The 144179-nt window shown below is 40.4% G+C and overlaps 1 protein-coding gene across 1 annotated transcript; it reads left to right on the top strand.

Moving 5' to 3' along the window:
* The first annotated feature begins 52230 nt into the window (after window positions 1–52230).
* LOC147605331 (uncharacterized) lies at window positions 52231–54979 on the top strand. The gene is made up of 3 exons (XM_086794163.1): window positions 52231–52467; window positions 53132–53261; window positions 53614–54979. The coding sequence occupies exons 1-3, from the start codon at window positions 52335–52337 to the stop codon at window positions 54824–54826; spliced, it is 1476 nt and encodes a 491-aa protein (XP_086650289.1). The 5' UTR covers window positions 52231–52334; the 3' UTR covers window positions 54827–54979.
* Window positions 54980–144179: the final 89200 nt, after the last annotated feature.

Genomic DNA, 144179 nt, shown 5'->3' with positions numbered 1-144179 from the left:
CTACCTAAAATCAGTGGATAGGCTCCCAAACCAACCGGCATAATATGGCAATTTATGCTACAAATCACACCAAAAGAAGTCACTGGTACTCCTGTACATATACCCAGACACTTCACTTTTGCATGATTTGCAAATCGAAGTCTAAAATCTGAATTAGCATTTAGCTTTAACCCTAATCTCTCCATGCAGGACTGAGTCATTACGCTGATTTGTGCACCGCTATCCACATATGCCTCTCCAACACTCACACCTCCACACCAAGCATCAACCGATGGATAGATATCAGGAAGGTCTTCCACAGACATCAACTCAATTTCACCTTGTGTGGGATCCTTCTCATTTTCTTTCCTCGGATTCGCCAACCTCTTCCACTCTCTCTTGAGCTTTGGACACAATCCAAGCAATTGGGCTCACCTTGGCCAATACGCAAATCTGAAGTTTTATAGCGTCTTCTTGGCTTTCTTTTCTTCTTCTCTGGTTGAGGCTGATGTCAAATTGGACATGTTTTCCTTTCTTAGAAGACGGTTCAGCTTCCGCCATTGTACTTCTTGTCCTCTTGGCCACAGGCATGATCTCTGGAATGGTCTCCACTCCTATCAAGCTAAGAGCCGGTCCCTTTCCTTTATCTTCCCATTTAACTCCACTGGTAGAGGGCTGACTTGGATCTTTTACCTCAATACTGTGATCTCCTGATCTATCATTAGTTATTTACATCACGGGATACATTTCACCACCTGCCTTGGGTGGTTTATCACATTGAGGGCTGATATGTCCCTGCTCCCCGCAATTCTAGCATTTGACATTGCTTAAATAATAGCCTCGTTCTCTCCCTGATCCTCCCATATTTCCTTCACCTGTTGGCATAATATCTCTTCTATTATTTGGAGCACCCCGGCTTCTTCCCCTTCCACCTACTTCCATCCAATTCAAACTTAAAGACTTCATGAGTTCTAGTGCATCATGAATGTCTCTCTTCAAAGTATCCTCCTGTTCAGGAACAACAGCAGCTTCTCTTTCAGGATGCATACTCTCAGTCTCTGGCATCTTCACAAACTTCTTTGGCTCTTCCTGTATTCCCAACTATCTCATACGCTTCACCTTCCACTCCTTCTCTCGAGCAACTCTGACAGCTTCCTCAAAGCTATCCAGATTCTTCAGCTCCACCTTCAGACAGAGGGTCCAGCCACAAACCGGTCTCTCTTTATCATTTGTGGGGGTACTTCACGAATCAAAGCCTCACACCATAGACTCCACAGTCTACCAAACTCTATCAGATACTAATCCACATCCTGACTATCCTTTTGTTGAATTTTACACAACTCTTTCCACACATCATTCGGACTTCTTACACGGGCGAACTGTGTCAAAAATGCAGCTCTAGCTACATGGTACTCAGGGTTTTGTTGATGAGCATTCCTGTGTGTAGTCACAAACATCTGTAGCCATGCTTTTGCATCACCCTGTAAGCAATAAGTCAAAATTTGAGAGAGGATCTCCGGGGTCGCCCTGTCCTTCATCAAAGCTGTAAATTCCATCTTTTCCAGAAATTTAAACGCACTTTCATGCGGTAATCCCCAATATTCTAGAAAGTCCTGAGCCATCTCTTCAATTTTTCTTCACACAAATCCTTGTCTTCTTTCACAAATCAAAGGAAATTTCTTCCTCTGTGGAGGCACCAAAAAGTGATGACACCGAAGCGGTATAGCTATATATGCCTTTATAGAGTGTCGCACTTCCACACACTGATACAAACACACCTAGAACACCAGACCCAAGAGTATGAACAAAACTTTATTTCAATACAAGTCTTCATCTTTACAGAGTTGAACATCCTCAGAACCATCTTCATCTAACACCCATTCAAAATCAGCCCACTCCCCTTCAGTGATATGAACTATGACTGACCAGTACCCTGCATCACTCTCAGAATAAACGACCTCAAACATAGAACCATCTTCAAAGTACATTTCTTCGATACGCGGACCAAACTCCAGGACAAGATACATATCTGAGGTGGGCTACCCTCAAGGCTTTACTTCAAGTTTACAAGACTGTATTTTCAGGACAACAACTATTATAAGCATGTATACAAGAGCTCAGTTCCAGCTTTGACTCTGTACACAAAACCTTACAGAAAAAACACATCCAGTATGCCCTCACACAGGAGATTACATTCAGTTTACAACTCAGCTTCAAAACAATCCACAAAACTTGTATATAACTGACTCTAGACTTCACAAAACTCCTTCTGTTTTACCCCTTCTACTGCTGTTTTGCTGCAGCCAACTTAAATTTTAGAAAACACCCCTTTTCTTCTTGCTCCTGACCTGCAACACCTTGGGAACACCTCCACAAAAATACAGCAAATCAAAATGCCCAAAATAGATATGAAATTCAGCAAATTCAACATTTTTCCTGGCCAAAATCCTCCTCGTGTAGCTTCTCTTCTATGTTTTTGGACAGCCCATTGTTGGGGTAAAGGCACTGGCCACCCTATGTAACAGTTTGTTAGTCTAGTACTGCTAAGTACACTAAGTATGCTTCGTACTTAGTGCCTAGTGGTCCTAGCCTTATCCATAGATATATATACTACTGTGTGTACTTGGGGAGGTACCACTCATTGTTTATCCCCACCTATTGGTGTCTACAGTGTGTGTGTCTCCTCACTCCGGTTCTCTGTCAACTGGTATCAGAGCTAAGGCTCCCTTCCCCATGATGCTCTCTTCTCCCTCTTCCATGCTGCTGTGAGCGGATCTGTTGAGGAGCTCGTTTGGAGAGCCGACGGGCTGCTGTGGGCGAGTTGTCTGAGCTCAATCGTGGAGCTTGAGGGCTGCTGTTCGCTTCTCTCTCACGCTGGAGGCCTTGACGAGTTCGATCTGCTGGTCGTTTCTCTGTGAGGCTGATCATCGCTTGAGTTGTGGGCTGCCGATTCTGAGCTGGCTGCTCCCTCTGTGATCGACGACATGCTGCTGCTGCCATCGTTTGGCTGCTGCTGGGCGACTCCTTGCTGTCCAGCTTGATCGATGACATGCTGCTGCTGCCATCGTTTGGCTGCTGCTGGTGCATCTCTGGCGGGCTGTTCCATGCTGCTGGTGCAATCTGTGCTGGCTGCTGTGTGGCCGCCATCTGAAGCTTATTTTTTGGGAAAGCTGGGAGCACTTGCAGCAAAGCATCTAGTGCCTGTTTGAACAAAATACCAATGGCTGGGCGAGTTGGGGGCTGATCTACTTCTGGCCGACCTGTCCATTGCGAGTGAGAAGCAAAGCTTGTGATTGAGGCAGATAATTTCGAGTCTCAAGCCTTGGAATATGCAAGAGTTCTTTAGTAAATTGTTCTTGCGCTAGAAAGTATTGCACAATGCGATATACCAGCTGTGAGCAGCTATCTGCTCATTTTTCTCCTTGATGCTGCTCCTGTTTGTGGAGATCCTATTGCTAGTCTGTGTGTTGATCTTGGCTCTACGCATTGATCATCTGATCATTACTGTTGTTGTTACCATATTATAGTAGTGATGTGTGTGAACACACTTAGGACCGCCGGGGCACTTTTTCCCTCACTAGGAGGTTTTTTCCCCCGTGCATTGTATGTACGCCCATTATCTTCTAGGGCTTGTTATCTTTCATTTTTGGCACTCATAATACACTACTGTGTTGTGCTCAAGCTTCCTCATCTTCTTGAAGTTGTGTGTGCATTCCTGCAACCCTAATTCCAACAATTGGTATCAGAGCAGGCTTCCTCCTCCCGGGCAGCATCACCGGCACCTGCCGCTTCATCTCCTCCGATTGGGACGAGGTTTCACGAGCGTCTGCAGGTTAGTATATGCCGTGGGAGAGCCCGTAGGGCTAGGTCATTTCAGAATTTTGATCTGAAGTCATTTCGCCCTCCGTTTTTGCATTCCAAGTACTGCGCAGGCAAAATCGTCCTACTGTGCAGATTTTCTGTCAAGATTAAAATCTGCAGGACAGGTGCCCATTCGTCTGTTTTGGGCTGTGCTACATAGCACAGTTCGATTTTATACAGGTTTACCTCTTACAGACAGCATTTACATCCAGTAGTACAGTCATTGGCCATGGCTGACAACAATGATGTATTCCGCATGTTGGCTGCTGAGGATAAGTTGGATGGCACCAACTATCCATTGTGGGCATATATGATGCGACATGTATTGGTAGCAAAGGGGTTATGGAACATTGTGCAGGGTATTGATGCACGTCCTATTGTGGCTGGGAATGCTGCAAACACATCAGAAACAGGTACTGTTGATGATGGTGCAGGCACAAGTGCTGTAGCAGCTGTTCGAGAACCACCACTTTCAGCAGAGCAGATTCGTTGGGATGGTAGAGATGCGCAGGCTCATGCCTTGATTGCGCTGTCTGTCAAACGTACCATTATCCCACATATTCGCTCCTGTAGGACTTCTAAGGATGCTTGGGATGTACTTGCCACATTGTATCAGGCAAGAAATGAGGCTCGTGTTGCTTACCTCCGAAAACAGTTGGAGAGTGAGCATATGAACGAAGGTGATTCTATGGATAGCTTTTTGACAAAGATCAAGGATTTCAAAGAGCAGCTCATTTCTGCAGATGAAATCCTGTCAGACAGTTCACTTGTGCAGACTGTTTTGAATGGTCTACCAGATTCTTATCAGGGTTTTGCTTCCACTCTTCGCTTGATGATGAAAGGCAATCCCAATGCCTTATCATTTGAGGAGTTAGTTTCTGTTTTGCTGCAAGAAGACCAGTCAAGGCAAAACAGGAATATTATGCGTGTCGCAGATCAAGCTTTCGTTGCTGGTCAGAGAAGCGGGAAAGGTAAAGCTGGCTTTTCTTCTAGTAAGCAGAAATCTGCAAATGCTGCGCAACCAAAGAAGGAAGACAAAGATGAGAAGAAGGGTGACAAACAGAAAACATTTTGCAAGTACTGTAAGGGAAATGATCATGTCATCAAAGCGTGTCCTAAGCTGGCTGCGAAAGAGGCTAAGAAGAAAGAGGCTGGTATGGCTGTTGCAGATGCCTCTCCTTCTAACAATGAATCTGCTAATGTTGTGCTAGATACAGAATGGGCATTCAATGCGCAGTGCAGTTATGACCCATCTTTGCATGACACATGTATGTCTGCAGTAGATTCAGATGTATGGTACTTTGACAGTGGTGCCACTAAGCATATCACCTCGCAGCGCAGTTTATTCACTTTCCTTGAGTCTGCTCCCACAGGGAATACTGTCACTTGTGCCAATAACTCCTCTTATCCCGTTAAAGGAGTTGGACAGATTGTGCTGAATGTTGCAAATGGCAACACCTTTACACTTTTTGATGCATTGTATGTGCCAGGGATCAAAAAGAATCTGCTGTCAGTTTCCGCATTTGCCAAAACAGGTTTGGTTGTAAAATTTGTGGATGACAGATGTACTGTTCATGATCTCTCTTGTGGTGACATCATTGTAGCATCTGGTTCACTATGTCGAGGGCTGTATAAGCTCAATATGGATGGCAAATGTGTAGAGGATTCAGCATGTGCTATTATGGATACGCAGGCTATTTCAAATGCAAAACTGTGGCATGCACGTTTTGGTCATCTGAATTTTGCAAGTTTGCTGCGCTTGCAGAAATCTGAAATGGTGTCTTCTTTGCCTAAGCTTGAGGCACCTGTCAAGCATGTTTGTGAGGGCTGCATATTGGGTAAAATGCAGCGTGCTTCCTTTCCCAAAGATGGATCAGTGAGAGCTGAACGCAGATTGCAGCTTGTTCACAGTGATGTTTGTGGTCCCATGCAAACTCCATCATTTGGAAACTACCTTTACTTCGTGACTTTCATTGATGATTTTACCAGGCATGCATGGGTATATCCTTTGAAGGCAAAGTCCGAAGTGTTTTTGTGCTTCAAACAGTTTTTGGTTATGGCTGAAAATGTGTCAGAAAGTAAGATGGGCACCCTCCGTTCAGATCGAGGGGGGGAGTATATGTCTTCAGAATTTAATGCATATCTGGCTGAGCGTGGGATAAAACACCAATGTACAGTGCCGTATACACCACAGCAAAATGGTGTGGCTGAGAGAAAAAACAGGTCTCTCATGGAAATGGCAAGGTGTATGGTTAAGAGTCAAAGTCTACCACATGGTTTTTGGCTTGAGGCTGTCATGTGTGCCACTTATGTACTAAACAGGTGTCCCACCAAAGCATTACAGGTTGTCACTCCATATGAGGCTTGGCATGGCCGCAAGCCATCTGTTGGCCATTTACGTGTTTTTGGTTGCCTGGCATATGCATTAGTGCCTGTGCAACATCGCAGAAAATTGGATGACAAAGCTGTCAAATGTATTTTTGTTGGATATAGTGCTGAGAGCAAAGGCTATCGTTTGTATCATCCACAGACAAAGCGCATTTTGGTTAGCCGTGATGTTGTATTTGTGGAAGATGCAGTTCAGCCCTTGGTTTCATGTACTAAGGAGACAGATATCAGCTCACGTGATGTCTATGATACATTGTTGCCTCTTTTCAGTGGTGCACAGTCAAGTGCAATACCTCATGAGGCAGTTTTTCAGCCTATGCAGGTTTTAAATGATGGCACAGATCAGCCTATATCTGATGCAGATATGCATGATGCACTTGAGGATGAGAGACAAGAGATTGAGGGCTCTAGGAATATGCCTAGATGGCTGGTGCAGACTTTGCGTGACAGCAAGTTGGATGCCCCTTTGTCTAGTCGCACTCGTTCTGGCTCTCATGGTGCCTCTTATGCGTCAGATTGTTATGCATTGGCTGTTTCTAGTATGTGCGATGAAAGTGAACCTGTTTCATTTGATGAGGCACAAAGTTCAGAAAATTGGATGGCTGCTATGCAAGCAGAATACGATGCTATTATGAAGAATGGTACATGGTCTTTATGTGACTTGCCCCCTGGCAAGAAGGCCATTGGCACTAAGTGGGTATACAAATTGAAGCGTAAGCCTGATGGCACAGTGGATCGCCATAAGGCTAGGCTTGTTGCAAAAGGTTATGCTCAAGAGAAGGGCATTGATTTTGATGAGACTTTTGCTCCCACATGTCGTATGACCACTGTTCGTAGCATCTGTGCATTAGCAGCTCATAATGGTTGGAATGTACATCAGCTGGACATAAAGACTGCGTTCTTAAATGGAGATTTGCATGAGGAGGTGTATGTATCGCAGCCTCGTGGTTTTGTTCAAAGAGGGCAGGAAAACAAAGTGTGTAGGTTAAAAAAGGCTTTATATGGTTTAAAGCAAGCTCCACGAGCTTGGTATGAAAAAATACATGCATATTTGACTGCACATGGGTTTCAGAATAGTCCAACAGAAAGCACTTTGTATGTTAAACGTGTGGATGGTGTACATCTAATCATTGCTCTCTATGTCGATGACATGCTGCTTACAGGACCAAATGAGAGTCATATTGCTGATTTTAAGGCTGATTTGAATGCCTCTTTTGAGATGTCAGATTTGGGGCATTTGCATCATTATTTGGGGATACAATTTAAGCAGTGTGATGGAGGTATTGCTTTGTGTCAGACAAAGTATATTGAAACATTGTTGCGGAGATTTGGCCTTGAAGACTGCAAGCCTATTGCTACTCCAATGGAGACAGGTTTGAAGTTGAGTCTTCATGATGCTGGAGATCACTTTGATGTCACACTCTATCAGACAGCTGTTGGTTGCCTCATTTATGTATGCATTACGAGGCCAGACATTCAGTTTGCAGTCTCACAGGTGAGCAGATTTATGCATAGCCCAGGCATTAAGCATTGGCAGGCAGTGAAGCGTATCTTTCGCTATTTAAGTGCTACTCGGCATCTTGGGTTGTTTTATCCCAAGGGGGGATCATTGCCGCCAGATTTACATGCTTTTTCAGATTCTGACTGGGCTGGTTGTTATGACACACGCGTGTCCACGAGTGGTTTTTGCTTCATGCTTGGAAGCTCATGCATATCATGGTTGAGCAAGAAGCAGCCTACTGTGGCCACTTCTAGTTGTGAAGCTGAGTACAGGGCAGCTTTCACAGCTACGGTTGAGTGTGTGTGGCTCAGACGCCTTATGGCTGATTTGGGTGTTGGGCAGCCATCTGCCACCACCATCTTCACTGACAGTCAGAGCGCATTGGCAGTTGCGCGGAACCCAGTGTTCCATGCTCGTACGAAGCACATTGAGGTGCACTACCATTATGTCAGGGAGAGACTCTCTGCAGGAGAGATCAGTTTGGCTTATGTGCCAACACAGGATAACCTTGCAGACCTTTTCACAAAGGCTCTGCCTCGTGAGAAGTTCGAAGCTTTTCGCAAAGCTTTGGGCTTACTCCCTTTTGTGGATTCGTCCACATAGCTAGACACTTCCCTATACATGAGTGCTAGCTCTTGTTCACCGCATCACTCCAGGGGGGATTTGTTACCATATTATAGTAGTGATGTGTGTGAACACACTTAGGACCGCCGGGGCACTTTTTCCCTCACTAGGAGGTTTTTTCCCCCGTGCATTGTATGTACGCCCATTATCTTCTAGGGCTTGTTATCTTTCATTTTTGGCACTCATAATACACTACTGTGTTGTGCTCAAGCTTCCTCATCTTCTTGAAGTTGTGTGTGCATTCCTGCAACCCTAATTCCAACAGTTGTGGGCTGCTCCTCTCACATTTGCCATTGGCACATTAGCCAGGTACTTTGTATTACTTGCATTGTACTTTCCATTCCTGCCATTTTCATTTCCTTGTACCGCGTATTGTGCATATACACGTACAGGTGCAGGTGTTCTACTTGTGGCAGGGCTTACACTCGCACTGAGGCTTAGCTTATGCCGCAAACAGTGTCGAGACAGGTCTTATCACTTGGCCAGTGATTGTACGTCAGTGTTGGCACTGAGTGTATGCATTGGGCAGATCTATGCTTGATACTTGCAGCGTATGCTATGTTGGATGCAACCCAAATGGATATGCAGTCAAATGCCTTGTGAGCAGTAGCAGCGTGATGCCATTTACTGTGTTAATGCACGGAATGTGCTGTCAATTCAAGGGGCTTTTGATGCCATTGTCCGTGGGACAAATGCTGTAATTTGCTGTTGTGAGTACATTCACTTTTGGGGCAGATTTGTTCAATTTTGTCCAACTTTGACTTTTGTCAAATTGGGGCTTTTGTAGCCTGACCGGCAATCTGTCAAGTGGGAGTATTCTACATGCAGCAGATTATCTTGTGGAGCACAATTATGCACTGAAAGTGCAAAATTTGATTTAGATCTTCTGGTCAAATCTCTGATTATCTTCACGCATTCAGAGGGCTTTTGAGCCACTTCACCTCTAGACTGTATATTCAGTCGGGGGGGAAGTTACTGAAGCAATTGGAGGTCTAAAATCAGGGATCTTCATAAAAAATCAGAAAATTACTTTTTTCTGACAGTCTGGGACTGTCAAACAGCAGGTTTGACCTGTTTTGACCAGCAGAATTCAAAAAAAAAATGCAGCTGTAAATCATTATATCAGTTCTGGGATTTTTTTCTGGAGCGTTTATACGCAGCTGTACTGCATTTTCGCCAGTAAAAACAGCAGAATCAGCTTGCTGTACTGTTTCTGCAGCAAGTGGGAGAAGAATATTCAGGTGGTTTTGTGCCACTAAAACAGTACACAGTTCACTTTTGACTGTACTTCCGCTGCGGGAGAATTTTCTTGGAGTGACTAGTGCTTAATTGCACGCCTACAGGGAGTCAGGCAGTTCCATTGAGGAACAAACTCTTCCTTCTTTACCATGAGTTCCAGCAGCGACGTGTCATCCTTGTTCCAGATAAAGAAGCTTGAAGGAGCTAAAAACTACGACATATGGAGGACACAGTGCTACAATGTGTTGATGCAGAAGGACCAGTACAAACCTATAAAGGAGAAGGGTGTTAAGCCCTCTAACATTACTGATGAGCAGTGGGAGAAGATGGACAACTTGGCCATGTCAACCATAATGCTTACAGTTGTTGATTCACTGGTTGTAGGCATCAGAGATGAACCTACTGCGTGGAGAATGTGGCAGCGTCTTGAGGATACATATGCCAAGAAAAGTGCCACGGGCAAAGCTTATTGGTTGAAGAAGCTTGTTGGGCTTCAGATGAAGGAGGGGACACCTATGTCCACTCATATTATTGAGTTCAACAGCATATTCAGCCAGGTGATCAACCAAGGGTTGAAGCTCGATGATGAGCTGAAAGCTACACTCATCCTATGTTCTCTACCTGAGTCATGGGATACATTCAGGACTTCTACTAGCAATTCGAATGCCATACTGTTATTTGCAGATGTGGAGAGCGCTCTTCTACAGGAAGAGATGAATAGAAAGAATAATGCTATTGGGAAGTCAAATGCCTTGAATACACGTAGCAGGTCAAAGACACGTGGTAAAGACAAAGAAAGAGAAAGGAGCAAGTCCCGCTCGAAGAAAGATCTTGTCTGCAATTATTGTGGCAAGAAGGGACATGTAGAGAAAAAATGTTTTCAGAAAAAGAACGACGAAAGAGCCAAAGAAGGCAAGGCTCAAGGCAAGTCTAAGGGCAAAGAAAAAGAGGAGCTGCATGTTACTTATGTTAGTGACAGTGACAGTGGACGTGAGGTATGCTTCACCTCTTCACTGGAGGCTCATACACTTCATGCTGGTGATGGATCAGATATGCATTCTTGGATTATAGATTCAGGAGCTTCTTTCCATGTTACTCCTTACAGAGATCTGTTTGTCAGATATTCAGCTGGGAAGAAGGGAGTTGTATTTCTTGGTGATAACCATGCATGTTCGATCATTGGTATTGGTGATGTCAGACTTGTGCTTGAGAATGGCCAGCAGATGATGCTCAAAGGGGTTAGGCATGTTCCTGAGTTGAAGAACTTGATTTCCACAGGGTTGTTGGATGACGATGGTTATCATACCACTTTTGGTAATCAGAAATGGAAAATCAGCAAAGGGGCAATGGCTATAGCCAGAGGTCCCAAACTTGACACTTTGTATTCACTTCATGCAGGACATTGTCCGCATTCCGATGTAAATGCCGCCGAGCTGCCAAAGATTTCATTGTGGCATAGCCGGCTTGGCCATATGAGTGTTAAGGGAATGGAGCAACTGGCTCATTTTGGTTACTTGCCGAGTCTAAAATTTTCAGATTTAAAGAAATGTGAATTTTGTCTCTACGGTCGTCAAGTACAGATTCCTCATAAGAGGGCATCAAATCAGAAATTACAGCTCTTGGAGCTTGTCCATACCGATGTATGTGAGATGCCTACTGTATCTTTAGGAGGAGCAAAGTGCATTTTGTCATTTATAGATGATGCCACCCGCAAAGTGTGGGTTTACACTCTTAAAAGAAAGAGTGATACCTTTACTGCTTTCACTAAGTTTGTTGCACTGGTTGAAAATGAGACAGGCAAGAAACTGAAAGCTTTGAGGTTTGACAATGGTGGAGAGTATTTGTCCAAAGAGTTCCAGGAATTCTGTGAGGCAAAGGGCATTCAAAGGGTGTTATCTGCACCGTATGATCCTCCACAGAATGGGACCGCTGAGAAAATGTTCAGGACCATTCAAGAAAAGGTCAGATCTATGTTGTCACATGCTGCATTGCCCCACACTTTTTGGGCTGAAGCTGTAAAGACAGCTGTGCACCTTATAAATAGGTCACCGAATAAGAGATTATGTGGTGGTGTGCCTGAAGAGGCATGGACGGGTAAGCCTCCGTCTTACAAACACCTACGGGTCTTTGGTTGTGTCGCGTATGTGCATGTACGCAGGGAGGACAGAACTAAATTGGATCCAAAGTCTCTGAAATGCATTTTCCTAGGGTATGGTGACAAAGGTGAGATGGGCTACAGATTATGGGATCCCACAAATAGAAAATTAATACGCAGCAATGATGTCGTATTTGATGAAACCGTCATGTTCAAGGAACCTGTTGTACAGCAGGGACCTTTAAAAGTAACTATTGATGATGACAGGCATCATGGGCAACACAAACCGGCTGTAAATCAGCCACAACAGCAGCATAATCAGCCATTAAATGATGCTGCAGCAGGTCCAAATGGACAGCCAGATATGGCAGATTATATCCCAATCGATGTACCACAGTTAGTTGACCTTCCTGACATGCAAATGCAGCCAGAATTGGGTAATGAACAGGCTGGACAGCCACCTCCTGATAATGGTCATCAGGTTAGAAGGTCAACAAGATCGACATGGCAGCCAGACAGATTTATTCCTGGCTTTGATTATCTAATGCTCACTGATTGTGGAGAGCCTTCATGCTACAGAGAGGCTAGGCAGAGGGCAGACAAGGTTCAATGGGATCTTGCTATGAAGTCTGAAATGGACAGTCTTCACAAAAATGGCACTTGGGAATTGGTACCCTTGCCTACTGGCAAGAAAGTACTGCCATGCAAATGGGTTTATCGACTTAAAGTCACACCTGGTGAAAAGCCAAGGCATAAAGCCAGACTGGTTGCCAAGGGGTTCAAGCAGGAATATGGTGTTGACTTTGATGAGATATTCTCTCCCGTCGTTAAGATGACAACTCTCAGAACTGTATTAGCATTGGTTGCACATGCAGATATGGACTTGATCCAAATGGATGTGAAGACGGCATTTCTTCATGGTGATTTACATGAAGAGATTTTTATGCAGCAGCCAGAAGGTTTTACAGTGAAGGGAAAGGAGAAGCTTGTGTGCAGACTGAAGAAAAGTCTTTATGGTCTTAAGCAGGCACCCAGAGAATGGTATCATAAGTTTGATACATTCATGCGAACCCAAGGTTATAGGAGAAGTGACATTGATCACTGCTTGTATACCAAGAAAGCTTCAGATGGCAGTTTACTGATCCTCATCTTGTATGTGGATGATATGTTGATTGCTGGAAAATCTCATAAGGAGATAGATGCCTTGAAGAAAAGATTGCACCAGACCTTTGATATGAAGGATCTTGGTGATGCCAACCATATACTGGGCATGCGGATACTTCGGGATAGGGAAAAGCGGTTGCTATACTTGTCTCAGAAGGAATACATTGGCAAGGTCTTGCAGAGATTTCACATGGAGGGGGGGAAGAGTATTGGTACTCCATTGCCTCCTTATGTGAAAATCAGTGCTTTGAACAGCCCTCAGACAGATGCTGAGAGGGCTGAGATGTCAAAGATTCCGTATGCATCAGCGTGTGGCAGTCTCATGTATGCTATGGTTGCAACCAGGCCCGATATTGCGTTTGCAGTGGGAGTGGTTAGTAGATACATGGCTAAACCTGGCAGGAAGCATTGGGATGCAGTGAAAGGTGTCATGAGATACCTAAAGGGTACACAGGACCTGTGTATATGTTTCGGCAGTCAAGATGCAAAAGTGCAGGGTTATACAGACTCTGATTATGCCGGTCACCCTGATACCCGGAAGTCTACTACCGGATATGTTTTCACTTTCACTGGAGGTGCAGTGTCGTGGGTATCTAGAATGCAGCAATGCATTGCTCTGTCTACTACAGAAGCTGAATATATTGCAGCCACTGAGGCATGCAAGGAAGCTATATGGCTATCTCGGCTAGTGGCAGATTTGGGCTACTCTAGTGATACTCCATTGTTGCATTGTGACAGTCAGAGTGCCATACAGTTGGCACGAAATCCTGTTTTTCATGCAAAGACAAAGCACATCGACGTGAAGTATCATTTTATCAGGGAGGTGCTTGAGAACAAGCAACTTCAGCTTGTGAAAGTTCACACTGATGACAATCCGGCAGATCTGTTGACAAAAGGATTGGCTGCTGAGCGGTTTGCATACTGCAGACGGCTAATGGGTATAGGTTAAGGCCAGTCTACTGGTCTTGTACATTATGATGTATATGCTATTTTTTCTTTTCTTTCTCTTGAGGGCACATTGCCTTTAAGTGGGAGGTTGTTGGGGTAAAGGCACTGGCCACCCTATGTAACAGTTTGTTAGTCTAGTACTGCTAAGTACACTAAGTATGCTTCGTACTTAGTGCCTAGTGGTCCTAGCCTTATCCATAGATATATATACTACTGTGTGTACTTGGGGAGGTACCACTCATTGTTTATCCCCACCTATTGGTGTCTACAGTGTGTGTGTCTCCTCACTCCGGTTCTCTGTCACCCATTGGATGTTACAAGAAGAGCTTTCTGTATCTAATACCTCATGAGAGCATATCTCTGTCTACAGCCACCACACAACACCTGAGATGTCTCACAACAGAAAACCAATGACTAGTCTCTCTCAAAGAGACAAAAAAGCATTCGCTGCCTTCTTCTCACCTTCTGAAACACTCCAGCAAACCAACAGCCATCTCCAGAGAAAACACCCTTGACGTAGTATGTAAACAACCTGCTTGCTAGTGGTTAGGCACGAACTCAACAATCTCAAAACCTCATGCAACAGACCCTTCCACAAATCCAAGCGGCAACAACAACAGGCCTGTCTCAAAGCACCATAGCTCGAGTTTCAAGAAGGGCATCTCCCAACTAATCAAACTGCTCCAGCCGATCAAGACCACCGTAGCATAGAAGGGCACCCCTTTTGTCTTCTATTCCCCCCCAGCTTCCACACCAACTGCCTCATGGCCACATAGCCAAAGACCCTAGACTGTCCGCCTCTCAGAGAAAACAAATCAACAACATGCCATCAGCTCTAACGCTCCCTCTTGTTTCCTCTTTCCAGATTCCACAATGGCTGCTTCACGACACATCATATATATCTATACTCCAAGCTTTAGAAAAAACACATACAAATGTTCTCTTCGAAACCCCAAGGCATTCCCTCATTTTTTCTACGCTTTTTGGCTTGCAGCCACCACACGCCATCAACATGCTGAAACACGTCATCCGCCAACTCTGTGTAGCCACCTACCATGCAAAGGCTTCGAGTCCCTTCCACATACACCACCTCATGCAATAGGCCTCCTAAGGTTTTTTACCTATGAGCTTCTCTGGCTCCTCGTACCTGGGAAATTTCAAAACACAGAAGTCATCTTACCTCTTCTGCCCCTGAAAACCTCTAGCGTAGCCCCTCAAAGTGGTCGCCTTACTTCTTCAAGCTCTTGCCTCTGGATGTCTTCGAAGGTCACCTTGATGTGTGAAATGTCGTCGTCTGCACAGCAAGGGGGGGAAGTCCCTTCTTTTCCCTTCTCCTCCTCTCTTCTCTTCCACTCTCTCTCTCTCAATTGCTCACAGGTTATGGTAGTAGCCTCTCAGCCTCCTCACATCCATAGCTTCACAGCACCTCCAATCTCAAGAAAAACAGACGCCTATTTCAGCTCCACGCTCCAAAAAACTCTCAAATCGACTCTCCACGGCTCCAAAAACGGGCAAGTTCTCTAGGAGGCTCCCTGAGCTGACACTTGGCATTGGCCTGCATGCCTGCCACCTATTCCAAATCAAACTCCTACTCACACATAGGTGTCCAGTCACATTATCAACATCCATCACACAGTCTACCTTAATCCCTCTTCAAAAACCTTGGAAATTGTGCCAAAACCTTTTCATTTTCTCTTTTCACTTTCTCTCTCCTGTACATTGAATTTTATCTCAACCAAAACTCAAAACTGACTCAAACTAATTACATATTTCTGAAGCTCTTAGTATTCTGCATAGTATATACAAATCATCGGTCTCTGTTTTTGTCCACACAGCGAGATGTCCTCATCTCGCAGGTGGAGTATGATCTCTTTTATTTTCTTCTTCTTCTTCAATCACTTCTAGTGTTACTGCTTTGGAAGTAGACGGTCGACTCGAAAACATCTCTCTTTGACTTCCCCTATTTTGAGGCAGAGGTCTTGCATTACTTTGGATTGAAACTGAGGGTTGGTTAGAGGGTCTACCTTTGGGATTTCCCTGATTTTGGTGGAAAGGAACCTGATTACTCTGAAAGGAAGGAGCTGGAGTTTGGAATCTTGGTCCCTGATTTTCCCGCTTTGAAAACCTTGATCCAAAAGGAGTTGGGCGATCCATACTGTGATGTCCAAATCCTTGACAGTTATAGCATTTCACTCCTTTGTTCAAGGGTGGAACTTCTGAAGTTGAATTCCAGGGGATTGAGTTCCGGGAAAAGGACCTTTCTTCCATTCTAGAACTCTCCATAACCTGAGCTTGACTTTGTTGTCTCTTAGGCGGTGGAAAGTTGGAATCACCTTCCGGAGCTAAAAATCTTTTGAAAGATGATGGTGCCAGCTTTGGCGGGACCTTCACATCAAAGGTTTTGGCGAAATCCTTCGCCATCTGCACTGCTTCGGCCATGGAAACTGGCTTGGCATTCTTCACTAGGATATTCAAAGGTTCGTTCAGTCCCCGAATGAACCTGGCCACCATCAGTTGTTCTTCATCCAGCGGGGGTGAGTACTTGAGGACGAGAGTGAATGCTTGGTGATACACTTCAATAGTTCGGCTCCCTTGTGTTAACTCTAAGAACTCTTTCATTTTGGTTACCAAAAAGCCGAGAGGACAGAATCTCTTCCTTAGGTAAATCTTGAGATCATTCCAGGTCTGGGTGTTCCGATCCAGACGGTTTGTTTCACAGTGGTTTTTCCATGCTACTCTAGCTGTTTCTACTATCTTCAGCCTTGCAAGAGCCATTTTACTCTTCTCATTGTACCCGGTGACATCGAAGTACTCTTCCATTGCTTCAATCCACTTCTCCATAGCCTCTCCCAAGTCTTCCCCTTCACCCTTGAAAGGTCCAGGCTGCGATCTATGAAGAGTTTTACGAACATCCAAGTCGAGCTCTTCCTCATTGAGTTGGGGGTTATCATTCCTACCACAACGACCTCGATCCATGATCCTATTAACACGAAAATTCTTGTTAAGTCCCTTTATTTATAATTCAAATCCGACTTTAGATCCAACTGATTCTGGGGTTCTTTAGATTGGTCAACCCCCCACAGAATCATGGGATAAAGATCCCTTCTAATAGCAGAACATACAAAACTTATCAGAGAATAATTCATTCATATTCTTAACACAGTAATGGTCCATCATATCGACAATTCCATCTGAACATCCCTCCATGGGAGTTTCAGTTATGCAGGTTCTCATTTGTCATCCCTTAATTAGAGTCACTTTGTCAAGGTCAACAGTAGCAATTTGTCAGCACAATCCACTAAGCTCGTAGTGATTTGCTGAAGTCATTATCATCATTCCAGTTATTAACATTTTCACTGGGATTCCTCCCATTCATCCTCATTGCGGTTTTGTTCAACTTATTGCCTTTCAACCAAAATTCAAGAATCATCATTTTTCAATCAGAATCCAAATCAACTCATCAATTCTCAAATAGAATTCTAAAATCATATCAACCAGCATTGGAATTCATCCTCTGGATAGCATTTTTGCTTATAATTTCAAGGTCTTAGATTTACTCATATATACTGCCAGTAAAGAGCTACAGTTATACCCTCGGTATATACAGGTAGTCATGGTCCTTATAAGGTAAATACCATCATGTCTAGGTCTCAAGCAAGTCAGGGATTCCATACAATTGCGGTACTTCCATCTAATGAACCAATTATCTATTTATGAATCTTCATTTTGAATATCAATTTGTATGAATTTCATCACACAATTACAACCTTTTACTGCTACTTCATAAATTTTTGACATTTCTGGCTTCTCAGTTGATCCACTTTAGCCAATTCGCCCTGATACCAGCTGAAAGATTCCTTTTTCCTCCGTGCTGATACCAGCTGAAAGATTCCTTTCCCCTCCGTGCAATGAATTCGGGGGTGCTAGTAGTGGAAGTAGCACTTCTTACGCAGGGTAGAGCCTCTCACTCGAGGCCTCGCCCACAGATATCCGGACAAGAGACTAATCCCTCCGTTCTTCCAAAATCGAACCCAAAAAAAACTTCCCTCGCCTAGAAAGCACGAGCGATTCCTCCATGATATTTTTATTCTAATGTAGTCAAGGTCATCACTAAACCAAACTGATCAGACTAAACCCGTAAGTCTTATGGTTAGATCAAGGAAGAAACTTGCACTTGGATCATAGAGACCAACGATTTTTTCCTCATTGAGACGTATAGCCGTTGATTCTTTTCCATAGAACAAGGACTGGCCGGGATTTACTTCATCTATCGTACCATAACAGAATTGAGTCTCATTTTAGGGATCCATTAGTCCAGAGCCTAACCCCATCCAGTCCCATCGGTTAGCCAACCGCCCAACCCCTCATGTAGTAATAGGATCCATTTAGGAATTTGGTTATGTTTGTGAGAAAGAAGAGATGAGAGAAGAGACAATGTACTCAAGAACTCATCAATGAACCACTAGCCAACTTGATTAGAAATGAACTACAATGCCTCATATATATAGGCACAAGATGAACGGATCTCTAGAAAAGTCTCTCCACCCTTTCCTCCACCCAAAAATGTGTAAATAGGAAAAAATGAAAATGAATGCTATAAATCCCAAAAATGCCTAGAGGCTAAAGAGTGTGCCACTAGCGTGACACCATCTGGAGATGACACCTATCCAACACCTCCTCTTCAGGTCTAGATGGGAGGTCCAACGCCAACACGCTGAAGAAGATAATCCAAGGTAGGTCGAGGAAGAGGCTTAGTAAACAAATCAGCAACATTATCTTTGGTAGGACAATACTCAAGCTGAATGCGACCTTCAGAAATCCAATCACAAACAAAATGAAAATGAACGTCAATGTGTTTGGATCGTCCTGGAATAACTGGATTTTTGGCTAAAGCAATAGCACTCTGTGAATCTGAGTAGATGAGTGTTGGAGTAGATGAACATCCAAGGTGATTCAAAATTTGCTGAAGCCAAAGTGCTTCAGAAGTGGCATCAAGATATGACTTGTACTTTGCTTCTATCGATGAAGAAGAAGTAATTCGCTGCTTTTGACATTTCCAAGAAATAAGTCCTTTACCAATCATAAAACAATAGCCTGACATGGAACGCCTAGTATCAATACACCCTGCCTAATAAGAATCTGAGTAACCAATAAGTGTATCTCCACCTGCATAAGAAATGCCATACTCAAGAGTTCCATGAAGATATCGAAGAACCCTCAAAGCTGCCTGCCAATTTGATCGACGAGGCTGTGAAGAGAATTGGCTGAGAATACTCATAGGCATAGGAGAGATCTGGTTGAGTGTTAACCAAATAAAGTAGAGAACCAATAAGTTGGCGATACTCTATAGAATCAACCTCAGGAGAATCATCATCTTTGGATAATTTTGAATTAGGATCCATGGGACAAGTGAGTGATGCACAATCATGCATGCCATATTTCTCAAGCAACCTTAAAGTATACTTCTTTTGACAAAGAAAGACGCTAGAAGCAACCTTAAAGTATACTTCTCAAGCAACCTTAAAGTATGCTTCTTTTGACAAAGAAAGATGCTAGAAGCAAATTGCCATACTTCTAAACCAAGAAAATAGTGGAATAGTCCAAGATTAGTCATGGCAAATGATGTTGTGAGTTGAGTTTGAACCCATTTGAGTACTACCCAATTAGAGCCAGTGAGTGTCAAATCATCCACATAAAGCACAAGAATGCATATATCATCATCCACAATAAGCACATAAAGATTAGGATCTGCATGAGTCCTCTCAAAATGTAGAGAAAGGAGAAAACTGTCTATCTTCTGATACCAAGCTTGAGGAGCTTGCTTAAGACCATAAAGAGCTTTCTGTAATAAATACACATCATGTTCATGACCCTGTGCAATAAAACCTTCAGGTTGTTCCACATAAACTTCCTCCTCTAAATCTCCATTCAAGAAGGCAGATTCAACATCCATTTGATATATAGGCCAGGCATAATGTGTAGTAAGAGCAAAAACAACACGAATAGTAGAATATCTGGCAGTAGGAGCAAAAGTTTCATCAAAGTCTTTACCTTCTTTTTGAGCATAACCTTTAACAACAAGTCGTGCTTATCAAGAGCACCATCAGAATGAAACTTGACTTTGAAAATCCACTTAACACCAATGACCTTTTTATGTGAAGGTCGTGGAACCCTTTGGAGCGAGAAGCATATCCTGTGAATATCAAAGGTTTGGACTTAGCATCAAGAGTCCTCCTCTTAGAAGAAGGCACATGCACATGAGCAACACAACCAAAGACATGAAAATGAGAAACAGTAGGCTTGTGGCCTGTGAAGGCCTCCTCTCGAGTCATGCCGTCCACTGCTTTTGTAAGAGATCGATTGAGAAGATAAACTGAAGTAGCTATAGCCTCACCCCAAAAGGAGGAAGGTAGCTTTGCATGATGTAAGAGGGAACAGGCCATTTCCTTCACCGTTCTATCCTTTCTTTCAACCACACCATTTTTCTGAGGAGTGTAGAGTATGGTGGTTTGTCGTTGTATACCTTTTGAAGCTAGAAAATCCTCAAATGCTGTAAACTCACCTCCATTGTCAGTCCTGAGAAAAGATACCTTTTGACTTGCTTGATTCTCTATTTAGGCAAGCCAAACCTTGAAATGAGAAAGAGCATCAGACTTCTTAGGTAAGAAATAAACCCATGATTTGCGAGAGAAGTCATCCACAAGAAGCATATAATACTTGGATCCACCAAGCGATTGTACTTCCATAGGTCCTGCAAGATCAGCATATGAATAAGCTCAAGTATGCATGTGGCCCTATGAGTAGCCTCTGGAAAAGAAGCTCGATGTTGCTTTCCTTGAGCACAAGAAGAACAAATGTGATGGCGAGGTTTATGAAGCTTTGGTAGACCTATAACCATGTCATGTGAGACAAGATGTTGCAAAGTAGTAAGAGGAACATGGCCAAAGCGGAAATGCCAAAGATCACTATCTTCAGAAACAAGTGCTTTAGGAGAAGCAAATAATTGATGAAGATGAGACTCACGTGGTGGCAACTGTGCTATAAAAGGGCTTATATAATAAGGCCCAGCGTTTTGATAACCATGTGCCACACAAGAAAGTGACTGTCTATCAATGATTTCAATCACTTCATCATTAAAGTAAACCCCAAGACCTTTAGAAGTAGCCTTAGAGATAGAAAATAAGTTGGCAGACATCTTAGGCACATGTAAAACATCATGTAAGATAGCATCTCCAAAAGAAACATCACCAATACCAATCACAGGGAGAGACGAAGCATCACCAATGTGTACTGATGATGATGAAGAGATAGACTTATGGTTTTCCAATAAGGAAGAACTATTCGTCATGTGAGAGGTAGCACCACTGTCGGTAATCCACTCATCCGCAGTATGCGTATCAAGATCTTTGATTACCACAAGTGATGTGTCACATGAAGAAGTAGTAAACATAGCAACATATGCAACCTTGGCTTTACCGTCTTCCTTCTTGTCTTTGTCTTTGTCTTTGTCTTGAGAATATGTTGATGTAGAAGAACCCTTAGATTTGGATTCAAGTTCAGCTTTTACCTTCTTGGATGCCGCCTTCTTAGCAAAACAACAATCCTCCATATGGCCACTACGACCACAAAAAGTGCACTCCTTGGAAGAATCCTTTGATTTGTCCTTGTCGCCTTTGGTTGAAGAATCTTTAGCATTAGAATTAGAGCCTTTGCATTGATCATTCCCCTTGCCTTTGCCTTTGCCCTTGCCTTGGCTTACAAAAGCCGAGTCGTTTTTGTTTTGCTTGTGACGACGAGTAAGGCACTTATCATGAAGAAGACCCATAGTCTCTTCAAAGGAAGGGAAAGCAACTCGAAGAAAGATGTTATCTTTGAATGATTCAAAAGAAGAAGGTAATTTACCAAGTAGCTTGTGGAACGGATTGCTTACCAATGTACCAAACTCTTCAAGTTGCCCCTTGATTCGATTGAATTCTCCAAGCTTCTCCACTATCTTGTTAGATTCAGAGATAGAAAGCTTATCCAAATCTTCTTCTAACTTAGCCATCTTAACCGTTGAAAGTCTTCCATATTGCATTTGTATAGCGTGCCATAATTGTTGAGCCGTACTCCTTGTAGAAAGAAATTGAGACACAACCGATGTAGACATGCCATGCACAAGTAAAGCTTTGGCCCGTGCATCCATATAGGTTTGATATTGAGAAGGCACCATATGAGGAGAAGTGATTATAGACCACACCCCGGCACTTTCCAAAAAGAAGTTGCATAAACAAGGACCAAGTGTGGTAGTTTTTTGGTGTAAGCTTTTGTGAATTGGAAAGACTTGGAAGGCTCAAAGATTGAGTGAATGGGCTAAAGGACTGATATGATTAAGTGGGGAGAGGAGTAGTAGTGGAAGTAGTAGAAGGAGGAATCATAGTAGATGAAGTTGCCATAAAGGGCATAGATGATGTAGGGGGATATACCATAGAGGGCATAGAAGTATGTGGATAGGAAGGCATAAAGGACAAAGAAGAAAGAGAGAGGATCCATAGAAGGTAATGGATATGACGGAAAAGAGAAAGTAGAAGCACTTACCGAAGAAGGACTTGCACCAACTTCTGTTGTAGTAGTTGCCGGTCCAACCATCGTAGGAGATGTAGGATCCATAGTATCTTCAAGTTTGCCTTTGTCTTTTGGAGTAGAGGATTTCTGAGATCCCATAGGGAGAGGAGGGTGGGAAAACACAAGGGAAAAAGTGTCATACCTCCAAAAACGCAGCCCAATAGATGGGCTGTCCCACCAAGGAAGTATCTCCAAAATATGTACAAAGATAGTACGAAAACGTAGCTACAAAACGGAGCCGATATATGAACCAATAGACTCCGTAGAAACCACCAAAAGAGGGCTGAGAATGTAGCCTTAGGTAGAAGGAGTATGGAGGAGTTGATTGTCCACAAAAACGCAAACACAAAGTGTGTAGCAAAGTGGAATTTTCAACCGGTAGAAAGGTGTAGAAAAGAGGATGAATATGTACCTCAAAACCCCATGAAGAGGCCTGAAGTTGATGATGAAAATGCAGCCAAGAAATGGCTACAAATCTCTCCACAAGAAGCCTAAAAAAAAAACGCTACCGCATGTAGGGAAAACTAGTTGGCAATGTTTTCACCGCCGCAAGTAGAGTTGTAGGATACGGATTGAAGTGCTTTAAAAACTCACTTGTAGAGGATGGTAAGGGGCTGGTTTGAAGCCTTTTGCACCATTAAATGAGTACAACGATGATGAGTAAGGGCTTCTGCAAAAAACGCAAGCAGAAATTTTGCATGCAGGCAGTCTGCAAAGAATAACTCAAAACGAATTTGCGAAAACTTTCTTCGGCAAAGTTGTAGACCACGATGATTCCAGTAGGTCTCGTGGGCACAATCCTCAAAAACGCATTCGTTTAGCAGAAAATCAAAAAACGAAAAAATGCCATTGAAAGCGGGGTTGTTAAAGAGAACTAGAGGTAGAGAGAAGAAGGATAAGGAGACTCTATGTGTGCCACCACCTTGCTCTGATACCATGTGAGAAAGAAGAGATGAGAGAAGAGACAATGTACTCAAGAACTCATCAATGAACCACTAGCTAACTTGATTAGAAATGAACTACAATGCCTCATATATATAGGCACAAGATGAACGGATCTCTAGAAAAGTTTCTCCACCCTTTTCTCCACCCAAAAATGTGTAAATAGGAAAAAATAGAAATGAATGCTATAAATCCCAAAAATGCCTAGAGGTTAAAGAGTGTGCCACTAGCGTGACACCATCTTGAGATGACACCTATCCAACAATGTTTTATCTCGGGTACTAGAGAAAAGAGTTCCCAAGCCCCCTAGCCGACACTTCATGCAAACTTCAAGATAGTCACACTACTTACACACCCAATATGCAATTGCCTTTTTCACAGATTCGGCTGTGAAAAAGGTAATTTTAAGATAGTCATACCACTCACACACCCAATATGAAATTGCCTTTTTCACAGATTCGGCTGTCTTTAAAACAATCTTTTAATGAAACCATAATATCACTGATCATAATCCTCTAAAATATCCAATTGAATTCTAATTTTCTCATTCCTTCATCGGTGTACCTATGGCATCATTGGTAGCCAGAACGCTCACCACCTGTCACACTTAGGGGCCTTTTCAATAGTTCCTAGCTCATAGTACTCGGAAATATATTCATTTATAAAAATCCAAATGGACTCTCCATTGAAGATCAGCAAGATCAACCAACAGATCCATATAAAAGAGCCAATGGACTCATCCATTGAGGACCAGCAAGGTCAATCAACGAGACCCATGCCCGAGTTTAGAAAACAACTCTAACACTTTGTTCCATATTCTTCCTCGATGCACATGTGGGTATCTTTGACAACCCAGAGCCCGAGCACCGTATGGTCTCAGCACCCTCTAGGATCCTTTGCAGGTCACCTAGCACTTCACTCATAGGCCGTTTCCTTGGTCCCTCACATCGACCGTACCGGAAGCTCACCATTTAAATTGAACTAAGGCTGGTCAAGACCTCGGCCAAACCTTGCTACGTGAGAGGTCCTCCATTGACTCTCCGTCAGTTGTTGCATTTTTATCACTTAGGTCTCCACGACCTCATTCACAAGACGGTCAAAATGCTTTCCCAGCATTCTTGACATAAAACAAGCATTTAAAAACAGGTCATAAATACAGTTTCTATAACGAACTCTCGTCTTTCATTGTTTCACATCAATCTACATTTCTTAATCCACGTCCAATCATATGTATTCCCATCGTCCTTCATTCATTCTCATCCAATCACATAATATTCCATCTCATCACATCTATCCACATTTATCCTCATCACATCTCATCCATTCGCATCTACCCATGTCCATATCTCATTACATTACATTCATTCATATCTCATCCATTCATATCTACCCCGATCCACATCACATCACATCTATTTCACATCACATCTCATCCGTTCACATCTATCCCGATTCACATCACATCCATTTCACATCACATCTCATCCATTCACATCTATCTCGATTCACGTCACATCACATCACTCCATTTCACATCACATCTCCTCCATTCACATCTATTTTGATTCACATCACATCCATTTTTCACATCACATCTCATCCATCCCGATTCACATCACATCACAGCACATCCATTTCACATCACATCTCATCCATTCACATCTATCCCGATTCACATCACATCATATCACATCCATTTCACATCACATCTCCTCCATTCACATCTATCCCGATTCACATCACATCACATCACATCCATTTCACATCACATCTCATCCTTTCACATCTATCCTTATTCACATCACATCACATCACTTCCATTTCACCTCACATCTCCTCCATTCACATCTATCCCGATTTACATCATATTACATCACATCCATTTCACGTCACATCTCATCCATTCACATTCATCACATTCATTTATATCACATCCATCATATTCATTCTCATCACCATCCCATCACATACATTCTATCCACATTACATCACATCCACATCATATCTCATTCATACACATCCCACCTCATTCATCCACATCCATCCAGTCATTCACATGCACAATTATTCACATCCATCCATTCCTTCACATTTACATCTATCACTTCACATCTCATCACATTCACATCCACATTCTTTTACATCACATCACATCCACATCTCTTTGCATCACATCACATCCACATCACATTCATTCACATCCACATCCATTTACATCACATTACAACCTATCACATCCACATCCACATCCATTTACATCACATCATATCCTATCACATCCACATCCACATCAACATCCACATCCATTTACATCACATCACATCCTATCACATCCACATCCACATCCATTTACATCACATCACATCCTATCACATAACCTCACATCTCATTCTCATATCATCATTCACATCCACATTCATTTAGATCACATTCTCACATACACATCCACATCCATTTACTTTACATTCTTTCACATACGCATCCACATCCATTTACTTTACATCTCATCCTTTCACATAACCTCACATTCTTTCACATACACATCCACATCCATTTACTTTACATTCTTTCACATACACATCCACATCCATTTACTTTACATCTCATCCTTTCACATAACCTCACATCTCATCATTCACATCCACATTCACATTCTTTCACATACACATCCACATCCATTTACTTCACATCTCATCCTTTCACATAACCTCACATCTCATTCTCATCTCATCATTCACATCCACATTCATTTACATAACATTCTTTCACATACACATCCACATCCATTTACTTGACATCTCATCCTTTCACATCCTATTCCCATTTAGTAGCTTTTCCTACTTCAATATCGATAATGAGACTTTTTCTAGATTTCTGCCAATTGCTTAGCCTAGATAAAGGTTCTTTTTCTCGTGGCTATTTCCATATTCTTTCTCAATTTCTCAATTGAATTAGATTAAATATTCTTCTTTTGAATAAAAGAATTCATGGGATTTACAAAAATCAATTCTACCCATATTTCTTAATAATGCTCAAAATTTCACTTTTGATATAAATTGAATTATGCTAAAAATTTCTCTTTTTTCATTTAATTTCTTCGATCTCAAATATCATGGGAATTCCTCTTTTGGCATTTAATTATTTGCATTCCAATTGTCATGGGAATTCCTCTTTTATCATAAAATAAATTTATCTAAAATTTCTCTTTTCTGTAATAAAAATATCCATTATCCAAATATGCTAAGAATTCCACTTTTTCCATTTAAATGATTGAATTCCAAATGTCATGGAAATTCCTCTTTTATCATTATTTTTTTTTCATGCATAAAATAAAATATCCATTAATTTCAATATGCTAAGAATTTCACTTTTTCCATTTAAATGATTGAATTCAAAATGTCATGGAAATTTCTCTTTTATCATTTAAATAAAATTACCATAATTTTCTCTTTTCTTAATTATTTAATTACATATGCATAAACCTTAAAAATTAGTTTTCCATTGAATGTGATGAAAATCATTCTTTAAGCATAGGATGACCAATCCTCGAATATGGTAGGAAGTCCTCTTTTCACGTTATGCATAAGAATGAATTATGTATCAATTTCTTAAAATTTTTGCCATAGCTCCGCTGCTATTACTGATAATTTTAATATTTTTGAAAAGAATAAACTTAGTAATACAATTATGATAGTATAAGTATCTTCTAAACTTAAATCCAATTTATGGATTTAAATCATAAGATTATCATAATTTTAGAAGCATAAAAGTATAAAAAGCCGCTTTCTTAACCTCTAGCTTCACAAGCCTAGAGTTTGATTTGTGAATTGAGATTTTATCAAATGAGAAGCATCATTTGAATAGAGAATTGGTCGTAGGCAATGACCATTTTTTTGGGGAGAGAGAGAGAGTTAAACACTGATGCTGCTAAGCATCTAATCTCACTGATTTCTCCTTGATTTGTGCCACCTCCCTTACATATGGGGGCACATTTTTCTATAATCTATCCACACCCCTATATTCACTCATGTTACCCTTGATTCTCTTGTTATTAGTAGATTCCTCTCACCTTTTCACTGCTACCCACTCAATTACAGACTCTCTTTCATAGCCTCTTGCTAAGGGCTTGTTCCCGCACACACCCATTCACTTGCTTATTTCAACACCTCCCCTCAAGTGAATAATCCTAGCACACCTGGACCCTATACCAAGTTTCCCTCTTACTTGGTAGCTCGTGACCAGTGGCTCAAGTCCCTAACTCATAGTCCTTTACACTCTCTCTCTATGTGTCCAAGGCTCTACTACAAGTGTCCGTGACCTTGACTAAAGTGCTTGCACATACATCTACCACATGGCCTACATTATCGGTGGCTTAGAGGTGGTTTTACTCTGTTAGGACAAGTTACATTGGGGTGTGGGATTTCTCTCAGAAAAGATGTCCTGACTCCTCTTCCTTTAGAAGTCTCCACCATGAAGTTTGCCGATGCCGATCCTTCTTCATTGGGTTTGCTATAGCAATCTCTAGCCATGTGTCCTAGCTTCCCATAGTTGTGGCAAGTGAAGGTCCTTCCTCCTCCCCTACCTCTTCCTCGTTCTCGTGCTCGTGAGAATCCTCCTCGGGTGTATAATGCTCTTTCCTCTCTAGTTGTTGGGTCCAACCCTTTCTTCTCTTTGACCTTGGTCTCTTGCTCTAAGTAGAGCTCCGTATATCTCATGCATCTTCAATTCTGGTACATTCTTTAAGGTTGCCACAATGTTCTCATATTCTCCTTTGTCCACACTCTTCAGAAGTGCTTGCTCAAGTGTGTGGTTAGAGGTTCATTTTCTTTTATGTCAAGTTTGTAGAATTGCATTAGTAAATTTATCTTTGAACTTTTTTCTTGAGTGCCAAATAATTTATTTTCATCCCATGCATCTTTAGCCCGTTGTATCCCTATAATGTGGTGAATGATTTCATCATTGTGCAACTTAGCCCTAATGCTTTCTCATTCCCACTCTTCCCCTCATTCTCCCTAATCTCCTCTGGACATTCATCTCTTCCCTCAACTAGCCCCCACCACAGCAAGGGATGACTTACAAAACATTGGACACCTTTAAAGTGCATGGCCAATTGAAAGTAAGAGTGGCAACATGGTCCTACCACAAAGGCACCATGGGTATCAACCAAGAAGGAGCACAATAAGGTGAAAAGTGTGATTGCATCTTTTTGTACACCACGGGAGTAATGAATTCATTTAAGGGTGCCTTTACAAAGACCAAAAAGAAAGGAGAGATACAATTATGGCCTCAAGACACATGATTGGCACACGCCAAGAAGAAGCACAATAAGGTGAAAAGTGTGATTGCCTCTTTTCGTACACCACGACGGGAGTAATGAATTCATTTAAGGGTGCATTTACAAAGACCAAAAAGAAAGGAGAGATACAATTATGGCCTCAAGACACATGATTGGCACACGATATTATAGGTATATAAATATTTGCTTATTCATTTTCTCTTTATGGTACATAATTTGTAGGCTCATATACTAACTTCCATTTTTTTCTATGCATAGTTTATTCTTCCAATTGCTATAGCTGGTTTGCAGAGACAAAAAGGTGAGAGAGGCTATTTTCAAAATGGAAAGCTTGGTGAGGTATGAATCTTCTCTTCAATTCACTAGCTAAGTTATATTACATATTTGGTATTCTCATGTGTTCACAAGTTATGTATTGGAAAATAGTACACAATTTGCTATGTATGTAGGTACATATCCTTAAAGGAGATAGATCCTACATCCATTGACATGGCTCCTCTCAATGCTATATTGAGGCAGTGTGTATGATCGAGGATAACTTTCCTAGAACAATTCTCACTATAGCCAATTGTATCTTGTGGTGCGTTTGGTTGATGAAATGGTGTTGTGTGGTGTTGTTCATGCTCGATGGACGTTTTCCTTGAAAGGTTTATGAAAACCTTAAAGGACTTTGTGAGACAAAGAGTAAGGCCAAAATCAAGCATAACAGAGGGATGGTTGATGCAAGAGTCTCTTAAGTATATCTCAAAACATCTATCTCCCATAGATCCTTCCATGCCATGATTGTGGAGCAATGAGGAGGATGACCGACTAATCAGTAATGTGCATTAGGGAAAAGGAAGGCAATGAAAATTGGATGAAGCACTACACCACAAGGTGAATACATTCTACATTCTAAATAGTCACATCATGGAGAAGTGGATTGGGAGATACAAAGATGCAATCAATAGAAAAAAGGATGAGAGAAGAGCTTTCAAAAGAGCAAATAGACGCCTGCCATTCTCACCTAGATTGGAACCTACCAAATGTAATCAATATAGAATGGCTTCGTATGGTAGTATCGATGGCATTGCAAAATGGAGAGATGATCACAAGAGAAGAGCATGAGTATGCAAGAGGATGTGACTCTCAAGTAAGTAAATTCTTCATCTCTGTCTCATGTATATACCTTGTTTAATGCACTATACTAAATGTCATGCTTTTGTTTAATGTTAGTATAAACTATATAATGCAATATGGTTAAAGGGAAGGGACTTTCGAATGGAGCGTGTGGATTCTAAAAGAAACACATTTGATTGTGGTGTGATGGAAACTTTTGAGCAAGAAAATCAAGCTAGTAGACACGATACCAATGTCATAGAGCACAATCTTGAGTATTGTATAACTATTCAAGATATTCTTGAGTTTGGATTTGGATCATTTAGTCTATTCATATTTAATGTCAATTGGTTCAAGGTGATATATAGAGGTGCTCAAGCAACCATGAAGAAACATCCAAATGGGTTCTTTTAAATTGATTCCACCAAGTTTTGGAATGATGATAAAGATACTTTCGTACTACCTCAACATTGTCAACGGACTAGTAACCCAACCAATCCCAAAATAAATCTTGATGTAGTAAATAAAAGTGTAACCCCTTTGCTTTATGATATTAGGTTGTATTTCATGTCAATCAAAGTGCTAGCATGTTATACAAGTTCTCCCCTTATTCAAAACATATCTTTCAAGATCAAGATGTGGATGTCAAATCTCTAGATGAGGTGCAAGTACTACCTCAAATCGGCTCATTGGAAGAAGACAATGAAGAAATTTTTTTAGAGAGAACCGATCAAGAGCATGAGGAACATCAATCCAAAGAAGATGATGAGTCATCTATTAATCATGACAATGCTTCGTTGGATCATGATAGTAATATTGATATGAAACCTCGTCTTTTCATTGAGCTTCCTTTAGATATAGATGTTGATGAAGCAACACATATGGATTTATTTTACAAGATGGGATAAATTCATGATCTTGACATTGTTTTTCTTCTCAAAAGTTTTAAACTCTCTATTTTTGTTTTTTGCTCAAAACATGAATCCAAGGGTTCTAATGGATGTTTTTTTTAAACTATAATCATTTTATGTGTGTATATGACATGTATAATGTAAATTCAGCATCCAACAACTCTTTGGAATTTTATGCAGTGAAAATAGTAATGCAATTTTGCTGTAGTAGCCTAAATTATAGTATAACAATGAAAGTTCAGTGCCTTACTATAGGCACTATTGAGCAGCGAAATAGCATTGCTATAGGCACTACTAATAAGCAGCAAAAATTTGCTGGTATAAGCATTGCTCTGTAGTGCTATTTCACTCGCTGTGGGGTAGCGAGTAGAATCCCTACATTAGGACCTCAATGGAGTCTTCTTGGGCCCTTTTATTTGGCAGTTTAAGGGAGTCAAACATTTTCTCTTAAGAAGAAACGTTTTCTAATTTAAAGCTTCAAAACGGCTACTTTATTCGAATTTGAATTTTGGAGGGAAAATGGAATTTAAAATCTAGCAGATAAAACCATATGATGTAACATATCTATGGAAAGTTCTTGATGCGTAGATCACGGATCTGTAATCTCCGCTCAAATCGGAGCTTGTATGTAGAAGTTATGGAGGTCTGAAAATTGTAAAATTGCCCCCCCTCCCCCCTTTTTGGGGGGAAAAGTGCACCCTTTGACCACTCTTACACCTCTCTTAATCACCAATGGTTTTTGCTTACATGGTGGGCTCCTATTTGTCAAAAAGTTAAACGTTTCCATAACCTCATGGCAAATTAAAGGGCCCAAAAAGACTCCATTGAGTTCCTAATGACATCCCAACAAAATAAACGATGCTATGCCCTTGACGTGTTGTAATGCTCTCCACAAGAGGATACATGTTGGTATGTGAGACATGGACATACACTTGGACACATACATGAGCGCACTGTGTACCCCATAAAAGACATAATAATACTTTACTACCAGATCACTACCTAGCTTAAATACCATCTTAATACTTTACTACACCAGATCACTATCCAGCTTAAATACCATCTTAATAATCTCATTTGCATCCTTAAAGATGAGCATGTGGAGAACTCTGTGGTGTGGAACCATAAGAGCCTGTACTGTCAGAAACCTTGATGAAGAAGATAATGAAGAGGAGTCACAATAGTAAGAAGAAACCCATGGAATTGATGAGGCATTAAAGAACATAGGGGGTCTTTCTGACACCCCACCTAGTAGCCAACCAGCTTGATCCCCCCACATTGTGCTTTGGTTTTTTGTGCTATACATGAGGACCATATCTCTGACCTCCATCTCTTTGTCTTTAATCTTTTTGTCAAACCACCAGTGCTTACACTCTAGTTTCTTGACTATCATGCCATAGACTACATCTAATCTAGATTCTTTTAATTCCTTCTCAATCTCAAAAAGATGTTCAAGAAGAAGGTTTTGTATCAACCTTTCACTGATGGTGATTCTTAGGTTTGACACTTAGAATTCCATTGGCATTCATGTGCTTGATCCATATATGAAGAAGAAGGTTTTGTATCAACCTTTTACTGATGGTGATTCTTAGGTTTGACACTTAGAATTTTATTAGCATTCATGCGCTTGATCCATATATGAAGTTAAAAGGTATGGCGTTGATGGTGGTCCTCTAAGCCCATAGAGGAGTTGGAAACTTCTATTCCTATTGGTTTCATGTAGCCTCTATGGTCTTGTTTAAGCTAGACTCAATCAATCTTGTTAGTGCTCTTGGCTTGTGGCCATTTTCTTGGTGGTAATATGGTGACTTGAAATTTACCACCATAAATTCTTTTAGCAAGTAGCTCACACCTTTATTAATGAACAATATTTCTCTCTATCAATCACTTGTTCAAGTGGACCCTCGAATCTAGTGATTACATTTTTGTATAGGAATTTGGTTATAGACCTTACATTAGTGTTTCAGTATCATGTGCCTCAACCCATTTCATGTAAATGGTATTGCTATGATATAGCATGCTTGTGCATTACGAGTAGCAAGATTGATATGTCCAACAAAATCAATGATTGTTTCTCAAAAGGTTATATAAAACTGATAGGGTGTAGAGAAATTATGTCCTTATCATGTAAAATCATGAACCTTTCACATGTTTCACATATTTACAGCTACATCACCAAACAATAAAGGACACTAAGGAGGAATTTCTTAGCAATGGTGCCCACTACAAAATGTCCCCCAACCACATCAGAGTGGGTATTTTTGAAAGAATACCAATAGAGTGAAAGCTGGATCAACACAATACAAAGCATTGAATTTCTAAAAGAAGTGGAGAGAGTAAATAATATTACTACTTGCAAACTTCATGGTGTTCAACCACCCATGTGCTCCAAGTAAGAATCTTTCATGGTGATGTAGATGTTGAGATATTGAGCTTAACTAGTGCCTAGGTGGTGATAGCTTCCGCATCTACACCACTAGCATGGTTGGTGATATTATGGGTGATTTGCGGCGGCCAGTGGGATGACAGGCTGTGTGACAACCATTTTGGATTACTAGAGGCTGGCATAGTTATAGCGCTAGCTCATTTAGTCGAGTTCACATTATGGAAACCGACCCTTGTATGTTGTAGTAGTTGAGTACTAATCCATATATTTTGTACTCTTATCTTTATGTTATGTTGGTTGAGTAGAGATGAAGAAGATAGAAGAAAATTCAGCTATCCATCTCTCTCTTGTTTCCTGCTCTCTCTTGTATGTGTGTGTTTGCTCACCAGGGTTTGACACTCTCCCTCTCCCCCACATTCTCTTTATGGTATCAGAGTCTAGTTTGTGTGATCTAAGGAGGTAAGCAAGAGGCAAGAACAAGCAAGGAAGGAAGCGGTACTACATGGGTAAGAGAACCATCATCTCTTTCTCCTTCTTGGTTTACGTACAACACTCCCTCAGTAGCTCTGGGAGCTACACTGTGAGAGAGTGTCTCTCTGAATGGGCTTGGCAAAGAGTACTACACGGGTAAGAGCACCATCATCTCTTTCCCCTTCTTGGTTTAGGTACGACACTCCCTCAAGCCAGATTCACATTTCGAGCGCGTTACGGGCCCCATTTCGTCATCACTGCAAGGTATTTTTGATAGTTTTATGGAAGTTCTGGTAGAGAACTGTTTCTGCTTGAAATCTAGTTATTGCAATGTGGCATTGCATTTTGGAATTGCAAATAGGGTTTGCACATGTATTGTTGATACTGGGTGTATGTACATGTACTTTGGTCACATTTGGTGACACATAGGCTGTGTTGAAGTACTGTGTTGAAGTACTGCTGCTGCATACAAAAGTTATCTATTTGCCGGTTATTTGATTGTTGCAGAAAAACATGTATGATATAATTAATCATATTGTTAGTGTGAGAAGTTGGATAAGAATAACTTCCATGCCTGAAAATTCAGAATGACCAATTTCCTAATGGGGGTAAAGGATTTTGGGATTATGTAGAAGGAGACAATGAGGAGCCTCCAGAGTTGTCTGAAGAGAATGTCACTCCTGCAAATATAAAGGCATTCAAGGATTGGAATCAGGGTACAAGAAAGCAATTTACGTGTAGGCACACTCTACAACAGAATGGTGTTATGTACAGAAAGGAAAAACAGGCACATTGCAGAAGTGGCACGTGCCTTGATGGCTGAAAAGAATATGCCACATTAATTTTGCTATGTACATTATGAACAGGACACCCATTGCAACTGTTCATGGTATGACTCTTGAACAAAAGTTTACAGGCATAAGACCGGATGTGTCTCACTTGAAAGTGTTTGGGTGTATTGCATATGTACATGTTCCTGATGAAGTGAGAACAAAGTTGGATCCAAAGGCAGAGAAATGCATCTTTATTGGTTATGCTATGGAGAAAAAAGGTTATAGATGCTATAACCCTATCACACTCGTGAGATGCGAGTAAGCAGAGATGTTGTCTTTGATGAGATGAGTAGCTGGTATGCACCAGTAGTGAAGGCGACATAAGATGCAGATGTAAGAAGTGCTCGAGTAGTAGTGGATCCAATGTTAGCCCATGGTCAAGCAGGTTGAGGAATGATGCAGGTACACATATGTCATGAAAAGGGAAGGAAAAGTTAGATCAACCTTTTGTGCCTGATCTATCAGTAGGTCACTCATATGTGGATGGTGACTCTAGTGGCTCTGAGCAAGGCCATGATGAGGAGCTTGGAATTCCATCTATGGTTACTCCTGGTGTAAGGAGAACCAGGGCTGTTTTGAGGACACCTTGCAGTGATCCAAGTGTACGTAGGTCTACGAGGCTTAGATACCCTGACACATTGAGATATGATGGATATACAGCCCATCATTATGCTTACATGATAAAAGAAATACAGGAGGTTGAGCCCAATTTCTTTGAGTAGGCAATTGAAAATAAGAAATGGTAAGATGCCATGGATGAGGAGATGGTAGCATGGATGCAAATGCAACATGGGAGTTAGTGCCTTTGCCTAAGGAAAAGAAGGCAATTGGATGTAAGTGGGTGTATAAAGTCAAGCACAATGCTGATGGTTCAGTAAAGGTACAAGGCAAGATTGGTTGCCAAGGGCTATCCGTAGACTTATGGCATAGACTATGAGGAGACATTCAGCCCAGTTGCAAGAATGGCAACCGTGAGAGCTATCATTGCTATGGCTATAGCAGCGTGTTGGAATTAGGGTTGCAGGAATGCACACACAACTTCAAGAAGATGAGGAAGCTTGAGCACAACACAGTAGTGTATTATGAGTGCCAAAAATGAAAGATAACAAGCCCTAGAAGATAATGGGCGTATATACAATGCACGGGGGAAAAAACCTCCTAGTGAGGGAAAAAGTGCCCCGGCGGTCCTAAGTGTGTTCACACACATCACTACTATAATATGGTAACAAATCCCCCCTGGAGTGATGCGGTGAACAAGAGCTAGCACTCATGTATAGGGAAGTGTCTAGCTATGTGGACGAATCCACAAAAGGGAGTAAGCCCAAAGCTTTGCGAAAAGCTTCGAACTTCTCACGAGGCAGAGCCTTTGTGAAAAGGTCTGCAAGGTTATCCTGTGTTGGCACATAAGCCAAACTGATCTCTCCTGCAGAGAGTCTCTCCCTGACATAATGGTAGTGCACCTCAATGTGCTTCGTACGAGCATGGAACACTGGGTTCCGCGCAACTGCCAATGCGCTCTGACTGTCAGTGAAGATGGTGGTGGCAGATGGCTGCCCAACACCCAAATCAGCCATAAGGCGTCTGAGCCACACACACTCAACCGTAGCTGTGAAAGCTGCCCTGTACTCAGCTTCACAACTAGAAGTGGCCACAGTAGGCTGCTTCTTGCTCAACCATGATATGCATGAGCTTCCAAGCATGAAGCAAAAACCACTCGTGGACACGCGTGTGTCATAACAACCAGCCCAGTCAGAATCTGAAAAAACATGTAAATCTGGCGGCAATGATCCCCCCTTGGGATAAAACAACCCAAGATGCCGAGTACCACTCAAATAGCGAAAGATACGCTTTACTGCCTGCCAATGCTTAATGCCTGGGCTATGCATAAATCTGCTCACCTGTGAGACTGCAAACTGAATGTCTGGCCTCGTAATGCATACATAAATGAGGCAACCAACAGCTGTCTGATAGAGTGTGACATCAAAGTGATCTCCAGCATCATGAAGACTCAACTTCAAACCTGTCTCCATTGGAGTAGCAATAGGCTTGCAGTCTTCAAGGCCAAATCTCCGCAACAATGTTTCAATATACTTTGTCTGACACAAAGCAATACCTCCATCACACTGCTTAAATTGTATCCCCAAATAATGATGCAAATGCCCCAAATCTGACATCTCAAAAGAGGCATTCAAATCAGCCTTAAAATCAGCAATATGACTCTCATTTGGTCCTGTGAGCAGCATGTCATCGACATAGAGAGCAATGATTAGATGTACACCATCCACACGTTTAACATACAAAGTGCTTTCTGTTGGACTATTCTGAAACTCATGTGCAGTCAAATATGCATGTATTTTTTCATACCAAGCTCGTGGAGCTTGCTTTAAACCATATAAAGCCTTTTTTAACCTGCACACTTTGTTTTCCTGTCCTCTTTGAACAAAACCACGAGGCTGCGATACATACACCTCCTCATGCAAATCTCCATTTAAGAACGCAGTCTTTATGTCCAGCTGATGTACATTCCAACCATTATGAGCTGCTAATGCACAGATGCTACGAACAGTGGTCATACGACACGTGGGAGCAAAAGTCTCATCAAAATCAATGCCCTTCTCTTGAGCATAACCTTTTGCAACAAGCCTAGCCTTATGGCGATCCACTGTGCCATCAGGCTTACGCTTCAATTTGTATACCCACTTAGTGCCAATGGCCTTCTTGCCAGGGGGCAAGTCACATAAAGACCATGTACTATTCTTCATAATAGCATCGTATTCTGCTTGCATAGCAGCCACATCCAATTTTCTGAACTTTGTGCCTCATCAAATGAAACAGGCTCACTTTCATCGCACATACTAGAAACAGCCAATGCATAACAATCTGACGCATAAGAGGCACCATGAGAGCCAGAACGAGTGCGACTAGACAAAGGGGCATCCAACTTGCTGTCACGCAAAGTCTGCACCAGCCATCTAGGCATGTTCCTAGAGCCCTCAATTTCTTGTCTTTCATCCTCAAGTGCATCATGCACATCTGCATCAGATATAGGCTGATCTGTGCCATCATTTAAAACCTGCATAGGCTGAAAAACTGCCTCATGAGGTATTGCACTTGACTGTGCACCACTGAAAAGAGGCAACAATGTATCATAGACATCACGTGAGCTGATATCTGTCTCCTTAGTACATGAAACCAAGGGCTGAACTGCATCTTCCACAAATACAACATCACGGCTAACCAAAATGCGCTTTGTCTGTGGATGATACAAACGATAGCCTTTGCTCTCAGCACTATATCCAACAAAAATACATTTGACAGCTTTGTCATCCAATTTTCTGCGATGTTGCACAGGCACTAATGCATATGCCAGGCAACCAAAAACACGTAAATGGCCAACAGATGGCTTGCGGCTATGCCAAGCCTCATATGGAGTGACAACCTGTAATGCTTTGGTGGGACACCTGTTTAGTACATAAGTGGCACACATGACAGCCTCAAGCCAAAAACCATGTGGTAGACTTTGACTCTTAACCATACATCTTGCCATTTCCATGAGAGACCTGTTTTTTCTCTCAGCCACACCATTTTGCTGTGGTGTATACGGCACTGTACATTGGTGTTTTATCCCACGCTCAGCCAGAAATGCATTAAATTCTGAAGACATATACTCCCCCCCTCGATCTGAACGGAGGGTGCCCATCTTACTTTCTGACACATTTTCAGCCATAACCAAAAACTGTTTGAAGCACAAAAACACTTCGGACTTTGCCTTCAAAGGATATACCCATGCATGCCTGGTAAAATCATCAATGAAAGTCACGAAGTAAAGGTAGTTTCCAAATGATGGAGTTTGCATGGGACCACAAACATCACTGTGAACAAGCTGCAATCTGCGTTCAGCTCTCACTGATCCATCTTTGGGAAAGGAAGCACGCTGCATTTTACCCAATATGCAGCCCTCACAAACATGCTTGACAGGTGCCTCAAGCTTAGGCAAAGAAGACACCATTTCAGATTTCTGCAGGCGCAGCAAACTTGCAAAATTCAGATGACCAAAACGTGCATGCCACAGTTTTGCATTTGAAATAGCCTGCGTATCCATAATAGCACATGCTGAATCCTCTACACATTTGCCATCCATATTGAGCTTATACAGCCCTCGACATAGTGAACCAGATGCTACAATGATGTCACCACAAGAGAGATCATGAACAGTACATCTGTCATCCACAAATTTTACAACCAAACCTGTTTTGGCAAATGCGGAGACTGACAGCAGATTCTTTTTGATCCCTGGCACATACAATGCATCAAAAAGTGTAAAGGTGTTGCAATTTGTAACATTCAGCACAATCTGTCCAACTCCTTTAACGGGATAAGAGGAGTTATTGGCACAAGTGACAGTATTCCCTGTGGGAGCAGACTCAAGGAAAGTGAATAAACTGCGCTGCGAGGTGATATGCTTAGTGGCACCACTGTCAAAGTACCATACATCTGAATCTACTGCAGACATACATGTGTCATGCAAAGATGGGTCATAACTGCACTGCGCATTGAATGCCCATTCTGTATCTTGAACAACATTAGCAGATTCATTGTTAGAAGGAGAGGCATCTGCAAACAGCCATACCAGCCTCTTTCTTCTTAGCCTCTTTCGCAGCCAGCTTAGGACACGCTTTGATGACATGATCATTTCCCTTACAGTACTTGCAAAATGTCTTCTGTTTGTCACCCTTCTTCTCATCTTTGTCTTCCTTCTTTGGTTGCGCAGCATTTACAGATTTCTGCTTACTAGAAGAAAAGCCAGCTTTACCTTTCCCGCTTCTCTGACTAGCAACGAAAGCTTGATCTGCGACACGCATAATATTCCTGTTTTGCCTTGACTGGTCTTCTTGCAGCAAAACAGAAACTAACTCCTCAAATGATAAGGCATTGGGATTGCCTTTCATCATCAAGCGAAGAGTGGAAGCAAAACCCTGATAAGAATCTGGTAGACCATTCAAAACAGTCTGCACAAGTGAACTGTCTGACAGGATTTCATCTGCAGAAATGAGCTGCTCTTTGAAATCCTTGATCTTTGTCAAAAAGCTATCCATAGAATCACCTTCGTTCATATGCTCACTCTCCAACTGTTTTCGGAGGTAAGCAACACGAGCCTCATTTCTTGCCTGATACAATGTGGCAAGTACATCCCAAGCATCCTTAGAAGTCCTGCAGGAGCGAATATGTGGGATAATGGTACGTTTGACAGACAGCGCAATCAAGGCATGAGCCTGCGCATCTCTACCATCCCAACGAATCTGCTCTGCTGAAAGTGGTGGTTCTCGAACAGCTGCTACAGCACTTGTGCCTGCACCATCATCAACAGTACCTGTTTCTGATGTGTTTGCAGCATTCCCAGCCACAATAGGACGTGCATCAATACCCTGCACAATGTTCCATAACCCCTTTGCTACCAATACATGTCGCATCATATATGCCCACAATGGATAGTTGGTGCCATCCAACTTATCCTCAGCAGCCAACATGCGGAATACATCATTGTTGTCAGCCATGGCCAATGACTGTACTACTAGATGTAAATGCTGTCTGTAAGAGGTAAACCTGTATAAAATCGACCTGTGCTATGTAGCACAGCCCAAAACAGACGAATGGGCACCTGACCTGCAGATTTTAATCTTGACAGAAAATCTGCACAGTAGGACGATTTTGCCTGCACAGTACTTGGAATGCAAAAACGGAGGGCGAAATGACTTCAGATCAAAATTCTGAAACGAACAAGCCCTACGAGCTCTCCCACGGCATATACTAACCTGCAGACGCTCGTGAAACCTCGTCGCAATCGGAGGAGATGAAGCGGCAGGTGCTGGTGATGCTGCCCGGGAGGAGGAAGCCTGCTCTGATACCAATTGTTGGAATTAGGGTTGCAGGAATGCACACACAACTTCAAGAAGATGAGGAAGCTTGAGCACAACACAGTAGTGTATTATGAGTGCCAAAAATGAAAGATAACAAGCCCTAGAAGATAATGGGCGTATATACAATGCACGGGGGAAAAAACCTCCTAGTGAGGGAAAAAGTGCCCCGGCGGTCCTAAGTGTGTTCACACACATCACTACTATAATATGGTAACACAGCGAAGGGTTGGTCTCTACATCAAATGGATGCAAAGAATGTTTTCTTGCATGGTGATTTACAAGAAGAAGTGTACATGATGCAACCACTAGGTTATGAGAGTGATGCACATCCAGATTTTGTGTGCAGGTTACGTAAAGCCTTGTATGGCTTGAAGTAGGCACCCAGAGCATGGTCAAACAAGATCAAGGAGTATCTTGCTACCATTGGATTTCTGATATCCAATGTAGATTTTTCACTATATGTGAAAAAGATAGATAGAGGGATCATGCTATTAGTCATCTATGTGGATGACTTGATTATCACTCGTGAGAGTGATGCAGACATACATGATCTCAGGATGCTTTTAAAGTAGAAGTTTAAGATGAAGGATTTGGGTGAGCTGCGGTATTTCTTGGGCATAGAGGTGGTGAGATCACCTCATGGCATTTTGCTATGGCTGAGACAGTATGTCTTGGACATGTTGTCCAAGTATGGTATGACAGGCTGTAAGCCTATTTCAGTGCCATTGGAGGAGAACACAAGGCTTTCCGTAGATACAGGTGAGCTTTTGGAGGATCCCACTACATACATGCACATAGTGGGTAGTTTGATCTACATGACCATTACAAGGCTAGACTTGAGCTATGCTGTTGGACTTGTGAGTCAGTTTATGCAGGCCCCTATATGGGAGAGCCAGTGGATAGGGAAGTTGTCATATATTATGACAACATGAGTAGCATACATTTGGCCAGTAACCGAGTATATCATGCTAGAACGAAGCACATTGAGGGGAATTATCACTTTGTGAGGGAGAAGGTTCTAGCAGGAGATGTAGATTTGGGATATGTCAGCACAGAGGATCAGGTGGCTGACATCTTCACGAAGGCATTGGGCACAGAGAAGCTCCACAAGTTTAGGAGCTTACTTGGAGTGCAAGCTCGAGGGGGAGTGTTGAGATATCAAGCTCAACTAGTGCTACAGTGGACATTGATGGACGACTTGCCTGGGTGATAGCTTTTGCATCTACACCATTGGCATGGTTAGTGAGATTATGGGTGATTTGCGGCCAGTGGGATGACAGGTTGTGTGACAGCCATTTTGGATTACTAGAGACTGGCATAATTATAGTGCCATCTCATTTAGTCGAGTTCACATTATGGACCGACCCTTGTATGTTGTAGTAGTTGAGTACTAATCCATATAGTGTGTACTCTTATCTTTATGTTATGTTGGTTGAGTAGAGATGAAGAAGATAGAAGAAAATTCAGCTATCCATCTCTCTCTTGTGTCTTGCTCTCTGTTGTGTGTGTGTGTTTGCTTGCTAGGGTTTGAAGCTCTCCCTCTCCCCCACATTCTCTTTAGTAAACATACTCTGAAATGAAGGATGTCTTGCTTGTAAAAGTGCGTGAACCTAATGATCTCGATGATAACCTAAGACTACCAAACTAGTCTATATAGGGTACCCAGGGTCAGTATAAATGTAGATTGGTTATGTCGGCCAACCCATGACTTGGATCGAATTGACCAACTAACCATATCATCTAACTAGGACCATATTAGACTACAACATAGTTCTATTGGGACTAAGCATAGCTCCCACGACCATCTATTGAGACTATTTAGACCCTCCAAATGGGCCCTCGATTTGTTTTCCAACACTCACTAATGTGGTCACTCAACCTGCATAAGCATGCATCCTACTTGGTAGATTGCTAAGTCTACATAAGATGTCTCTTAACCAGTTGGCCGCACATGGCTAGATGGTCCACCACCCAGTGTCTACACTGAGAACTGCCATGGGTGCTTCGGTGTTCACCATAATGGCTACTCATAACGGGGCCTCACAAAATAGAGCACATTCACACTTGCAAAAATAACACGAGGGTGGAGCATTGAGCAAATGATTTTTCAACATTTTCCTCCATGATCTGGAGGTACTTAAACTCTTGCAAGACTTGGCATTATCCCATCTTGGCAAGTCGTATGATTACCCATCTATGAATTGTTAAGGGTTTGCCTTCTTTATATGACATCTGGATCATTCTTGGAATCTCAGTTTAGTGGTCTTTCTTGGACTAAGTTATTGGCTAGATAAAGAACAATTTATTGAGTCCATTTAATAATATTTAATAATAATGAATAATTTCCAAAGCATTTGATAGATCATTGTCTACATTTTTGTGTAGGAATTTGGTTGAAGATCTTACATTAGCCTTTTTGGTAGCAAGAGCCTGGACCCATTTTGTGTAGCAATTGACAACTCCTATGATAGGCACATGGCTTGTTTTGACAAGATAGAGAGGTCCACAAAGAGAAAAAATATGTTGCCAAAAGATATTAATGAGGTTTCTTTACTACATAGACTATCAAAAGGCCCTCTCTCTCTATGTCATAGTGAAGTTTTTCTCTATGTCGTTGGGTAGCAAAGCTAACATGAAAATTCATGTTAGGCTCTCCAAGTTGGGTCCCTAGGTTATGGGCTAGCACACAACCAGTTAGTATACGATGAAGGTAAAGACATCTATGTGCACATAAAAGATAAGATCCCAGTTGGGTTCTCTTAAGATTGGTTCACTTACCAAAGCTTTCTTAAGACATAAGCTCTTTGGCACTTCTCAAGCCACTCAAAAAAACAAGGTAAAGGCATCTAGATGTGCACATAAAAGAAAAGATCCCAATTGGGAACTCTTAAGATTGGTTCACTTACCGGAGCTTTCTTAAGATTGGTTCACTTACCGGAGCTTTCTTAAGATATAAGATCTTTGGCACTCCTCAAGGTAAAGACATATATGTGCACATAAAAGATGAGATCCCAGCTGGGAGCTCTTAACCTTAAAGTTGTGGTTGGGGGTGGAAACTTAAGAATGAGGGGAACCTTGTTGTTAATGATTATAGTCCATGTTTTGAGACTATGAGTCCCAAAATCACTCCATATCTCACCCAAAATGGCATTTTGGGTATAACGTACATCTCTCTAAGGCCTTTTACAAACACCAATTTTCATTTGAATTTGGCACACAAAGATCATCCAGGTTTTTAAAGATATTCCTTGTAAGTACTGTGCATCAATCTTTGGAAAGTGCCCAAGGCATTGGATAAGCCAAATGGCATATTAACCTTGTATACATATACACCTCATTATATTGCAAATATCATCTTTCACATCTATCTTCACTTGATTATAGCCCAAAAATCCATTAAGGAAGCTATCAGCCTCCTTCCTTACTGATCCTTTCCTATAACTTGCTCAAGAACATGTTTGGTAGGAGAGATAGTGATTCTTTATAGTGGATGTATCAATCTTTGTGAGGTTAACACATGCTTGGGTATTTCCATTCTCCTCTTTGGCACAATTATGATGGGAGATATCCATTCTATTTACTCAATTTCATAATTGAACCCAGCTTCTACAAGCTTATTGATTTACTCCTTGAACATCTTGGAGTATTTATTAGGGTTCATTGCATATGCCATGTCTTAAAGGTTGCTCCTTGTGCTTTTTTGTTGGAGGTACACCTTTCATTGCATATGCCCTACGTTAAAGTTTGCTCCTTGTGCTCTTTAGGTGGAGGCACACCTTTCATGCTACTCTACTTATAAGTAAATCAGTTTTAAAAATCTATGAACAAATCAATAAGATCTTTCTCATATTCTTTCCCTATATACACATGTTTAGGATCCTTTCTATGTAGAGCTAGGTCAACTTCTTGACTTCAGTCAAGCAATCCATCATAGGAAATTGCAACAAGCTTGCTAGTAAGGGTTCTCAAAATTATTATGAAATATACATAGATGGAATGAAGCAAATCTTGGGCTACAATATAATATTTTGTGATCTTTAGCCAATAGGGTTGTTTTATTTAATTTACCTACTTGGGCAATAAAACTAGTAGGCTAGATCATTTGTTGTACTAGACTAAAGGCTCACTAGCAAATGTGACAAGCCAAAAAAACATAAAAATCTTTGAGCTAGAAAAAGTAAAAAATACAATATATACCTTCAAACATCTTAAAAATAGTTTCTTAATGTTGTTCTTAAATGTGTATCTTCTCCTCTACATGTGCCCTAGTTTGAGAACAAAGAGATAAATCCAAAGGGCTTGGAAAAAAAAAATCTCAACTTAAAGGGCTTCAAATTACCTAGCTTGGGGGTTGACGAGAATAGTGCCAATAGATTGAATTGAAATAATATTAGCAATACTAGCTAGGAAGTTTGATAAGCTAGCTAGGAAGTTTGATAAGCCTAGCTTCTCTGGCTTATCCATATAAAATAGCAAGAAATGTCTATATAACATTTGAAATATTGTTACTAGCTTCTTAAGGAGATTTATGAGAATACTGAATATAAACATGTTTCCACGTTTGTATGGAGCTTATTGCACCTAATTATCTCACTGAAATTATTTCTTATGGATCTTAATATTCTATGTTAGCTTGATGGGAAAGATAGGGCCATTTTTAAAATTCAATTAATATTGGGATATTTTCTTATTGATATTGAAATTTAACTAACACAGGGTTGTAAGAAAGCCAAAAATTGAAAAGTGGAAAAGGGGAGAGTCACCCAAAAGCTAGTTTTCAATTAAAAATCAAATTTTATGCAAGATGTTTTTTGAGAAGGAATCTCTTGCAACCTCAAAGGGGAAATATTTGAGTGGCTATCTTTTTTATTACCAAAACTGTAAGCTTTCAAGCGAAATATTGAGAATCATTGGAACATAATAAATTATGTGAAAGTTATTAGTTTAGCCTTAGGCTTGTATCATGACATGAAACATGAAAGGGGGCTACAAATGTGAATAAACTTGCAGTTAAAGAACCGATCTAAAATGTCCATGTACTAAAAAATTTCACTAAAGGCCAAATGGCCTTATACTAGACTAATATGAAAGATACTACTAAATCAAAGTGCACCTTGTTTTGTGCAAAGTGGAGACAATTATGGAGCATATTGTTATCAAGGGTGTTTTCAAAGTTTGTAGACCAAATTTTGAACCACAAAAAAAAAAGAGAATGTTCTTAATATCTTTATTGAACATTTCTAATCATATGATATATAGATATCATTTAATGATATATATAGACACTATTTCTAATCATATGATATATATATCATTAAATGATATATAGATGATATATATCATTTAATGATATATATAGACAACATTCAATGTATAGACATCATTTAATAAGCCATATAGAAACAAACTCTATCATTTCATAAAGTGTAGGCTTTAGTGGAAATGTGGTCAATTCATGTGACATTTAGATATTGCAACTAAAAAATGGCTTTTTTTATTTTCAAATAAGACAATGAAATACGTAGATAAATCTAGCAATATTTCACATTGTTGCATATGAAATAAAACACAAAAGTTTTTTACCTTGTAAGTTCACTTCCTATAAATTGATCTCAAGACCTCATTAAATATTTATGCACCCTATCTTTCTTGCACCTGCATGCAAATGTATTTGAATGAAAATATATTTAATCCCTTATTTATGAAGGTTTAATAATTTTACTACATCTTATCATGTAGTATCACATATCCATCTCTCTAGAGTATGAACAGTCCCAACAACTATCCACATGATTATCTTCTTGGACATGCGTTATAAATGCAATACTATCTAGACAGGGAGAGACAATGCCATGAAATTTATCATGCCCATGTCATATTTTTCTTTTGATACTCTCAATGTCGCTTTGAATCCACACAAGGTCACATCATTTATAATGAAAGAAAATATGTGGTAAATCGTACACATTGGGTAACTTCTTTTGATAAATTTGGGTGAGTTTTCAGGAGAAGACAATGTAAACAAAGTTTGCATCCAAAAAAAGCATCTATTAGGAAGAGAGGTCATTTTTAAAGATGAATTGTGCATAATTAAATCAAATAACTTTACACAACTGCCTCTTATTGGTTATACTTTAGCATGAACACATCACAATTAAAGATTTGCAAAGAAGTATCAATTATTTAAAAATACATATTATGAAAATAAATCAATTATACATTTGAGTTAATTGTAAGATTATGAAAATAGCTAAAATTAGAAACATAAACCCATTGTAAATATTGCTTATAGCATCCTTTTTAAACATATTACCATGTCTTAACTAGCAATGTGAGTGGAAGATGTCTTACTTCTAGAGTAAATTATTATTATTATTGTATATTAATATTTTTCCTATTTATAAATAGAAGCCTAAGCTAGTGATGAACACGTTAGCTACTTTAGTTGAAAGGGCCAAAGTGGTTACTTTATTTTCAACTTCAAAATAAAGATTTTAGAGAGTATAGGTTTGGAGAAATCACTAAAGAGGCGGGGCTATTATCCACGATTTTTTTGACACTTTAGAAATAAGCTTCAAATCCCCTAAAAGTTGAAATACCCGTCAAAAAAAGCACCAAAATAGATGCCGAAATAAGTGTCAAAACGAGTCGAAAAAAGTAATTTTACCACACATTTTTCGACGCCCTTTTTGGCGATTATTTCAACCAACATTTCGACTACTATTTTGACGATTATTTCAACTGCTATTTTGACTACTATTTCGACAGGTATTTCGACTATCATTTAGACAGTGTTTTTGACCAATGTAGGAAACTTTCGACGTTTATTTCGATGCTTATTTTGACGCATGTAGGTATTCATTTTTTTGGCATAATGGTGCATCTAGCTGTAGTCTTGTAACTGGATGCACCATTATGCCAAATTTATAGAGTACCAAATGCAACTATACTCTGATGTGAAGAATGAAGCGAATTTGTTAAAAAAGTTAGAGAGAGTGCCATAACGTTTTCGACATTACAAAGTAGGTACACAATTCACACAAGTGCAAACAATGGCCAAATTATATTGCAAGATGTGAAATTTACATATCAAGCTCTGATGATATAAGCCAAAATTAAAATTTACATATCAAGCTCTGAGGTGATGACATAACATTAAATGAAACATACAAGATAAATGTTGATACTTACAATGTAGACATGGAATGCATCCCAGCCACTGCTTTCAAGGTGAGATCTTCCTACGCTCTCCATTCGGGCTTTGGCCACATCCTCTTGTTGCTTGTAGCGTTGGGGATTTCAAGCACGCTTTTGCTTCTCCTCATTCGAATCCTCAATGCTCATGTACCAAGGCTTCTCACCCCTACCTTGACTCTCCTAGTCACATCTCCCCACCAATGTTTCATGACCTCCACCATGTGGTCCTTTATCCACCTTGTGGAAACGACATCACTACCGCCGGCCGGCTTGTACTCATCCTTGATTTGATTTATGACTATCTTTCTTGTCTTTATCCAACTTTGGCCATAAAGTCATAAAGTCATTTGCAAAGACAATGTGGCAAAGCTTGTGGCGTCTCTTCATCTCTTGCTGTGCCCGACATTATCCAAAACCACATTGCCATTGACAATTGTGTAAAATTTTTCTCCATCGGTGGGTGTGGGCTATGTGTTGAAACGTCGCGATGATCGCGAGCGTGGAGTGCTTCTAGAGCTAGATGGGGAAAGACGCTCACGTGGGGGTGTAGACCCATCCGTGCCCCCACTCGGACAACAACCGCCTCCACCTCCACTACTCAAGTGTTGTCCTCTGTGAGCGGATAAGAGACCTGAGGGAGGGGTTTTAGTGGCTCTTTGTGGGGTTTGTATAGGTGAACTAGGGTTAGCGGTGGTGGTGCCCGATGGTGCAGCCAAAGTGCCCGCCCCTCTCCCAAAATATTGTTGTGCCATCGCTCTTTGCTCGGGTGTGGCTTGTGCTACAAAACCATAAACTATTCAGGCGACATGGCATATGGAGAGAAGGATGGAAAGTAAGCTGGTGTCTCATCCAGAGTGCGAGACATGTTTCTACACACACATAACAAAGCACACATGGACACTTTAATAAGAGCATTCACATGAATTATCCCTCAACATTCATTCATTTATGCATGAGGCCTTATGCATAAAGCCTATGCATAAAGCTATGCATGAGGCTTATGCATAAAGCACTATGCATAAGGCCTTAAGCATGAGGCCTTATGCATAAAGCATGCATGAGGTCTTATGCATAAAGCTATGCATGAGGCTTATGCATAAAGCGTGAATGAGTATTATGCATAATGCTTATGCGCAAATCTACAAAACAAATCCCCAGCACCCAAGGGTGTAATAATAATAGAGGAAAGAGAGGAAAGATAGAAAAGCACTTACCTCTTTTTTGTGATGTTGAAAGAGAGGATTAGAGGACCTACAAAACTAACAAAAGGGTGAGGAAAGGATTAGTAATGCATACATACAAAAGCTTATGCAAGCTATGTATAAAGCATACATGAGGCCTTATGCATAAAGCTATGCATGAGGCCTTATACATAAAGCTTATGCATAAAGCACTATGCAAGCCACGCTATCCTAAATTAAACCATGCGCCCCAGCACTATGTATTAAGCATGCATGCATAGAGCTTTAATGATGCATAGATTAAGCTCTATGCATAGAGCTTAATGCATGCATAGATAGAGCTTAATGCATGCATAGATTAAGCTTTATGCATGCATTAAGCTCTATGCATGCATAAAGCTCTATGCAAAGATTAAGCTTTATGCATGCATTAAGCTCTATGCATAGAGCTTAATCTATGCATCATTAAAGCTCTATGCATGCATACATTAAGCTTTATGCATGCATTAAGCTCTATCTATGCATGCATTAAGCTCTATGCATAGAGCTCTATGCATTGGGCTTAATCTATGCATATATCTCTATGCATTATGAATGCATGCATAGAGCTTAATCTATGCGCATTAAGCTATACGAATAGAGCTTAATGCATAGATTAAGCTCTATGATTAGAGCTCTATGCAAGCTCTATGCATAGAGGACCTACAAAACAAAACCCCTCTTTTTGGTAGATAAAAATAGACGATAAAAAGATAGGAAAGAGAGGAAAGCACTTACCTCTTTTTGGTGATATTAAAAGAGAATATTAGAAGACCCACAAAACCAACAAAAGGGTGAGAAAAGGATTCGTAATGCGTACATACAAAAGCCCTATGAACCTAATGCATACATACAAAATCGAAAAGAGAGGAAAGAGAGAAAAAAATTTACCTCTTTTTGGTGAAGTTGAAAGAGAGGATTAGAAGACCTACAAAACAAAACAAAAAGTTGAGAAAACAATTAGTAATACAAAACCCTAAAAGTGTGAATAGCATGGATACACAAGGTGGTTTATCCTCAACACACACACACTAATTTAACAACCAAGAGGAGAGGAGAGGAGAGGGGAGGGGAGAGGGGGGAGGGGAGGGAGGGCAAAGAAGGAGGTGGAGAAGAGCTTGGGAGAGAGAAAGAACCTGCAAAACAAATGAGAAAGCAAAAAAATAAGAAAATTACTCATAATTACACAGACATTTTACATCACATGTACATGTAACCAAGAGGAGATGGGAGTGAGAGGGAAAAGGAGGCATACCTGGTGAGGAAGCAAGCAAAACACACGCGCACGAAAAAAATGCAAAAAAAAGAGAGGTTTTGTTTTACTGTAAAAACCTGCGCCGTCGATATATGCATCGAAATAAGCGTGAAAAAAAGCATCGGAATAAGAGTGGAAAAAAGCATCGTAAAATATGTGGGAAATAGGGTGGAAACAAGAGTCGAAAAAATATTCCCATGCTCTTTTCGACGTATATTTCGACAGCTTTTTCGATGCTTATTTCGAACGGTCTACTTTTCATTCAAATTCAAAATCTTTCCAAATATTCTTCCATGCCCCCGACATTTCAAATTATCTTGCGCGCGACCAGGCATGGAAACTAAGCGCCGAAAAACAATGATTCTCTTGGAGTGAATGAATTTTTTTTTAACACACATGTATGCAAAGTCATGATTGTTTTATGTAATTACTTACCTTTTATCCATCATAAGAACTTGCTTTAAAGAGAACTACCATGCAAAAAGTTCCACCATCCATTTGGCATGATGTGCAAGCATACTATTATCTAATGCCCACAATCAATGTAATCTAGGCACGTCATGGTTTAAAAATAAAAAAGGTGCAAAGGCTCCTTGGTTTTTTCCTCAATGATGAACATCTTCATTTCAACCATGTACAAAAACACAATTAAGGGTTTGATGTGCATTTCAAGCACTAACCCACTAGGGAGAGTGGAGGGTGGGGCCACAGAAATCCCATAAAGCAGGTGTACTAAAAGGATTATGCGAGCATAGCAAGAAGCAAAAACACCAATCCAAACCTTATCAAAGAAGAAACCGCAAGACCTTTGATCAAAGGCACCAAGGGCTAAATTTGTAAATTTGTACACTTTTATTACAATAGTAAGACAAAAAAAACTTTAGTTTTTTGACATGATTAGGTCTAGGAAATACATTATGAGGCAAGTGGAAACTAAAAGACTTTATGTCAATGATTAGGTCTAGGAAATACATGATTATGTTAAGTTTTTGGACATGATTAGGTTTAGGAAATACATTATGAGGTAGGTGGAAACTAAAAGCAAGTAGACTTCATGTCAATGAGATAAAATATTTTGTATTTACATGTCTTATGACCTTCTATAACCACTGAAGTTAGTTTTTTTGTTTTTTGAGCCGGGGTCAGAAACGAACAAGCTTGTTCTGAGATTCTAATAGAGAAACACTTTTTTTATTAGCTTACTAAAGTTAGTCTTGTCTACAAAAGCTACTTGGGGCCAACAAGTTGTGAAGACCGCGTCCTTTATTACTAGAGCCCTCAACTTTGCATTTGTATCTAAGTTCCCATGTATTACTAGTGTGCCTTTACCATGATATTAGATAAAAGTTACAGAGGAGGATGGGTGATGGGTGATTTAAGTAAACACACAACTTGACGTTTCTCTCCAAGCCACAAGACCTGTTAGTAGGAAGGCCGAATCCAACAAGGTTTGGGTCAATTAGAAATTAATTTTCTTTTCAATGTACTAAAGGTAGTCTTGTCTATAAAAGCTACTTGGGACCAACAAGGTGTGAAGATCGAGTCCTTTATTACTAGAGCCGTCAACTTTGCATTTGTATATAAGTTCCCATGTGTTACTAATGTGCCTTCACCATGATATTGGATAGAAGTTATAGAGGAGGATGGGTGATGGGTGATGGGTGATTTAAGTAAACCTAAGGCTTGATGTTTCTCTCCAAGCCACAAAACTTGTTAGTAGGAAGGCCAAATCCAACAAGGTTTGGGTCAATTAGAAATTAATTCTCTTTTCAATGTACTGAAGTTAGTCTTGTCTATAAAAGCTACTTGGGGCCAACAAGGTGTGAAGACAGAGTCCTTTATTACTAGAGTAGTCAACTTTGCATTTGTATCTAAGTTCCCATGTGTAACTAGTATGCCTTCACCATGATATTGGAGAGAAGTTACAGAGTTGGATGGGTGATGGGTGATGGGTGATTTAAACACAAAACTTGACGTTTCTCTCCAAGCCACAAGACCTGTTAGTAGGAAGCCCAAATCCAACAAGGTTTGGGTCAATTAGAAATTAATTCTCTTTTCAATGTACTAAGGGTGTTTGGTGATAAAGTAAACAAGATTTGATACTTCTCCAAAAGCCTACAAGATATTTAAGTTTTTTTTTAAAGGAAGGTCCAAATCCAACAACCATCTTAGGGTCCATCAGGTATTAATTCTGCTGCTTTCCTCGAGGGAAAAAGTAAACCTTTGCACACGCGTTGATGTGGGAAGTAGTAAACCTTTGCACACGCGTTGATGTGGGAAGTAGACTTTGTGACATGTAAAACTTTTCTGGTGATTTATTACTTCCCCCGAGGCTTCCATACATTTGTGTTGTGTATGCAGAAACCCTTAGAGTTCTCTTTTCTACTCAGAAAGCAAGCAAGCTATGGTGCGTACACCTTGTTGCGAAAAGCTTGGTCTTAAGAAAGGCCCTTGGACCGTCGAAGAGGATCACAAGCTCATCGCATTCATCGAGAGCAACGGCCATGGAAGCTGGCGAGCTCTTCCTAAGCAAGCCGGTAAAATATCAATGCCAAGGATCATCCTAAGAAGAACCCGCCACCCCCCCCCCCCCCCCCCCCCCCCGTTAGTGAAAGCATTGCGCAACGGATCAATTAGGGATGAGCTGATTAATGTGACTTGTAATATGCTAGATACAATGATGCTCTCTAGTATTCAGTTTCAATTAATGTTGTTATAGCTGTAGTGCTCTTTGCATGATTTAAATTAGGCCCTAAATTCGCAGCCATAGGCTAGAGGTTTCACTAAATTAAGAATTCTGCAATTTTTCCCTTAAATTCAACATCCTAGACCATTATATACATGGCTTATTTATTTGTACATGAAAATTTAAAACCCAATTTTGCAAAAGTTACGTATGTATATATATTTTTTTGAAAATCCCATGCAGACACTTGCTTGACGTCGCTTCAAATTGGTTTCTAGGTGGTGTAATTACTGGTAAAATGAAGCCTTTGGGAGAATCAACGGCGTCAATTATGCCTGAATTAAGCACTAGTTTAAATGTTCGTGTCATGTTATAAAAAGAGCTGCAACATATAATTAGGCGCTGGCCTCAATTCAATAATACTGATCATATATAAAGAATGCTACAAAATTATTAGAGCTTGGATTGACGTGAAATTGTTAATGCGTTGTGTATGTATAATTATAATATACTAGGGCTATCAAGATGTGGGAAGAGCTGCCGATTGCGTTGGACAAATTATCTCCGGCCAGGCATAAAGCGTGGCAACTTCTCTTCTCAAGAAGAGCACACAATTATCCAGCTTCATGCCGTCCTTGGAAACCGGTAGGGCTATCTTAACCCAAATGAGAGCTCAGGGCTAACGAAATGATAAACTATATAGCTTTGATGCTGGAAGCTAGCTAGAGTTAGGGTGCTAATTATATGATAAACTAGATAGTTTGATGTAAGCTAGGGCTAGGGATAGTTACATGTTTTATTAGATATATATAGCTTAATGATGCATGTAAACATATCGAAGTAGGGTTAGGGTTAATTATATGTTTAATTCGATAGATTGATGCATGAAGGGCTACGTATATGGTAAATTAATGTAGGTTTGATGCAAGGTATGCTGGTGGAATAACATCAAAAGATGAGTAATCTTTTTTTTGTTTTTTGTTTTTAATTATAATAGGTGGTCGACCATAGCTACTCATTTGCCAGGCCGAACAGACAACGAGATTAAGAACCACTGGAATACCCGATTGAAGAAGCGTCTCTTGAAAATGGGCCTCGATCCAGTCACCCATCGCCCAGCAGCTCCTTCCAACCTGGCGCTCCAGCTGATGGCCGAGTACTGCTACCCTTACTGTCTTTTCAAGTCCTCTCTCCTCTGCAATAATAATTCCCCTAGTTATAATACAGCTCCTACTGCCCAAGTGATCCCTGCCTTGGCACAACAATTGGAGATTGCTCGGCTTGAAGCTGAGGCTCGATTAGCCGTGAATTTCCTCAAATCCACCGGTCATCTTAATGAGAGTTGCGTAAGCTCCGATTGCCAGAATCAGCTCTTAACCCGCTTATTGATGATGAAAATGCTGGGTGCTTGCCAAGGTACAGCTGCTAATTATGCGGATAATGTTAAGCATGATGAGCAGCTGCAGGGCGGATCAGCCATGCATGAACAGTACGCATCAAATAATTCTGCTAATATATTGCCTTGCTCTAAGCTAGTCAATCCCCTTATCAATACAGAATCTAGTAGATTAAACCTCAATGAGGTAGAATATGATTATAGCAGTAATTTGCCTTCTAATGCCCTCGACCAGCAGCTATTGCAGCAAACTTTGCCGTTTCTGGAAAATTCGCTCGAGCCGCGCTCTGGCGTAATTGACATTGCCGGAAACGGAAGCTGTAGCTCATCATTAACCCAAGCTGCACCCAGTGCGAGTTTCAACCGCACAGAGCTTCCCACCAATGCGAGCCTCACAGATCAGCAAGCAACGCTGTGGCTGCAGAGCCAACGAGGCAAGGTGAGCGCCAATCACTTGGTGCTCACAGATCAGCAAGCAACGCTGTGGCTGCAGAGCCAACGAGGCAAGGTGAGCGCCAATCACTTGGTGCCAGATGGCGCGCCACAATTCGCAGGCTTGGAGAATAACTATATTATTTCCGATAATAATACAAAAAGGCTGCCCCATCATCATGCCTTGCCCATGACGCCAGCGCCGTCTGCTGCTTTGCTGTGGGAGGAGCTCGTGATGAGTCAGCAGGCTGACAGCGACATCGACAGCTCAACACCGTCTACAGTGACCACTACTGCTGCTACCACCTCTTCTGCGAACAACAACAACAAGGACTACTGGGCCAACCTGTTAAAACTCGTGAGCCCTGATTATCATCAGTAGCCCTACCAAGAATTAGCGCTAATCACATGTACAAACCCCCCGCCCCCCCTTCATATGTAATTGTGACTAAAGTGTTTCCATGTACGTCCTTAATCCCATCCCGCTTTGCAATCTCCATCATAAGATTCAAAATACCAGCGGTTTCTGTGCTTACATTCTGCGTGTTAGGTAAGAGCAGTATACAGAATCAGCATCATGGTTTGTTGGTTTATATTAATTTAACTACAAGATTTGATTTTATGCTCCCTTTTTTACACATCCCTTTATTTCGTCATGATATGGATTGAGAGATTGCTAGGGTTCTGGCAAGTGGCAATATATTCACTTGTGGCACAAAGGCATTATATAATTACATATACACGGAACACAATTATGGAAAAGTGTCCTGGTCACAAATTATTATCATATTACAAAGGTGCTCGACTAGATCTTAATCAAATATCAGTCATGAGTTATCTTTGTTTCTTGTCTGCCTTACACACGGCAAAAGATCAGCTATTTCTGCTTAATAAACTGCTGATCATAAACATTTGAACTGTTTGATGAATGGGGCAACCTTCTTCTAATCTTTAGTAGATAATCAAAGTACTTCATTGTTTATCTTTCAAAGCAACGCGCTTTCCTTTTTGATTACGCCAAGCTAGCTTGCTTTACTGATGATCAGACATGCTCTTGTGTACACAGCGAAACAATTTACTAAAGCGTCTCAATCTACAATGTTTTCCCTTTCATAATCTTATCTTAGTAAGTAAAATACAATACGTGTTCCACCATTTCGAATGCAGTACAACAAGAGGAGACACTAGGTTGCGTGAGTTGGTGTGATTAACCGCTAAACGCAATTTAAATTCCGCATCAGCATAGCACCCCAAAGTCGCGGGTGTGTTGGTTGTAAGTAAGAGTTTCTTTTGTGTGGGTGGGTGGGTGTGGGTGGGCGCGGGCTTGTAGTCCTGGGTTATGAGATACCTCAGGGAGTACTGTAGAAGGGCATAAGAAGAGGGTAAACTTGTAAGGTGTATTAAGGTGCGTAAATGGTGATGTGGCACACCACACTTCTATTCCTTCACCATTTCTTATTACTAATCACACTTGCAGGACCTTAACCATGGTTGTAAAGGTTATAGTCCTTGGTGCCATACACACCCTAATCACATGTGCAAGGCTCATCACCCTAGTCAAAGGCTCATCACCTTGGAACGTAGGGGCCACAATATGGCTGATTCGTGGGCTTGTACAACCATGTTATCATCATAATTGTCTACCATCTTTGGTGTTTTTGCATGAAACCCTACATGACAATGGTATCAAAGAGAGCTAGAACCACACACAACTACATCTTGACAGTGCTGGTTGGCAGTACCCTTCCAAGGGGGTCAAAACCTTCACAAGAAGGGTGAAAACATAATTATCCCCTTAAGGGAAAGGTTTTGAGACATTTAGTTATATTCCCTTCCAATCGCTTCATAAAGAAAAGCCCTTCAAAAGAAAAAAATAGGGGTGCCCTTCAAATTCTAGGCCTCTTTGCATCTTGATAGATTAAAGAATTTACACACTATGATAAAAGATAATTGGACACCTTTGATTAAGCAAAAGATTACATACATAGCCTTGGCTCACATCCCCTCAATCCTTTGCCAAGTCATCACCTAGAGAATTGCCTTTCAGTATGGATGTAACCTCAGTTGCATAGCATCCTAATCCCATAAGGGCCTACAAAACATAATGGCATGTGAACATCCATTATTCCACCACATAAGGTAGCGTACACAAGAAACTCTCTAAGTTAGACCTTTTTGTGAAAAAGTTTCTACTGAATGCAAGTGACTCACTCTCCATTTAAATCGATTTTGGAATGAGGAAAGTTTTTAATATGATCAAAATTTGAAGTCATTGAAGTACAGTTGCACGTGCAACCTCCTCACTACAAGAGATCTATCTAGTATCGACGGTTTCTACCGACGTTCTTTTCACGTATGTGGTAGGGCTCGATATTATAGTCAGTAATTGTGAGCCAAGGGTCATCTCTTAACGCTCTTCAGCAGCTGCGAGCAGGTTGTCCTCCTTCTTGGGCACAACAACGGTAGCATGGTATCTAGTCCTCGCTTCGCTGCATGCAACCATGGAGAGGATATATGAGGTGGGCATGGCAAGTAAAAAAACTTGTGTGTTTTCATTAGATAGAAAGAGATGCCAGTGAAGAAGGAGGATACGATTAAGAGTGTAAAAGAACATTGAATTCAGAACTGGAATCCTTAAAACTTGACATGGACATCACGATATCAAGATATCCAATGCAAGGTGGCATATTAAAAGAACAGTGAGGACTTCAAAGTTGGAACCCTTACAACTTGATATTTATAAAATGTCACTTCATTAACATGCTTGAATGTAAGGCGGCATATCCATTAGCATGGGGCATGCACTATGTAAAACCCCCATATATAGGACGTGCATTCAAGTGACATAGAAGAAAAAACCCTACCTAATTTGTTTACAGCCCTTTTGTAAATTTTGAGATGGTGTAGTAACCCTTTTGTACAAAAGAAAATCACTTTTTTAATTCAAAGACCCCCAAGGAAGGTATATTAAATTTGGACTTTTTGAATTAAAAAACCCCTATGTATGTATGTTTTCTATAAATCTAGAAGGAAATAAATACCCTTATATTGATTACACGTGCTATCTTACGTATTGCTTATAAATGAACTCCCAATAGCTAGTTAAATAATGTTTATAGTAAGAGATTATGCATAAAGCACATGAGCTTAAGTTTGCATGTATTAAAACTTATACAATATAAAGATCTCTCTTTCTCTCTGTCTCTATATATATGTGTGTGTGTGTGTGTGTGTGTGTGTGTGTGTGTGTGTGTGTGTGTGTGTGTGTGTGTGTGTGTGTGTGTGTGTGTGTGTGTGTAAATAATTTACACACTAAAAGAACAAAAAGTTACAAAGAAGAGAGATAAAATGTGGAACAAAGTATGTGAATTACTTTAAAAGGGAGTTACAAGACAGTTGCAGATACTAAAAAAGCAACTAAATAAAGGATGGGAGGTACTCATTTATGGCATTGAAACAATAGTTATCGAGTCACATGTCCAAAGTGATAGGATCAAAGAAGATAGATTTTTGTAAACAGGTAAGTCTTCATTCCTCATCCATGCTTGAGAGTGGGAGCAAGAGTCAAAAGTGCAAGAGAGAGAGGGAGAGACAAAGGACAAAAAAATAACAAAAGATTACCATGGCATAAAAGATATTTTTACGAATGCTATAGAAAACCAGTGTTGTATTCCATCATCGTGTCTTCGATAGCCCTGCCACCATCCCTCCTCCATCTTCATTTTTTCTTCTTCATCCTAAAATTCTTAACTCATGGAAATGTAGTACATATGAATAAAATAAGGATTTCTTTCAAAGATACTTTTGTATCTATACCCACACCTTATTTTATCAGGAGGTTGGAGGCTTTCTTTCAAAGAGACTTTTATATATGTACCCACACCTTATTTTATTAGGAGGTTGGAGCACGTGGAAAGAAATTCTTAAGTGGAGTTTGCAAGAAATTACATTACCATTATGTAGTAACTCATAATAAAGTTGCAAGAAATTACATTACCATTATGTAGTAACTCATAATAAAGTTGCCAGTTTTGGGCAACTCTACTCTTTCTTTTGCTTCGAGAACTCTAAGACTTGAGCTTCCCACACACTAAGAGAATTAAGTGTGATAGTGTGTTATTAAAGCATATAGAATGTTGGGTACTGGATTTGTTTTTTGAAAGAAAATAAAAAGGTAGGTGTGTCCAAAATTGATGGCAATTCCACTATGAGCAATTTGATAGTGGTATACTTTCTCACAAACTTCACTCGAGTATAATTTGATAGTGGTATATTAATTGCTCATAGATTCACTTTAGAAGCTCTTCCCTTATGTGACAACCTACACCTTATAGATCAAGGTGCATTAATAGAATATACAAGGGACATTTCATAAGCATTCCTCTTCTTATTCTTATTATATTATATAAGAAGAAGAAATAAAAGGGGATGAAGCAGATGAAGAGAATGTCTTCTTACTCTTCTTCATGTGAAGAAGAAGATGAAGAAGAGAATCAGAACAAGAATAAGATTAATCTCCCAAGTTTTTAATTATTCCTGGTTCTTCTTCTTCTTAATCATGTGAGAGAAAACAAGAACAAGGGGAAGAAGGAAAAGGAGAGCTTATTTTTCTTATTTCTCTTCCTCTTCTTCTTCTTCATTTTCCTCCTGAGTGGGATGCTTGTGTGGATCACACACTGCACCCCCCAAGGAAGCAAAGATAGCAAAAGAATTTCACCTACCTTGTCACATAGGAGTAGCATTGTGTGGCATTGGATAATCATCTTCTTATTGTTATGTATAAGAAGAATAAAAAAGAAGAAGAATAAGGATACAACTTTCTTCTTCCTCCTTGTTTTTTCATATATAAGAAGAAAAGGAAAAGAGGAATAAAAAGAAGAAGAAGAGGCACTTTGTTCCTTTTCTTCTTCTTTGTCTATACTCATGTGAGGAAGAAGAAGAAGAAGGGAAAGCAAAAGAAAATTTCCTCTCTTTCTCTTTCACCATTTTCTTCTTATTAATGTGAAGAAGAAAAAGAAGAACGGGAAGAAGAAAAACAAGATCCTCTTCTTATTAATGTGAAGAAGAAAAAGAGGATTCAGGGAAAGAAGAAATACAAGATCCTCCTTTTCTCCTTCCCCATTTTCTTCTTATTGATGGGAAGAAGAAGAACCAAGCAGAAGAGGAGGAGTTGTGATTTGATCATAATCACGAACTCTTCTTCTTCTAATTATACATAACAAGAAGAATAAGAAGAAGAAGAAGAGAAAGAAGAGATTCTTTCTCTTCATCATCCTCTTCTTCTTTATACATCAAGAATAGTAAGAAGTAGTCAAGGAAGAAAAGACACATGGAGATAAGGGAATAATTTTTTCTTTGGGACTTTAGATCTTTTTTCACTTATTCCTAGCCAACCATTCATTAAGCTTCCTTGTGTTGAAATATACAAGTGAATAGGGTGTGTGCGGGAACAAGCCCTTGGTTAGAGGCTGTAAAAGAGAATTTGTAAATGTGAAAGAACCTGTGAAAAGGTGAGAAGAATCTACTGAGAGAGAATAAAGGGTAGCATGAGAAGATTTAGGAAGTGTGGAGATATTCTGGGAAGTGTGGAGATATTGTGGGAAAAGTGACGAGGTGGAGAGAATCAAGCAAAAGAGGTGGAGAGAATCAAGGAGAAATCAGTGGGATTTGATGCTTGGATGTAAACACTATAAATTGAGGCATTGGCCTAATGAGAAATTGCTGGTTATTGATTATCCATGCCTACATTAAGCTATTTGTTAATTGCTCACTAATTATATCTTAATTATCATCTAATCATTGTTAATTATCATCTAATCATTATTAATTATCATCTAATCATTGTTAATTATCATCTAATCATTGTTAATTATCATCTAATCACTTTGTTAATGATATTGATTCTAGTATTTGATCCACCATAGCTCATCACATTGCTCTAATTTCAACATGGTATCAGAGCCATGCCTAGAATTCATCAGGTTTATGAGTCCATTATCTAATTAATTAGGATTAGTAGATAATTAGAAATTAATCAAATTTTTAGTTATTTTTCAACTCACCTCTGTACCCCCAGCTGGTGGAGGAGCTCTAGCTCCTTGCACACTCAAAATTAGGCCTATTGCTGCTAGCCCAACATAGCCAGCACCCTTGTGCTCCAACCAGTCGAAAGAATGCAGCAAACTGCCGCCGGACGAAGCAGAAATTGTGATTTTCTCAGGCGCCTATTTCTGGGAGAAAATTTGAGATCTTCACTTCCACAAATCAAATCAGCCTAATTCCTCTTAGCCCCAGGTGTTTTCAAGCATGATCTACAAGTTGGTGAAGTCAAAATTCAATTTGATCAAGTCTACAGTGAGATCCAAGCTGTTCATCAAATCTGCAACAAAAGGTGACTTTGGTAAAACAGAGATTAAGCATTCAATATTTGGTCAAATCTTGTGTTTCTTGGCTTAATCCTCTACTAGACTCATTGCTATTGATGGCCTTGAAAGCATTTGAGCTCATTTGAAGTCTAAGGTACCAAATCTGGACTCCCCACATACTCTGTTTTCTGCACACAAAATAGTGGATTAATTTGCTAATCAATGTTAATCAGTGCTAATCACTGTATTTTGGTACAATTGAGGGTTCAAATTAACCATTAGGTATCTGATACAGATCCCTATAGCTTCATATTACAATTCGGAGTTGGTTTGATACTCCAACCATTCCGTACAAATTGGTTACCCTTGATTTAATGTAATTTCTGGTAAAAATATGCTGATAAATTTGTGGTAATCATAATTTTGCATTTAACCCTTGGTTAATGCTTGTAAATCTCACTCAAATTCAAGATTATTCACAGCCAGAGTTACATTTGGGAATGTGCATAAGAATGAATGCTATATGCATTATGTATTGGGTACATTACATCAGTGTAAAAATGGGATCAGATACTGCCAACACCATATTAGATAATTTGGGAAAAATCCCATTCCCATTTGAAAAATGGGATCATGGTGAACTTGTCCAAAATTTTATCCCAAAACCCCCTCATGTGGCATATCATTGGAAAGATCTTGAAGAGTAGAATCTAGATCTTCAATCTTCGACAAATTTGGAGTTGACATGTTTAAGATATATACAAAATTAAATGGAGTGATTGATTCCCAAAGTATGAGATTTTTTCCAAATTATCTAATATTGGAGTTGACATGTTTAAGATATATACAAAATTAAATGGAGTGATTGCAGCCCTTGTCCAAAATAAGGCAAGAGGTAAGACCTCCCGCATAGATTTGGGTTTGCATTGCATAATGACACAAGATAAACATCAAAAGCCCAAAAGAACTGTCAACAAAACATTTAAACATGTTGCTCACATGGAGCAAGAAGACCTGACGGACAAGCTCATGGCCCCAGCCATCGAAGAAAAAGAACATCTCTTTCCAAGAGGAAGATCCACACCAAGAAGATCTAGAGGAAGCATTGAAGGAAGACATGGACGCGTGAAGAGAAGTTGCCACGACAAGAAGACTGAAGACAAGAGAAGATGTGAGGCTCCAAAGAGTGAGGAGCCATGTGAAAATCTTTGAGAGAAAGAGAGAGAGAGAGAGACCCCACAACCCAATGTAACCTGCCCCAACAAAGTAAAACCACCTCTGAGAGCCACCGATGATGTAGGCCACGTGGTAGATAGATGTATGTGTGAGCACTTTAGTCAAGGTCGCGGGCACTTGTTGTAGCCTTGGACACATAGAGAGAGAGAATGTCAAGGACTATGAGTTTAGGGACTTGAGGCACTGGTTGCGGGCTATCAAGTAAGAGAGAAACTTGGTACAGGGTCCAGGTGTGCTAAGTTAACTTGAACAAGGCCCCTTACACATAGAAATGGATCTAGGGTCTAAATATATCAACAAGGCCCCTTACACATAAAAAATGAATCTAGGGTCTAAATATATTAACAAGTCCCCTTACACATATAAATGGAGCTAGGTTCTAAATGTCAACAAGGCCCTTACACATTATCTAAGTTTAAAAAGGAAAGAAGTGGCTAGGCAAGTCACTATAAGAGAAAGGTCTCTTTTGGAATTTATATTGACATTCTAATTAAGGGTGTGATAACATTATTGAAGCCTAAGTGTTGGTATAAGAGCACCACTATTTGTGCATCAGTATATAAGGACAAATAGTGGTGCTTAATTAATGATGCATCATTAGCATCCATATATCAGCACGTATATCTATGTTATACAAAAATAAAAATAAAAATAGGGCACATTGGGAAATTTCCTAAACTCTATTTTGATATTAAAGAGAACAATACTTTAGAATATACTAATATACTCATAACTTTAATTAAAAAGATAAAGGCATGATTGAAACCTAAATATTGTTGAAATTATTTTTCCAATAGCAATAACTTGTCGACATGTAGCCCACATTGAAGATTTCAAACACACATAATGTGTATGCCCGCTATTCAATGACATCCTCACTTGGAAAATCCCCCTCCTTGTCATCACTAGTGGGTGAGCTCCTTGTTATCCACATCAACATGCATTAAAATACACATTCATGGTGGTGAGGTATTTGTTGTAGTATATTAAGCTTACTTGGGTATAGCATCATTTCTTTGTACTTTGAAACATGTGCTTTGGGTGTTGTGTCATTGTTTTGTATCCTACCTGCTACCACATGACTTGTGGGTTGATCTTCTTAATCTTGATTTTCAAAATCAAGATTTGCAGAGATTTTAACAACCAATCTTGCATGATTTTCTTACATTGGGGCTTAAAAGAGGCTTGCTCGAGGCCAGTGAATGTACAATTTGGCCCATCTTGTAGCATAATAAAGGACCTTTGTCAATGAGACCGTGGGCTGCTCTAAACTTGTTGGATGGGCTCACATAGATGTTGTGGAGTTTGTGATGGAAATTGTCAGACAGTTCAATAGAAAATCTTATTTGAGATGGGATAGGAGGGAAAGGTTGCACTTATTGTACTCTCTCGGTTCAATAGGGTTGGTCACCATGGTGAGGAATCAGGTTGAGGTATTGAGCAGGTTAGGTTAGGTTAGGTGAAGAAATATCCTCGCATTTGACTCCATCCTGACTGGACCCGTGATGATATCTTTGACTATCCTTGGTGCTTTGTTCATATTTTGGTAGGGCTCTGTAGCTCTTAGGGTAGGTGCAAGGCTTCACAAATAATATCCACAGTGAGATCCAATGTCAAGTTAGTACCTATAGTATCTTGGACTATGCTAGTACCGAGGTGGGTGTTATAAGAGGAAATGAACAGTGAGGTTTGGTCCCCAAGCCTGAAGAGTTCCTAGCCCACTGAGTCACAACCTATCTAGATGTTTCATGACTTTTTGTCTTTTGGAAACTTGGTAGCACTCCTGTGTGTGATAAGTGAGCTTATGAGCACTCCACCTTCTTCTCAAACTAGATTTTGTTGTGGATCATGTGGCCTCAGACGACATCCCAGACGAACTCCACTTCTAGTTGGGAGAAGTCAGTGTGGCTGAGCTTGGCTACTTTTGTGGCATTCCTCTTCTTGGTGGGTGTGAGAAGGACTATATTCGAGGAGGCCTTTGGATACCCCTGCAATGGTTGCCATGATGATAGTGGAGGAGGCAGAGTGTTGGGAGGTGGGGAGGATTTTGGAGAAAATTGGCAAGGGGTTGGCTAGGTGGAGAATGAATAGTGGAGAATGAGAGGAGGGCCCCCTATGTTTGCCTAGGAATTTACATATGTAGGTGGATACATACATTCGTAGACCATTCTTGGGAACATGCATATTTAGAATGACATACGTACATTTGTAGCTCTTAACATACATGCATAGATGTGAACGTGCATCTAAAAATGTGAATGTGCATATATAGATGCAAACATGAAAAGGTGCATAAATAGATGTGAACATGCATGCATAGATGTGAACATGTGTGCACATCTTGTACATGAATATTTTTTTGGGTAAGATTTGCATGAAGTTAGACCCTTAGTATATATGCAGGTGTGGTGTTCGACCATGCATGATCAACTGCCTTTATTGATGGTGTTTTGATCACTATAGCAATCACAACAATGGACCACACTATGGACCAGGTTTTTACCCACCATGGCCCTCCCATCCTGATTAGAGAACCTTTTTACATAAATAGTGATTAGAGAAACTTTTTACATAAATAGTATTGGCTTCCTTGTGAATTCTCCTTCACAAGTCTCCATCCCTTTGTACATAAATAGTATTGGCTTCCTTGTGAACTCTCCTTCACAAGTCTCCATCCCTTTGTACATAAATAGTATTGGCTTCTCCTTCACAAATCTCCATCCCTCAGCTTTCTTCTGTTTCTATTTTCTTCTTTTCTCCATCTCAACTACTTTCCTTGACTCTTTTTTCTACTTTCTTTGACATTTTCCATTAGTTTTTTTTTGGTATCCCTCTTCATTGAGCAAGGGTGACGTACCTGTTTTTGGCCCATTTAGTGAGGCTTGAGAGGGATGCCAATTGTTACGATAGGGAAATGGGTGGTTCAGGGCCTTAAAAAACATTATAGGCTTCTGAGTTTGAGGTGCAAGGAATATCCTTAAAAAACATTATAGGCTTTTGAGTTTGAGGTGCAAGGAATATCCTATTCATGGTGTGTTTGGAGATAGTCATGGGGCTCCATGAATTGTTCATTTTTTACCTTACCGTTTGCTATAGGGTTACACATGGGGTTGATAGCTTTGGGTTTCCATTGTCATCTCTCCTTGGTACTTGTTATTGTGACTGAAAAGGTTGGGAAAAACATTGGTGTGACTTTAGGGACCCAAATTATTTTGTTACCTCATAATACCCTTCGGCACAACGGTCCACTAGAAGAGTGTCAGTACCCACCATCTTTGGGTATCACATTTTTATCAGGATTATCTTAATGAATTGGCTTTAATTGGGATGCTTTGGTCAGTTGGAGTTGCTTTTGACCAGCATAGTACCCTTGGGGTATAGTACCGTCGCCAGGCCCCCAAAGGGAAACCACAGTTTGGTGGCCCACCCAAAAGATCATTCCCTTAGGCTGAGGTTGTACTGAGAAGTGCCAGGCACATGGTTGATTTCAAGGGAGATTATATAGCTCCCAAGAGGTGTAGAATATTATTAAGACAACACATAGGTGGATTTAGGAAGGAAATCTTATCTAGACGCTGAAAGATTCTCCCAGGCCACTCTTTTGGATTTTCCTGCTACCTTTTTTTGTTATGATCCAAAACCTTAGTTGGCACATGACCCCATTCATGGCCACACCCAAAGGAGTAAGTGGATATGGCCCAGCAAGCACTCCTCTTGGTGCATGCCAACATTGCCCATTTTTGGAAACTCAGAAGAACACTACCATTGCACTAAATGATAGGTGCAAGTGTAGCCCCTTGAAGCCAAGTCCAAGATCACTCGTCTATAGTGAGAGAGCTAGAGGTGCTACACATTGAAGTTGATGGAGCCAGGGTTGCTAAAATGCAAACATAGGAGGAACCCACCCATGCTACACTCCGAAAAAGTCCAAGACCATGACACACAATAGGTAATAGCTTGTGGACGAGGTCCACGACCAGATGTTTGATCACTATAAAGATTTCCAAAGGGCCATTAAGGCAAAAGACCAAACCATCACCTGAACTTGAACAATATATTAGAGAGATGATGGCTAGGCCCCCAGCAAGAGTAAGTCACCTTTGAAACATAAAGGAAGGTTGATAGCTTGATGGATGCAGCTACCGACCTACCAAACCTCACCATCCCTTCCCAACCACCCACCACTGCATTCCTTGAACTATAGCATTGGACCCTCTAGCTCAACCTCCTCCAACACAACATCTTCCTCTCGTCTCGCTGAGAAGATTTCCACCACCACCTTTTTCACACTCCTCTCTAAAGTCCCTTATTCTTCTTCCCACACCACCCTCACCATGCTATTCTTTCAAAACACGATCTCCTTCACTAATCCCTCCACCGTCTTCCCTTTCCCTCACCATGTCCTATGCCTAAACCTTCAGTCCTAGTGTTGAGTCCTTAACTTTTTTGACTACCTAGATGAGGGAGACTTCATTAAGCTTTTTTTTTTCCACTGAAGCTATGCCCATACCCCACATCCACATAGTCATTAGCAGGGAAATTCCATTGATGCACACACATGGCTAGCACATTGTGGATTAGGCCTACCACCATCTCACCATAGAGGCTAGAACTATCTTTGTTCCCATCGGCATTCTCATCCTATATCATAGAATTTGGAAGCATCTGTAACTTATGTGAGCACCACCAAACGACACATGTTCACACCACTATGCATATGGCCTACCCCCAAGATATCTTGGGGGTAGGCCATATGGATGACAAATATAGGGAGGTCTACGCATTTTATCGATCTATGAATCTAGCACTTGTTGTTGTGAAGGAAGAGGAAGATGATATAATTGACACTCCTAAGGACAAGGATGATGATGGTGCATTTAGCAAGGACATGTCAGAGGGAGACCCCCCAATAGGATCAGTGGGGTGACTACTCCCCCAAGTGAAGATTCCCACGGCCTTTCAACATCCAGCTCCTCTTCAGTTCCACATGCCTCAGATTCTTCCACCAAGGGCAAAGAAAAGGAACATACCTCGACCTCCCTTTCCCTGAACCAACCCTCAACATCAGCTCCCCATCTTATCGCCTTCACTCACCACTTACCATTCTTCCTTGGATTACCCCCCCTACATCTCCAATTTTTCCCACTTCTCATCTCCCAACACACCCCCACCACTTACCTCTCTAGGGGACGTCCTAAAAATGAACTCACCAAAGCCTTAACTACACAAGGTAATCACACCTCTCTCCCATCACTGGTCTTAAAAGAAGGCGAGATCCTAGCACCCTCTATCACAGAGTAGTAGCAATGCACCCCTTGATGACTTCCCATTCAACTCTCATGATCCTCGATAGGATTGACATTGAGACAGATCCCTCAAGGTCATGGAGCAGGTGGTAACACCTTGACCCTAACCCTGATACACTAGCCACCTTGATATATGCCTTATCGAGCTTTATTGGAATAGAAGTTCAACCAGTGGTTTAGATCTCATTGCAAGAGGGACCAAGGAGGATATAAAAGACCATAAGCTAGGGCAACCCCAATAGTACAAGACCTCATGGGTGAGCAACTGTTGGGTGATGCCCCTCCCTTCTATAGGCCAAGTATTGGAAGGAGTATTGCTATGCTCCAAGGTACCTTAACAGCAGCCCTATTTATTTCCCAATCAAATGTAGATGGGCATGTGACCTATTTGTGCAAGAGCTAGAGAGGAATATGAAGTTGAAGTAGTTTAATTTCCCCTAGATGCTTCATGTAATGTGCAAGTTCATCTAAGATTATGATGTAGTGCCTAACCCTCTAACATGGTCATTACTATTTTCTTTTTTTAGCTCATCATCGTCCTTTGTTGGTGGAGTTTTGAGAATGGCATGAATTTATTGAAGGACAATAGGGCATGGCCTTTGACATTAACAAGGTGCATGTTGACATTTGAAGATGTATTCAAAACAGCCTTCCTACAAATCCTTTCATCGAATAACCCAATACACGAAGTACCTCTTTGAATACTATTCAAACTTTAGTGGCTTTTACTATTGGCTTTCCATTGAGCTTCACTATCAATTTCAAGGATAAAATTATGATTAGGAAGGGGATATGTTAACCACATTGGCTAACATTACTCTAAATGCATGGCAACACTTTCAAGCCATATTTTCTATATTGTGCAATTGGGCTTGATGTAAAATGATTATGGAAAATCTCCAAGCTTATGACTTGTGTAATGCTAGTAATATACAATTAGACTAAGAAATTAGCCTAGAGTAACTTATCGGGTCCCTTGACATTATTTGGGTGGATGGGAATTGTACAAATGAGTCTTGTATATAAGATCTTTTAACTAATGAGAAAAGACATAATCTCATTCTCACAATTGAGTTTGAGTCTTCTTTCTTTTGTGATTGAAGTTGCTTGTATGCTTTCTCTTCTTCTTTGTTGCATGCATGCTTAGGGATTGTGTGGGTGAGTGATGGTCTTCATGTATGTTCTTTTCTCCCTCTCTTTTTCTCTTGTATACTCTCTTTCTCTTGTCTTGATGTATGTTCTCTTCTTCCTCTATCTTTCTTTTTTCTACTCTCTCATGCTCTCACTCACGATGGCATCGAAGGAGAGTTGAGCTTTCCATGGCTCTTTCTCTCTCTCACATATGGCATCAAAGGAGAGTTGAGCTTTCCATGGCTTTTTCTCACATATTACACCCCCATTATGGTACTGGTTGGAGCTAGATAGATTTGCATTGCATTCTTGTATACCCTACGCATATAGGTTGCATACTGAGGCTACCCTTAGAGCCCAAGATTCTAGAAAGGAGAAGAAGATTAGTCGGAAGGCCCTTTCCTTCCCAAATTATGATGGGAAGAAGGATGCCAAGTTAGTTCTCTCTTGGCTCAGTCAGTTAGATGACTACTTTTTTGGAGAAGACTTTTGTGAAAAAGATAAAGTCAAATGTGTTGCTAATCATCTTATAGAAGGAGCTGCGTTGTGGTGGAATGCTACTAAGACAGGCCATCATAAGCCTCGTACTTGGAAAGAATTTCAGAAGGCAATTAAGAAAAACTTTTTGCCACCACAATACAAGGCCAAGAGTAGATAGCAGTGGGATGGCTTACGTCAGTTGTTGGAGAAAGAGACCGTTCAAATATATGAAGACAAGTTTTGGCAGGTTCTCCTACAACTTAAAGCCATTGAGAAAGTGCATGAGAAGGACCATAAGAGGAAGTTTATAGTGAGATTGAAACCTCACATTAGGGCCGAAGTGAACATGTTTGTTCCATCCGCATTCTCTCAGTTCAACAATCTCTTTAGCCATTAATTGTGAGAAGAAGAATAATGTTTCGAAGGAGAATCGTGTTACCCAGGAGTTTCGTTCCTTTAAATCTCAAAAGCACATTTCTTCATCTAAATCTTTTGACAGGACTCTCAAGGATGGTGTCGCAACTTTGGTCGGTTCAAGAACAAAGAAAGCAACGAATCGGAAAGTAAGAAGACCGACAATCTTCTGAAGACAATCAAAGAGAAGCCCAAGCGTCGAATCTGGTGTTTCAAATGCAACAAGGAAGGCCATGTGGCATTTGAGTGCCCAGAGAAGAAGAAGAATACACCAAAAGCTAGTGTCAACATGATCGAAGAGGAGGACGATGAGCGTCGAATCTGGTGTTTCAAATGCAACAAGGAAGGCCATGTGGCATTTGAGTGCCCAGAGAAGAAGAAGAATACACCAAAAGCTAGTGTCAACATGATCGAAGAGGAGGACGATGACTATCTACTCGAGCAAGAGGGTAACTCTGAAGATGAAGATCTCTTAGATCCAGGAGGCCGTAAGCCTAAATCTTCACGGGTTAAGTCTACACCCTTAGTCGATGGCTAGTGTTCATCACATCACGGCTGTAGATAGCTTAAATTTCCATGCTATGAAAGACTCTTATGACCAAGACTCTGACTTTTCACACACTTGGACCCAAATGAGAGATTATGGGTGGAATCCCCACTCAGATTACTCTTATCATGATGGATATCTCTTCTTTCAGAGGAGATTATGCATCACGAGACCTTTTAGACAGTCTGTTATGGAGGAGTTGCACCAACCCCCATATGCAGGGCATAGAGGAGTATCATCTACTTTACAGACCATTGCCCGAGACTTTTATTGACCATCTATGAAGAAAGATATAGCCAAGTTTGTGGCCGAATACATTACTTGCCAGAAGATTAAAAGCTATAAGGGGAAAACTCAAGGATTACTTATGCCACTCCCAATTCCCAATGAACCATGGGAGCAGATTTCAATGGACTTTATAACTGGTTTTTCGCTTACTGCTAATCAGAATGACGTGATTTGGACAGTAGTTGATAGATTTAGCAAATAGGCTCATTTCATTGCATGTAAAAATATACTGACTGCTCATCAAGCTGCTCATTTATTTTTAAAGCATATATTTGTGCATCATGGTTTGCCTAAAGTCATTGTGTCAGATAGAGATTCTAAATTTTGTAGCAATTTTTGGAGAACATTGTTTGATAATTTAGGCACAAAATCAGATTTCTCTACTGCTTTTCATCCCGAATCCAATGGCCAGACTGAAGTGACCAATAGCACTATCCTAGACCTTCTTAGAACCTATGTTTCATCATAGCCTAGGCAATGGGATAAATATTTACATATTCTCCAATTTGCCTACAATAACACTCCTCACTCTGCCACTAAGAAAGCACCGTTTGAGATAGTGTATGGAAAGACCCTTCCCACTCCAATGACTCGTCTTTCCCACACTATAGAAGTTGCTGATGAATTTACTAGAGACTTTAGCTCTACTCATGACCAAGTTAAAGAGGCTATTAGGAAGGCTCAGGAAAAGTATGTCAAGCAGGCCAATAAGAAAAGGAAACCCATGATTTTTGAAAAAGGAGACCATGTACTTTTGAGGATAGAAAAGAGGAGACTTAAGAGTGTAGAAAAGAATCCTGTTGTCAAACTAGCACCTAGATTCTACGGTCCTTTCAAGATAGTAGACAAAATCAATGACCTGGCTTATAGACTAGATCTTCCATCCCATTGGAGGATTCATAACTCTTTTCATATTAGTCTATTGAGACCCTTTAAAGGACCAATCCCTACTCATCGTGTTTATGAAGAACCTCCAGAGCTAGTTGATGATGAAGAGCAATTAATACCTGATGAAATTATTGACCCCATGAGCAGACTACTATAGGAACTGGCAATGTTTATAACAGATATCTTTTGACCTTCAAGAACCATCCGAGAGAAGATGCTCCTTGCCCGAGAGATTTTTTCGCACATGCCCTGACTTAATACACTCCTATCAAACACGCAATTGAGATCAGTTTTGCTAACCCGAGCAAGAGGGATGTTACATTATTGGACCTCTATGATCTATTGGGGACGCCCATCCCCGACCATTGTGCCATGCTTGCAATTAGTATCGTGAGTGATGTCATATTAAATACTACATTTTGTAAGTGTGATTGGCATCATATGCTTTGCGGGTCTATGCTATGTATACTATGATTGGGTGATGCCATGTGTACGCATGCTAGTGTTGTTGATATTGGTGTTTGATTGCCTCACCTAACATGTTGACTTGTTGAGTATAGGTGATGAGTACAAGGATGCCGAATGAGGCATCGTACTTGTGGCGAGAGTCACCGAACGAGGTGTTGCACAGGCATGAGTGTGCAAGGGTCACCGAACGAGGTGTCGCACGGGTTTTTTCATGAGCATGGGCGTTTACATCACCTCGGCATTTATGAGTTATACTTCATTATTTTTGGTTGGCCGTGTGCCATTTATTTGTGCTCGAATATTTATGCACCTCGATGTGCAGTGTAGTGCGTGTGAACTAGAGGTTCACTATTGTTTTTAGTACACACTAGATGTGTGTGAACATCCTCTAGAAGGATTGATTATTTTGGTAAAAGAGCCCTATTTTTGGCTAAAGCTTCACGATTGGCTCAAGGGCAATTTTTGGGAATACATGATTAAATACTCATGTTGTGCAAGGAGCCAGCACGCATGAGGGGGAGATTTAACCCAATCCTTGTTGATTGATGGTGATGTTTATTTTGCGCACAGCTTTCAAGTCTATGGTTTATCTTCCATGTTTATTTCCATGTTTATGCTTACTATGTTTGAATATGTTATTTGTTTGGAGTTGAATATTTATTCGTGATTATTATGTGCATTTTGGTACGTTGATTCTCTTTTGTATGGCAAGTTCCTGAACATGAGGATTGTTTCCATGCACTACTTCTTTGATTTATCCACATCCATACATTAAAATGATCTATAAGCTTGTTGACAAAGAATATTGTCTACCAAAATTGACCTTGTTTTCTTACACGGGGGCTAAATATAACATACATATTAGACACATTACAAATAGACTAAAGAAAGTTTTAGAGAAAAAAGGAAGAGTAGCATGAATAATAATAATAACAAGAAGATGGTGTTGATTGTGATGTTAAGGATAGGACAAAGAACAATGAAAACAACAAAAATAGTAATGAATGCAAAGAGGACAAATCGTGCTTTTCTTGCAACCTTTCAATGTACTTCTTGAGTATATAAACACATATGCATGGTTGGTAAATTTTTTTATGATAATGGAGTTAGAGAGGTAGTTGATCTACAAATTGATTGAAGCTCTATTATGTAGTATGTATAAATTATAATAAATAAGTCAATGATTGTATCTATTACACATGGCATTTGGATGGCAAAGAGAGGTTCAAATGCTTAATAATAGTGCTATTGTGGTTTTGACTTAGTATAATTGAATGATTCTTCTTGACGAATAAAAGAAATAAATGGGAATGTGGGAAGGTCATGTGGAAAACAAAGCTAGGAAACATATTGTGTATGGAGTCAAAAGTCTTATGCTGCCTAAAGGCCCACTCACCACATCCTTTGTAAGTTTGGTGTACTTAAAAGATGCCATGTTGTGTTTTGTACCAACTCATGGCTATACAACAAATAAAAAGAAAAAATGGGAATGTATGGAGGTCATGTGGAAAATAAATATTGGATATTGAGTCAAAATCGTATGCTTAAACGTCCACTCACCAGACCCTTTCTACTTTTGGTGTACTTAGAAGGTGCCACGTTGCATAAATTACCAACTCATGGCGATACATCTTCATCTTGTCTTGATTGTCAAGGCTCAAAAAGTTAAAATAAGGACTCTTGGAGGAATATAGACCTTACATTCTTAAACTTGGCTAATACTTTTGATGATGCATTAAACATAGTTCAAGCATAGTTCATCTTCCTTGGTATACTTGTAGTTCTAATCAATTATTGCATGTCATGTAAAAATGAAGAAGCAATATTCCATGCTTATGTGCTCAATCCATATGCATGGGAAATATAACATTTGAAGGTGCACTCAAGCTTTAGAAATATACAATGTGGCATAGATTATAGTGGTTAGAAAGGACCATGGAACCTCACATTAGTGTGGCATTTAATGAAAGTGCTAAGTGTGCATCCTACTTTTGGGTGGAAACTTAGGAAAGAAGGACAATTTGACCTCACTTTAGGGTGACACTTGGCACCCCACTTTAGTGTGCATCCTATTTTTGGGTAGAAACTTATGAAGGACAATTTGACCTCACTTTAGGGGGACACATGGCAACTCATGGCTTCTTACAAGTGCCAAATGAGTGATAAGTGATTATCCTAGCTTAGGAGGATGCTTAGGAGGATGGTGGTGGACATGGACAATCTTATTCGAGCCAAGTTAATACAAACCATGCAAGATAGAGGTTTTACTTTCTTTTGGAGTTACAAAAAGTTTACATTTGATAAGGGTTTTTTAAGCATCTGTATGTATGGGGTTTACATTTTACCCCCCTAAACTCCCATTCTGCAAAATGTAAACACAAGTCTGTGTACGTACTACTAGAAAGTAACCCTTGAGCTTCTTATGCCTTACAAGTCGTGACGTGGGCTAAGATTTATGGATTCTAGAACCTCTGGAGTCCTAGGATGTAGGAGGTACCAGTTTAGTCCTTGTCTTGCCATATGGTGTGAATCATGACTCTCACGACATATAAGGCTTTCAGCAGGATCGTAGGTAGTAGGAGTCACCACCTTGGTCGTGACTCCTTGTCGTGCAAACTTGGCCGAATGCCTTTATTTCCTTTTTCATACAACTGAAATCTCTCATTCTCATGAGTCTCATGAGTGTGGTTTGCCAAGTTGAGCTTGGCTAAGTTCATTTTTGGCTAAGTCCAACAAGCCTCAGGCCACCCCAAGCTTGTAAAACTTTTAGCACATAGAGGTAGTAGGAGTTACGAGGGTCACCGCCTTGGTTGGGGCTGGAGGCCTTAGGGCCTAAGGTCCGTGTCTTGGAGTATGATGTGTTATGTTGCCATAGGGCCCAAGGTCCTTGTATTGCAATATGATGTGTTAATCTTGCCATAGGGTGGGTTCAATCACACGCATCACAAATTCACAAAGTCCACAAAGGCTAAGGCGCGTGTAGCACAAAGATGAAAAGGGCCTTTTGTCTGGAGGCTTAAATGAGGGCATGTGTCATCGTGTGACGTTGTCAACGCGGCGCGCTATGATGCGATCCTGGACGTGGTGCGTCCACGTGGTGAATCACGTCCTTTTATTATGAACCTTTGACTGCTGTGAATCCTTTGTGTAATGTGAAGCCGTTGAACTTATTGTTACACAGCGCAATCGTCACTCTACTTTCAGTCGTATACGCTTGTGTTGCCCACTATGGGATGATGTTGCCTACTTTCACGCTTCTAATCAAAGCCATCTTGAAGTTTCCAATCCTAAACAATGAGCTCCTTAGAGCCTTACTCTTAAGTCTTGACCCTCCCCAAAAAAAAAACGCCCACGTGGCCATCCAAAAATAAGAAAAGTGCTAAAATAAACAGGCACTATTTCTACGAAACCTGTCATTTCAACTATGCTCCATGGAGCTCAAAAGAGCCTTAGCTCAATACACATAAATGCCTCTTAAGTCTTGACCCTTAAAAAGACGCCCACATGGCCGTCCAAAAATGGGACAAAAATGTCAAAAAAGAAAGCACTATTTCTACTAAACCCCTCATTTCAACTATGCTCCATGGTCCACAGAACGGTTGTCTTTTGTCGAGCGTTCATATAACCATTGAATTCAAACCTAGTTGCCTAGTATCTTTCTTTGGTTGGCCCATTTACATTAGCCTCATTAAATAGAGAGAAAGAGACAAGTTTACAAGCATGTATACACAAAAATATGAGCATGTCTATTTTTAAAACAAAACAAATCATGAGCACTTTGATTATTTATTTTAAAGACAACTATGGTTTAATTTTCAACTTCATACCTATTTTATTAGCTTCTAATCACCAACTAATAACTGTATACTCAGCCTATATGAGAGGCTTGATCTAATGGAAATCTATGAGTTGTTCTCCCACTTCATTGTCATGATCATGCTCTTGATTAGTTAATCAACTGTTATATTAAATCTTCTCTAATCATGTGCTAACCATCGTCCCCATATGCTTTGATCCACCTTAATCATCTCATCCTAATCACTCTCATGTCTAAATATTTGGTATTAGAGCCAAATCCATAGCCTTAGGAACTACATCAAGCTTTTAATCTCATGCTTAAATCTTAATTAGTGATTAAACTAGTTATTAGCCTTTTCCCATGTTTAAGATTTAATCTCATGCTTAAATCTTAAACTAATTATTAGCCATTTCCCTCTTCTTTGTTAGTACCACTGCCCATTAGAGTGCTTTGTTCTCTTCCTAGAGGTCATCATTGAGCAAACCAACACCACATACCCTTTTCCCACTCATAGGCATAGATATCAATCACTCCAGTTGACCACAAGGTTTGTTTGCAGTCAGTCGACATTCATAGAGTTATAGAGAAGTGCAAAATTAGGAGAAAATCATATTTGTAACATACCCATCTTCACTAATAAAGAAATGTCCATGTAATAGATAAATTCATGAGTTTTTATGGTATAAAAATCAATGATTTTATTAAATGAGTCATTTCTACTTAGAATCTTCAAATTTTGAGCCCAAATTTAGAATCTGCACACGATTTTACCCTAATATAGGATTTTACAGCATCTAAAACGCACACTGGATCTAGCTTATGTGCAAATTTCAGTCATTTTTAGTTAAAAGTGACGACCTTTAAACCTTAATAAATGCACGGTCGGGTGTCCGATTGATGAACGATCTGCACCCCAACGACCAGGAGAATATCCCCGACAAAAAAAAAAAATCGCCCCGAGCCGGCAGGCAAATCGAGGCCAGCACCCCAAATTTGGGGACGCCGCCCCAAAAGGTCAATACACAAAAATGCCTCTTAAATCTTGACCCTTAAAAAGACGCCCACATGGCCATCCAAAAATAGGACAAAAATGTCAAAAAAAAACAGGCACTATTTCTATTAAACCCATCATTTCAACTATGCTCCATGGTCCACAGCAGGGTTGTCTTTTGTCGAGCATTCATATAACCATTCAATTCAAACCTAGTTGCCTAGTATCTTTCTTTGGTTGGCCCATTTACATTAGCCTCATTAAATAGAGAGAAAGAGACAAGTTTACAAGCATGTATACACAAAAATATGAGCATGTCTATTTTTAAAACAAAACAAATCATGAGCACTTTGATTATTTATTTTAAAGACAACTATGGTTTAATTTTCAACTTCATACCTATTTTATTAGCTTCTAATCACCAACTAATAATTGTATACTCAGCCTATATGAGAGGCTTGATCTAATGCTTTAGGTCCTAAGGCTATGGATTTGGCTCTAATACCAAATATTTAGACATGAGAGTGATGAGGATGAGATGATTAAGGTGGATCAAAGCATATGGGGACCATGGTTATACGGACACCGGATCAAGCTTATGCGTAAATTTCAGTCATTTTTAGTTAAAAAGCGACGACCTTTAAACCTTAATAAATGCACGACCGGGCGTCCGATTGACGAACGATCTGCACCCCAGCGACCAAGAGAACATCCCGAACAAAATTAAAAATTCGCCTCCCGCGGCGGTCCGACAAAATCGAGGCCGGCACCCCAAATTTGGGGACGCCGCCCCAAAAGGTCAATACACATAAATGCCTCTTTAGTCTAGACCCTTAAAAAGACGCCCACATGGCCATCCAAAAATAGGACAAAAATGTCATAAAAAATAGGCACTATTTCTACTAAACCCGTCATTTAACCATTGAATTCAAACCTAGTTGCCTAGTATCTTTCCTTGGTTGGCCCATTTACATTAGCCTCATTAAATAGAGAGAAAGAGACAAGTTTACAAGCATGTATACACAAAAATATGAGCATGTCTATTTTTAAAACAAAACAAATCGTGAGCACTTTGATTATTTATTTTAAAGACAACTATGGTTTAATTTTCAACTTCATACCTATTTTATTAGCTTCTAATCACCAACTAATAACTGTATACTCAGCCTATATGAGAGGCTTGATCTAATGGAAATCTATGAGTTGTTCTCCCACTTCATTGTCATGATCATGCTCTTGATGAGTTAATCAACTGTTATATTAAATCTTCTCTAATCATGTGCTAACCATGGTCCCCATATGCTTTGATCCACCTTAATCGTCTCATCCTCATCACTCTCATGTCTAAATATTTGGTGTTAGAACCAAATCCATAGCCTTAGGACCTACATCAAGCTTTTCATCTCATGCTTAAATCTTAATTAGTGATTAAACTAGTTATTAGCCTTTTCCTATGTTTAAGATTTACTCTCATGCTTAAATCTTAAACTAATTATTAGCCATTTCCCTCTTCTCTGTCAGTACCACTGCCCATTAGAGTGCTTTGTTCTCTTCCTAGAGGTCATCATTGACCAAACCAACACCACATACTCTTTCCGCACTCATAGGCATAGATATCAATCACTCCAGTTGACCACAAGTCGACATTCATAAAGTTATAGAGAAGTGCAAAATTAGGAGAAAATCATACTTGTAACATACCCATCTTCACTAATAAAGAAATGTCCATGTAATAGATAAATTTATGAGTTTTTATGGTATAAAAATCAATGATTTTATTTACCCTAATATAGGATTTTACAGCACCGGATCAAGCTTATGTGCAAATTTCAATCATTTTTAGTTAAAAAGTGACAACCTTTAAACCTTAATAAATGCACGACCGGGCATCCGATTGATGAACGGTCTGCACCCCAACGACCAGGAGAACATCCCGGACAAAAAAAAAATCGCCCCTCGGGGCAGTCCAGCATGCAAATCGAGGCCGGCACCCCAAATTTTTCACATGAAATGAAGTCTAGCACACTAAACTATCTCATGAAAAAGGTACTCTTAAAAAGGGAGTACGGGTACAAATTTCTCACATGAAATTAAGTCTAGCACACCACACCTTCTCATGTAGTTTCTAGTTTATATTAGGAAGGAAGCATGCTAAAGTGAACCCAAAGGCAATGTCTAAAACACACTACTAAAGCAATATTATTTGGAAAAAAGAGCTCATAATTATCTAATTTATCTTCAATATATTATCTTTCTAAAACAAACTCCTTAGTACATGATAAGACGTGATACATTTTAAGTGCTTTTTGCTATTAGTGCTAAAAGAAGGCCACCTAATCATGCTTTAACACATTACCTTAGTCATTAAAATTATGGGCGCTCCCAAGTAAGAGATTCTATAGCACAGGAGTCTCTATCCAACTCTAGTTCCTAAATCAACTTAGATAGGTGACAACCACATTCATCTCTAGACCAGGGAGGTTACGAAGTAGCTTAGATAGGGTATAGATATTCTAGGATAGAAAACTTGGCCACAATCCAAGGAGAAGCCAACCATTAAAGATGTGCATCATCTTAAAAGGTCTTCAACGAAAAATTTTAGAGTTTCTAATTAGCATAACCCATGCCTAAGGTTGTCACTCCACACAAATGTATGATACCATGTGACTTATCTAGTAGGATATTATAAAGTCATGCAATATCTAGGTATTCAAGAAGGGGTGTATTTATAGGCCTTATTTATACTAAGTTAGAGATGGGGTGTCTCAAATATAGGAGGATTAATCTACACATATATTATAACATTTACTTAAAATTGGATTATATACATTAGGGCCTTAAAATGTTTGAAAAATGTATAAAGACGGTTTTAATAAAGGGTAGGATCATTTCTTAAAGAGTGATCACCCCCAAGAATCAAATTTCCTTCAAGAAAAAAGGGAGAGTGATCAAAAGCTTTGGTTCAAGTGATAGGTAGGATCATTAAGTGATGGGGTGTCTCAAATATAGGAGGATTAATCTACACATATATTATAACATTTACTTAAAATTGGATTATATACATTAGGGCCTTAAAATGTTTGAAAAATGTATAAAGACGGTTTTAATAAAGGGTAGGATCATTTCTTAAAGAGTGATCACCCCCAAGAATCAAATTTCCTTCAAGCAAAAAGGGAGAGTTATCAAAAGCTTTGGTTCAAGTGATAGGTAGGATCATTAAGTGATTTCCCCAAGAACCCAAATTTACTTTAAGCAAAGTGGGAGAGTGATAAAAAAAAACATTAACCTAAATATATTGTGTTATAAAAATGAACTTGCAAAGTCCTCATGTTTCCTTAACACTCCACATGATGAAGCATAATCTTCTAATAAGTATGAATGCATCTAGTAATGCAGGTAATAAATCAATTCCAAGGAGCAAAAGAGAAGATCTTATGTAGATAAGTAATGCCTTGCCATATACCGTTCTTGAGGTGTTACATTATTGGCCCTCTATGGTCTATTGGGGACGTCCATCCGACCATTGTGCCATGCTTGCAATTAGTATCGTGAGTGATGTCATATTAAATACTATGTTGTATTAATATGCTTTGCGGGTCTATGCTATGTATGCAGCAGTGATTGGGTGATGCCATGTGTACGCATGCTAGTGTTGTTGATATTGGTGTTTGATTGCCTCACCTAACATGTTGACTTGTTGAGTATAGGTGATGAGTACGAGGATGTCGAATGAGGTGTCGTACTTGTGCGAGGGTCACCGAACGAGGTGTCGCACAAGCATGAGTGTGCAAGGGTCACCGAACGAGGTGCTGCACATGCGAGGGTCACCGAACGAGGTGTCACGCGGGTTTTGTCATGAGCATGGGCGTTTACATTACCTTGACATTTATGAGTTATACTTCATTATTTTTGGTTGGCCGTGTGCAATTTATTTGTACTCAAATATTTATGCACCCCGATGTGCACGGGTGTAGTGCATGTGAACTAGAGGTTCACTATTGTTTTTGGTACACACTAGATGTGTGTGAACATCCTCTAGAAGGATTGATTATTTTTATAAAAGAGCCCTATTTTTGGCTAAAGCTTCACAATTGGCTCAAAGGGCTATTTTTAGGAATACATGATTAAATACTCATGTCGTGCAAGGAGCCAGCACGCATGAGGGGGAGATTTAACCCAATCTTTGTTGATTGATGGTGATGTTTATTTTGCACACAGTTTTCAAGTCTATGGTTTATCTTCCATGTTTATTTCCATGTCTATGTTTAATATGTTTGAATCTGTTATTTGTTTGGAGTTGAATATTTATTCGTGATTATTGTGTGCAATTTTGGTACTTTGATTCTCTTTTGTGTGGCAAGTTCCAGACAATGATATTAGAGCCAACCACACTCAAAGAGAAGGAAAGAAGGCATAAATCTCGTGGAGAAATAGGGCAAAGGCATAAATTCAAAGACAAAGGCCATATCCAAAGGTCTCAAGCTTGTATGGTGTGGCTAGCAATTAATACATACAAAAAACACTTGAAAATCCCTCCAAAACCACACCTAGAAGAAGAAAGGCGGTTTTCTACAGCTCTGCATCTTTCTCAGATCCAACCGTATAGATTTAATCAGCATCTGGAAAAACCCCAAGACTCACTTTCAACCTCTGAAGAGCTTCAACATAAGCGATTTCCATAATCGACGGTGGCTGCCCTCTTTCTCTCCCATGTTGATGCACTGCGCTGGTTTGTGCTGATTTGTGGTGAGATTAAGCTAAAGCTTAATCAAGGTTAAGCCTTAACCATAAAAGGTATTGTCACACCATTCAAATTTCAAAGCTTTCAAATCTCTTCAAATTCAAGCCTTTCAAAGTTCTTTCAAAAGTTTCCAAGCTAAATCAAGGGAGTACATGCACATGGAGGCCCCGGCTAAAATTCTGAAGACCTGCAAAAAAATTACAGATTTGCTGAAAATTAATTTTTTCTTGCCAAGGCTCTCTGCAACGCCTTGAGGGAAAATTTTTAATTGTCAAAGCTTTCGAAAAATTATTTGGCAATTTTGGACGAATCAAAGGCTTCAACAAATTCTCTATGGGCGGTAGTCGAGCAAGTGTGTGTGGTTTCTGATATCTCTCGAGGTATTGTCCGGGAGAATACGAGTATCATTGGTGTGCTTGAATCTTGAATCGACTTGACTCTTTGCAAATTTTGGATTCAACCATAAGTATTATCATCATTTATCATCTTTGCTAAATTATTTCTATCATTAATTAATCAATTTCTCTATCTCTCGACTTCAATACCTCTATTACAATGAATCCGCAACCCCCAATTGTGGAGGAATAATTGCTAGCTCTTCAAGCTCAGATTTTAGAGGAGAGGGAGAAGAGGGAGAAGTTGGAGAGGAAGTTGAGAAAGAGGAGTAGAGGGGCGAAGTCTGATTCAGGTGATGAAATCCGACGTACGGGTGGAGGCTACCCTTAGAGCCCACGATTCTAGAAAGGAGAAGAAGATTAGTCGGAAGGCCTTTTCCTTCCCAAATTATGATGGGAAGAAGGACGCCAAGTTAGTTCTCTCTTGGCTCAGTCAGTTAGATGACTAACTTTTTGGAGAAGACTTTTCAGAAAAAGATAAAGTCAAATGTGTTGCTAATCATCTTATAGAAGGAGCTGCGTTGTGGTGGAATGCTACCAAGACAGGCCATCATAAGCGTCGTACTTGGAAAGAATTTTAGAAGGCAGTTAAGAAAAATTTTTTGCCACCACAATACAAGGCCAGGAGTAGATAGCAGTGGGATGGCTTACGTCAGTTGGAGAAAGAGACCGTTCAAATGTATGTAGACAAGTTTTGGCAGGTTCTCCTACAACTTAAAGCCATTGAGAAAGTGCATGAGAAGGACCAGAAGAGGAAGTTTACAGCAAGATTGAAACCTCACATTAGGTCCAAAGTGAACATGTTCCATCCGCATTCTCTCAGTTCAACAATCTCTTTAGCCATTAATTGTGAGAAGAAGAATAATGTTTCGAAGGAGAATCATGTTACCCAACAGTTTCGTCCCTTTAAATCTCAAAAGCAAATTTCTTCATCTAAATCTTTTGACAGGACTCAAGGATGGTGTTACTATAGATATTTTGTAAAGAATTTTGCTTACATTTCTCATTATCTCACTTTTCTTTTAAAAAAACAAACAAGTATGTGTGGACTGATAAACAGGAAAAATCTTTTAATGCTTTACAACTAAAGCACCAGTTCTGCAATTACCAGACTTTGCTAGACCTTTCTTTATTGTTGTGAAGACTGATGCTAGTGGTACAGGTATAGGAGCAGTATTAATGCAAGATGGTCACCCCATAGCATTTGAGAGTAGGAAACTTAGACCCCCCGAGTGCAAGTACAACACTTATGACAAAGAATTGACTGTTGTAGTCCATGCCCTAAAGATTTGGAAACACTATTTGATGGGATCAGAATTCATCTTAAAACAGACCAGTAGAGTATCAGGCACCTACTCACCCATCCTTTGATATCTGATAGGCACATCAAATGGGCTACTTTTATTCAAAGTTTCTAGCCTACTATTCTCTATCAGCTTCCTGGAAAAGAGAATGTAGTCGCTGATGCCCTTAGATGACGGCCTAGTGTTCATCACATCGCGGCTGTAGATAGCTTGATTTTCGATGCTATGAAAGATTCTTATGACCAAGACTCTGACTTTTCATACACTTGGACCCAAATGAGAGATAATGGGTGAACTCCCCACTCAAATTACTCTTATCATGATGGATATCTCTTCTTTCAGAGGAGATTATGCATCACGAGACCTTTTAGACAGTCTGTTATGGAGGAGTTGCACCAACCCCCATATGCAGGGCATAGAGGAGTATCATCTACTTTACAGACCATTGCCCGAGACTTTTATTGACCATCTATGAAGAAAGATATAGCCAAGTTTGTGGCCGAATACATTACTTGCCAGAAGATTAAAAGGTATAGGGGAAAAACTCAAGGATTACTTATGCCACTCCCAATTCCCAATGAACCATGGGAGCACATTTCAATGGACTTTATAACTAGTTTTTTGCTTACTGCTAATCAGGATGACGTGATTTGGACAGTAGTTGATAGATTTAGCAAACAGGCTCATTTCATTGCATGTAAAAAGAAACTGACTGCTCATCAAGCTACTCATTTATTTTTAAAGCATATATTTGTGCATCATGGTTTGCCTAAAGTCATTGTGTCAGATAGAGATTCTAAATTTTGTAGCGATTTTTGGAGAACATTGTTTGATAATTTAGGCACAAAATTAGATTTCTCTACTGCTTTTTATCCCGAATCCAATGGCCAGACTGTAATAGATAAATTTATGAGTTTTTATGGTATAAAAATCAACGATTTTATTAAATGAGTCATTTATACTTAGAATCTTCAAATTCTGAGCCCAAATTTAGAATATGCGTACGATTTTACCCTAATATAGGATTTTACAGCATCCAAAATGGACACCGGATCAAGCTTATACACAAATTTCAGTCATTTTTAGTTGAAAAGCGATGACCTTTAAACCTTAATAAATGCACGGCCACGCGTCCGATTGACGAACAGTCTGCACCCTAACGACCAGGAGAACATCCGATACAAAAAAAAAATCCACTCCCCAGGGCGGTCCGACATGCAAATCGAGGCCGACGTCCCAAATTTGGGGACCCTGTCCCAAAATTTTGACCGTACTTACACACTTACTAGGGTGCCCGTATGATGGCCGCACAAGAACCAAAGGACGATCGTCCACTCTATGGTCCACACGTACCACTACGTGTGGACACTCATGCTGTCCCTGACCAGATAAGGTACATGCATACCACTCCTTTCCCTATTAACTGACACCGTAGCTTTCCCCCTGAGCCATGCAAGCCACTGATCTACAGCCTTTGCTGGTACACCATCCTTTCATCCTTGCTTTGCGCAACGCCCATACCCGTATCCCACAGTTATATAAACCCCCAGGGTGCTCCATGGGCAACACGCATTTTTGCATAGCTTATGCTCTGCTCTGCCGCCGTCCGTACCGCCGTCTGCCCCTTACAGCCACCCCTCTCCACACCCCCTCATTTACCAATTTTCAGATAAGGCAATTTTCCTCTATCCCCCTCTTGCTAGGAGGCAGTGTCCTTAACTCTTCTCCACACCCCCCCCCCCCCGGCCGTGTGAAGAGACATACAGCAACCCTTCTCCCCTTCAGCAAAACGTTTTTGTGTTATCTCACAATCCCCCCCATTTGCGTGGACTTTAGCCAAGAGGTTTTAGCCTTAGAGAGGGTTAACGACCTCAGAATTGAGATCTGACTGGAGCGTTTGGACCGCGATAGCAATCCCTACACGAGACGTCCAAGATGGCCCCTTCTCGAAAACGTCAGAATATTGCCTCGGGAGGCATGCGCAATAACGAGATTAGAGAAGATGCTCCCAATGCAGCCCCAACCCTCCCTTTATAAGCTCCTCAAGGAAATTTAGCTTGGTTATCTTTTAAAGAAGAGTTTTTTTTAATATTAGTGTTAATAAATGTGTATCTTTTTCTTTTAAAATAATGACATAAAATTGTATGAAGCTACGAATTGAGTGATATTGTATTCAATGAATTGTATTGAAATTGTTATCTTTAAAGAGTGCAAGTTTTTCTTGGCTTCGATGCTAACTCCGTTTCGTGCTTGTGTAGCCAGGTGGCGTCGTTAGCAAAGCCCGAGGGAATGGCCCAAGGTACCCCTCATACCATTGGGAGAATAAGGTTCACCAATTGAGGCAAGAGATTATGATGCTGTCTAGTTCTAAGGGCCCAGGCTAGTGCGGTGAATAAGCCCACCCTAGTGTGTAGACATCCCTCTAAGGGGCGGGAGGATCGAGCGATAGATCTTGAGAGGGTGCAGGCCCCCAGCTTGAGTCCTCGCCAGCGGCGGCCGACGATGAGGTGTATGGTCTTGTAGGGTTTTGCCCAGCATGTAGAGACTGGAAGGCCGAATTCTAGATCATCGGCAGTATAAAGGAAAAGACTAAGAGAGCCGGTTTGGCTTGTATGAAATTTGTTGAGATATCGAGCTCATCTAGTGAGGCGGTGGACACTGATGACCTGCCTGGGGGATAGGCCCCACACTTACACCACTGGCATGGTTGGTGAGATCATGGGTGATATGCGGCCAGGGATGACAGGCTGTGTGACAGCCATTCTGGCATAGTTATAGTGCTAGCTCATTTAGTTGGATTCACACTATAGAGAACCCTCGTATGTATTGGTTGAGTATCTTTCATATTGTGTGTACTCTTATCTTGTATATGGTGTGTTGAGTGTTGAGTGAAGAAGAAGACTTTTAGCCTCTCACTGTGTGTGTTCTCTATTAGGGTTTTGTGAGTGTGTGTGCTTGCAAGAGCTCAAGCTCTCTTCCCCCCTGCATCTTTTCATGGTATCAGAGCCTGGTTCGTGCTAAGGACTGAGCTGCAAGCAAGAGAACCACAGGAAGCGGTACAAGGGTAAGAGCTTCAACTACTCTTCCCTATTTGTGTTGGTGACTACACCCTTGTCGGGAGCTCTACGGGAGGCACCGACAAACGATCTCTGATTGAGGAGCTTTCTTCACGGGAGTAAAGCTATAGGGAAACTATAAAGTCCTATCGGACAGACTTTTTCAGGCCAAAAACGCATTTCGGGCGTGTCTGGACCTCCGTTTCTCAGAAAGCAGGCGATTTCGAGCATTGTGGGTAAGTCATCGATTCTCTGCAGAACTCTGTTTTAAGAACTGCAGGAAGACAGATTGGCTGTGCAGACACTGTAGGTGTTGCAAAGAGGTCAACAGTTGCCATTGGGTGTATGTATGCATATTGAAGTCACTGGTTGTGACATTTGAGAGTACTACAGTACCGCTGCAGAAATATAGCAGTTTGTGTAGGACAAACGAGAGTACTGTTTCTAGTAAAATTGTGTGTTTGGTAAGATGTCAAATGATGGCATAACCCAGATTGTGGCTGAGAAGCTTGATAAGAATAACTTCCATGCTTGGAGGTTCAGGTTGACGAATTTCCTGATGGGAAAGGGCTATTAGGACTACACAGAAGGTGAGCATGAAGAGGCACCAGAGATGCCGGACATAAATCCGACTGCTGCAGATGTGAAAGAGTTTAAAGACTGGAACCAAGGAGCCAGGAAAGTTATGTATTGGCTCTCCATTAGTATACAGGACACCATGATTGGGCACATTCATCAGGATGCCAAGTCCCCCAAGGAGGCGTGGGACACCTTGGTAAAACTCTATGAAACAAATACCAAGGCACGTAAGATACAATTGAAGAATTAACTTCATACTGTGGATAAAAAGAGCATGTCTGTGAATGACTATGCATTGAAGATAAAGGGTATTGTGGAATCCCTTGCATCTATTGGTGTGTCAGTAGAGATGATGATGATAAGGTGGAAGTCTGTCTACGTGGTCTCGGACCACAATACAAGGCGTTCAAGACGTCTATTCAGACTCGGAAAAACATTCCCAACTTTACAGATTTTGTGTCTATGCTGATTATAGAAGAGAAGAGCTTGGGTGAAGACCAACAATCTTCACAAAACAAAAACAGTTCAGAGCAACAGGCCTTCTACACAAGTTCAGGAAGAGCTTGTGAAGACCAACAATCTTCACAAAACAAAAACAGTTCAGAGCAACAGGCCTTCTACACAAGTTCAGGAAGAGGATGAGGTAGAGGAGGCCATGGATGCGGTCAAAGAGGTGGCGGAACAGGTAATCACAATTATGGCCACAGCAGCAGCAACAACAACAGTCCCAGAACACACAACAACAACATCAGCAACACAGGTGGAAGACGCAAATTCAGAGGCAGGGGGAGCCAAAGAGGACGTGGAAATTGGCAAAGGCAATATAATGATGCACGTGAATGCTTTTATTGTGGTAAGCCTGGACATGTGCAGGCAGAATGTTATAAGAAGCAGGCTGACATGCAAAATGGGAAAGTGCAGCAGAACAACTATGCATCCTCAAGCAGAAACAATGAGGATAATGAAAGGTTGTTTGTTATGCAACATGTCGTGAATGCCATGTCTGAAAATGTTGAAGCAGCACAAAAAGATGATGTATGGTATGTGGATTCAGGTGCTTCGAACCACATGACAAGTCATGGGGAGTGGTTCAAGGAGATGAAAAACCTTGAAAGACCAGGTTTTGTGGAAACAGGGGATGACACTGCTCATCATCCAATTGCCCATGTTGGAGATGTGCCATTGTCTATGCAGGATGGCAAAGTGAAGTACCTTGCAGATGTACTTCACGTTCCGAACATAACAAAGAATCTGGTTTCAGTTGGCCACATGATTGAGCAGGGTTTGTAGGTTTGGTTTAACCCTGATGGTTGTTATGTTGAAGACTTTAAAGACAAGTGTAGGTTGGTTGCAAAAGGCAACAGAGTGGGCAGAATGTTTACGTTGAATGTAGACATGCCTGAAATGAGTGCTGCAATGTTTGCAAATGGTTCAGGAATTGTTGCAGACACAGACATTTGGCATAAAAGAATTGGACATGTGAATGTGCACAGAATGAAGTCTATGCAGACTAAAGGAATTGTGACAGGGTTGCCAAAGTTTAAAGTGGAAGGTATGTAGAGAATATGTGAAGCATGCCAATTTGGAAAGCAAACAAAGCATGTATTTCCACGTAACAAATATGTGAGCAGAAATGCACTAGATGTTGTGCATTCAGATGTATGGGGTCCTACGAAGACCATGTCTATGGGAGGCTGCAGGTACTATGTGACATTCATTGATCACCACACAAGGAAAGTGTGGGTATATTTCATGAAGGAGAAGAGTGAGGTGTTCACTCACTTTCAGAATTTCAGAGTTTTGGTTGAAAAGCAAACAGGGAAATATGTAAAGTGCCTAAGGTTAGATGGAGGGGGAGAGTACTTCTCCAATGAGTTCTCTGAATTTTTGAAGAAGAATGGTATTTGGAGACAGTTTACATGCAGATACACTCTGCAGCAAAATGGAGTTGCTGAGCGAAAAAACAGGCACATTGCTGAGATTGCACGAGCATTGATGGAAGAGAAGAATATGCCGCATAGCTATTAGGCTGAGGCTGTTTCTATAGCAGTATACATCATGAACAGGACTCCAACTACAGCCATACATGATGTAACTCCAAAGGAGAGGTTTACTGGCAGAAAACCTGATTTGTCTCATCTGAAAGTCTTTGGATGCATTGCACATGTGCATGTGCTGGATGAACTGAGAACTAAGCTGGATCCAAAAGCTAAAAAATGTGTGTTTTTTGGATATTCCCTTGAGCAAAAGGGATACAGGTGTTATAACCCTGCTACACATGAGTTGAGGGTAAGCAGGGATGTTGTCTTTGATGAGATGAGCAGCTGGTATGCTACTGAAAAAGAAGCTGTTGGGGTTGATGTGAGTGGAAGTGTGGTTGCACAGAATGCAGGTCAGCAATCACAGTCTTTGAGTGGACCAGGAGAGTCCTCATCTACTGGGTCTATTGATAGACCATGGAGTGGTAGGCTGCGTCATAATACTAGTCCTGCAAATGTGATTAGTACGTCATGTAAAGGAAAAGAGAAAGTGGTTGAGTCCCTTGGTATGCCTGACATTTCTACAGGGCATTCTCATGTTGATGGAGAGTCTAGTCTCTAAGATGAGCCTTGATGAGGAGCTTGGGATCCCAGCTACTATGAGAACACCTGGTGTAAAGAAGGCTATGGAAGCCATGAATGAAAAGCTGCGAAGATTTGGGAGAGTGAAGAACCCTGTGCAGAGGTTTACATATGATGGTTATGTGGCACATCAGTATGCATATATGGCAAAGGTTGTGCAGGTTGTAGAGCCCACTTGTAGAGCCCACATGCATTGATGAGGCTGTTGGAAATGTGTGTTGGGAGAAAGCTATGGATGAGGAGATGGATGCACTATATGGAAATGAGACTTGGGATTTAGTGCAGTTGCCTGAAGGCAGGAAAGCCATTGGATGCAAGTGGGTGTACAAAGTAAAACATAACAGTGATGGAAGCATAAATAGGTACAAGGCTAGATTGGTAGCCAAAGGATATGCGCACACATATGGCATTGATTATGAGGAAACTCACTGTTGCCAAGATGGCAACAGTGAGAGTTGTGATAGTAGTGGCTGCGTCAAAGCAATGGTCTTTACATCAGATGGATGTAAAGAATGCATTCTTGCATGGGGATTTGTAGGAAGAGGTGTATATGTTGCAGCCACCTGGGTTATGAGGATGTGAGTCACCCCGAGCATGTTTGCAGGTTGAAGAAAGCCTTGTATGGCTTAAAACAAGCACCAAGAGCATGGTCTGACAAGATTTTTGAATGTCTTGTCACTATTGGCTTTCATGTAGCCAATGCAAATTTCTCGCTGTATGTGAGACATGGTGATAGAGGGGTTGTGCTTGTTGTCATCTATGTAGATGACTTGATCATTACGGGGGGGACCATGATGCAGAGATCTTTGATGTAAAGATCTTGCTTAGACAGAAGTTTGAGATGAAGGATCTGGGGGAGCTCAAATATTTCTTGGGCATTGAGGTGATTAGGTCACCACATGGTATTGGATTACTGCAGAGACAGTATGGCTTGGACATGTTGTCCAAGTATGGTATGACAGGCTATAAGCCTATTTCCGTGCCATTGGATCAGAATGGCAAGTTGAGTGCAGATTAAGGAGAGATTTTGGAGGATCCTACTATGTATAGACGCATAGTAGGAAGCTTGATCTATATGACGATCACCAGACCAGATTTGAGCTATGCTATTGGGTTGGTGAGTCAGTTTATGTAGGTTCCACGAAAACCACATTTGGATGCATTGAGACGCATATTGATGTATGTGAGGTCTACTTTGCATTGTGAACTATTCTATGAGACTGGGACAGAGATATGTGTACATGGATACACAGATGCTGATTGGGCTGGTAGTATCTCAGATAGAAGATCTACTAGTGGCTTCATGTTTTCATTGGGGAGTGCTGCTGTGACGTGGAGCAGCAAGAAGCAGCCTACGGTTGCTCTATCCAGTACAGAGGCCAAGTACAGAGGAGCTGCTATGGCAGCATGTGAGGTAGCTTGGTTGAGAAAGCTACTTGCAGATTTGGGTCTATTAGTAGACAAGTTGTCATTTTCTGTGACAACATTAGCAGTATACAGTTGGCCAGGAACCCAGTTTTTCATGCTCGCACGAAGCATATAGAGGTCCACTACCACTTCGTGAGAGAGAAGGTCTTGGCAGGAGAACTTAACCTTGTTTATGTCAACACAGAGGATCACGTAGCTGACATCTTCACCAAAGCATTGGGTACAGAGAAGCTCTGCAGATTCAGGGCTTTGCTTGGTGTACATGAGATGGAGTTGAGCTCGAGGGGGAGTGTTGAGATATCGAGCTCATCTAGTGAGGCGGGACACTGATGACCCACCTGGGATAGGCCCCACACACTTACACCACTGGCATGGTTGGTGAGATCATGGGTGATATGCGGCCAGTGGGATGACAGGCTGTGTGATAGCCATTCTAGAGACTGGCATAGTTATAGCACCAGCTCATTTAGTTGGGTTCACACTATAGAGAACCCTCATATGTATTGGTTGAGTACCTTTCATATTGTGTATACTCTTATCTTGTATATGGTGTGTTGAGTGTTTAGTGAAGAAGAAGAAGACTTTCAGCCTCTCACCGTGTGTGTTCTCTATTAGGGTTTTGTGAGTGTGTGTGTGTGTGTGCTTGCAAGAGCTCAAGCTCTCTTCCCCCCTGCATCTTTTCAAAATTGATTCATGTATAAACTTTTTTATAAATCTTATCTTTGGCATTATTGTACTGTGGAAAAAGGCTGTTTTATAACAAACCTTATGAAAAGGGCCTTAATTAAGGAACATGTTTATTTATGTCAAACAATGTGGTAGGATTAATTAGAAAACAAATTGACGCGTGAGTAGGGTGGAAAGTGGGAGGATGGAATGCCCCTACGGCACCATCCTACGGGGACGGGTGGACCCGATTAGTCGGGTAGCTTTCCAGCAAATTAAGTAAAAGCCCTATGCTAGATAAATAGGTTCTTGGGCAACTCTATTCTAGAAGACTAAGGCTAGCGGGCGGCTGTGCCTTGCATCGATAAGGAAAAAAGCGTTGCCTCTAGAAATCAACTCTAGTAGTTGCCCAATTTATGATCAATTACCCTATGGGTGATTTGATTTTTTAGAAGATCACGCTCCCCCTGCGGGATAGGACTAGGTCTTACCTATGAATTGTATCCTTGAATCTCTACATGGTCAAGGTGTCGATGAATAGGAAATTTTCTCCAAGTTAAGACTTAGTGGACTATCTTAAGTGTTTCCCCTATTTTGGAAGGGGGGAACCTTACAATTGGTATCAGATGTAGATTACCCATCTTCACTAATAAAGAAATATCCATGCAATAGATAAATTTATGAGTTTTTATGGTATAAAAATCAATGATTTTATTAAATGAGTCGTTTCTACTTAGAATCTCCAAATTCTGAGCCCAAATTTGGAATCCTACGTAATTTTACCGTAATATAGAATTTTACAGTATCCAAAACGGACACCGGATCAAGCTTATATGCAAATTTCAGTCATTTTTAGTTAAAAAGCGACGACCTTTAAACCTTAAAAAATGCACGACCGGCGTCTGATTGACGAACGGTCTGCATCCCAACGACCAAGAGAACATCTCGGACAAAAAAAAAATCGCCCCCCCTCCAAGGCGGTCCGACACGCAAATTGAGGCCGACGTCCCAAATTTGGGGACCCCACCCCAAAATTTAGACCGTACACACTTACCAGGGTGCCCGTACGATGGCCGCACAAGAACCAAAGGACGGTCGCCCACTGTGTGGTCCACACGTACTGCTACGTGGACACCCATGCTGCCCTTGACCAGGTAAGGTACATGCATACCACTCCTTTCCCTGTTAACCGCGACACCGTACCTTTCTCCCTGAGCCATGCAAGCCACTGATCTATAGCCTTTGCTGGTACACCGCCCTTTCGTCCTTGCTTTGCACATCGCCCATACTCGTACCCCACAGTTATATAAACCCCACAGGGTGCTCCATGGGCAAAACACGCATTTCTCTGTAGCTTATGCTCTGCTTTGCCGCCGTCCGTACCGCCGTTTGTCCCTGTGCAGTCGCCCCTTATAGCCACCCCTCTCCACACCCCCTCATTTGCCACTTTTCAGATAAGGTAATTTTCCTCTATCCCCCTCTTGCTAGGAGGTAGTGTCCTTAACTATTCTCTCCCCCCCTACCCCCCCGTGTGAAGAGACTTACAGCAGCCCTTCTCCCCTTCAGCAAAACGTTTTTGTGTTAAGGACATCTCACAATCCCCCCCCCCCATTTGCATGGAATTTAGCAAGAGGTTGGAGAGAGGGTTCATGCGCTGTGGTCTTTTGCTCATACGGTGAGCAAACGATCTCAGAATTGAGATCTGACTGGAGCGTTTTGACCGTGACAGCGAGCCCTACAAGAGGACATCCAAGATTGCCCCTTCCCAAAAATGTCAGAATATTACCTCGAGAGGAGCACGCAACAACGAGATTAGAGAAGATGCTCCCAATGCGGCCCCAACCCTCCCTTTACAAGCTCCTCAAGGAAATGGTGGCCAGGTTAGCTTGGTTATCTTTTAAAGACGAGTTTTTTTTAAATATTAGTGTTAATAAATGTGTATGTTTTTCTTTTAAAATAATGACATAAAATTGTATGAAGCTACGAATTGAGTGATGTTGTATTCAATGAATTGCATTGAAATTGTTATCTTTAAAGAGTGCAAGTTTTTCCTAGCTTCGACCACGCTAACTCCGTTCCGTGCTTGTGTAGCGAGGCGACGTCGTTAGCAAAGCCCAGGAATGGCCCAAGGTATCCCTTATACCATTGGGAGAATAAGGTTTACCGATTGAGACGAGAGATTATGATGTTGCCTAGTTCTGAGGGCCCAGGCTAGTGCGGTGAATAAGCCCACCCTAGTGTGTAGACATCTCTCTGAGGGGCGGGAGGATTGAGTGATGGAGCTTGAGAGGGCGACAAGCCGGCTTGAGTCCTCGCCAACGGCGGCCGACGATGAGGTGTATGGTCCCGTAGGGTTTTGCTCAGTATGTAGAGGCTGGAAGGCCCAGTATGTAGAGGCTGGAAGGCTGAATTCTAGATCATCGATAGTATAAAGGGAAAGAATAAGAGAGCCGGTTTGGCTTGTATGAAATTGATTCATGTATAATCTTTTTTATAAATCTTGTCTTTGGCATTATTGTACTGTGGAAAAAGGCTGTTTTAACAAACCTTGTGAAAAGGGCCTTAATTAAGGAACATGTTTATTTATGTCAAACAGTGTGGTAGGATTAATTAGAAAACAAATTGACGCGTGAGTAGGGTGGAAAGTGGGAGGATGGAATGCCCCTACGGCACCATCCTACGGACGGGTGGACTCGATTAGTCGGGTAGCTTTCCAATAAATTAAGTGAAAGCCCTATGCTAGATAAATAGGTTCTTGGGCAACTCTATTCTAGAAGACTAGGCCAGCAGCTGTGCCACTTGCATGGATGAGGAAAAAAGTGTTGCCTCTAGAAATAAAGTCTAGTAGTTGCCCAATTTATGATCAATTACCCTATGGGTGATTTGATTTTTTAGAAGATCACGCTCCCCCTGCAGGATAGGACTAGGTCTTACCTATGAATCGTATCCTTGAATCCCTACATGGTCAAGGTGTCGATGAATAGGAAATTTTATCCAAGTTAAGACTTAGTGGACTATCTTAAGTGTTTCCCCTATTTTGGAAGGGGGGAACCTTACAACAACTGGTATTAGAGCCGATCTTAGCTCCTAGGATTTGTCATTTAAGGACTATTTTGCAATGTATGTTTTACCTAACATAATGCTAATTAATAAAAACATCCTACTAAAAAAACAAGTTGAATTGATGTTTGAATGATTGTAGGAAGAGGAAGATTCCTACTCGAAGTTTCTAGTTTTCCAATGCATCTTCGAGACTGCTAGTCACTCCTCAAATTTCGAGTTCCGTGATACCATGGTACAGATACTAGAGAAGATGTCCCTCCCTTATTTTTCTCGTATTGAAAGAGGATGGGGTAGAGATTTCTGGAGTCGTGGGTTGAGATATTTCTTCATCCGAGCATATCGGTGCAAGATATTGTGGCAAGATAGGAATGCCACATGTAATATTGAATGGTGTGTGAGTGTTGACCAAAAGAGTGGAAAAGGAGTTACCACATGGATGATGATGTGTAAAGTGGGATAAGGCAAGAAAGCCTATATCATTGTATGGTTCATTTGACATATGCAATAGAAGAGATCAAGTGTTGAGTGTGCAATCTCTCTCTCTCATGGAGATCAAGTGTTGAGTGTGCAATCTCTCTCTCTCTCTCATGGAGTTTTTAGTGTGGTTTAATCCACCTTAATTATGTTGCTTAATCTATGTCCTTCACCCCATGATCAATCCCATTTTTAGATTGTTAACATAGTATCAGAGCTTGGGTGGGCTCTTGGTCATGGTGATTATTATGTATATTAGCTTGCTTATGTGTTCATATGATTAAGCATTATTTTCAATTATTATGTATATTAGCTTGCTTATGGTGTTCATATGATTAAGTATTATTTTCAGTTATTATGGAAAAAAATTATGCACACTCATATTATCATTTGGATTTGCATTTGTGAGGATTTGAGAGAGATTTGGACCTACCATTCTCAAGTTTGAGAGGAGATTTGCAACAAGGAGGTTGCATAGAAGCTGCCCACCAAGAGAGTTGCAAATGGAGTTTTGCAATATGGAAAGTCTGCTCATCATCAAAGAAGCTGAAAATGGAGATTTCAGCAAGTATGAAGGCTATGAAGTCTTTGGTGTCATCAAGGAGAAGCTGCCAAAGAGATTTGTGAAGGTATTTTGGTGTTTTTGCCTCTAATTTGGTGTTTGAGCATGGAAGAATGCTCATATTTGAAAAGGGTTGCTATGTTGGGATTTGTGAATCCCATGAATTTTATGTGGAGGTGCGTGCTTGTCAAATGGTGGCAAGAAAAATGTGAACTCAAGGGGGAGTTCATGTGTGTGCATGAAGAGGAGGATGCACTTGTGTGTTGCTCATAGTAGATGGGTAAGGAGTGGAGGCATTTGGGCTTTCACATGTTTGGCACCTTGTGGTCTCAAACAATGAGAGACTAGATTAAAGCACCCTTAAAGGAAGCATGCAGCAAGCAAAAGGTATGTGTAGTGTAGAGCTCCAAGCTGCAGGCAAATCAACATCATTTACAGAGAAGTTGTAGAAAAATGAGGCTACATATGGTGATAGCAATGTCACCATTGCTGAAGGAGGAGATGCGTAAAACCTAAAGAAAGCCACACATTGACATTGGAAGGTTCCTTGGAGAAAGTGGAGCCAAGGCCAACACGTTGAGATTTAGCAAGAGCTAAGAATAGCAACACCTACAAAGTGTAGCATTACGTGTCTGTAGTAAAAGAATAGTAATAGTAGCGTGGAGAAAGATGAGAGATCATGATGATTGAGCAATTACAAGATTAATGGAGAAGATAAGCAGAGCAGTAGTAGCAAAGTTACAAAGAGGCAAGCAGCCTATTTCAGGAAGAAGTGGAGGCAGAGAGGAGATTCGTATGGTGAGCACAAGAGAATCCAGAGGGAGAGAGATGACGATTAGAAGGACCGCTTAAAGGAGGAGGAAGAGGTTGTGGAGGCCAAGCGAAGGAAGCCAAAAGAAAATTATGAGGAAATGGCCTGGATGGAAGCTGTTGAAGCTGTAGCAAAGGCCCCACACGGCACTGAAGGTGGCACTGTTGAACATGCAGTAACAAAGAATGCATAAGTGCTAGTTTTTAAAAGCCAAGAATGGAATCATGTGTAGCTTTGGCAAAGCGAAAGACTGAGGCTCTTCATATAGCAGGAACCTCAAGGCAGTGTTGAAAGTAAGGCAACAACAACCAGCATGCCTAGAGAAGAGAGGCAGTGATTGCAGTGAAGGCTTCCCAATAGTGGCCAAAAGAGACAATGCCTGCTGTGCAGCACACTCCTAGTCGCATTGAAGTGAGAAAAGACAAGCTGAGCTAGTTGGCAAAAGGAAAATGATGCCGGAGGCACAGAGCAATCCTGGACCACATGATACAATTTTCCTTATTTTTTAGTATATGCTTCAAAGGATAAGGTGTTTAAAAAAACAAAAACCATAGAAAAGGATTTATAGTGTGGTGTAAAGGGGCCAAATTTAAGCCCCGGGCCATATTCACAATTTCATGCAATTTTTTATTACGGTTGTGAAACTTTTTTTTTTGGGGAAAAATATCTCATCAGTGATGAAAAACAGGTAGAGGGAGAGGAGACACACACACAGGAGCAAACCCTAATGTATATTGCAAACCCCAACCATAGAGGGAAGCCATCTCCCTTCTCACACAATGCATAAAGCCATAATCCATAATACACAAGACACACTATGAGTTGTGTCCACACACTACTAACCCTAGCTAATGTCCACACACTATGACCAGCTGGACGCAGTCATTTATGTCTCACACATGCTGCTACCTAACATGCCAGCACATAGCACAGCTGGCACACGGTGACATCGATCTTGAATCTCAACAGCCCCTCTCAAGCTCATGATGTACTGCCATAGATGAAGATGTAGATGAGCTTGGGCTATCAAAGCTCTCAACACTCCCCCTCAAGCTTATCCCACGTACTCCCAACATAGTACGGAAGTACTCAAACTTCTCCCTGCTAAGTGGCTTTGTAAAGATGTCAGCCACCTGCCCTTCAGTCTTCACATACTGTAGATCCACTGTACCATCCAGCACTTTCTCTCTGACAAAGTGATAATGGACCTCTATGTGTTTGGTCCGCACATGAAACACTGGATTCTTGGTCAACTGTATGCTGCTCATGTTGTCACAATGAATGACAACCTTGCCATCAATAGGCTCACCCAAATCAGCCAAGAGATTCTTTAACCATACTCCTTCACATGTAGCAATGGTTGTACCCCTATATTCAGCCTCTGTACTGGATAAAGCAATAGTAGGTTGCGTCTTGCTACTCCAACTCACCACTGCACTTCCAAATGTAAAGGCATAACCACTAGTAGACCTCTTGTCATATGAGCTACCTGCCCAATCTGCATCTGTGTAGCCATGTATATCTAAGCCTTTACCATGCTCATAAAGAAGACCATAATGTGCAGTGGTCTTTACATATCGCATAATGCGTTTCACTGCATCCAAATGAGGTTTTCTAGGGCTCTGCATAAATTGGCTTACTAGCCCCACAACATAACTCAAATCCGGGCGTGTGATAGTCATGTAAATGAGACTACCAACCATCTTTCTGTACATAGATGGATCATCCAACTCCTCACCAAAATCAGCCCGCAACTTTATATTCTGCTCCAAAGGTGTACTCATTGGCTTACACCCTGTCATGCCATATTTTGCCAACATATCCAATGCATATTGGCGTTGCACTAACCATGTACCTGCATGGTCTTTGATCACTTAAACTCCACGAAAGTATCTCAATTCACCCAAGTCTTTCATGTCAAACTGCCCACTCAATGCCTTCTTGACATGCATAACATCTGTAGCATGATCCCCCTGTGACAATCAAGTCATCCACATAGATGACAAGTAAGACAATCCCATGATCTGTTTTCTTCACATAGAGTAAAGAATCTGCTATAGAAACCTGAAATCCAAGGGAAGTAAGATATCTGCTCATCTTATCACTCCAAGCACGAGGTGCTTGCTTCAACCCATATAAAGCTTTCTTCAATTTGCATACATAAGTGGGATATCTTGGGTGTACATATCCTTCTGGCTGTGCCATATAAACTTCTTCTTGTAGATCACCATTTAGAAATGCATTTTTCACATCCATTTGATGCATTTCCCAACCATTTGCTGCAGCCATAGCAATGACTGCTCTCACTGTCCCCATCTTTGCAACTGGACTAAATGTTTTATCATAGTCCAAGCCTTGGGTTTGTGCATAACCCTTAGCTACCAATCTTGCTTTATGGCGTTCAACCGAACCATCTGACTTGCATTTCACTTTGTAAACCCATTTGCAACCAATAACATTTTTGTCCTATGGTAATGCAACCAAATCCCATGTTTCATTATGAACCAAAGCGTCCATCTCAACATCCATTGCCTTCTCCCATACATGCTTTCCAATAGCTTCTGTATAGCATGTAGGTTCCACATGCTTCACCAAAGAGGTCATATATGCGTAATGCATAGCAAAATCACGATATGTCAATTGGATACTTGACCCTTTGGGATCTCCGCAATGCATGCGGATCACTCTGAACACCTGTCACTCTAGCATGTGGTGGCACATATCTATCCTGCCTTCCACCAGGTGTGCGTAAAACTGATATGCCAAGTTCCTCATCCAAACTCTGTGAACTTGACGACTCATAACCTGTAATTCCAATTCCTTCAATCTTCTTTTTCCCTTTATCCACAGCACTACTCCCAGTGCTCACACTCTCATGCGTCCTAACCATGGACGTATAGTACTACTCTCAGACTCTGCTGGCCTAGACATAGAAATAGAACTTGCTTGTGGCAAGTTCACATCATGCACATCAGCATCATGAGAATCAATGACACCCTCATCCTTTGCTTTGTACGAACTAGCAAGTTCATTAAACACCACATCTTGTGAGATACCCACTTGCCTAGTTTGTGGATTATAACATTTGTATGCCTTGCGATCCTATACATAACCAACAAACACACACTTTTTTGCCTTAGGATCCAACTTCCTCCTTCTCTTGTCAGGCACATGTACATAAGCTATGCAACCAAACACTTTGAGGTGTCCAATGTCTAGCCTAAAACCTATAAGCCGCATCTCTGGAGTACTTTCATGTATGGTTGCTGTAGGTGTCTTATTAAGTATATACACTGCAGTGGCACATGCTTTTTCCCAATAATAATTTGGCATGCTCTTTTCATTGAGCATTGCCCTGGCCACTTCACAAATGACTCTATTCTTCCTCTTAGCAACACCATTTGCTGAGGTGTATACCTGCAAGTTAATTGTCTTCTTATGCCATGCTTTCTCAAGAAATGCTCAAAAGCATGTGAGGTGTATTCACCACCTCCATCTATCCTCAAACATTTTATCCAAGAGCCATATTGCTTCTCTGCAAAAGCTTTGAAATCCATACACTTTCCAACACTTCACTTTTCTCTCTGAGAAAGTAAATCCAAGTCATTTTGCTGAAATCATCAATGAATGTCACATAATATAAACTACCTTTAATGGATGGATTTTGTGCAGGACCCCATACATCGCTATGAACTATCTCAAGTGGCCTGCTACTCATGTTGCCTTCTCTAGGAAATGGCAACCTTGCTTGCTTTCCAAACTGAGAGGCATCACAAACATGCATATTCCCATCATACTTGAATCTAGGCAGCCCACTAACAATGCCTCTTGCCTGCATGTTCTTTAACCTTTGTATATTCACATGTCCAATCCTCTTATGCCACATGTCAATGTCCTGTACCACATTTCGGCTTTTAGAGAACATGGCTGATTTCAACTCAGGAATTCCAGCATCCAGCTTAAATAACCTGCCTTCTTTCTTGCCTTTGGCAATGACTCTACATCCATTTTTGAAATCCTCAACGAAGCAACCATGCTCGTTGAAACGAACCTGTAAACCCTGTTCCACCATTTGACCAAACTTTTTGTAATAGAAGGCACATACAAGACATCTGCCATAGACTTTATTTCACCATTGTGCATAACCAATGGTACACTTCCAACATGTGTGATGGCATGCTGGGTATCATCTCCTGTTTCCACATAGCCTCTCACATCCATAGGCTTCATATGCTCAAACCATTCACCATGACAAGTCATATGGTTTGATGCTCCAAAGTCCATATACCAAGTGTCATCACTTTTAGCATTTGTCATCATAGATCCCACAACATGTTTCATGGCAAACAAGTGATTTGCACTGCCATCATTACTGCTTGATGCATAATTTCCACCATGTTGTGCATAATGTCCACCAAGTTGTGCTCTACCCCCTCTCAAATCATTTTTTTTGCGGAAACAATCACGTGCCATATGAGCAAATTTTCTACAGTAATGGCATTCCACATTTTGCATAGATGTTTGTTGGCCAAGCCAACGTCCTCTACCACGAGGATTACCTCGGCCTCTCTGAGGTGTATATCCACGACCACCTCTAGCACCATATGTAGGCTGAAAATTCTGTTGTGGTGACCTGTCCTGCCATCCACGACCATTACCATGGCCACATGATGCAAATCTCCCCCTGCCTCTAAATCCTCTTTGTGAATAGAAAGCCTGATTTCTGCCATTATCATCATGGTGGCTAGTAGATGCATCATGAAAGGAGTCACTGAGTTTGATTTCCTCAACAAGCGAGAGTGAAATCAACTCATCAAAATCTGGTAAACTTGTACTCCGAACCGAGATGGATGTATCAAAAGATTTATACTCCTTGCTAAGACCACGCAAGGTAATGTCTACCAAATCATCATCAGACATGGGGGCATTGATTGTTGCCAATGCATCTGCATACTTCTTTATCTCTTGTACATAATCATGGATGCTCCTTCTATTCCGTTTCACATTATGAATCTATTGTCGCAACTGAGACTTGCGAGCACTAGTGTCTGTATCAAACAGCTTTACCAATGTATCCCATGCATCCTTGGGATTCTCAGCATCATGTATATGTATGAGTATAGCATCCGAAATACTTATAGATATATATAATGCAAAACTTTGTATGCTCTTTCTGACCATTGCTTATGAGCTATAACCTGTGTCGGGGCAGTTCCGGCTCTGGCTCTGCACCTGTAATAAGATTCCAAAAACCTTTTTCCTTCAGAAAACTTTTGATCCTGTACTTCCATGCCTGGAAGTTCTTCCTATCTAATTTTTCACCCACAATTTGTACTGGATTATCTGACATATTTGCTCAATGCAAATGCACCTTTTGCACACATCCAAATCTGTAAACGAGCCTTCCTCAGCTCAACCACACTCCAATAAGTGTTCCAGATACTCCAAAGTACACAATAAACTTCACTTTTGATGTAGAAAATCAAACTGTATGCATCCAAAATGAACTAGCTTACGCAGTCCAAGATACCCTATTTTAACGTGCTTTCCAAGGCTTCAAATTGCAATATAGTAGTTCAATCAAGTGTGGATAACTTGCATTGACACCTAAACAAGCTCAATGTTGCATATCAACACCATCCAAGATGCGTACATACCAATTTTGTCAAACCCCTTTCTCTGTTTTGAGAAAAACTAGATAAACCAGTAGTAGAATTGCTCTAATTTCTTCAATACTTGTCCGAATTGAGAGACCAGGCATTCATTAGCTTAGCAATGATGTCAACTAACTCCATAAAAAAGGCATTAGATCAATTGTTCAAGACGAGAGAGTAATTAGTCGATTAATCACACTCTGTTTCACTAAACACAGTAGACAACCTATTTAATCAGCTCATTTCCAACTCCATAAGGCATAATTACTCAAACCAATCATGTAGCAACATCCTCACTAGTGTGAATCACAAATTTGCTAAGCCAATTTTGGAATTTATCAACCACACAAGTAGTATTTGGCCTCCTCGCATCAAAATTATGTGAAAATGCTTTGTTTTTTGCTGTGGATCTGCGTCGCCTGCTCCTGAGGGATTTTGGGCTAATTGTAATGGTAATTGATAGTGTATATGAGTGCCTAACACACTAAGGCATGTGTGTAACCCATCAATGGATTGATTTTTACCAAAAACTTGGTTTAATTTCATCAAAAGTTGACCTCTTTTTCTCTGTTTTGTGAGAGCTTCAAAACCAGTGATTTTCAATCACTCAAAGGCATCATATTTGCTCCAAAATCAGTGTAGGGCTTGCACATGAGTTGACAATACATTCATCCTTGTCACATACATGTTTCTTTGCCAGATTTACATCTATTTTCACCATACATCACCGCTTCCAAGCTCTAATGGAAAGCTTCCAAAAAACCAGAATTTTCTTTTGCTTTGGGCACAACCCTAATTTGACTTGTTTCTGCTTGAATCACGTGCAATCTGCTCAAGGATGTTTAGAATACCTTACCTGGTAGGCCAAGCTCTTAGATCTGATAGAAATCGGTATGCTCCAACCTTCACAGCTTCAATGGCAAGCTTCACAGCTACAAATCATTTATGATAAAAATCACTCTTTTAATATAAAAGAATTTCTTTTATGCATCCATTTATGCATAAAAATCATTTATGATATAAAAAACACTTTTATAACAAAATAAAAATTTCCTTCTATATGCATAGAATTTAATTCTAAGGAAAGTAACACTTTTTTTAATAAAATATTTTTAGTATGCATTTTTCTATACATAGGATGAAAAATAACACTTTAAGAATACATATATGATGGGAATTATTCTTTTTGAATAATAAAAGGTAAAACTTATTTTACACAATTTTTAGAAAATTTTGCCATAACCTCCTTTGTATGGCTGACCATTTTTCAATTTTTAACTCTCTAAAATCAATTAGAATTTCACTAAGAGTATTTAAATCATTCTAATGTAAACATTTTCTACTTATTTAAGAGAAACATTATGAAAACTTGATTTTATCCAATAATCATTCATCTAGGATAAAGAATGGTTGGATTTACTAAAGAAGAGAGGGGAATGCCTTTTTCCAATCAGGCATAACATCATAATCATTTTAGAGGACAAAAATCATAAAAAAACCATAAAATGAAATAGAAAAGAGAAGAATCTCCAGCTTACAAGGAGAATTTGAGAGATTTCCTTTGGCTTGATGGTTTGAGGGATCTACTCTTGTTTGAAACAAGAGTGGCCACCAATCTTTAGAAGAGGGATGGTCAAAAACTAATGAATTATGAGTAAATTCACAGTTTTTGGCTCTTGGGAGAAGCAGGGTAACAGTGCAAAAAACACTATTAAGCTTCAACAAAGGGGGAGGCTTCTATTTATAGAAAAAAGTGAGCCTCTAACCAAGCAAACTGATTCTAGAATTTTCTAGATCAGTTTGGTCAATTTTTGACCATTTTTAGGTCAGTTTAGCTCACTTTTTGGATCTCGTTGAAACAAGAGAGAGGAGAGATAAAATATCTCATTATTTGGGAGTTTAAAACTCTCCCACACATGTGAAATAGGCGCCTCCTTCATGAGGGGAATTCCCCCATACTGAGGTGTCAAAAATGCATCATTTCTTCTAAATATCTCTCTTTTTTAACTATTAACCTTGTCCTTAGTCAACTCTTCATCTTATGTGAGTATTTACTCATTTTTGGGAGGATTTTCTTTATTTCTTCCATTTATCTCCTCCGCACATTTTGATGAATCTGATTGGCCTCTCAAAACCTTAATTTAAAATTTTCAGAAAATCTGGATACCCAGGATAAGGCCTTTTGAATAGATTAAAATTTATTTTGAATGCACCGTCTGAAAATCTTTTTGAACTTCTGTTTCGGGGGAACTTATTTACATATGAAGAGATATTTTTCCATCCAAAAATATCCAAAATTTTAATAACCTCTCTCTAGAATATTTTCTCTCTCTAGACCAAAACAAGTAGAAACAAGATCTTTTATAATTCTGAAGAGGGATTTGACTACAGGGGAAGATACCGGACATCCTGAGAGGCTGGGGAGGAATCTTACATTCTACCCCACTTAAAAAACGTCATCTCACAGGTGGAGTATGATCTCTTTCACTTCTTCTTCTTCTTCAATCACTTCCAGCGTTACTGCCTTGGAAGTGGACGGCCGATTTTGGAACAACTCTTTGACTTCCCCTATTCTGAGGTGGAGGTCTTGCATTACTTTGGATTGAAACTGCAAGTTGGATAGAGGGTCTACCTCTGGGATTTCCCTAATTTTGGCAGATAGAACCCTGATTACTCTGGACGGAAGGGGCTGGAGTCTGGAATCTTGATCCTTGATTTTCCTGCCCTGAAAACCTTGATCCAAAAGGAGTTGGCCAATCCATGCTGCGATGTCCAAACCCTTGATAGTTATAGCATTTCACTCTCTTGTTCAAGGGTGGAACTTCTGAAGTTGAAATCGAGGGGATTGAGTTTCGGGAAAAGGACATTTCTTCCATTCTGGAACTTCCCATATCCTGGGTTTGACCCTGATATCTCTTAGGCGGAGGAAGGTTGGAATCATCTTCTGGGAATAAAAGCCTTTTGAAAGGCGATGGTGCTAGTTTTGGCGGGACTTTGACATCAAAGGCTTTGGTGAAATCCTTCGCCATCCGAACTGCTTCGGCCATGGAAACTGGCTTGGCATTCTTCACCAGGATATTCAAAGGTTCGTTCAGTCCCCGAATGAACATGGCCATCAGCTGTTCTTCATCCAGCGGAGGCGAGTATCTAAGGAGGAGGGCGAATGCTTAGTGATATGCTTCAATAGTTCTACTCCCCTACGTTAACTCTAAGAATTCGTTCATCTTTGTTTCTAAAAAGCCGGGAGGATAGAACCTCGTCCTTAGGTAAATTTTGAAATCAGTCCAGGTTTGGGTATTTTGATCGAGATGGTTTGTCTCGTAGTGGTTTCTCCATGCCACTCTAGCTGTCTCCACTATCTTCAGCCTTGCAAGAGCCCTTCTTGCGCGGTGCAGGGTCCCACACTTGGGGCCTCGCCCACCACCACGGATATCCAGACAAGAGACTAATCCATCGGAACCGAACCCGAAAAAAGCTTCCTTTGCTCGGAAAGCACGGGCGATTCCACCAAGATAAATTTTCCCTAACGTAGTCAAAAGCCATAACTAACTGAGCTCATCTGACGGAACCTGTAAGTCCCATAGTCAGTTCAGGAAAAAAGACTGTACTTGGATCATAGAGACCAACACTTTTTTCCTCATTGAGAGGCACAGCCATTGATTCTTTTCCATAGAACAATTTTTGTCCGAAATTTACTTTATCTATCGAACTAAATAGAAATTGAGTCTCAATTTACGGATCCATCAGTCCAGCCTAACCCCATCCAATCCCATGGGTTAGCCAACCGCCCAACCACTGTAACCATGGGATCCAATTAGGAATTTGGTTAGGTTTTGTCCCGGGTACCAGGAAAAGAGTTCCCAAGCCCCCTATCCGGATGTTCATGCAAACATAAAACTAGTCACACCACTTACACACCCAATATGAAATTGCCTTTTTCTCAGCATCAGCTATCTTTAAAACAATCCTCTAATGAAACCATTGTATCACTGATCACAATCCTCCAAAATATCTGGTTGAATCTTAATTTCCAATCATTCCTTCATCGGAGTATCTATGGCATCATTGGCAACCAGAACACTCACCACCTGTCCACTCAGAGGCCTTTTCAATAGTTCCTAGCTCATAGTACCCGGTAATATAATCACTTATAAAATCAAGATTGAATCTCCGTTGAAGATCAGCAAGATCAACCAACAGATCCATATAAAAGAGCCATGGACTCATCCGTTGAGGACAGCAAGGTCAATCAACCAGATCCATGCCCGGTTTCAGAAAACAACTCCTACTCCTTGTTCCAATATCTTCGACGACACACGTGTGGGTATCTTCGGCGACCTAGAGTCCGAGCACCGTATGGTCAGCACCCTCTAGGATCCTTCGCAGGTCACCTAGCGCTTCACTCATAGGCTGCTTCCTTGGTCCCTCATCCACCATACCAAAAGCTCACCATTTAAATCAAACCGAGACTGGTCAAGACCTCGACCGACCATGCTACGCGAGACGTCCTCCGTTGACTCTCCGTCAGCTGTTGCAACTTTATCAGGTAGGTCTCCACGACCATATTCTCAAAACAGTCAAAATGCTTCCCCAGTATTCTTGACATAAAACAGTCATTTACAAACAGTTCACAATTACAGTTTCTATAATGAACTCTCGTCTTTCCACATTGTTCCACATCAATCCATATTACTTAACCCAATTCCAAATCATATGCATATCCATTCTTAACCAGATACAACAATTTCCATCCCATCACATCAGATTCACTCACTTCACATAACATCCATTCTTATCTTTCTTAAATTACATTACATCTCATCACATCCATTTCTCATTACATCTCATTCATTCACATCTTATATTATTCATTCACATTCTGATTCACATGACATCTCATCTCATCCATTCGCTCATATCGACGTCATATCCATTCACATACATATTCGCATTCATTAATCCACATACACATCCACATTCGTACATCCACATCGATATCCACATCCATACATCCACATCCGCATCCATACATCTATATCATACATTCACATCCGCATTCACATTCATACATCCACATCCATACATCCATATCCACATCCATATTCACATTCACACATCCACATCCACATTTACATTCACATACATCCATATTCCATTTCCATATCCACATCCACATCCACATTTACATCCACATCCATACATCCATATCCACATCCATATCCTTATCCACATTCCACATTCATACATCCACATCCACATTCCATATCTACATCCATACATCCATTTTCACATCCACACATCCACATTCACATTCATACATCCATATCCACATCCACATCCATACATCCATATCCACTTCCACATTCATGCATCCATTTCCACATCCACATCCACACCCATACATCCATCTACATCAATCTACATCATTCACACATCAAACCATCATCCATTCATACATCTTCATTAATCCACATCATTCACACATCAAACCACATCATCCATACATCCATCCACATTAATAGATCTACATCATTCACACATCAAACCACATCATCCATTCATCCATCTTCATTAATCCACATCATTCACACATCAAACCACATCATCCATACATCCATCCACATTAATCTACATCATTCACACATCAAACCACATCATCCATTCATCCATCTTCATTAATCCACATCATTCACACATCAAACCACATCATCCATACATCCATCCACATTAATCTACATCATTCACACATCAAACCACATCATCTATTCATCCATCCACATTAATCTACATCATTCACACATCAAACCACATCATCCATTCACATCCGATTCACATGCCGTCATTCATTCACATCCCTTATCATTCATTCATATCACGATTCACATGCCATCACATTCCTTCACATCCTATACCGTTCATTCACATCCTAATTCACAGGACATCACATTCATTCATCCATTTACATTTATCTGATTCATATTACTTCCATCCATCCATTTACATCTATCTGATTCCTATCATATCTATTTATAGAATGCAAGAGAATTCTAATTTTTTTGATATAAAGATTCTTTACGCATCTAATTAAGCATAAAGACAACTTTAGTAGGAATAACACTTTTATAAAAATGCTTTTATGCATCTATTTATGCATGAATTCAATTTCAAGGAAAATAACACTTTCGAATTAAAAATAAACCTTTTATGCATTCTACTATGCATAAATTCCATTTTAATGAGAATAACACTTTCAAAATAAAAATAAATCTTTTATGCATCTATCTATGCATAAATTCAATTTCAATGAAAATAATACTTTCGAATTACAAATAAATCTTTTATGCATCTTTCTATGCATAAAATTAAAATTGATAAGAATAACTCTTTTGGAATAAAAATAAAATTCTTTATGCATAAAATCAAAATTGATGAAAATAACTCTTTTGAATTAAAAATAAAATTCTTAATGCATCTATTTATGCACAAAATCAAAATTGATGAGAATAACACTTTTGGATTAAAATAAATTCTTTATGCATTCTTTTTGAATAATAAAAGATAAAACTTATTTTACACAATTTTTAGAAAATTTTGCCATAACCTCCTTTGTATGGCTGACCATTTTTCAATTTTTAACTCTCTAAAATCAATTAGAATTTCACCAAGAGTATTTAAATCATTCTAATGTAAACATTTTCTACTTATTTAAGAGAAACATTATGAAAACTTGATTTTATTCAATAATCATTCATCTAGGATAAAGAATGGTTGGATTTATTAAAGAAGAGAGAAAAATGCCTTTTTTCAATGAGGCATAACATCATAATCATTTTAGAGAAGACAAAAATCATAAAAAACCATAAAATGAAATAGAAAAGAGAAGAATCTACAACTTACAAGGAGAATTTGAGAGCTTTCCTTTGGCTTGATGGTTTAAGGGATCTACTCTTGTTTGAAACAAGAGTGGCCACCAATCTTTAGAAGAGGGAAGGTAAAAAACTAATGAATTATGAGTAAAATTCATAGTTTTTGGCTCTTGGGAGAAGCAGGGTAACAGTGCAAAAAAACACTATTAAGCTTCAACAAAGGGGGAGGCTTCTATTTATAGAAAAAAGTGAGCCTCTAACCAAGCAAACTGATTCTAGAATTTTCCAGATCAGTTTGGTCAATTTTGACCATTTTTAGGTCAATTTAGCTCACTTTTTGGATCTAGTTGAAACAGGAGAGAGGAGAGATAAAATATCTCATTATTTGGGAGTTTAAAACTCTCCCACACATGTGAAATAGGCACCTCCTTCATGAGGAGAATTCCCCCATACTTAGGTGTCAAAAATGCATCATTTCTTCTAAATATCTCTCTTTTTTAACTATTAACCTTGTCCTTAGTCAACTCTTCATCTTATGTGAGTATTTACTCATTTTTGGGAGGATTTTCTTTATTTCTTCCATTTATCTCCTCCACACATTTGGATGAATCTGATTGGCCCCTCAAAACCTTAATTTAAACTTTTTAGAAAATCTGGACCCCCAGGATAAGGCCTTTTGAACAGATTATAATTTATTTCGAATGCACCTTCTAAAAATCTTTTTGAACTTCTGTTTCGGGGAAACTTATTTAAATATAAAGAGATATTTTTCCATCCAAAAATATCCAAAATCTGAATAATCTCTCTCTAGAATATTTTCTCTCTCTAGGCCAAAACAAGTAGAAACAAGATCTTTTATATTTTTGAAGAGGAATTTGACTACAGGGGAAGATATTGGACATCCTAAGAGGCTGGGGAGGAATCTTACACCTAGTGTCTCGTGCGAGATAGGTGGATGAAGTCTTTATGCATGAAGCCTTTATGCATAGAGGCTTTATGATTAAGACTCAAAGCTTTATGCATAGAGGCCTTATGCATGAAGACTTAAGCATAAGGCCTTTATGCATAAAGACTTAATTGTAGGGCTTTATGCATAGAGGCTTTATGTGCTTAAGCCTCTAAGCTTTATGTGTAGAGGCGTTATGCCTAAGCCTCAAAGCTTTATGCCTAAGCCTCAAAGCTTTATGCGTAGAGGCTTTATGCTTAAGTCTTATGGATAGAGTCTTTATGCTTAAGGCCTTATGCATAAAGGCTTTAGCGTAAGGCCTTATGTTCACCACATCCCCCATATGCCATAATTCTACTATCGCCCTCTATGCCTAGGGATGAGCCTGATGAACAGCTTTATGATCGGGCGATGACCTAGATGCCTCAGAGACTTTGTGTGTTTTCCCATCTTTGTTTAATTAATTAATGATGAAAAAACATTTCGGGGACATATTATGCTCTCCTAAGCTATTATTTGCATCATTAAAGCATCATTAACAAAAGACCCTCTTGCCCCACGTAGACTACAATGGCCCACAACAACACTTCAAAAATTGTTTAAAGCCTACATGGTTGGCCCCCAAGCAGCCTATTTTCCCTTTGAGGCACATAAAAGAGCCCATAGAGGCCCTAAACAATGCCTATGCAGCAAGTAGTCATCTCACTTAGGTGATACAAAACTATTGAGAATGAGAGAGAGAGAGAGAGATGAACTTTCGGTTACATGGAACCCTATAGTTTTTATCATGGCTCGTGAGGGCGCATCCAAAGACCATCCCCAAGATGGTCACACTCTTAGAGGCTTCATGCACTCAACTTTGCAGACAGAGATATCCACATCCCTCCACCATGAATCTTGTTACATTGTTGGAGGGAATGTTGGAGACTCTACGTTCCCTCGATGATGTATAGTCGTTGACAACATGGCTAGAGACACAACAGAGTGGACGAGTACATCACGGCTTGTCTCATTTAAGAGGTATCCCGATTTCCCTCTATTAGAGAGAGGACATTATAGTTATTCGTTCTTCGTGAGGATGGGCGAGTCGAGACTATAGGGCCACTTAAGGTGGCTTGGTGCACCCATGTAGCTATAGCATCCCACATTCTACCACAATATGTGGCATGTTATGGTGCCTTTCCACATCATCATGAGATTACAATCTATTTTTCACAGCAGTTATATGCAAAGTCATGTTGGGGCTCGAGGTAGATTATCATGATCGTCAACCCGACTAGCCACCATGGTGTGTGGAATGGCTTCAGGGAGAATGGCTTCAGGGACTAGGACATGAGGCCTAATGACCAGGCTAGGCGTCTCCCACCTACACTTTGGGCACTTTGTGGATTGGAGATGCTACCATTTTCCACACAGTGCATGAGCTAGGTGTGCAAATCGGTCACCAGTTCCATCATGCTACAGAGTCTCTTCGACATGCCGTGGCTCTCTTATTGGAGCCAACCACTAGCATGGTATTCTCCCAAACCCTTCTCGAATAATTAAATTATAATTTATATTTCTACATTTAGGAGTTATCCACCTATATTTTATCTTGTTTGTGTGCAGGGACCCGCACAGTTTCACAACCAATCTTCTACATTAGGCTAGCCGAGGAGAGAGTTGAAGCAGCATCACCTTTACCAGCACCCCCTAGCCATGTGAGAACATTATTTAAATTATTTTCCCATTGCTCAAGTATGTTTTCTTGTAATTGTCTTAATATTGATCACTTGTACTTTTCAGGATACCGAACTAGATGAGCTTTGTCTCGACAAGTATCACAGCTCACTCTGGAGTTGCAAGTGTCACACCAAGAGATTGAGCACCAGAGACAGTTAGTCCATGAGGTGGACGTGGAGAGATGGATCGCATACTACCGTGTGGAGCACTACATGAGGGAGTGGACCAGACTTGGCAAAGATGCAGCGCTCTCCATTGTGTGATGCCGAGCATTGCTATCAATCCCCTTATGCCAAACTCTTTGGTTGTGAGACCACGTGTGGACACCGGTAGTGCAGTTTGAGGAGTTTGCCTCGGTGAGTTTGACACTTGGGGGTGGTACACATTAGGGTGCCGCCACCAATTTCATCTTTACTTCCTTGTCCACTCATTGGCGCAATGACTACTAGGTGGCTGACCTGTCGGTGCAGTGTAGAGTTTAGCCTATATCACCTTTGGGGGATAGACGACTTATGCCTAGGGTTAGCAAGGCGACTGTGGATCTTGTCTCACGGAGGCCCATAGATAGCACTCATCATCGGCATGCTATCCTAGGTATCATGGAAGATGATGGATATGTTGTTGAGGATATGCCTAAGGATTTTGAGATTCCCGTATAGATGGATTTATCACCAAAGGAGGATGCAATGAACTAGCAATGATCACTCAAGGCATGGAGTGATAACATGGGTGTAGGAGCACCATCCATGAGCAAGGAGAAGGGCACGATTGCCATGGAATATTATTAGATTGTAATTTTGATTAGTATGAGGTAATTGTGATTAGCTATTGACATTGTCCTATATACCATGGCCTCCTTTTCGCACATACTCATTAATTTCCACCGAGTGTCCACCCTACTTGGCCTTTGGACCATAAGCCTATGTCCCCCACTTACACTTGGCCATTTGGGCCCCAATATAACTTATGCTTGGCCCTTGGCCTCATATGTACAACTTGCCTTATCCACCGCTTCATTATAGACTATCCCCACCCAAATATGTTTCAGCTTCGAAACATGCTCAAAGTATAACCGTAGTATGGATGGTTTGCAAAAGCATCAACATGAATCACTTCACACTTCTTTGCCAAATCTATCCTAAAGAGCATGATTTGAGTCTTTGAGACCTCAAAACTTCATGAAATGCTCCCCAACTCATTTCCAATCATGGCTAAGAAGTGTATATGTCAATTGCATCCATTTGAACCTCTTTTATGCCTCATAACAGTAAATTATAGCAAGCTGTTTTTTTATTGTTTTGACTTAAGAATGAACCTCAGATGCATCAAGAAGGTGTTCCATCCCCTCCAACATAGAGGCAGGCTACCATGTTGCTTCATCTTGAGGTAAACCATTTTACTTGACAAGGTTTTCACGCAAAGTGCGGATCACCCGTGTATTTGCATACTTTTCTTCATATACTTTAGCCAAGATCATTGCATCCTTGAGAGTTGTTTGTCTTTGTGCCTTCACATCCATTCCAATTGCATTCTTTAAGCCCTTGATATACTTGACTATTTTGAATTCCTCAGTAAACCCTTCAACATGAAGCATAAGTTTAAGAAACTTATGTGTATACTCCTTCACACTCATGTATCTTTGTTGTAGATCGTCCCATTCACAAACCATTTTGTCCTTATGCATCTTGGAAGTGAATGTGTCCCTCATATCTTCTTTGAAAGCATCCCAACTTGTGGTCTCATAACCTTGTGATTGGAGATGCCTCCATGAGCATACCCTTCCAAGTGTAAAGTGGTGAAGTAAACCATATCTTTTTTCACTTCGAGGATTCATCTCAAAATAAAGATCCAATCTATTCACCCACTCCTCAAAGACATAATTATTAGTGCCTTCACCACTAAACTTTGAGAGGACGATCTTATCCTTCACACCCTTGAATTCATCTCCATTCCCATGATGGTCACCACGCCTACGTATAGGCCCATCCACATAATGATTTTAAACCTATAACTCACCAAAGAAATCTTCCTCAACATGAGGTCTCGAAGCACCGCCTCAATGAGTAGTCCCTTTGAATGGAACGTGACCATCACTCCTTTGGGACTCTTGAACCTTCATTTAGAGATGCATGACCTTTACCTTTGGCTTCATTGGGTGTGCATGGAAACATTGGGTTGTGCATAGCACCACGAGTAGAATGAAAACTTGGGTGATAATTCTCTTTGTCTTCAACATAGGTTTGTCGAACCTTACGAGATGGTCCACTCTTGTCTTCATGTTTGGTCTTCATGTCATCATGCAGGCTTCTCATCTCTTACACAAGTGTTTGTGTTATGGTACCTGTAATCTCTTGCACAAGTGGTTGCATCATGCTTCTCATCATCTTTATCATTTGTGACATATCATTTGTCAAAGAAGCGGGCATTGCTTGTGCATTTTCTCCCCCCAAATGATTTGATGTATTAGCCACATTTGCAAAACTTGGCCCAATTTGCACATGATTTATCCTATATGTGCCACCTTTGCAATATTATTGTGGGCATGTAAATTCATACACTCATCACCAATCTCCTCTACATGATCCTCATTCACCATTTCCATGTCTTCCCTTATCTCTTAAAGTTCCATTGCTTGCTTGCTTGGACGCCCCCTTGGCATAATGTGGCTGAAAATGGAAAATGGCTAGTAGAAGGCTTGAATGATGTCGAAATTTGATGATCTAGGGCTCTATGGATAGATCTTCTAGCGTAGAAAGAAAATATGAAAGAACATAAGATTTTTGAATAGCCCTAATATTCTTTGTTTTAGGGTTTGTGCGACACTGCTGAAAATTGAAATTAGGCTGCTATAGAGTACTTAAAAGTCATTTAATTTAGATTAAATTTTATGTGTGGGCTTGTGATGGCAAATACTAACTATGCCTAAGACGGTTTGACCAAAGTTGACCAAAGTCAAAGTGCAGATCTATCCTCTATTTTGACTTTTTGGTCAAAGTCAATCGTATAGGTTTGACTCCCCAAACGACATCGGATTCGGGTGTACTATGGATTGTTGGGAATACCTAATGATATACATCCATCCTATGATGCCATCATTTGTCCCAAATAGCTCATTGTTTCTGACTGGACACAAGTTTGACCTTTAATGAAAAATAGCAAGTTGGGGATCCAAATGAGGTCGGAATGGAGAGGTCTAAGGCTTTTTGGAAAGGTATAAGGGAGTAATAAGAGCTTATATAATCACTCAAACTCCAGCCCTAATTTAATTTTACTGAATTAGGGTTTTGTGAATCTGCAGATTTTGCTCAAGAGCTCCTTTGGTACCCATTTGCCTTCCGCATGTTCCACATGTACCACCCTTTGCTTCCAAGCATCTTTGGTATCCAAAATCACCTTATATTTGTCCATGATTGCCCTCAATCCCAACCATGCATGTAAATTTTGAAATTTTTTGGCATGGTCTCCTTTGTATTAGTGACCAAATCTCAAATTTCCTATGCACTCAAACCACAACCAATCTTCTCTTGGCGATTGGCATAGCATCAAGGCATATCTTCATTGCATAATGCATTGGCCAATGGCATATTACATGTGATCTTTTTGCTGATGAAGATTGATTGTTGATGAAGATCTTTGTTTGTTTGAAGGGAGAGCTTTGCTTGCTAATCTCCTAGCCAAGCCTTCCCACCCTCTTACCAAAGTTTAGCGTCCAATGGCAAGAGTCGGGGCCATTTCTTCACTCCGGTCGGATACCTCATCCTCTTCCTTACTGCTTTACCATGGCACTCAGGCAAGAAGGAAGATTCAAGCCATGCTCCCCTTGTCCTCTCCAATCAAATGCCAAGGTACCCTCACACACATCAAGAATCTAGAAATAGAATGTGGGGTATAAAATGATGTGATAGGTGTGATTTGAACTTCAAAGATGTAGGTATGATGACTTACAATGCTTTGCATGAACTCATGCACAATCCATTATTACATTAGCATGTATTCATGCTATACTTTCACTTCCAAAGATCCATTGTCCAAACAACATCAACACCAATTTGCAACAACAATCAAGGTGAGCCAAATAGCATATGGATTGGCATGTATCATGACGTTCCCAAGGATAGAGATGGCTTGAATGTCACACCAATGATTGAAGCATCAAATGGTTCCAATGGCATCCAATGGTGTATGGAATTGATCAAAAACTTCCAAAATTGAGACACATGGCTTAATCATTGGTCTATTTGAAGCATTAGCTTGTTTAATAGCACCATTAGTGTAATTAATGATGATTAGACAAAGCTAATGGGTGGCAAGTTGAAATGGCCAATGTCAAGAAAGTAGGGTTTCTTGGAAGAAAGCCCTAAATCTCAAGGTAAGATTCAAGAAATCCAAGAATCAAGCAAGATATACAAGGAAAAGCTTATAAAATTTTAAACGATCACCATAAAGCCATGATCATTAATGTATGGTGGAAAATGCCTTTGCCTTGATGAAAAACGTGGATCTCTGTTTGCTTTTAGAGAGTCCATGGGCTTCATAGCTCAAGAAATAGACCTTCAAAAGAGTAGAAATTGGTAGAATACTCCATTGCTATGCTTAATGAAGCATTTAGACATGAGATTAACTAGTTCTTGGCTCTCTAATCTCATGAAATCGCCACCCTATAGCCCTAGAATTTGCTGCCCGATTGTGCCCTCTCCAAAGCCTCAATCAAGTATCTATTATGCTCCATAACTCTCCCATGATGTTGCCTAAGTGATGGCTAAAAGATATGGAGTGATTAAATCAAGAACATGATGGAATTAGAGTTTTCTTCTTGAAGCACCTAATGGCTAGAAATTTCTACAACAAACCATGGTAAAATTTAGGGAAAATGGGATCAATGAGAAGCTCTCATACCACTGTAATGAACTAGAAATGATCACTCAAGGCATGGAGTGATGACATGGGTGTAGGAGCACCACAACAAGGATAAGGGCAAGATTGCCATGGAAGCTTATTAGCTTTTAATTTTGATTAATATGAGTTAATTATGATTAGCTATTCACATGGGCCTATATACCATGGCCCCCTTTTGACACATACTTATTAATGTCCACCCTCCTCGGCCTTTGGTGCATAAGCCTATGTCCCCCACTTACACTTGGCCCTTTGGCCCAAATACAACTTATGCTTAGCCCTAGGCCTCTTATGTACAACCTGTGTCCACACTTATGTGTCCACCGCTTCGTTTTACAAAGGAGGAGGCACAGAGAGTACGATGGGCCCGCATCAATGAGTTCATCTTACATGCTCTGCAGGTTTATTTACGCACCCCAGTTGGAGTAGGGAGTATGGTGGACCGAGGTCTTGAGACAGGTATATCAGGTCGGTGGAGCACTCTACACGTGATCATTTTGTTGCTTGTGTGTCCACTAACCTCCGCTTATGGGAGATGAGGCATGAGCATAGAGGTGAGGCAATTGACTAGGAGCTTTGTGATGCTGCTGCTACTACACATGGTGAGTTCTCAACCATGGCAGAGAGAAGCATCTTACTTAGAGGACCACTGCAGAGTGGGTTCTACAGGAGCCAACCCAGCATGTCATCCTGGAGCTTATCAGGTCCTCTAAAATGAGGATTAGCCATCATGTACATGCATATCACACTATGCTTTTGTATCGACCAGTCTACATGCCATTTATATTCATGACCTCATGTTTCTATGTATGACATCCACCAGTTGTATCACATTTCTAATTTATATATTGGACTATGGCTTTTGTGATTTTTGTATTTCTATAAATTTTGTACATGTAAGGTGTCATGCTATTCTTTGCATAAGGGGACCCCTTGGGCATTATGCAAAAAATATCAGTGGTGGCTGGCAACACACCGTCCCGCCCATTCAACATCCTGATGATGGTGGTAAAACTTTGCGAGTGGAGGGGTAGTAACACCATGCAAATGCTCACAAAGTTTCACCCAAAATGGACACCGTATGATATTGATGTGCCACCCAAACCCACTATTTTTTGCATTGAGGACCCCTTGGGCACTATGTGAAAAATAGTAGGTGGCAACACACCGCCCTGCCCATCCAGCATTCGATGGTGGTGAAACTTTGCAAGAGGAGGGGTAACAACACCATGGACCTGCTCGCAAAGTTTTAAAGAGAATGTGGGGGAGAGGGAGAGCTTCAAACCCTAGCAAGCAAACACACACACACACACAAGAGAGAGCAAGACACAAGAGAGAGATGGATAGCTGAATTTTCTTCTATCTTATTCTTCTCTCTACTCAACCAACATAACATAAAGATAAGAGTACACACTATATGAGTTAGTACTCAACTACTACAACATACAAGGGTCAGTCCATAATGTAAACCCGACTAAATGAGCTGGCACTATAACTATGTCAGTCTCTAGTAATCCAAAATGGCTATCACACAACCTGTCATTCCACTAGCCACATATCACCCATAATCTCACCAACCATGCCAGTGGTGTAGATGTGGAAGATATCACCCAGGCGGGGGTCATCAATGTCCATTGTAGCACTAGTTGAGCTCGATATCTCAGCACTCCCCCTTGAGCTCAACTCCACACACTGCACCAAGTAAGCTCCTAAACCTGTGGAGCTTCTCTATGCCCAATGCCTTCATGAAGATGTCAGCCACATGATCCTCTGTCATCCTAACATATACCAGATCTACATCTCAAGTGATAATGCACCTTAATGTGCTTCGTTCGAGCATGATATACTGGGTTACTAGCCAACTGTATGCTGCTCATGTTGTCACACTGTATGACAACTGCCCTATCCACCACAGGCTCTCCCATGTCACCAAGTAGCTTTTGAAACCAAGCTACCTCACAAGATACCATAGCAACACCCCTGTACTCTGCCTTGATACTCGACAAGGCAACTATTGGCTACTTTGTACTACTCCAACTCACAGTAGCGCTCCCAAATGAAACCATAAAACCACTGGTAGATCTCCTATCTGCAATACTACCAGCCCAATCAGCATCTATGTACCCATGCAATTGTATCTCTATACCAGCCTCATACAAAAGTCCATAATCAATTGTGGACTTTATGTACCTGAGGATCCGTCTAGTTGCATCTAAGTGTGGTTTCCTAGGGGCCTGCATAAACTGACTCAAGTCCAACAACATAGCTCAAGTCTAGCCTTGTAATGGTCATGTAGATCAAACTACCCACTACGCGCCTGTATGTAGTGGGGTCTTCCAAAAGCTCACCTGTAACTACGAAAAGCTTTGTGTTCTGCTCCAATGGCACTAAAATAGGCTTACAACCTATCATACTATACTTGGACAACATGTCCAAGCCATACTACCTCTGCAATAGAAAAATGCCATGAGGTGATCTCACCACCTCTATGCCCAAGAAATACCGTAGCTCACCCAAATCCTTCATCTCAAACTTCTGCTTCAAAAGCATCCTGACATCATGTATGTCTACATCAGTATCACCAGTGATAATCAATTCATTCACATACATGACTAATAGCATGATCCCTCTCTCTGTCCTTTTCACATATACTGAAAAATGTACATCTTGTTGAACTCATTGGAGAAATATTCCCCCCCACCATTTGATCTTAGGAATTTTATTTGCATGCCTTTTTCCTTCTCGACCAAGGCTTTAAATCTTTGAAAGTGAGAAAACACCTCACTTTTCTCCTTCATGAAATAAACCCACACTGTCCTAGTGTGGTATCAATGAATGTAACATAGTACCTCCAGCCCCCATACATCTGAATGTATGACATCCAATGGCCTTACACTAACATGCTTTTCATGTGGGAAAGCATGTTTGGCCTACTTACCAAGTTGGCATGCTTCACATACCTTATGCATACCGTCAACCTTAAACTTTGGCAAACTTGCAACAATATTTTGGGCCTGCATAGACTTCAGTCTCGCTGTATATTCACATGACCAATGTGCTTGTGCCATATGTCAATATTTGCAATGACATCTGTTCCATGCGCAAACATGGCTACCTTTATCTCAGGCGTGTTCACATCCAAAGTACACATCCTGCTATTTCTATTACCCTTTAGAACCAAGCGACACTTATTTTTGAAGTCTTCCACAAAACATCCTTGAGGATTAAACCTCACTTGCAGACCTTGCTCAACCATCTGTCCAACAAAAACTAGGTTCTTTGTAATATTCGGAACATGAAGTACATCAACCAGATACTTCATTTTTCCATCCTGCATAGACAATGGCACTTTACCAACATGCGCAATGGGATGCGTAGTATCATCACCTATTTCTACATAACCTAGTTTTTCCATCTTCTACATATCTCTAAACCACTCAGCATGACTGGTCATGTGATTAGAGGCACCAAAATCCACATACCATATATCTTGAGATCCTGACACATCCCTTGTTATGGAACTAAGCATGTGCTGCATCACAAATAGATGCTCACTTCTATCATCACATCCATGTTTGTTGCTAGATGATGCATAGTTAGTTGCCTTGCTGCAACTTCCCACTTTTAATGTCATTCTGATTTTTGTAGCACTCCTTTGCCATGTGTCCTAGTTTGCCACAGTAATAGCACTCTATGCTATTTGCATTTTGATTTCTTTGCCAACCACCTCGGCCTCTTTAGCTTCCCCTACCTCTAGACTAGCCTCTTTCACCTGTGAATCATTAGACTGTTATTGTCCAAAATTCTGATTTCCTTCTCCGCCACACCACCTTGGCCTCGACCATGGCCTCTACTTCTCCCTCTACCTGAATTAGAGTAGAAGGTCTATTTCGACATGTTATTTCTTTGTGAAAAAGAATCCTCACCTAAAGCCTTTTCTTCTATGATCAGCATAGATATCAAAGTTGGGAATATTCTCCCTAACTGCAATGGAGTCTTGAATGGCTTGTACTCTTTGCCAAGCCCATTCAGACAGACACTCACCAAATCATCATCCTCCACTGATACATTGATAGATCCAAGGGATTCAACAATTCCCTTGATCTTTAAGGCATATTCATTAATGGACATGCTTTTCTTTTCCATAGTATGTAACTCTTGCTTTTACTGCAACTTTCTTGCCTTTGCTTTTACTGCAACTTCCTTGCCTTTGTGTTAGTCTAGAACATCTGAACCAAATTCTTCCCATGTAACTGTTGGAGTGTTTGCATCATCTTGAATGTGTCCTATCATAGTGCCAGTGACACTAATTGAAAGCCAGTACATGACTTTTCTTGCACCCTGATTCCAATCCTTGAATGCCTTTATATTTGCAGGAGTGGCATTCTCCTCAAATAACTCTGGAGGCTCCTCATTGTCTCCTTGAACATAATCCCAAAATCCTTTACCCATTAGGAAATTGGTCATTATGAACTTCCAGGCGCATGGAAGTTTTTCTTATCCAGTCAAACTAACAATCAGATTAATTCTGTTAGACATGTGTTCCTGTAGCAATCAAATAACCTGCAAACAAACAACTTCTGTATGCAACCTATAATACAGCAATATCTCATGTAACTGCTACTTCAGCACAGTGCCTGTGTGTCACCAAATGTGACCAAAGTACACCCAATATCAATAATACATGTGCAAACCCTCTCTGCACTTCCAAAATGCACTACTGCACTGCAATAACCAAATTTCAAGCAGAAACAGTTCTCTATCAGAACTTCTAGAAAACTGTTGAAAATACCTTGCAATGACAAAACAGGGCCCGTAACATGCCCGAAACGCGAATCTGGTTAAGAAAAAAATATTGTCTAATAGGACAGTATACCTACCTTGTAGCTCCGCTCCCGCAAAGATAGCTCCTCAATTGGAGATGTGTAGCTCCTAGAGCTACTGTGAGGGGGTGTTGTACCTAAACCAAGAAGGGGAAAGAGATGATGGTGCTCTTGCCCATGTAGTGCCACTTCCTTCCTTGCTTGTTCTTACCTCTTGCTTGCCTCCTTAGCTCTCACATAAACCAGGCTCTGATACTATAAAGAGGATGTGGAGGAGAGGGAGAGCTTCAAACCCTAGCAAGCAAACACACACACACAAGAGAGAGCAAGACATAAGAGAGAGATGGACAGCTGAATTTTCTTCTATCGTCTTCTTCTCTACTCAACCAACATAACATAAAGATAAGAGTACACACTACATGGGTTAGTACTCAACTACTACAACATACAAGGGTCGTTCCATAATGTGAACCCGATTAAATGAGCTGGTGCTATAACTATGCCAGTCTCTAGTAAACCAAAATGGCTATCACACAGCCTGTCATCCCACTGGTCGCATATCACCCATAATCTCACCAACCATGCCAGTGGTGTAGATAAGGAAGATACCACCCAGGCCGGTCATCAATGTCTGTCGTAGAACTAGTTGAGCTCGATATCTCAACAAGTTTGACATGCATCATACGCCGTATGATAATGATTCCCTACCCAAACCAGCTATTTTTTGCATACGGGACCCCTTGGGCACTATGCAAAAAATAGCACCGTCCCACCCATGGCAGTGAAGCTTTGCGACGAGTGGAGGAGTAGAATCCTCATGGAATAGCTTGCAAAGTTTCCACTAGATCGAACACCATACGATAATGATTCCCTACCCAAACTTGTTATTTTTTTTCATAGGGGACCGCTTGGGCACACTATGCGAAAAATAGCGGGGGTGGCAGCACACTGTCCCGCCCACTCAGCTTCCGATGGTGGTGAAACTTTTCGAGTGAAGGGGTACAATCCCCATGGACCCGCTCACAAAGTTTCACTTGCATCATCGGATGCCGTAAGATAATGATGCCCTACCCAAACCCACTATTTTTTGCATAGGAGACCCCTTGAGCACTATGTAAAAATAAGCACAGGTAGCAACACACCGTTCTGCCCACTCGACGTCCTATGGTGGTGAAAATTTTTCAAGTGGAGGGGTAGAAGCCCCATGGATCCTCTCGCAAAGTTTCACCCACCACATCGGACAGCGTCCGATAATAATGATGCCCTACCCAAACCCGCTATTTTTTACATAGTGGACCCCCTAGGCACACTGCGAAAAATAGCGAGTGGCAGCACACCGTCTCGCAAATCTGGAATCCTATGGTGGTGAAAATTACAAATGGAGAGGTAGAAGCCCCATGGACCTACTCTCACCAAGTTTTCCCACATCGAACGTTGTATGATAATGATGCGCCACCCAAAACCCGCTATTTTTTGCATAGGGAACCCCTTGGGCACTATGCAAAAAATAGCAGGTGGCAACACAACGTCCCACTCGGTGTCGGGGATGCTGGTGAAAATTTTTGATTGGAGGGGTAGCAACCCCATGGATCCGCTCACAAATTTTCACCTGCATCGGACGCCATATGATAATGATGCCCTACCCAAACCTACTATTTTTTGCATAGGGAACCCCTAGGGCACTATGCAAAAAATAGTGGGGGGGGGCAGCAAACTGTCCTGCGCATTTGGCATGCGATGGTGGTGATATTTTACGATTGGAGAGGTAGCAGCCCCATGGACCCGTTGGCAAAGTTTCACTCACATCGGACAACGTATGGTCATGATGCCCTACCCAAACCCGCTATTTTTTACTATAGTGGGTGGCAGCACACTGTCTCACCTATTCGGCATCGCGAACGGTGGTGAAACTTTGTGAGTGGAGGGGCACACCCATGGAAACTTTTGCAAAGTTTCACCCACATGGACTCCACATGATAATGATTCCCTACCCAAACACACTATTTTTTACATAGGGAACCCCGCTTGGACACTGCGAAAAATAGCAGGGTGACAGCAGAGCGTCCCGCCCATCTAATGTCTGATGGTGGTGAAACTGTGCGAGTGGAGGGGTAGTATCCCCATGGACTTTCTTGCAAAGTTTCACCTACATCAACCACAATATGATAATGATGCGACACCCAAACCCGCTATTTTTTGCATAGGGAACCCTTGGGCAAATCTGCGAAAAATAGCGGGTCGCAACACACTGTCCTGCCCATCCGGTGTCTGATGGTGGTGAAAATTTGCGAGTGGAGGCATAGTAGCTCCATGGATCTGATTTGTAAATTTTCATCCACATCAAGCATCGTATGATAATGATGCGTCACCCAAATCCGTTAATTTTTGTGTAGGGAAACTCTTGGGCACTATGCGAAAAAGAACAGGTGCAGCACATCATCCCTCCCCTCCGACGTCTAATGGTAGTGAAACTTTTGAGTGGAGGGGTAGCAGTCCCATGGTCCTACTTACAAAATTTCAACCGTGTCGGACGTCATATGATAGCGCTGCCCTACCTAAACCCACTATTTTTTGCATAGGGGACCCTTGGGTACTATGCACAAAATAGCATTTGGCGTTCGATGTTGGTGAAACTTTGCAAGTAGAGGGGTAGATACCCAATGGACCCACTCACAAAGGTTCACCTGCATTGGATGCCATATGATAATGATGCCCTACCCAAACCCGCTATTTTTTGCATAGAGGACCCATTGGGCACTATGCAAAAAATAACAGGTGGCAGCACATCATCCCTCCCATTCAACATCCAATGGTTGTGAAACTTTACAAGTGGAGGGGTAGCATCCCCATGGGACCTCTTACAAAATTTCAACTACATCAAATGCCGTATGATAATGATGCCCTACCCAAAACCGCTATTTTTTGCATAGGGGACCTCTTGGGTACTATACAAAAAATAGCGGGATTGGGAACACACCGTCCCACCCATTCGGCCTCTCCGATGGTGATGAAACTTTGCAAGTGGAGGGGTAGTAGCCCTATGGACCTGCTCGCATAGTTTCAAGCCACATCAAATGTCGTATGAAAATGATGCCTTACCAAAACCCGCTAATTTTTGCATAGGGGATTCCTTGGGCACTATGCAAAAAAACATAGGTGGCAACACATCGTCTCGCCCATTCCGTATTTGATGGAGGAGAAACTTTGCGATATGAGTAAAGGGGTAGCAACCCCATGGACCCACTTGCAAAGTTTCACCTCATCAAATGCTGTATATGATAATAATGTCCTACCCAAACCCGCTATTTTTTTGCATAGGGGACCCCTTGGGCACTATGCAAAAAATAGCGAGTGGTAATACACCGTCCCACCCATCTGATGTTAGTAAAACTTTGCGATTGGAGGGGTAGCGTCCCCATGGATCCACTCACAATGTTTCACCTGCATCGGACGCTGTATGATAATGATGCTTTACCCAAACCCGCTATTTTTTACATAGGGGATCCCCTGGGCACTATGCGAGAAATAGCGGGTGGCAGCACACCATCCCACCCATCCGATAGTGAATCTTTTGCAAGTGGAGGGGTAGTGACCCCATGGATCCACTCGCAAAGTGGAGGGGTAGTGACCGAGGCAAGTACAAGCAAGGAAGGAAGCAGTACTACATGGGTAAGAGCACCATCATCTCTTTCCCCTTCTTGGTTTAGGTACAACACCCCCTCAGTAGCTCTGGGAGCTACTTTGCAGGGACGAAGCTAAAGGGCAAGTATACTCTCCTATTGGACAATGCGTTTTTGGACAGAATCGCGTTTTGAGCGCGTTACGAGCCCCATTTCATCACTGCAAGGTATTTTTGTCAGTTTTCTGAAGTTCTGGTAGAGAACTGTTTCTGCTCGAAATCTGGTTATTGCAGTGCAATAATGCATTTTGGAAGTGCAGACAGGGTTTGCACATGTATTATTGATACTAGGTGTATGTACATGTACTCTGGTTACATTTGGTGACACACAGGTTGTGTTGAAGTACCGCTGCTCCTACATCAGACACCCTACCCAAACCCACTATTTTTTGCATAGGGAACCGCTTGCGCACTATGCAAAAAATACCGGGGGGGTGACAGCACACGGTCCCGTCCATTTAGCGTCCGATGGTGGTGAGACTTTGGAAGTGGAGGGGTTGTAACCCCATGGACCTGCTGGCAAAGTTTCACCCACATCGGATGTTGTATGATGATAATGATGCCCTACCCAATCCCGCTATGGTTTGCATAGGGGACCCCATGGACCCGCTCACAAAAAATAGCGGGTGGTAGCACAAAGTCCCCCATATTTGGCATCCAATGGTGGTGAAACTTTGCGAGTGAAGGGGTAGCAGATCCATGGACCCATTTGCAAAGTCTCACCCACACGAACGCCGTACAATAATGATGTCCCACACAAACCCGCTATTTTTTGCATAGGGGACCTCTTGGGCACTATGCGAAAAATAGCACTTGGAAACCCATCGTCCCCTCCCCAGCTGGAATCCAATGGTAGTGAAATTGTGCAAGTGGAAGGGTAGCAGGCCCATGGACCCACTCACAAAGTTTCACGTACATCAGACAACACAGTATGATAATGATGCGCCACCCAAACCCACTATTTTTTGTAGAGGGGACCCCTTGGACACTATGCAAAAAATAGCAAGTGGCAGCACAACGTCCCGCCCATCCGGCATCCAATAGTGCTGAAACTTTGCGAGTAGAAGGGTAGAAGCCCCATTGGACATCTTATGATAATGATGCACCACCCAAACCCATTATTTTTTGCATAGGGGACCCCTTGGCCACTATGCAAAAAATACTAGGTAGCAGCACATCGTCCCTCCAATCCGATGTCCGATGGTGATGAAACTTTGCAAGTGGAGGGCTAGTATCCCCATGAGCCCTTGCAAAATTTTTCCCACATCGGAAGTCGTATGATAATGATGCCCTACCCAAACGTGCTATTTTTTACATAGGGGACCCCTTGGGCACTATGAGAAAAACGTAAGTGGCTGCACACCATCCCACCCATATGGCGATGGTGGTGAAACTTTGCAAGGGGTAGCAGCCCCATGAACCTGCTCTCAAAGTTTCACCTACATCAGATGCTGTCTTATAATGATTCCCTACCCGGACCCGTTATTTTTAGAGGACCCACTAGACACTATGCAAAAATATAGCGGGTGCCACCACATCATCCCGCCCATCTAGCGAATGGGGGTGAAACTTTGCGGGTGGAGGGGTATCAACCCCATCGACCCGCTCACAATGTCCCACCCACATCGGACACCGTAGAATAATTATGCCTTACCCAAACCCACTATTTCTTGCATAGGGGACCCCTTGGGCACTATGTAAAAAATAGCGGGTGGCAGCACACCCTCCTGCCCATCTAACCTTTGATGGTGGTGAGAATTTGCGAGTGGAGGGATGGCAGCCCCATGGGCTGACTCTCAAATTATTATGCACATCGAACACCGTATGATAATGATACCCCACCCAAACCTGCTATTTTTTGCATAGGAGACCCCTGGGGCCCTATGTAAAAAATAGCTGGAGGCAGCACACCGTCCCACCCATATGGCATCTGATGGAGGTGAAACTTTGAAAATGAGGGATAGCAGCTCCATGGACCCAGTCACAGAGTTTCACCCACATCGGACGCCATATGATAATGATGCTCCACCCAAACCTGCTATTTTTTGCATAGGGGATCCCTTGGGCACTATGCAAAAAGTAGTGGGGGGGTGACAGCACACCGTCCCCCCATTTAGTGTCGCATGGTGGTGAGACTTTGGGAGTGGAGGGAAAGTAGCCTAATGGACCTTCTTGCAAAGTTTCACCCGTACGGACGCTGTATCACCTTCCCAAACCCGCGATGGTTTGCATAGGGGGCTCCTGGGGGCTATGTAAAATAGCGGGTAAAAATTAGTTTTCCATGAATATGACGAAAATCATTCTTTTAGCATAGGATGACCAATCCTAGAATATGGTAGGAAGTCCTCTTTTCACATTATGTACAAAAATGAACTATGTATTAATTTCTTAAAAAATTTACCATAGCTTCGCTGCTATTACTTATAATTTTTTATATTTTTGAAAAGAATAAGACCTTATAATACAATTATGATCGAATAACTATCATTGGACCTAAATCCAATTTATGGAATTAAATCATAAGTTTACTATAATTTTATTAGCATAAAAGCATAAAAATCCATTTTCATAACCTCTAGCTAAACTAGCATAGAGTTTGATTTTTGAATTGAGAATTTATCAATGAGAAGCATCCATTTGAATAAGAATTAGTCATAGGAATGACTATTCTTTTGGAGAGAGAGAGAGAGATATACATAAAAAGCATCCTAATTAAGCATAAAAACTAAATTTTTTGTGATTAATCATTAGAACAAAACATTGAGAATATTAAAGAAAACCATGAAATTACATCTTACCTCTTGATTTTGCTTGCTTCTTTATCTTAGAAGGAAGCCCCCAACCAATCAATTGGTTTAGTATGTTGAGACGAAAGCTCGAAGGATTGTTGAAGAGAGAGAGAAGCTCCAATCTCTCCAAAAGTAGAGGATTTTTAAGGGATAATAGAAAATATCATTATTTTAATGTAATACTGGCATGGTATAGCTCAAAGATGAGAATACAAAAGAATGAGGGTCTATTTATAGGTGATGGAGGCCACTAATTGAGTCCAACTAAGTTCTAAAATTTTCCAGCTTCAGTTTGGCTGAATTTGGACAAAGTTTGGCCCACTTTAACTCCCATTTTGATCTAGTTGATTCAGGAGAGGAGAGATAAAAATATCTTAATATTTTTAAATTAAAAACTCATCCACATGTGTGAAATAGGCGCCTACCTTAAAGGTTTACCCTTCCTTACCAAGGTGTCAAAAATTCATCATTCCTCCGAAATATCTCATTTTTTAGTAATATCTCATAATTTTTAACTAATAAACCTTGTACTCAGTCAACTCTTCATCTTATGTGAGCGTTTACTCATTTTTGGGTATTTTCTTTTATTCATTGGATTTATCTCATCCCAACATTTGGATTAATCTTATTGGCCCATAAGAACCTTAATTGGACCATAATCTAAAATTTTCAGAAAATCTTGACCCTTAGGCTAAGGTCTTTTAAATCATTTTTAATTGATTCCTAATGCACTTTGGAGAATTTATTTTGAACTTTTGTTTCAGGGGAAACCATTTCAGACACTAGGAGGATTTTTATATCCAAAGATATCTCAATTTTAGATTATCTCTCTCTAGACATTTTCTCTCTCTAGGCCAAAACAAGGTAAAACAAGATCTTTCTTCTATTTCAGAGAGGGGAATAATTACAAGAACAGAAGGGGAGGTTCTTACACCTTTACACCTCAAAAGTTGGAGGGAGGAATCTTACATCCTACCCCACTTAAAAAACACAAGATGTCCTCATCTCGCAAGTGGAGTATAATCTCTTTCATCTTCTTCTTCTTCCAGTGTTACTGCCTTGGAAGTGGACGGCCGATTCGGGAACATCTCTCTTTGACTTCCCGTATTCTGAGGCGGAGGTCTTGCATTACTTTGGATTGAAATTGAGGGTTGGTTAAAGGATCTACGTCTAGGATTTCCTTGATTTTGGCGAAAAGGAACCTGATTACTCTTGAAGGAAGGAGCTGGAGTCTGGAATTTGGAATCTTGGTCCCTGATTTTCCCACCTCGAAAACCTTGATCCAAAACGAGTTGGGCAATCCATACTACGATGTCCAAATCCTTGACAGTTATAGCATTTCACTTCCTTGTTCAAGGGTGAAACTTCTGAAGTTGAATTCCAGGGGATTGAGTTTTGGGAAAAGGACCTTTCTTCCATTCTATAACTTTCCATATCTTGAGCTTGACTTTGTTGTCTCTTAGGCGGTGGAAGGTTAGAATCACCTTCTGGAGCTAGAAATCTTTTGAAAGATGATGGTGATGGCTTCAGCGGGACCTTGACATCAAAGGCCTTGGCAAAATCCTTTGCCATCTGCACTGCTTCGGCCATGGAAACTGGCTTGGCATTCTTCACTAGAATATTCAAAGGTTCGTTCAGTCCCCGAATGCACCTGGCCATCAGCTGTTCTTCATCAAGCGGTGGCAAGTATTTGAGGAGGAGAGCGAACGCTTAGTGATACACTTCAATAGTTCTGCTCCCCTGGGTTAACTCTAAGAATTCATTCATCTTGGTTTCCAAAAAGTCGGGAGGACAGAATCTCTTTCTTAGGTAAATTTTGAGATCATTCCATGTCTGGGTGTTCCGATCCAGACGGTTTGTCTCGCAGTGGTTTCTCCATGCCACTCTGGCTATTTCTACTATCTTCAGCCTTGCAAGAGCCATTCTACTTTTCTCGTTGTACTCGGTGACATCGAAGTATTCTTCCATTGCTTCGATCCACTTCTCCAGAGCCTCGCCCAAGTTTTCCCTTCAACCTTGAAAGGTCCAGGTTACGATCTATGAAGAGTTTTACGAACATCCAAGTCAAGCTCTTCCTCATCGAGTTGGGGGTTATCATTCCTACCACGACGACCTCGATCCATGATCCTATCAATACAAAAATTCTTGTTAAGTCCCTTTATTTATAATTCAAATCCAACTTTAGATCCAACTGATTTTGGAGTTCTTAGATTGGTCAGCCCCCCATAGAATCATGGGATAAAGATCCCTTCTAACAGAAGAACACACAGAACTCATTATCAGAGAATAATTCATTCATATTCTTAACATAGTAATGGTCCATCAGACCAAAAATTCCATCTGAACATTCCACGGGAATTTCAGTTATGCAGGTTCTCAATTTGTCATCCCTTAATTAGAGTCATTGGGTCAAGGTCAACAGTAGCAATCTATCAGCACAATCCACTAATCTCATAGTGATTTGGTGAAGTCACAATCATCATTCCAATTACTATCATCATCACTGGGATTCATCCCATTCATCCTCATTATGGCTTTGTTAAACTTATCTTCTTTCAACTAGAATTCGATAATCATTATCTTTCAATCAAAATCCAAATCAACTCATCAATTCTTAACGAGAATTTTAAAATCATATCAACCAGCATTCGAATTCCTCATCTGGATAGCATTTTTGCTTATAATTTCAAGGTCTTAGATTTACTCGTCAGTAAAGAGCTGTAGTTATACCCACAGTATATACGGGTAGTCACGGTCCTTGGAGTTATAAGGTAAATACCATCATATCTAGGCCTCAAGCAAGTCAGGGATTCCATACAATTGTGATACTTCCATCTAAAGATCCAATTACCAATTTAGGAATTTTTATTTTGAATATCAATTTGTATGAATTTCATCACACAATTACAATCTTTTACTGGTATTTCATAAATTTTTGACATTTCTTGCTTCTCGGTTGATCCACTTTAGCCAATTTGCTCTGATACCAGTTGAAAGATCCCTGCCCCCTCTGCGCAATGAATTTGGGGGTGCTTAGCAGTGGAAGTAGCACTTCTTGCGCAGGGCAGAACCTCTCACTCTTCTCAGGGCCTCGCCCATGGATATCCGGACAACAGACTAATCCCTCGCGGTTTGTTCCAAAACCGAACCCAAAAAAACTTCCCTCACCCAGGAAGCACGGGCGATTCCTCCACGGATATTTTTATTCTAACGTAGTTAAGAGCCTTAGCTAACCAAACTGATCCGATTGAACCATTAAGTCACATGGTCATATCAAGGAAGAGACTTGCACTTGGATCATAGAGACCAATGCTTTTTTCCTCATCGAGAGGCACAGTTGTTGATTCTTTTCCATAGAACAAGACTATCTAGGATTTACTATCTATCGTACCATAACAGAATTGAGTCTCATTTTAGGGATCTATCAATCCAGCCTACCCCATCCAATCCCATGGGTTAGCCAACCGCCCAACCACTGTAGTGATAGGATCCATTTAGGAGTTTGGTTATATTTTGTCTCGGGTACCAAAGGAAAAGAGTTCCTAGGCCCTCTAGCCGGCGCTTCATGCAAACTTCAAGATAGTCACACCACTTACACACCCAATATGAAATTGCCTGTTTTACAGATTCAGCTATCTTTAAAACAATCTTTTAATGAAACCATAGTATCACTGATCATAATCCTCCAAAATATCCAGTTGAATTCTAATTTCTAATCATTCCTTTATCGGTGTATCTATGGCATCATTGGCAACCAAAACGCTCACCACCTGTCCACTCACAGGGGCCTTTTCAATAGTTCCTAGCTCATAGTACCCAAAAATATATTCACTTATAAAAATCCAAATGGACTCTCCGTTGAAGATCAGCAAGATCAACCAACAGATCCATATAAAAGAGCCATGGACTCATCCGTTGAGGACCAGCAAGGTCAATCAACCAGATCCATGCCCGAATTCAGAGAACAACTCTAACACCTTGTTCCATTTTCTTCCTCGACACACGTGTGGGTATCTTCTCGGTGACCCAGATCCCAAGCACCGTATGGTCAGCACACCCTCTAGGATCCTTTGCAGGTCACCTAGCGCTTCACTCATAGGCTGCTTCCTTGGTCCCTCATCCACCGTACCAGAAGCTCACCATTTAAATCGAACCGAGGCTGGTCAAGACCTCGGTCGACCTTGCCACACGAGACGTCCTCCGTTGACTCTCTGTCAGCTATTGCAACTTTATCACTTAGGTCTCCACGACCTCATTCACAAGATGGTTAAAATGCTCCCCCAGCATTCTTGACATAAAACAATCATTTAAAAATAGGTCATAAACACATATTCTAACGAACTCTCATCTTTCCACATTGTTTCACATAATTTCTTGTTATTCCACATTCTTCTACATCAATTCACATTGCTTCATCCACATTCAATCATATGTATTCCCATCGTCCTTCATCCATTCTCATTCAATCACATTATTTTACATCCCATCACATCTATCCTCATCACATCTCATCCATTCTCATCTACCCATATCCACATCACGTCACATCACATCCATTCACATCACTTCTCATCCATTCATAATATACCTCGATCCACATCACATCCATTCATATCACATCTCATCCATTCAAATCTATTTACATCACATCTATCCCGATTCACATCACATCCATTCACATCACATCTCATCCATTCACATCTATCCTGATTCACATCACATCACATCACATTCACATCTCATTTATTCACATCTATCCTGATTCACATCACATCACATCGCATTCACATCTATCCCAATTCACACCACATCACATCACATTCACATTCACATCTCATCCATTCACATCTATCCCGATTCACATCACATCACATATCATTCATTCACATCTATCCCGATTCACATCACATCACATCACATCACATCTCATCCATTCACATCTATCCCGATTCACATCACGTCATATATCATTCATTCACATCTATCCTGATTCACATCACATTACATTCACATCTCATCTCATCCATTCACATCTATCCCGATTCACATCACATCTATTTCACATCACATCACATCTCATCCATTCACATCTATCCCGATTCACATCACATCATATATCATTCATTCACATCTATCCCGATTCACATCACATCTCATCCATTCACATCTATCCCGATTCACATCACATCACATATCATTCATTCACATCTATCCCAATTCACATCATATCTATTTCACATCACATCTCATCTTATCACATCCACATTCACATCTATTTACATCACATCATATCTTATCACATCCACATCCACATTCATTTACATCACATCACATCACATGCTTTCACATATCCTCACATCTCATTCTCATCTCTTCATTCATATCCACATCTATTTACATCACCTCAAATCCCATCCACATTCATCTATATCACACCACATCTTATCACATCGTATTCTCATCTTATTCACATCGTATTCACATTTAGTAACATTTTCTACTTTCGATACTGATAGGACTTTTTTTAAATTTTTGCCAATTGCTTGGCCTAGTTAAAGGTACTTTTCTCAATGGATATTTTCATATTCTTTCTCAAATTTCTCAAGTGAATTATATTCACTATTCTTCTTTTGAGTAGTAGATTCATGGGATTTATAAAAATCAATTATACCCATATTTCCACTTTTGCCATTTAAATGATTGAATTCTAAATGTCATGGAAATTCCTCTTTTATCATTAAAATTTTCTCATGAATAAATTAAATTTATCTAAAATTCTTCTTCAAATTTAAATAAAAATATCCATTAATTCAAATATGCCAAGAATTCCACTTTTACTATTTAAATGATTGAATTTCAAATGTCATGGGAATTACTCTTTTATCATTTATTTTTTCTCATGCATAAAATAAATTTATCTAAAATTTCTCTTCAAATAAAATATTTATTATTTTAATATGCCAAAGTTTCTCTTTTTCCATTTAATTACATGGATCTCCATTATCATGGGAATTCCTCTTTTTGCATAAAAATAAAATTACCAAAATTACCTGTTTTCATAATTACTTATTTATGAAAAAACACTAAAAATTAGTTTTCCATGAATGTGATGAAAATCATTCTTGAAGCATAGGATGACCAATCCTAGAATATGGCAAGAAGTCCTCTTTTCACATTATGTACAAAAATGAACTATGAATTAATTTCTCAAAAAAATTACCGTAGCTTCGCTGCTATTACTGATAATTTTTAATATTTTTGAAAAGAATAAGACCTTATAATACAATTATGATAGAATAACTATCATTGGACCTAAATCCAATTTATGGAATTAAATCATAAGTTTACTATAATTTTATTAGCATAAAAGCATAAAAAGCCATTTTCATAACCTCCAGCTTAACTAGCATAGAGTTTTATTTTTGAATTGAGAATTTATCAATGAGAAGCATCCATTTGAATAAGAATTAGTCATAGGAATGACTATTCTTTTGGAGAGAGAGAGATATATATATATACATAAAAAGCATCCTAATTAAGCATAAAAACTAATTTTTTTGTGATTAATCATTAGAATTCTTATAGAGAGCTTAATTTGCATTAAAAAATAATTCATTTGAAACTTCTCAAGCTTGAGAGGGGTTGAGAAGTGAAAACATTAAGAATATTAAAGAAAACCATGAAATTACATATTACCTCTTGATTTTGCTTGCTTCTTTATCTTAGAAGAAAGCCCCCAACCAATCAATTGGTTTAGTATGTTGAGAAGAAAGCCCCAAGGATTGTTGAAGAGAGAGAGAAACTCTAATCTCTCCAAAAGTACCCGATTACTATCTTACTGCCCGATAACCAATGATCCCAGGGTAAGGAATATCCAGTTGCACCGAAAGACACAGTTAATACAACTAGAATTACACCACTAACCCAACCTTGCCAACGTACCAACATAACACAGAGAGCTCCAAGGAGAAGGATGCGCCAAAAGGGCTCTACAAGAAATCAAGTTTTATCAAGGGAACACTGAGTTACAGTGATGAGAAGAGCCCTACTCGCACAATCAAGGAGATTCTCAAACAATATAGAACAGAGTTTCGTGTGCAAAGGGGATTGCCCTTGAGGCATTACAAGAAGCCGTCGAGGCTTATCTTCTTGGGCTTTTTATTAAAGGATGTGCCCAAGAAAGTGAATCTCCTGCATGAAGAATTCACTCTTCTTTCCATTGACAACCAACTTATGCTTTCAAAGTTCCTCAAAGACTTTGGTCAAATGCTCCTGATGCTCCTTTTTTGAGTGAGAAAACACAATCATATCATCAAAGAAAGTGCCCACAAAAGCACGGTGGGGTCAAAAAATCCAATCCATCATCCTGTTAAAAGTCGCTGGAGCATTCGTAAGACCAAAAGGCATGACCAAAAACTCATAAAGTCCAAAAGTTATCCTGAAAGCTATCTTGTGCGCATCCTTTGGCCTGATGCGAATTTGATATCCCCTTGCAATACATGCAAAGAGGATTACCATTTCTGTCAAGGACATGCATCTAGCTCGGCGCATTCGAGGCAAGCGTGATATATTCTAGAAATCTTAGATGTTAACCTGCTTCTTGAATCAACTCTTTTGTTTCAAACCCCCCTAACAAGCCTATCTAGCTTTCATTTGTAACCTTCTAATAATTTAAATTTTAAGTTTCGCTTACAATGTCTCGGTGTCATCATGTTTGTTTAACATGGAGTGTCTATCATGTGCCAATTTGTCACCCAAGGCATCAGAAATGCTCTTGCAGGGCTGAGAAAGCTATGCGAGAAAGTGTGAATTTGGCCTCTGTAGCAGCGATGGCTAAAAATTCATACTATTCTAGCACTTCTCCCCAGTGAGGATCATTTCTGATGCATTTATAATGAAGTTGAGTACACTGATGCATTTATAATGAATTTGAGTACACTGATTGTGAGAAACAATAGTTTACAAGATAAAAACACCTTTAATCATGTGTAAAAATACATTGTTTATCATCCAATGCATCTGAATTGCTCTTGCAGAGGGCTGGGGAAGGTGTGCCAGAATAGTGCGAATTTGGACTCTGCAGAGCAGTGTAGGCTCAAAATTCGCACTGTTTTAGCACTAGTCCCCCAGCCACTCAGGATCATTTCTTATACATGTATAATGAAGTTGAGTATACTGATTGTGAGAAATAGTAGTTTACAAGATAAAAACACCTTTAATTATGTGTAAAAATACATTGTTTGTCATCTAATGCATCAAAATTGCTCCTGGAGGACTGGGGAAGCTATGCCAAAACAGTGCAAATTTGGGCTCTATAGCGATAGTGTAGGCTCAATACTTTACAAGATGAAAACACCTTTAATCATGTGTAAAAATACATTATTTGTCATCCAATGCATAAGAATGGCTCCTGGAGGGCTGGGAAAGCTGTGCCAGAACAGTACGAATTTGGGCTCTACAGCAGCGATGCAGGCTCAAAATTTGCATTGTTCTGGCATTGCTCCCCCAGGCCCCCAGGGTCATTTCTGATGCCTTTACAAAGAAATTAATGGTACAAACTAGAAAAAACAATGATATACTTGATGAAAATAAGTTTGCAAAAACTGTATTGTGAACATTAATAAGAAGTGATACATCATCTTCACAAAAGCTTTCTTACAATATTGAGCTTCCTTCTCTTGTAATCGGACAGAGTGTGCTCAAGGAGTGATTGGGTTATTTCTTGAGGATCCTCTGTGCCTATGCTTTTGGCTATACCTATACGAGCAAGAAGCTTACCCCTAAATCCAAAACCAAAAACATTGAAGGCAAGGGATTTTTTAATCAAAACTATACATTTGGTGCATGCGCCATAAAGGCTACACAGAGCACCTTAGAGAGGGCTTTCAAAAAGAAGAGAGTGAAGGCAGATTGAGGGGTGTAGTCCTTATGGATGATGGTGAGCCGCCACCTCTCCCAGAAAATGCGTCAATTTCAACCACCCTCTACAATCAAAGGAAAATTCAAAATATTTTCCTATACATAATTACAAATGTTTCTAAGTTATAAAAGGTCGATTATTACCTCTTGCTCAATGTCTTCTTTTGCCAAAGTGTTGGTGGGGGCGGAGATGTCAATCGAGGACTTAGCCTCATTCTTTTTAGGTGCTTTGGTCTCCTCCATCACTCCAACAGTAGGGGTATCCTTTTCGGCCCCTGGCTTGTCTTGTAAGGTTGTGAATTCCTCCTCTGTTAACTAGGGCTTGCTCCATGGTCTCAACCACAATATCCTTAACTAAAGCACCTGTCTTCTCTGCGATAGATTCTCCAAGGGGTAATATGACACTATCTAGGTGAGGACCGAGGCTGGACGTATCAAGGCGGCCCACCTCACATCGCATGCATATAATGCCCAAGCATTCATCCATTATCAAGCCAGCTGCCTTTTCAAGGTCATGAAGAAATAAGTATTCTTCACCTTCCATCACAATGGTGCTCAAGAGATTGATCTCAAGATCTGGCAGCACCTTGCTCTCCTCGTGTGTGGGGAAGATCCCCCGCATCTTCCACTACAGCGGGTTGTTCAGCTTCAGATTGTGCACCCTCTCGAAAGTGCTCTGATGCAACCTGCTCTTCCACATCAATGCTCGTACCTAGTGCCTTCACTTCCTTGTCATCCCTCAAATACACTGCCAACTACAATGCAGGCATCTCTACCTCCTCATCTGAATCCTCATCGCGCTGATGAGGAATGCAAAAGTGGCAAGCCATGAGAGGAACCTAGTTCCTAAATTGCCCCTCCCCAACCTTTTCACCTCCTGCTTATTGAAGGTACAGTAAGCTCCTGCTATAGGGATGCGTATTTTTGAATGTACTTAAGCAGCTCAACAAGCACCCATCGATCATTGGGGCAATGGGGAAAGGAGATGGAGTGGGGAGCCAAGTATTGCTCCATGTATGCAATCTGCATCTCATAATGTTGGGACAACGCAAGGGCGAGCGACTTTTCAAAGTCTACTTCATGACAGAACATGGCAAAGAGCTCTCTCTTGCCCGCCCATGGGGTGGTGGAGAGGAACTCACAGAAGTCATCAAAGTGGGTAGCCATGTGTGAATGCAAAGAGAGAGTGTGAGCTCGTGCTTGGTTTCTATCGCGTGAAAATGAGAAAGAAGGCACCTTTGGCCTATTTATAGTTAAAATTTAAAGTTTGGCCTTCTCACACTAGACCACTAGACAAAAAAATATCGCGTGAAAATGAGAAAGAAGGCACCTTTGGCCTATTTATAGTTAAAATTTAAAGTTTGGCCTTCTCACACTAGACCACTAGACAAAAAAATAACAGTTTGCAAAAATATTAAGATTTTAATTAAATAAAGAGGGGTTAAAAAAGAGCCTGCTACAAAATTACAAGCATGTCATCTAATCTAAAATTGTTATAATGTCTTCATTTTTTGCCTCTTGTGACATTTACTTCAAGTTGATCTCCATCTCATTGTTGACTTGAAAGCTCGTCACTTCACCTCGATCATCCTGAAACTCTTGCCCCTCAGGTGTATCAAAAGAGAGGCTATTTTCCCATATACCCAGTTCATCTTCAAGCTCTTCCACATGCCTACTATGTGTTGGTAGGGCTATGCACCTTGCTTCTGCTAAAAATTCAAGGTCCCCCATTTGCCATGATTCTGAGACCATGGTTGTCCCCTCCTATGCTTCCCAATCTGTAAAAATATAGAAAGTGGCACAATAACCTGAAAAAGGTTAATTCTAGACATGTAGTGGAATCAGATATATCTTTCTTCTCATCAACTTGAAAGTTGACTCTTCCACATTGTCAAAACCCATGATGCTAAAGTGTTGACGTAGGTCTACTAGGCTCCAATGCTTGCTTGCTGCCACTCGCTCAATCCATCCATTTTGCATCATCACAGCTACCTCAATAGGCACAATTTCTTTTTCTGAGGCTTGAAGTGGGATCCATGTCCCGTGCTTTTGTATCCATCTTTGGTAGTCAAGAACCTGAAAGACACTATAGAAGCTACTACATTGTCCTTGTACACATCATGAAAGATCCCTATCCCCACCGCGCAAAGAATTTTGGGGTGCTAGAGCAGCGGAAGTAGCACTTCTTATGCGCAGCAGGGTCCCTCACTCGGGGCCTCGCCCATGTATATCCGAGCAAGAGACTAATCCCTCGGTTCTTCCAAAATCGAACCCGAAAAAACTTCCCTCACCCAAAAAGCACGGGCAATTCCTCCAGGATATTTTTACTCTAACTGAACTGATCTGACTGACCTCGTAAGTCCCATAGTCAGATCAAGGAAAAGACTTGCACTTGGATCATAGAGACCAACGCTTTTTTCCTCATTGAGAAGCACAGCCATTGATTCATTTTCCATAGAACAATTTTTATCCAAGATTTACTTCATCTATCGTACCATAACAGAATTGAGTCTCATTTTAGGGATCCATCAGTCCAGTCTAACCCCATCCAGTCCTATGGGTTAGCCAATCTCCCAACCATTGTAGTGATGGGATCCAATTAAGAATTTGGTTAGGTTTTTTCCTGGGTACCAGGGAAAAGAGTTCCCAGGCCCCCTAGCCGGATATTCATGCAAACTTAAAACTAGTACTTACACACCCAATATGAAATTCCCTTTTTCACAGATTCAGCTGTCTTTAAAACAATCTTTTAATGAAACTATATTATCACTGATCATAATCCTCCAAAACATCCTGTTGAATCCTAATTTCTAATTTTTCCTTCATCGGTGTACCTATGGCATCATTGGCAACCAGAATGCTTACCACCTGTCCACTCAGGGGACTTTTCAATAGTTCCTAGCTCATAGTACCCGACAGTATATTCACGAAAAATCAAAATGGAATCTCCGTTGAAGATCAGCAAGATCAACCAATAGATCCATATAAAAGAGCCATGGACTCATCCGTTGAGGACCAGCAAGGTCAATCAACCAGATCCATGCCCGATTTTAGAAAACAACTCTTACTCCTTGTTCTATATCTTCCACGACGCACGTGTGGAGCAAGCACCGTGTGGTCTCAGCACCCTCTAGGATCCTTCGCAGGTCACCTAGCGCTTCACTCATAGGCCGCTTCCTTAGTCCCTCATCCACCGTACCAGAAGCTCACCATTTAAATAAAACCAAGGCTGGTCAAGACTCGGCCGACCTTGCTACGCGAGACGTCCTCCGTACTCTCCGTCAACTGTTGCAACTTTATCAGTTAGGTCTCCACAACCTCATTCACAAGACGGTCAAAATGCTTCCCTAGCATTCTTGATATAAAACAGTCATTTAAAAATAGGTCATAAATACAGATTCTATAACGAACTCTCGTCTTTCCACATTGTTCCACATCAATCCTCATTTATTTCATATGTATTCCCATTCTCATCACATCATTTTCCATATCATCACATCTTTTCTCATTTATCTGCGCATCAGATCTCATCCACTCGCATCTATCCATATCCACATCTCATCACATCATATTCGTTCACATCACATATCATCCATTCACATCTATCCCAATTTACATCACATCTCATTCACGCACATCTCGATTCACATGACATCACATCTTATTCATTCACATCCCAATTCACATCACATCACATCTATTCATGTCCATCACATCACATTCATTCATATCCATCACATTCATTCTCATCAACATTCCATCACATACATTCTATCCACATTATATCACATCACTTCTATCCACATCATATCTCATTCATACACATCTCATCTCATTCATCCACATCCATCCAATCTTTCACATGTGCAACTATCCACATCTATCCATACATTCATATCTATCACTTCACATCCACATATATTCATGTCACATCACATCTCTTTACATCACATCACATTCTTTCACATACACATCCACATCCGTTCTTTCACATACATCCACATCCGTTCTTTCATATACTCATCCACATCCATTCTTCACATACTCATCCACATCCATTCTTCACATACACATCCACATCCATTCTTCACATACACATTCACATCCCATATCATTCATTTACATCCCGATTCACATCACATTACATCTCATCCATTCATTCACATCTATTTGATTCACATCGCATCTCATCACATCTATTCACATCACATCTCATTTCTATGCAAGTTTTCAGTTTGATTTTCTTTTGAATACAAGGAGTATTTCTTGAATCAGTATCCCCAAAACTTCTTGATCGGAATTTTGAATTTCATACCAGAATTTCTCGAATTCTATAACCTTGATCCACATATCAATTCGAAGGGTCTCAAACTTAGTTTCAGATTTGGCGGGAGTTTTGAGTGTATTTTTCTAAACTAGTCACACCTTCTTTCCTCGAAACTGTGACGAAAGAGTTTAGTCTTGGTCATAATCGGATTCAAGGTTCGAGTCGGATAAGATTTTTCCTGAACTATCTTTCTCAAAAAGGTTTGATAATACTATTTTACTGAATTTCTTTCTTTGAATATTCACTTAATTGATTTCTAAATTAGTTACAAATTCTAATGAGGAATAAATTAATCATTAAACTGAATATTTCGATCTCGATAGATTTTTTGAATTTTCTTTTTACAATCCGTGTGAATATAAAACGATAGAAATTTCTCTCTTAGAGTATTTAATTATTCATTCATCAAATACTCATAGAATTTAAACATAGAATTCAAGAGAATTCTAATTTTGATATAAAAAAATTTTATGCATCTATTTATGCATAAAAATCTTCAATGGGAATAACACTTTTATAAAAAAAATCATTTTATGCATAAAATCAAATTTAATAAGAATAACACTTTAAAAATAAAAAGAATTTCTTTATGTATCTATTTATACATAAAAATCAATTTTTATAAGAATAACCCTTTTATAATAAAAAATTCATTCATGCATCTTTCTATGCATAAAAATCAAATTTAATAAGAATAACACTTTTGTAATTAAAAAATTTCCTTTATGCATCTTTCTATGCATAAAAATCAAATTTAATAAGAATAACGCTTTTGAAATAAAAAAAATTTCTTTATGCACCTTTCTATGCATAAAAATCAATTTTAATAAGAATAACACTTTTGTAATAAAAAGTTTTCTTTATGCATCTTTTTATGCATAAAAATCAATTTTAATAAGAATAACGCTTTTGAAATTAAAAAAATTCCTTTATGTATCTTTCTATGCATAAAAATCAAATTTAATAAGAATAACGCTTTTCAAATAAAAGAATCTCTTTATGCATCTTTCTATGCATAAAAATCAAATTTAATAAGAATAATGCTTTTCAAATAAAAAAAATCTCTTTATGCATCTTTCTATGCATAAAAATCAAATTTAATAAGAATACCACTTTTGTAATAAAAAATTCCATGATGCATCTTTCTATGCATAAAAATAAAATTTAATAAGAAGAACACTTTTGTAATTAAAAAAATCCATTATGCATCTTTTTATGCATAGAAATCAAATTTAATAAGAATAACACTTTTGTAATAAAAAATTTCCATTATGCATCTTTCTATGCATAGAAATCAAATTTAATAAGAATAACACTTTTGTAATTAAAACAAATTCCATTATGCATCTTTCTATGCATAGAAATCAAATTTAATAAGAATAACACTTTTGTAATAAAAAAATTCCATTATGCATCTTTCTATGCATAGAAATCAAATTTAATAATAATAACACTTTTGTAATAAAAAAATTCCATTATGCATCTTTCTATGTGATCAGTGATATCCATGCATGTTCATAGGTGAATATGTACATGGAGTAATTAGAATATTTCTTTTAGATGCAAAAAATGGTGGGAATTACTCTTTTGGAATAACATAAAAACAGCTTTCTTTTCCACAAAATTCTAGAAAATTTTGCCATAACCTCCTTTGTATGGCTCCTTTGTATGGTGGACCATTTCTCATTTTTATCATTCTTTATTTAACTTAAATTAACCCAAATTAGATTTATAGAACTCTAATCTACACAATTTTCTGAATTCAAGAGAGTAAACAATAAGAAGAGTTTAATTAATCACTTAGTTAATCTTTCTAGGATTAAGAAAGGTTGGAATGTAAAGAAGAGAAGGGGTGGCCTTTTCATCAAAGGCATAGCATCTCAATTTAATTCAATCATTTGCAAAACATAAAAATTAAGAAAACCATAGATTTTTCATTAAAATTTATAAACAAAATAAGAAAATTAGCTTACATGGAGCTTGTAAGCTCTCCTTTGGCTTGAGGTATTGAGGGTTCTATCATTGTTTGAAGCAATAGTGGCCACCAATTATATCAACCACATTTGAATTCATCATCTGGATAGTATTTTTTCTTGTAATTTCAAGTCTTAGATTTACTCGTATATATTGCCAGTAAAGAGCTGCAGTTATACCCTCGGTATATACGGGTAGTCACGGTTCTTAGAATTTTAAGGTAAATACCATCATGTCTAGGCCTCAAGCAAGTCAGGGATTCCATACAATTGTGGTACTTCCATTTGAAGACCCCATTGCCTATTTATGAATCTTCATTTTGAATATCAATTTGTATGAATTGCATCACACAATTACAACCTTTTACTGCTACTTCATAAATTTTTGACATTTCTGGTTTCTCGGTTGATTCACTTTAGCCAATTTATTCTGATACCAGATAAAAGATCCCTGTCCCCATTGCGCAATGAATTATGGGGTGCTAGCAGCGGAAGTAGCACTTCTTGTGCGGGGCAGGGTCCCTCACTCAGGGCCTCGCCCACGTATATCTGGGCAAGAGACTAATCCCTCGGTTCTTCCAAAACCAAACCCGGAAAAACTTCCCTCGCCCAGCAGCAAGGGTATTCTTTTCAGCCTCTAGCTTATCTTGTAAGGTTGTGAATTCCTTCTCTGTAACTAGGGCTTGCTCCACAGTCTCAACCACACTATCCTTGACCAAAGCAACTGTCTCTGCGATAGATTCTCCAAGGGATAATATGGACGTATCAAGGTCCACCTCACATCGCGTGCATATAATGCCCAAGCATTCATCCATTCTCAAGCCAGCTGCCTTTTCAAGGTCATGAAGAAATAAGTATTCTTCACCTCCCATCACAATGGTGCTCAAGAGATTGATCTCAAGATCTGGCAGCACCTTGCTTTCCTCATGTGGGGAAGATGGCCCTGCATCTTCCACTTTAGCGGGTTGTTCAGCTTTAGATTGTGTACCCTCTGAAAAGTGCTCTGATGCAACCTGCTCTTCCACATCAGCGCTCGTAGGGCCGCTTCCTAAGTCCCTCATCCACCGTACCGGAAGCTCACCATTTAAATCGAACCGAGGAGGTTGGTCAAGACCTCGGCCGACCTTGCTACGCGAGACGTCCTCTGTTGACTATCCGTCAGCTATACTGCAACTTTATCAGTTAGGTCTCCACGACCTCATTCACAAGACGGTCAAAATGCTTCCCCAGCATTCTTGACAAAAAACAGTCATTTAAAACCAGGTCATAAATATAGTTTCTATAATGAACTCTCGTCTTTCCACATTGTTCTACGTCAATCCTCATTTATTTCACATGTATTCCCATTCTCATCACATCATTTTTCATCTCATCACATCTTTCCTCATTTATCCGCATCAGATCTCATCCACTCGCATCTACCCATATCCATATTTCATCACATTATATTCATTCACATCACATATCATCCATTCACATCTATCCCAATTTACATCACATATCATCCATTCACATCTATCCCAATTTA

Source organism: Cibotium barometz, chromosome 60, assembly GCF_041138505.1.
Source record: "Cibotium barometz isolate CiBa-2024 chromosome 60, ASM4113850v1, whole genome shotgun sequence".
Lineage (NCBI taxonomy): Eukaryota > Viridiplantae > Streptophyta > Polypodiopsida > Cyatheales > Cibotiaceae > Cibotium > Cibotium barometz.
This window is presented reverse-complemented; position numbering and strand designations above follow the sequence as displayed.

What these genes read in the sequence shown, in the direction of transcription:
- LOC147605331 (XM_086794163.1), top strand. Translation starts at nt 52,335, where the DNA reads ATGGTGCGTACACCTTGTTGCGAAAAGCTTGGTCTTAAGAAAGGCCCT. An exon ending in AGCTCTTCCTAAGCAAGCCG is followed by an intron (nt 52,468 to 53,131) that starts GTAAAATATCAA and finishes ATAATATACTAG; the next exon opens with GGCTATCAAGATGTGGGAAG. An exon ending in CATGCCGTCCTTGGAAACCG is followed by an intron (nt 53,262 to 53,613) that starts GTAGGGCTATCT and finishes TAATTATAATAG; the next exon opens with GTGGTCGACCATAGCTACTC.